At 44.2% G+C, this 141,366-nt stretch overlaps 8 protein-coding genes across 20 annotated transcripts in view; 5 read left to right on the top strand and 3 right to left on the bottom strand.

Annotated features, from left to right (window-relative positions):
- The window catches only part of CFAP57 (cilia and flagella associated protein 57), a 26,725-nt gene extending 21,143 nt beyond the window's left edge, over window positions 1-5,582 (top strand). Inside the window, exons 15-22 of the mRNA XM_044450858.1 lie at window positions 1-113; window positions 304-462; window positions 2,690-2,833; window positions 2,939-3,055; window positions 3,588-3,722; window positions 3,799-3,942; window positions 4,357-4,489; window positions 5,310-5,582. The exon at window positions 1-113 is cut by the window's left edge and continues 61 nt beyond it. Of these exons, the coding sequence (XP_044306793.1) occupies window positions 1-113; window positions 304-462; window positions 2,690-2,833; window positions 2,939-3,055; window positions 3,588-3,722; window positions 3,799-3,942; window positions 4,357-4,489; window positions 5,310-5,521 (1,157 nt within the window). The 3' untranslated portion in view covers window positions 5,522-5,582. The remainder of the gene's footprint in view (window positions 114-303; window positions 463-2,689; window positions 2,834-2,938; window positions 3,056-3,587; window positions 3,723-3,798; window positions 3,943-4,356; window positions 4,490-5,309) is intronic.
- A 10,638-nt stretch (window positions 5,583-16,220) lies between these two features.
- Window positions 16,221-16,892, top strand: TMEM125 (transmembrane protein 125). Its single transcript, XM_044447388.1, has one exon. The coding sequence runs from the start codon at window positions 16,221-16,223 to the stop codon at window positions 16,890-16,892; it is 672 nt and encodes a 223-aa protein (XP_044303323.1).
- A 3,569-nt stretch (window positions 16,893-20,461) lies between these two features.
- LOC123029738 (E3 ubiquitin-protein ligase TRIM56-like) lies at window positions 20,462-27,269 on the bottom strand. 6 transcript variants are annotated; one of them, XM_044443005.1, is made up of 3 exons: window positions 27,095-27,269; window positions 26,475-26,551; window positions 20,462-24,552 (listed from the first exon to the last, which is right to left on the bottom strand). In XM_044443005.1, the coding sequence occupies exon 3, from the start codon at window positions 24,486-24,488 to the stop codon at window positions 22,467-22,469; it is 2,022 nt and encodes a 673-aa protein (XP_044298940.1). In that variant the 5' UTR covers window positions 24,489-24,552; window positions 26,475-26,551; window positions 27,095-27,269; the 3' UTR covers window positions 20,462-22,466. The 6 variants fall into 6 exon arrangements, with proteins under 6 accessions (XP_044298940.1, XP_044298981.1, XP_044298951.1 ...); XM_044443046.1 differs by having other exon boundaries at window positions 20,462-24,492; XM_044443016.1 differs by lacking the exon at window positions 27,095-27,269 and adding an exon at window positions 25,900-26,066 and having other exon boundaries at window positions 26,475-26,529.
- A 5,461-nt stretch (window positions 27,270-32,730) lies between these two features.
- Window positions 32,731-41,726, bottom strand: CUNH1orf210 (chromosome unknown C1orf210 homolog). Of its 2 annotated transcripts, none has more exons than XM_044450837.1 (5): window positions 41,675-41,726; window positions 38,924-39,024; window positions 36,854-37,364; window positions 35,163-35,276; window positions 32,731-33,859 (listed from the first exon to the last, which is right to left on the bottom strand). In XM_044450837.1, exons 2-5 carry the CDS (start codon window positions 39,008-39,010, stop codon window positions 33,498-33,500), a joined length of 1,074 nt encoding a protein of 357 aa, XP_044306772.1. In that variant the 5' UTR covers window positions 39,011-39,024; window positions 41,675-41,726; the 3' UTR covers window positions 32,731-33,497. The 2 variants fall into 2 exon arrangements, with proteins under 2 accessions (XP_044306772.1, XP_044306781.1); XM_044450846.1 differs by lacking the exon at window positions 41,675-41,726 and adding an exon at window positions 41,459-41,565.
- Window positions 41,727-55,459: 13,733 nt separating this feature from the next.
- Window positions 55,460-91,080, top strand: TIE1 (tyrosine kinase with immunoglobulin like and EGF like domains 1). 3 transcript variants are annotated; one of them, XM_044442979.1, is made up of 23 exons: window positions 55,461-56,065; window positions 60,356-60,640; window positions 62,923-63,033; window positions 63,375-63,530; window positions 66,916-67,047; window positions 68,447-68,587; window positions 72,252-72,380; window positions 72,618-72,763; window positions 74,578-74,722; window positions 75,238-75,396; window positions 75,787-75,924; window positions 76,591-76,881; window positions 81,397-81,687; window positions 82,920-83,113; window positions 83,243-83,453; window positions 84,770-84,880; window positions 85,301-85,491; window positions 87,596-87,709; window positions 87,889-87,959; window positions 88,297-88,337; window positions 88,911-89,007; window positions 89,214-89,313; window positions 90,036-91,080. In XM_044442979.1, the coding sequence occupies exons 1-23, from the start codon at window positions 55,993-55,995 to the stop codon at window positions 90,105-90,107; spliced, it is 3,399 nt and encodes a 1,132-aa protein (XP_044298914.1). In that variant the 5' UTR covers window positions 55,461-55,992; the 3' UTR covers window positions 90,108-91,080. The 3 variants fall into 3 exon arrangements, with proteins under 3 accessions (XP_044298904.1, XP_044298914.1, XP_044298925.1); XM_044442969.1 differs by having other exon boundaries at window positions 55,460-56,065; window positions 82,920-83,453; XM_044442990.1 differs by lacking the exon at window positions 81,397-81,687 and having other exon boundaries at window positions 55,462-56,065.
- A 5,780-nt stretch (window positions 91,081-96,860) lies between these two features.
- On the top strand, window positions 96,861-118,682 carry MPL (MPL proto-oncogene, thrombopoietin receptor). Of its 3 annotated transcripts, none has more exons than XM_044442957.1 (12): window positions 96,861-97,153; window positions 104,839-104,968; window positions 105,213-105,394; window positions 109,131-109,285; window positions 109,451-109,607; window positions 111,415-111,544; window positions 112,522-112,700; window positions 113,517-113,659; window positions 114,484-114,571; window positions 114,749-114,836; window positions 115,030-115,120; window positions 116,127-118,682. In XM_044442957.1, the coding sequence occupies exons 1-12, from the start codon at window positions 97,054-97,056 to the stop codon at window positions 116,562-116,564; spliced, it is 1,881 nt and encodes a 626-aa protein (XP_044298892.1). In that variant the 5' UTR covers window positions 96,861-97,053; the 3' UTR covers window positions 116,565-118,682. The 3 variants fall into 3 exon arrangements, with proteins under 3 accessions (XP_044298892.1, XP_044298884.1, XP_044298875.1); XM_044442949.1 differs by having other exon boundaries at window positions 114,415-114,571; window positions 115,033-115,120; XM_044442940.1 differs by having other exon boundaries at window positions 114,415-114,571.
- Window positions 118,683-123,772: 5,090 nt separating this feature from the next.
- CDC20 (cell division cycle 20) lies at window positions 123,773-130,261 on the top strand. The gene is made up of 10 exons (XM_044442928.1): window positions 123,773-124,657; window positions 124,934-125,076; window positions 125,575-125,671; window positions 126,803-126,931; window positions 127,160-127,356; window positions 128,013-128,107; window positions 128,246-128,477; window positions 128,561-128,686; window positions 128,977-129,094; window positions 129,225-130,261. The coding sequence occupies exons 1-10, from the start codon at window positions 124,432-124,434 to the stop codon at window positions 129,395-129,397; spliced, it is 1,536 nt and encodes a 511-aa protein (XP_044298863.1). The 5' UTR covers window positions 123,773-124,431; the 3' UTR covers window positions 129,398-130,261.
- A 5,673-nt stretch (window positions 130,262-135,934) lies between these two features.
- The window catches only part of ELOVL1 (ELOVL fatty acid elongase 1), a 24,306-nt gene continuing 18,874 nt past the window's right edge, over window positions 135,935-141,366 (bottom strand). For all 3 annotated transcript variants that reach the window (XM_044442899.1, XM_044442908.1, XM_044442916.1), the window contains exons 6-8: window positions 139,609-139,714; window positions 138,786-138,922; window positions 135,935-138,510 (exon numbers count right to left, since the gene is read on the bottom strand). In XM_044442899.1, the coding sequence (XP_044298834.1) occupies window positions 138,265-138,510; window positions 138,786-138,922; window positions 139,609-139,714 (489 nt within the window). In that variant the 3' untranslated portion in view covers window positions 135,935-138,264. The remainder of the gene's footprint in view (window positions 138,511-138,785; window positions 138,923-139,608; window positions 139,715-141,366) is intronic.

Genomic DNA, 141,366 nt, shown 5'->3' with positions numbered 1-141,366 from the left:
AAGATGAAGATAGAGAAATACAAGACATCAAAATCAAGTATGAGAGGCGGCTTCGGGAGGAAAGAGAATCCAATTTACGGCTAAAGGGGGAGACAGGAATTATGAGAAAGAAGGTATGCTTTGGTTTTTCAAGTTTTTATGCTTTTGGTTTGTATGTGATCATTTGTTAGAGCAGTACCTCTCTAAAAGGAGCTGGAAAAGTCCAGTTTATTATAGTTTTGATTGGTTCAATTCTTACATTGCTGAATGAGATACTGGTTCACTGTCTCTAGTTAGGCAGATAATGCATGCTTTTCTTGCTAGTTCAATAGTCTCCAGAAAGAGATTGAAGAGCGCTGTAGTGATATAGAAGCAATGAAATTGGAGCAGCAAAAGTTGCAAGGAGTCATTAAGGCCTTAGAAAAAGACATTCAAGGACTGAAGAGAGAGATTCAAGAAAGAGATGAGACTATTCAAGACAAGGTAAGGTGTCTGGAAGATTTGTTCTGTTTTCTCCTTGGTTTCCCTTTTCACCCCACTTTCCCCAGATGAATTTAGGTGTTCAAATCTCTAACTGGCAGAAAAGAACTGACTCTCTAAGGCCTATTTGATTGCTTCCTTGCCTGAGAGACATAACTAGAGTTCTCCGAGATCTCTGACTAGGCTTGTAATCAGGGGGGAGCTGGCGGTTTCTGCCCCCCAGGTTATTTTTCAAACAACAAAAGGCAGGATACAATACCAGATGGATTCTCTTTTACTTTCTGGCAGACCCTCATGAACTTAGGCTGTCTGATTCCACCTTCCTTCCTCAGTGTCATTACTGCACACCATCATTTTGACTCCCATTATCCCTCTGTGATGAATTTGCACAGTCAAATCTCATGTATCAGCTGCATTCATTCCTTGAGCTGTCTGATTTGGCCATGGTGACTAAAGTATGTGGACATGGTGACACATACCTTAGTTACATCCTGCTGGGATTACTGTAAGGCACTGCACATGGGGCCGCTTTTGAAGTGTTTGTGTGGTTCAGAGAGCTGCTGCCAGACTGCTGACTGGGGCTGGATATAGGGAGCACACAACTCCTCTGTTGAAACAGCTGCACTGGCTCCCAGTCTGTTTCCAGGCACAAATCAGACTGCTGGTGATGACCTATAAAGCCCTATATGGCTTTATCCAGGCTCTCTGAAAGTCTGTATTCTTAGGAGCTTGCATTGGCTCTGAGATCTTCTGGGGAGGCCCTTCTCTTAGTCCCACCACCCTCACAAGCAGGAACATGGAAGAGGCCTTCTCAGTGGCTGCACCAAGGTTCTGGAATACTCTTCCAAAGGAGACTAGGTTGGCACCTTCCCTGTTAGAGTTCTGTAAGGAGGCTAAAACGTTTTTATTCCAGCAGGCATTTGGAAATAGCCTGTGAGTTTGCACTGGATTAGTTTTACTATTTATATTTTTGTAGTGTTTTTAATCTAGGGTTAATCTTGGTAGTAGTTTAACTTGAATATTCATTTGATTTGATTATATTTTTAATTTTTGTATGCTACTTAATGTTTAAATTGTGTGAGTGTGAATGTTAAGAGCTGCTGAGAGCCCAGTCCTTGATAATTGGTGAGAAATAAATAAATGAAGGTCTAAAAGTGAAAGTGTAGAGGCCCACTATGTCTCTTTAGATACATTTTTCTCATCCACTTGTGTCAGGTCTGGGACATGGGCAACAGGTAGCTATGGCTGGAGCACTAGAAACAGGAATTATGGTGGTAGATGGAGGCCTTAGCAGAATGCAGCAGGACCAAAGGCAATGTCAAGGGTCAAATATCGACAGGGCATGGTCAGTCCAAGGGCAAAGGCAGAATCACAGGCAAATTCAAAGTCAGGTGCCTGCAAGGATCAGATATTGGCAAAGTGTGACAGGTCTGGAGGTAAAGGCAAGATCAGGAGCTGCCAAAGATCTAATACCAACAAGGCCTGGCAGAACCAGAACATAAGAAAAGCCATGCTGGATCAGACCAAAGCTCCATCTAGTCAAGCACTCTGTACACACAGTAACAAACCAGCTGTCCACAGGATTCCTCAAGCAGGATGGCTGCAAAATCTCCTCCTACTGGAGCTCCTCAGAAACTGGTGTATGTAGACATGCAACCTCTAGTAAAGGGGAGGTAGCACATAACCAGCAAGGTCTAGTAGCAACTGATAGCCTCCTCTCTCATGAAGCTGTCCAATCCAATGGCCATCACAACTTCCCAGGGTAGCAAATTCCATAGTTTCCACTCAATGTGTGTGGTACTTCCCTTTATTTGTCTTAAACCTCCCACCAGTCAGCTTCATGGAATGACCCCAGGTGCTAGTGTTACTTTTGCTCTATACCCCATGCATTATTTTAAACACCACTATTATGTTTCCCTTACTCGCCCTTTTCCTATGCAGTCCCAGTTGTTGTAGCTGTTCCTCACAGGGGAGGTGCTCCAGTCCCTTGCTCATTTTCTCTGTACCAGAGATGAAGGCAAGGTCCAGGGGCAAACTGAGATCAGATATTAGCAAGGTGAAGTAAGGCCAGGAGCAAGGCAAAGACAGAAGTACCCGAGTGAATACCTGCAGATGTGCTCCTGGTCCTTTAGGCACTTGAAGGGTGAAGTATACTGTTCATCACCTTGGGCAGGGGGGCACCGTGTCACAGCTTCAAATTCTGACAATATGCCTGCTTTATTTTCCCCAGGAAAAGCGGATTTATGACCTGAAGAAAAAAAACCAGGAGCTGGAAAAATTCAAATTTGTACTTGATTATAAAATAAAGGAATTGAAGAAGCAAATAGAACCACGTGAGAATGAAATTAAAGCCATGAAGGAACAGATCCAGGATGTAAGGACAAGATCAGCCAGTGCACTTCTTGCACTGTGACTGGATCTGATTTAAATCCATATCAGGCTTTCTTCACAATCAGTCTCTTTTATTGCATTTGTGCAGATGGAAGGAGAGCTGGAACATTTTCACAAGCAGAACACACAACTGGAACTAAACATAGCAGAACTGCGGCTAAAGCTGAGAGCCACAGACCATGAGATGCACAAAGAGATGCAAAAGGTGAGAATCTGAGGAGTGAAGAAAATGGTACAGGTCGTGATCATGTCACTAAGTTACACAATAGATGCTGCAATATTGCCTGCAGGATTCTGGTGATGGGAAGGAATTGCCTAGTTTGCCAAGAGATACTGATCTGAAGACTATAATTTCACGTACCTTCTCTCCAGATTTGTAGATAATGCTGTTTAAACACACCTCTGCTATTGGCATTACAGTATTCCAATCATACACATGCAGAAATGACTAAGTTATCACTCTCATAAAATACATTTATGTATATTAATATGCTATTGCACTAAATAATGAGCAGTGCAAGTAACTAAATAGCACTAGGTTTTAAAAATTAGTGACCCAGTTATCCCTGGAAAAAGTTATTGACCCTGTTTTGCACTACTGGTCTAAAGCTCAGGTCTACCACTGTCTTTGTGGGTTGAATGCTCTCTGGCTAGCATATGTTCCACAGATAATATATGAAACTGTTTGGCCTAAGCAACTAGCAATGCATTCTGTTTTAATGTTCCTTTGGTTGTAGGAGCGGGACATGGAAGCACTTATCAAGCGCTTTAAAACAGACCTTCATAATTGTGTGGGCCTTATCCAGGAGCCTAAGAAACTGAAGGAAAGCATCAGGGAAATCTATGAAAAGTATGTGCAGAAGGCAGATATGGTAAGTTAGAATTCTTTCTTTTCAGCAGTAGATCCCCGCATTGCCTTGTGTGAGCTTGTCTTCTTTGTTTCTTCAGGTGGAGATTGTTGGGGTCAACACAGACTTGCACCTAGAGTATACACGGCAACGAGAACACCTTGAGCGCAACCTAGCAACACTGAAGAAGAAGCTGATAAAAGAAGGCGAGATCCATCGTGCAGACTATGTGCGCATCATGCAGGTATTACTACAGGGAGTGAGGCAAATCCACTCTTCCATCCCATTGTCTAAGGGGAATCCTACTTGGTCCATGCATAGAACTTTTATAAATTCCCAGGCCCAGAAGATTCCAGGTATAACTTTGAAAAGTACTGAATCTCTTGTAGGGATGGCCAAGATGAGAAGAGCTTAGAAGACAATATACTGGTATTTTGCTGCAAAATTTAATATAGCTGAGGCAGATGTGAAGTCCACATTGGCATGGATTAGTGCTCTACTCCTTCACACCTCATATCATCTGCTTCATTTAGCCCTTTCTCTTCTTATCCAGCCTGTCAATATACTTCTGTTCACCATGCTAAACATTTCTTTCGATCTTTATTGGGATACTGTAGAAAAACATCAATTAAGGCCATGTTATGTCTTGATCCAACAGGAAAATGTGAGCCTAATTAAGGAAATAAATGAGTTGCGGAGAGAACTGAAGGTCACTCGTACGCAAGTCCATGAGCTCCAGTCAACTTTGGGAATCCTTAGGAAACAAAAGAAGCAACCAGCACACTCCACAGGTGATTAGTGTTGCTTTTTAGCTCCTGTTTTACTCTGCCCTTTCACAGAAAATCATTTCTGCTCTTTTCCTTTGCTATATTTTCTCTGTAGAGACTCTGGGCTATGAAGTAGATGTCACATCTTAAGTTGAACTGAGCATGTGCTGAAATCTGGCTTTTACTAATGCAGAAATGTATTTTAAAAACCTACATAAGATGGGGCTAACTGTCAACACACGCGCACACACACACACAGTGTTTGTCCGTAATAACTTCTTTCCGATAGCTATCAAAAACAGACTGGTGTGTTTAAGTCTCTTTTGCATTCTAGATTCAGTTTTGAATTTTTTGCTTGTTTCACTCTGCTGCTGTGATGGACACAGGTGAACAAAACTGCACCATGTGCATGAGCCTAAGTACTTTGACTCCCGTTCATTAAAGATTTTGTTGGGGGTGTTTGGCAAGGTGACACTCCCCACCACAGTTGCCACTAGTACATCACTTGAATTTCACTCTAATTCCCAGAGGGGATAGAAAACAAAGCATGAAGAAGTGTTCCTTTCACTTATACTTCCACCTGCCTCCTCACCATGTAAGGAATGGTGAAGATGCAGGTGGAGTGGTGGGAAGCGGCAGGGTGAGGTGGCAATGAGACCCCTACTCAGCCTCAGCAGTTGCCCAACAATGCCGGCTCCTGATGCTAGCCTTGCTCGTATTCCTATAACGAAGTATGATTGTGTTTTGTTCTTTGTCTTATATTTCTGGGTATCCTCCATCTTGATTTATCCCTTGGGGGATTTTCTACAATTCTATCAAGGATTTTCCTTTCTATTTCTTCTAGCTCCTTCCCCTGATCATCAGCATAGTCCAGGCGTCCTCCGGTTAAATCCAGAGGAGGAAACTGAAAGGATCATTGAAATGCAGCGACTGGAAATCAAGCATCTTCGTGACCAAATACAAGGACAAGAAGAAGCCCTCGCACTCCGGCCTGTGTCAGCTGGGAAACTTCCCATGCTGGACTTGGACAGAAGCACTCGTGTACCATCACACTGATCTGTGCAGAAAGATCCCCACAGTACCACTCTGCTAATTTTCTCTGCATCTCTGATCAGAACAAGGACTCCTTCCTGTCCCAACTCCTGCTTTTTGTTTTAATATTTCTAATTCTGGACAGTGACAGAAGAGGAAAGGAAACAATAAACAAGTCGGCTTGGATTTGTCTGTCTTGTGCATATCTCCCAACAGGAGAAGTACGTGGGAAAGCATGCAGAGTTCCAAAGAAGGAAGCTTACTCATAGGTAGCATTCCACATAGTATTCCTTGGTTCCAACTCAAAGCAAAATTGCATAACATTGATGCAAACAGGTCAGAAAAGTCTGAATTCCCTCCACATTTTCAGTCACTGGTTTCTCTTAAGACTTTCAACAAAAAGAATGATTGCCTGCAAGGGTTAGAAGTTTTCCACTGGCAAAAGTGTCTTGGTTGGTCAGAGACCCTGTCGGGACCCTCTGTATTGCCTTTCTATTGATCTGTGCTGAGCTGCTTTCAGATACTTGCAGAATAGTAAATCAGTGTGCAGGCTAAAACTATAGGTCTGCGCCACACATAGTTTGATCATTTCCTAGAGTCCTTCACAATGCTCCACCTGTTCCCTCTCACTATATTTCCCATTCATACAGCTATCCCATCTCTCTCGCCCCCCCTATACAGAGCTTAACTCAAAACCGTAGTGTCTTATTCTTGGTGACCTTGCCTCCCACCCCAGTGATGCATTGCATCATGCTTCAGATTTAAAGGGAAACACATAATTGTGCCTTAAACTTCCCTAAATATGTAGCAAGCAATGCATCAAAGTTTAAACCGCACCCTCTGTGCTTCATTTGACTTGACAGCATAGTTTGCATGCAATTGAGCTGCAGTTTCCCAGAGCTGAATTATGTTTTTGCATATGGGTGGAATACAAACATTGAGGTGTCCAAACTGTAATGAGAGAGATGAAGGGAAAAGAGAAAAACATTCCCAACATATGTCTGCAAATCTAATTTGAAGAATGCTTCTGGAGGAGGCATTAACTGCAAATTCCATGAAATTTTATGGAAAGTCTGAGTGTCACCTTCCATTGGACAGCCACATGTTGGGGATTATGTTATGGGGCTAGCTGGAACTGGGGGTCAAACGAGATGGCTGTGGAGGCCCCTTCTGACTTGCTTAGCTTTTATGTTTCAGTTGGTAATGCTCCTGTGCTTTCTCAAACAGGAAAACAAATCTGTTAAGGAAAATATCTATGCCATACCATTTAGGAATACTTCTAGATGAAGGGGAACTACTGCCAACAATCCAGTAATAACTGTGCAGCTACTTTTCCTAACAGTTTCCATGGTAAGAAAAAGAATGGAAGATGCTATAGGAAAAAATGAGAGAGCTATGAATGAAAGATAATGTGGCCCACTCAACATTTTAGTGAATGAAGCAATGTGATGGCATGATGAAAGCCTTGTCCCAAAGCCCCCTGAGTGTTAGCACTAGGAACCTTCTGTCTGGAAGCACCCAAAGACATAAGGCCAACACTAATTAAAGCAGCTAACAAAAGTATAAAACTGAGTGTAGAGCTATAAAAAGACAAAAGACACCCTATGCATGTGAGAGCCTATGCTGGTGCAGTGGTTACCTGGTTGGACTTGGACTCAGGAGATCAAGGTTTTAGCTCACTGAGTGACTTATGCTGAAAATCAGCAGCTGACTCTGACTAACTTCACATGACTGTTATGAGGAGAAAATGGTGAGGAAAGGGTCTGGGAGGCAGGAAATAAGTGCAATGAGAAGAATGAACAGGAAAAGAATTACCTCAGAGTTATCAGTGGCAGAAAAAGCAAGAGCTTATGGCTGATAAACTGAACTCAAATCAGACCACAATACTACAGTGGGGGAAGATTACTGTGGCAGAGGCACTGGAAACCAAAGTTTGCACTAAGCATGGCATGGAATGCTTTGTCCAACCTGGAGCACCTTGTTCCAAGAATATCAGCAAAGTGGTGGATTCAGAGAAGATAAATATGACCACAGCAGTCCCATTCAATTTTAAACGCTGTGGGTTTGGTCCTGATTCATATAAACTGATCTGGAATGGCATGCTAATTAGCTGGTTGCTTGAGGGTAATAAGTAAAAAGAGATTTAGGGCACAATCCTCTGCAAGTTTAGGCAGGAAAAAGCCTATGGTTCCCAGCATTCCCCAATTCTTTCTAAGAATTGGGCTTTTAGGGAATGAAGCTTCAGCTCCATCTGCTCTAGGAAATACTGATAATGATGCTGAGGTGTACAGGAAAGCAAGGGGTGTGTCCCAAATAATATATTATTTTTTAAAAATCTGTAGGGCTGATTCTGTACTGCTATGCACAGTCAGTTACTTGCAAAAGATGACTAAGCATGCCTTCAGGTCCTAGATCACTCATACCCAATATTCCTCTCTCTATCCATCATCAATTCTTTCTGTAATGAAAAGGGAAGTGATTCATTCCATGTGTTGATAATTACTAGGTGTCTAGGCATGTCTTCCTCTGACAGGTGTTTTAAAATACTCACTAATTGTTAAGCTTTGGCTCCATCATGATGTAATAACGCCCTTAGGCCAGAGGTTTTTCCCATGGCACGTGTGTGCATTCAGAAGATAGAGCTGGAGAACCTGCCCAAAAGGGATTGGCTTCATTCTAACAAGGGAAGAGAACAAAGCAGTTCATGACTGAAGGGATGGTTGCAGTCCAGTATTTTCAAGCAGTTAAATCCTAAACTGAAGGATGTTACTAGAAGAGGTGCAGAATGGAAATGTGCATTTCTTTATTTTAGCCACATGTACAAGTCTGCCTTGAATTCTTAGGCAACAGAGCAAATTTTTGTGCTTGTGTAGTAATGATATCACAAGGTAGGTTTTTTCTACAGGACAATATGTTAATGTAAAGCTTTGTGTCCATTTTATTATGAAATATGTTTCCCACCCTGAAGCACACTCGGTCTACATCTGAATATGCGTTTTCCCATTATTGTCTCCATAATGCCTGTACTCACTGGCTGACCATATGAAAATGGAAATGATAGTGCTCTGGGGAAGGATGAGCTAAGTTACTCACATATGTTGTTGGGATTTAGAGACACAAATGCAATTTCAGTCTGGCTTCCAACAAAATAGGGTACAAGTGGTGAGGGGGCATTGGTAAATGTCTTGCCTATATCCAAAAGAACACAAATTATGTGTTGGAAAAACTATATTGGATGTTTCAAAGCAAATGTTCTTGTCTGTCCACGCAGAACTACTTAAATGGATTTGTCTATGCTAACAGGATTCTGGAACTTGGAAGTGAGTGTGCAAAAGAGTGAAATGTTTGATGGCACAAACCTTAGGCAAAATTCCTAATTTCTCCATCTTGTTATCCCATAAAGCAAGCATCTATATCATCAGAACATTGAGCTCCTGAAATGTAAGGGTGTTGTTGCATGCCAGTCAAAGTCTGACCCAGTCACATCTTAGCCAGCATTCCTGCAAGTTCCTTCATTTTATTACAGTATTATATACTATTACATACTATTCTGGATACATAAGAACTGAGAAAGAGACTCTGCTTAATAAGATCTTTTTCTCCTGAAGTCCAAAAAAATACTCAATTTTAGGCCCAAAGGAGAGCTCTCATTTCCAAGATGTATACCAAAGATAACAGCTTCCAAATAACCTTCCAAACAGGCACAAGAAGGTAGAGAGTGGCTAAGATTCTGCCTGGTGCCACCTGACACCCAAAAAAAAAAAAAAAAAAAATCCCTCATGTCTTTCTGCTGCCCCTTATCAAAAGGCAGATTGTAACTATGATGTTTCTTAGCGGAGAAAAGTCATCTTGCAATGGACCTGCCTTGTGAGGGTTACATTAGATCACTGTCACCTTGTGTTGGCTTGCCTCTTTCTGTAATGCATATCTTCCTTTCCCTCGCTCCACCGGCTCTTATTTCTGTTTTCCTCAAGCACACAGTCACTAAGCTGGAATGTTTCCAAGGACAACAGCAGGTTGTCTCTCCAACTCCACCCTGCTTCAGAATGTACCTGCCTGTGCAAAGGTCAGCACATGCTACAAGCCTATCAGATGGAGCATCTGGTAAGAGGTAGATGCAGGAAGAAGGTGGGACTTGCACCTGTTGCTTAACAGGCAGACACGATCAGGGAGGGAAGAAGGAAGAGTTTAAAGTTACCCTCCAGCCACATCCTGAAAATTGCCCCCCTCAGTCAACTCCAGTGGAAGAAGATTACAAGCCTTCCAGCCAGCCTGTCCAAGAGTGTGGGCAAAAAAGAAAAGTCTTGTGACAGCATCTTCCACAGGGGCTCAACTTTAGGTGAGTAAAGTCCCTTTCCTTCTCAGCAAATATCTGCTTGTTTCCACTACACACTATTCTCTTTCCTTTTGGTCATGGTTTGGAGGGGTTGCTATATGAAAACTTTTCCAAAGGGCAGAAAACAAACTCTTCCCCACCTTCTTTCCCACCTGCACTCTACCACATCTCTATACACTGCGCATGCCTTGTTATTTATTGCTCCTCACTCTATAGTGCTGTCCCAACTAGACTGGGGCATTGTTATTACCCACAGTGCAAATACTTTCAGGATAGGAGAATAGTGAATATGTCTGAGAACATGCATGGAAGGGAGAGAAGGGAACCTCAAAGCCACTTTTCCTGCCTAGTTATCCTCATGCTGTAGTCCTTCAGGCTAAGCATAGGAGGGGGTAGGAAGGAATGTGAGAGGTTCTTTCCCATGTGGGTTAATGCTGAAGAACTGACAGACCAAGCAGGCTGTAATCCTCTGCAGGCACTCTAACAAAACACAACAAGCAGTGTTCTGAGCTGTGCATGAGCCAACAGCGGCTCAGCTCCCAGGCAAGTACTGCCTAGAGCACACAGCTGTTCTTTTGCCTGCTCAGTGTATAAGTGACGTGGATGGAGACATGGGCTTGGATCTCATGCCAGAGCCTGTGATAGAGGAGACTCAGGGTACAGCCTCTTGTTCTGCCAGGAGTTCTAACTTCACACACAGCTGCGATGGTAAGGCTACATTTAGCGCCTTTCCCTCCTCCTACCAATGTCTTTGCTTGGATTTCTTTGCCCACTTGCCCTCAGCTGGCAGTTTGCCCTGAACAAGTCTGTTCTTGCTTTCATGGTGATCTCATGCTCTGTCCCTGCTGGAGAAGGGGACATGGCCTGACACTGTCAGCCTCTGTCTGTATCAGACACTCAACTCTCCAACCACCTGGTTCTGCCAAGGCAAATCTCCAGCAATAATTGGTCCAGATGTTAATCCATTGGCCAGAATGATCTGCTATTGGAGGAGGGGGATATTTATTCAGCTATTCCCCATGCCTTAGTTCCTTGTAACATACTCCCTGTACTAAATAGTTTCCTTAACTGCTACTGCCAAAACAATTTAAACAGGCCTTTGGGATTTAGTGCCACTTTACTCAATGAAGTGAGACCTAGCTGAATTCAATGGGACTCGTTCCCCATCAGTTAGAGGACTGCATTCTTAACTTCAAAGCTGAGATGGTAGGATGTAAAGTACCTGTCCTGCTTGTTTACATAAGATACTAGTACTGTATAGCATATTTATGTTTATTTATTTATTATTTAAAGCTTTTATAGACCATCCATCTACTGGCATCTTGGGACGGTTTACAAGATTTATTTATTTACAATAAATAAGAGTTTTGTGTGCAAGTACCAAGATCTCAGATTTTTTGATTATTGTTAAGGTCAATACTTGAAATACAAAACTTCAGCCTACCCTTGTGGTGCTTAGGTATCACTGGAATGCAACACAGATAGGAGACATTTCATACATTACCTTTTCTGAGAAGGGAAGTTGTTTTCAAGTTAAAAGGTAACTTGAGAAGCTTTAAAACTGATGCAAGTACAAATGAAAAGGCTTGTTTAGAACAGCTGTAAATTATACTGTAGGCTTCATTTCTGGATTCTTTCGAGTGTGTGTGTGGCATTTGTACAGCATTTCCATCTGCCCCCTGCCCATGGATTTTCTGCAGTATGGAAAAAGATGGAAACAGCAGTGGGAAAGCATGGGAAGGCTACCAGTAGCAGATGATGTCATTTGAACCCACCTGTAATAGTGCCTGAATGAAGCCTTGTCTGGAAATCCTTGTTAGGTCTGGAATGTAGGCAGCAGATCTCTATGGCTAGAACACCAGGTCTAGGGGTGATAGAGTTCTTGACATGGATGCAGTAGGGCCAGAGACAAAAATGAAGTCAGGAACAAGTGAGGGCTAGATAGCCAGCAAGTCATGGCAGGTCCAAAGGCAAAGGCAGATTCAGAAATAAGCAAGGTGAGAAATCAACAGGCCAGTTCAGAAGCACAGGCATAATCAGGAACAGACAAGGGTCAGATACTAACAGAACCAGAGGGAAAAGCAAGGTCAGAAGCAGGCATGGATAAGGTATCTAGCAGGGTGTAGAAGGACTAGTGAAAAAGCAAGGATCAGGTATATGACAAGGCAGGATCAGGCCACAGACAAGAGCAGAGTCAGAAGCCAGCAGGAGTCAAATCAAAGCAAGACTCAGGCACAGCCACCATAAAGGCCATGTGTTCACTGTGGCCAAACTGGGCAGAGCAGGGAAGCTTTGTAGAGTGCCTCCCAGGGCTCCCAGCTATGCCACATGATTGCATGGGCTCCGATCCTTGCAAGTACCTACAGGTGTGCACCAGGTCCTGCCGGCACTTGCAGGGTGAGTGACCATTTATCCAGAAAAATAGTTTCAATTCTAGGTCTCTTAAGCTGCTTCCAGCTGAGTCTTTTATTGTGCTCCATTCACAGAGTTTTAGCAGAACTCTTTGTTCTGCTAAATGGTCTGTCTTCCATTTGTTACCCCCATAAATCTTCCCAACTCTTCTTCAGCCTTTTTTCTTTTTACAACAAGTCTGTTAAACAGGAAAAGATAAATGCTTTCTAATTCCTTTTGATTGTGCTAGCAGTCATCTCCCTGAAAGCACCCTTGCTGTCACTTCAGTGTTCCTCTGAGGCCTATAATTGTAGAAATATTCCAAAATTATCCAAGAAGAGATTTGATTGCATAACCAAGTGTTACCAGCATTAGCATTTCTATTTAGTCTTCCTATTTGGTATCCTTATCACTCATACTTCCTACTTTTAAAAGGGGACACTATATCTATGAGGAGACGTTAGAGGTGCAAAGGGTGGCGGGGTGAGCAGAATAGGAAGAAATGTGCAGTTACAGGTTGCCAAGGTTTGCAACCTAATCCAAGCTGGACTAGATAACTCTGAGTGTATCCTGAACAGTAACAAAGAAGAAACCCAGCAGGAATTGTGCAGGAAGACCAAGCACCCAATCCAGGTCTCGATTCCTCCCTTACAAAGACTGTATCTCAAGAGTTAAGGCAGCCTTGATGTAAGCCTCTATTGTCCAACAAGCTGGAGAGCCAGTTGGTGACAAGAGGCAGATGCTGATGAGGAACCATGTGAGGCTGGTCCGGTGAATGGGGCTTTATTCCTGGGTGGAATCTCTGCCTCTGTCACTGCCCTTACTGCCAGCAAGAGAAGCAAGCACTGCGGAGCTGCGGGATGCTCGGCTGATTTGTTCCAGGCTTCCTAGGGCTACTCCTGGGTGCACAAGGCAGGCACTTTTGCACCAAAACCCAGGGTGGCCAGCTTGCTGAGAGGATATCCAGGACTGCAGCACCAGTGAGTGGAGGCTCTTTGAATTCCTGGAGGGGGGGGTGGCATCTAAGGGCCCACTGGCCCAGCCTATTAAAAGTCAGATGTCATGAGAAGGACCATAAGTGGCAGTGATTTCAAAGCAGGGCCTTTGCTCGAGAAGAGGCTATATTGCAAGGCTTTCGTGTAGCTTTACTGCTCTTAACCCATGCAGTCCTTTAGTCAGTATTTGAGAAAGCGTGTAGTGGCAAAGGGCATTCATGCTTCTCTGATCACTACTAGCTTCTGGTATTCTATTATTTAGTTAAGAGACTGAAGGAAATGGCCCCGGATATTGCTATTTTCCATGCATTTAGCAAGTGATTTGTAAGAAAATAGATCTTGTGCTTTAATTTTATCTGCTCTAATGATCATCAGCTCTAAAATTGCTTTTAAAAAGCCCCATGCATTTCTTTTATGTTTTCAAAGCCACTCTTGATATTTGTAGATGGATACTCAAGTCTACCTCCCTGCATCTTTATCTCCTTTGTTTGCTGAAGTCCTAGCTTTTTAGGCTGTTCTCATATGGAAGACACTTTGTATTTCTGCTTACCTAGACTACTTTTTTCCTCTGAACAATCTCCATGTCTGTTATATCATTCTAAGATTGATTAAGTGGATAGAATTACAAAACAAAGACTTATTTGTATATGCACATTTTTATTTCTACTGTATTTGTACTGGAACTATTCTATTTGACTTTCCTAAGGCAAATACATAGAACAAAGCACATAAGCAGCACTGCCTTTGTCTACAATCCACCTGTCTGTTCTTCTGCTGCAATGTTTCATAATTGTGTTTGGTACATGGCAACCGCTCATTTTCTTGGTGTCGTTTTGGTTTTATTTCATCTGGCAGTTTTTTATTCTGTTATGTTCTTTCTCCCCACTGTTTTGATCAACAAGCATAGCTCTGATTTGTTTCAGTGGATATGGAGAACTGTTTTAAGAACAATGATGAGTAAAAAGCTGTATAAAATTTTGGAAATGAATTAATTTCAAGCAATTTTGTACCATCTGTAAATGTTGCCACATTGTTCTACATTCTTGTCAGACAATGACCTGATGACATGCAGGCAAAGTTGTAGATATATGAAATCCATTTCTTCTTTTCATCCCTGTCCACTTCTTTTCTGCTTCTCCACCCTAAAAATCTGCCCAGCCTTCAGAGCTAACTCTTCTGGCCTTGAGATTTTTAGCCTGCCTGCCTGCCTTCCCCCCAGTGACCATGGCTGTGACTTCTTACTTTGATTACCTTAAGGCACCCCATGCTCTCAAGCATGTTCCTGTGCTGTGAAATGCGACAGAATAATGGCTTGCCTGGAGGAAAAAATATAGGAAGGTGAAAAAACCATCTTTCATGATGAGTGGTACAGTTGCTAAAACTAGACATTTGGAAATAATTCAAGTGTCAAATAATTCAAGTATCAAACTGAAATAAAAGGACTTCCCAGCAGGGCTGGAATCAAAGGTAGGTAGGGTCTGGTACTTGCCAAGGGTTCGTGCTCAAGGGTGGGAGCACAGACAAGAACCCCCTGGATTTGTTCCTGCTCCTTATCACTACAACCATGTCCATAGACTTTAAGCTTTACTAGAAGGAATTTCAAGAGAAGAGGGGCTACTTAACCTTTTACCATCTTGCTTGCTTTATGCCAAGTTTCACTGCCCAAAATGATGTGGTTGATTCCCTAGATAAAAATGTGGGAATCAGCCACATTATTTGGCTATTGTGTTTAGCAAGACTGTTGAACCTCTTTCAGCCCAAAGGCTGAGTTCTGTTTTGGGTGCTGCAGTCCAGTGATGGTGTCACTGAAAATAAAAGGAATGGAACCAAAATTATCTGCATGTTTTAGCTTAAAGCTTGTACTGCCAGTAACCAGTACAAGCTTTAAACCTTTCAGAGTGGGAGAAAAACTGTACAAATGCTGGGAAGACACCGAAGGATAGGTGGCTGGGGGCAGGGCTGGCCATCTGGGTTAGAGGTGAGCCCTGGGCCTGAAGTTCTTCCCTCCTGCCTCATGATCTCTCTCTCCATCTCTGACTCTGGCCCCATAAGCAACACTACGTTTAATACAGCCCTCCCCATCTCATTGGCTGGAGATAATGGGAGCTGTAGTTCACACACAGCTGGAGGGAACTAGGTAGGGAGAGGTTCTCTCCTGATAGGGGCTTGCCATATGTCAAGTAAGAATTTAATACAGAGAGCAGGATTCCACATCCTGAATCCAGCTTCTGTTTTTCTTTTTTAAATAACTCTAAGCACAGCAAAGACAGTGTTGCCCTGAAAATGTGTTGACAATGCTTGGTGAAGCTGAAAACCAGCTAGGGGGTGGGGCAGAAGGTAGAGATGAGCATTTGCTGCATAATTTGCTGGCATCTCCATTACTAGCGAAAGTAGAATTGTTCAAACACAGGAAATACGTGCAAATCTTTCTGAAAAACAATTCATGCTTTTAATTATAGTTTTCTGATGAAAGTGGAGTCCTGCTTTTCTTGGCACAGAAGTAAGTTTGCCACAGCACAGAATGTTGATTTATCTTTCCCAGCCCTGCCCATAAAAAGCAGGTTTTACTTGAATGGACATTAGCTGACCACGCTGGGAGTAGTGTTCTCCCTTACAGGGACCTGACCTCAAGAGAAAAGCTTTGATGGGTAAAAGGATTGTCTTCTATTCTCAGAAGTAATCTGCATCCCATAACCTGTTGTTGTTTTCTTTACAGATCAAGGTCAGGGATCTGGTGAGCTTGGAATTCAGAGAGCTAGAAGATACTGGCACAAGGTCCACATTCTAACTCTCATGTGCTCAAAGAGCTTCCAACAGAGTGGACTAACCAATGAGCAGACTAATCTTACTGACTCTGGAATTGGCTACTCTCATGGGAGCTGATGGGTGATGATCCCGTCCTTGAAGGAAATGTCCCACCCATTAGGTTTACTGTGACCCTAACTGTCAGCTGAAGCATCTTCATTCTCCTCTTTGCACATAAGCCACTCCGGTGTCCACCATGCCTGAATTAGAACAGCTGAGTGTCCCAAGACCCCCTGCAAATGCCAACCAGATCCAGAGGAATATCCTGGAGGAACATGTGGAGCTGTGGTGGTTCCAGGAACCCAGAAAGTCCTTGGTTTGCTACGGGGTGGCTGTGGCCCTGATCCTGGCCTGTGGGGTTGGGGGCATCGCTCTACTCTACAGCACCAGCAGCCGCTCCGGGGAGTGGAGGCTGGCTGTGGGCACCACACTCTGCCTGCTGGCACTGCTGGTACTGCTGAAGCAGCTGCTGAGCTCCGCCATCCAGGACATGAATTGCATTCGCAGCCGGGAGCACGTGGAGCTGCTGAAGAGCGGCGGGGCCTCGGACTGTGCCGTGCTGCTGCTGACAGCCCTGGTGCTGCTGGTGTGCGGCACGGTCCTCACGGCACTCTCCACCACCAGCATTAGCACTAGCCCGACGACTCCACGCCCACTGGCCAGCATGTTCCTCAGCGGCATTGTGCTCACGGCCTCTGGGGCCATCCTCTTGCTCAGCCTGCTTGGGTATTTGATGTGGACTTCCTGCTGTCCAGCTGCGCCTCAGACTCATGATGCTGGCCCCAACACCAGCCTTTTCACCATATCGGGACGCCTCCCAGCCAGCCAGCAGCTCCCTCCTACCTCCAGCATGGCGAATCTCATTTAACCCTCAAGCTCATGGCTGGTGGCTGCAGCCTTTCACCACGTGGTTGTCCCCTGGACACTGAATGAGCATTTGCACTTTACCTCATGTGGACTGGCCTCTGAGCTAAACTCAGCAATGCGATCGGACCTCAGCTGCCCGGCTGTGGTGCTGTCGCAACGACAGCCTGGGATTGTTGGTCGAAGAGACCACAGTGGCACTACTGAGCACTGGGAGAGTAAAGTGTGGTTGGAAAGAAAAAGAGGCATTATTTGAAAGAAAGGGTTTCTGGGCAACAATGGCACCTTAAAAGACTGGAGTTGTCTTTCCCTGCCTGGTACCCTCCAGTTGTTTTGCATATCAGCTTCTGTCAGCCTCAGCCAACATGGCCAATGATCAAGGAATTCTGCAAACTGTACCTTAAAATATCTGGAGGGCAGCAGCTTGGGAAGGAATGTTGAATTTGGATGGGTGCTGAGTAGTTTCACTGAAAATCCAGCTCAGTCCCACATTTGACAGCTGAGATATCACTGTGTTGCCCCTACTTGTTACCATCACTCTTTCCAGTCAAAAGGGATAGAAGCTTGCTTCTGCAAAAAATGAAGCTGGTGTCTGAGTTTCTCTGTTTGTGTGATGTGATCGTCAGAATCACAGAATGTGCGTCATTTGTTTTGATTGGTCCATGTACATAGGGAAAGCCAAGCTACCTGGAATGTGTTTTCGAAGTATTTTATCTTCCAGGCTAGAAGGTCCAAGCTCACACTATTGTCACCCACCAATGGCATTTGATAAGAGGATGGGTGGGCAGTAATATTTTCTGATCTGGCAGCTCATAGCTTCTTGTAATTAGAATCCAGATTATCCAACTTTTACAGCAGAAGCATGGGTGCCTGCAACCAGGAGAAGCATCAAAACACACGTATGTATTAATGACAAACAGAGTTGGTACAAGGGGACCTACTTCGCAGGCAGAAGGGGAGAAACATCTAGTTTGCTTAACTGTACTACTGAGGAGGCCTCTATGTTACAGGCATTGTTACTGTGGGTATTATGGCAGGGTTTCTCAAGACCTGAACACAGTGTGAGTTTGTGTATTTGTTGCTTCCATGGAGCCTAGTGGCTTTGCCATGTCTACCTATTGCCTGCTATGCCTGGGTGCCCACCACTCCCTGCCCCTTCTTTTAAAAATATTGTTATTGCAAAAATGTGCATTTTTAAACAACAGGAGACTGGCGTGTTGTTTTGTGGCCAGTCAGCTGCTTGTGCAAGTCCCCATGGTCCAACCTCAAAATGTGCCCACTGCCCCCCAAATGTTGAGGCTCCTTCTGCAACCAAAATTAATGGGTGCTACTTAACCTATGTCAATGCATTGTGTCTAACTTCCGTCCCATTCATTTCAATGAGTCTAGTCTACACAGGGCAAATATTGGACACAACCCAACCACTGCAGTGACTCCTGATTTGCCCCGCCCAGCATAACTACCTCTGTGATTTAGCTTGGCCTAATTTGTATCTTAAGGTGAAGTTTAGGCTCTTCTTCATGGAGTCCAGAATCAACTGCTTCTGTCTCGGGCTTAACACTATACAAGACTACACTACACTACAACAGGAGACTGTGTTTGCTGCTGCTGAAATAGTTAAAAGAGGAGGCCTGTAGCTAGTGAAAGGTTTACAATAGGAAGAGAGGCATGAAAGGGCCTCTCATTATCATACAATGGTAAGGCTCAGGCTACATCTTCACCTTTTGTCCTTACAGCAAACATAATCTGCATTTGTGCATTCCTGAGTGTGCAGATCTCAATTTCCATAAAGTCCAAACCTATACATGTTTTGACAAAGAACCACAACTCCCAGCGTGCCCCAGCAGGCCATGATAGCTGGGGATAGGGTTTTTTTTTTCTAAACATGCATAGAATTGCTCCTTAAATAACCTCTGAATTGCCCACTGATTAAATAATGCAAATTATGCACAAATCCATACATTTCTCATTTCCATTCCAAATGTAAGATCTGTGAATGTTTTTCACAGTAGACACAGGGAAGGCAGACCTGTGAAAACCCAGTAGGAGTTGCTTATGGAAGACGTCATCCCCAGAGCCCCCTTCCTGATTGTAGTACAGGGGCAGCAGGAAACCTTCCTCTGATCAGTGACACTGATTGGACCAGCATACTACCCTTTTAAATCTTATTTTGATTCACTGTCTGCACTGAAAAACAATGTGAAATAAAATAGAAGAATTGTAATGGCTTGTTGCTTCACCTGCTAGGAGTTTGGGGTGTAGCAAGCTACTCACCAAACTGGTTCAAGACCTAGACCAATAACCTTAAGGCTGCAGTTCTATTGCCTATTCCCTTGATGCATGGACACTTCTGAACTTGGAGGCTTACATGCATCCAAAGGGCAAGGTACTGCAGCCATCTTGGCAGCCATCAGCATCTCACATCCTACATTTAATCAAGAGAGCTGTTTAGGGACATCTAAATGAAATGGCCTGAACGGGGAGGGAAGGAAGCTGAAATGCTGTTTGGAGGTGGTGTAAGTAGTTAGGCCCAGCATCCACCCTTTCCCAGCACCCTTTGTTTCCTAGGCCACTTCAGAAGCCACTGAAGTGGTTTTTTTCTGCACCAGCTGCAAGCAATGGGTAGGATAGGAACACAGTTTGCTCAGAGGTTGCAGGACTTCACAGCTGGGTCTCCAAATAATTGTGTTGCCCCTCAGATGAAGCCGGAAGGCCATCAGATTGAGCCAGAAGTGTAGCTATTCTTCAACTCCAGGGCCTACCACAGCCACATTCACCTGAGTTAGCAGAGGACATGTCGACAGGTTTGCCACTGCTCCCCACAACACAAACTGTCTGTTTCCATGACTCCCATTTGTCACCTCACTGCAAGTACCGTCCAATTAATGTTCCCAAGCCTGGAGAAGGACTATTCAGCCTTGAGGCAAATGCTCCTCTCTCTGAAAGGCTAAGGCTTCAGAGCCATATTGGAAGCCAAAGTTACATTTCTTTTTCATGCCAGAATTGCATGCAACAAGAAGCAAGCATCCAGAGAATGCTGGCTTCATCTTCACCCAGTTAGTCCTGGATCCTACCCACCACTGGAATGTGGACCCTGAAAGCTCTGAAATGGAACTAAGTCCTAAGGCTAAAAGTGGTTCTGCATGCTCAGTATCTGAGAAGAACATTGTAGATTTGGCTGCAGGCAACTCCAAAGCTCTTTCCCTGTAAATCTGGATACCACTGCCAGTTATGTGGCACGTAATAGAGCAACTTCTCTAAAGCTAAGTTTGTCTGGAGCTTGTGGGTGCCTGGATGGCAGCCCATTAGAGGACCCTGTATGGAGGAAAGGCAGGATATACATAAGTAAGATGCAGAAAAGGGATTGTAACAAGTAGCATAAAATCTTTCATTTTTCTATCTCCTGCCTTCTAGATATGCAGCCCCCAAAGAAACAACACTCTGCGTTCATGATACAGAAAAGCATCTTCTTCTCAAACTGCACTGTGAGGCCCTCACCAACACCCATAGTTCAAGGGGTATCAACAGGCATAGGCTGCCAAGGCAATACTATTTACTTATCCCCATCTGGTTAAAAAAAACCTCTGTATTGAAAATATTGCTGCTGACATAGTTTGAGATGAGTAGAAATACCATAAAGTAGCCATTAATTTCACTTTATTAGTATCAAAAGCATATACTGGAAACATGTTGACTTTTTCTTAAGACTGTAAGAGCAAGTAGTGCAATAAAACAATGCAAGAGTGGGCACCCTTGACTGTGAGTACTCATGAGGTATGAAGGCGTTCAGCAAAATGCTACCTCACTCCTTTTTGTTATCTGCAGCAGTATGGATCTGATAGAAGGAAAAGGGGAAAAACACAAGAGGAGAAAAGGAGAGGCAGAAATCAAAGCATAACATGGACTCCCACAACCTGGTAGCTTCCAGATATATTGAACTACAGTTCCCATGAAGTTTGCTAGGTTGGAGAAGGGTGGTCCCAAGGAATCAAAATACAAAGGCAAGAGTCTAAACTTGCTGGCAGCAGCCATTTTGAGTACTGTAAAATGTGACCCATCCCTGCCCTAGGAATTCTCAGTGTCCCAGCTTAGGTGCAGGACTTGTCATAGGTAGGAAAAATCCTCATCGTGGAACAGGGGGATAACTAGCAGGAATGGGACTTGCACAAGCCATATGATGACTAATTCTTTAGGTTTCTGCCCTCTTTTCCAGACAATGCAAAGCCAGTCAACTTTATGAGGCACAGAAGTCTTGGAAAAACATATATCCTAATCTGATGAAAAGCACAGAGAAAAGCTAGCAGGCAGCATCCGGCCCTTGAGTGCAGGACATAGCACGGAGGGCCTCTTCTGATACCTGCAGCAGCAGCAGCAGAAAGCAATCTTGAGACTCACATTTTCAAGTGTGTCCTTAAGAAAAGTTACAAGTCCATCCTTCAGCACAGAAGTAGAAGCCAGAGGATAATGAATGGTTACTTTTCACTGAAATACACTGCAGAAAGACTGGACAGCAGCTAATCATGGCTATTCACCGTCATATTTCTCTGCACTGATTGGGTATGCATATTAAAACATGTGTCTTAAGCTATGAGCCTAATAGAAAAAAATGTATGTTATATAAGGATCCCAGAACTGATCCTTTTATCTTTTACTGTCAACCCTGGAATATACTGCACCTGACATCAGTTCAACAACTTGCTGCACAGTCATCTATAAAGGTGACACACTTGATAGAGAGAGGATAAGTACTTTTTTAAATTACAATGGCATGGGTACCCAGAAACTACGCAAAAGCATCTGCTCTGTGGTGAAATGTATGCATGTGAAAATGCCCATCCTAATTTCCAAAAACCACACACAATGCATTTTGTACACATGCCCTCACCACCAGGCCTAATTCAAATTAAGCAAGATGCTCCATCACATCCCCCAAACTAATCAAGCAACAGCAAGACACAACTGTCTTTGCTACATAGCAGCAGCAGCAAGAAATGGAATGTAATAAGCCTACTTAGTCTCTATAAATAGAAAGGCTGGACCAAGATTCTCAGCACCAGCCCTGATGGTTGGAATCTACACATTCAGCTGGAAAAGGAACAAGTAGTCTATAGCTCACTGAACAAACAGCAAACCCAGTTCTGCTCCCACAACATCTGCCACTGCTACCCATTTCAGAGAAGACAAGAATGCTGGTTCCAAAAGCAAGGCAGGTCCTTTGTCTGGCAAACAGATCTGAGCAGCAGATTCTGGTAGTCTGGGCAAAGTCAAGATCAAACTGCTGTGTGTGAATACAAAGTATAGTTTAAAGGCCACTGACAATCTTTCTCTATCGTCATTATTTCCAAGACAGGCACTGCAAGTCAAGTGCAGCAGGAAGCCTTCAGCGATGCAAATTGCATTTGACTGCAGCAGTATTTCTGATCCAAAGTCTGATCCTGTCCAGCAGCCTTGGTTCGGACATCCATCCCAGTGTCTAGCGAATGTAACAGTGTGGGGCCCTTCTGACATCTTGCCAGCCAGAGGGCTCAGCACTGGTATAATTAGGCACTTGATTCATACCCCATCAAGAAACAGCAAACTATAGGCAATAGAGATCAGTACTTCCATCTTCTCTCACTAAAATGAGATTGCCATTATCAATGGCCAAGACTCTGGGTCTTCTCACCTGACCCTGGTCATTCAGCACCACCCTCCCAGTCTCATCATCTGATGAGAACTGAATCACTTTGAACTGATCTACCACAAAGATGTTCCTGTCTTCATCAACGCAGACGCTGAATGGCCTTGTCAGCAGTGAAGATGTCGGTTTCAGCACCTTCAGAACTGCCCCAGATTTCTCCATGATCACAATCTGCTTTTTGATGAAATCTGAGACGACAAACTCTTCCAAGTTATTAACAGCAATGAACAGGAATTTGCCCCCATGATAGCTCTCTGGCTGGACTCTGCCAACACACAATCCAGATGGATTGTACAAAGAGATAGAACACAGAGTTCCCTCGCTCACAGCCACATAAGAGTCCCGATAGGAGGCGAGGGCATAGGAGGTCTCGGAGCCTCTCATCTGCAATTTACGCAAGAATGCACCATCCAGGGTCAAAAAATAAAGATGAGTCTCTGAGGAACAGGCCAGGATCTCACCACAAACAGAAATACCACAGAAGAGAGAATCAGAATCAGGATCGGGCAGAAGAAGAATTCCCTGGAACTCACCACCAGGGCTATACTGCTTGATCTCATCATTTGCCTGATCCAAAAGGAGGACTTGGCCGGTGTGGGGTACCACAGCAATCCCAGTGATATTGGGTTTTTTCCTGGAGCAGGATGGATCCAATCCAAAGCTAAAAGCATACTCAGCTTGTATTCTCCAGCCAGTGGATGCGGACGAGTCAGACACAGTTGCACAGGAGTCTGCATCTGAAAGTGTGTCAGTAGCCTCGCCACTCTCCTCTCCAACAGAAGAGAGCACTTGGCTCTCTGGCTCCAAGCACTGCGCATCTCTTTCTGGCTGCTGCCCAGGAAACACAAAACGGAAAAGTGGTGCTTCAGAGAGTTGCTGAGAATTATCCCAGGCAATGACCAGCTCTGGGATGGGGCTGGGAAACTGCTGCAGTTTGTACGCCTGAAGCTCCTCCACCCTATTCCTAATCATTCCTTCTAGATAAAGAATCTCATAGTCCTTCCCTACACCAAGGATGTGCTGAGAAAACTGCTGAGTGCTCATCGCTTTATCCTTCTGAATCTGCAGCTCCTTTCGTGCTATGCGAAATCCTTCCAACTGTTCAGTTAGGGAGACATGCAGTTTAGCCAAAGCAGATTCCTTCTGGGCAAAAATGTAAGTTGTAATCTCTTCCACGTATCTGCAGATCTTCTCCTTGACATGCTCTCCGTCTGCTTTCAGTTTGTCCATCGCCTCTTCCATAGCTTTCTCTTGTTCAGAGATGCCAGTAATTATTCTCTGCAGGCTCTTGATCAGCTGCTCCACAGAGGGCCTTTCCCGCTGCACCGCACTGGCCATGGAGACCACTTTGTGCTGAAAATGGTCCAGCATGCGGCAGTCTCTGCAGATGGGCACACTGCAGGTGTCACAGAAAAAGCGGAGCGCCTCTTGCGGATGACTCTGGCAACACAACTCCTGTAAGAACCTCACCTCAGCATCATAATGCCCAGCCAGGAACTCTTCCAGGTTCACTACCTTATGATGCAGAGTGAGGCGGGAGCAGCAGTGGCCCTGAGTACACATCTGGCACAAGAAATCCTTGCAATCCAGGCAACGCGAGGTGGCAGCTACAACTTTCTGCACATTAGAACAGACTGTACACTCAAGGTCCTTCTTGTGCTTCATCTGGAACAGCTCCAAGAGACCATTGATGAAGAAGTTGGTCTTCAGGCCAGCAGCACCTTCTGGGACTTCTATCTGCAGGCGGCACTCAGGACACTGCAAGGCTCCATTCTCCACCAGGGGCTCCAGGCATCCAAGGCAATAGGTATGCAGACATGGTAGGATTTTGGGCACCGCATACAAGTCATAGCAGATTTTGCAGGTCAGAAAATCTTCCCGGATCAAATCTTGCAGTGATGTGGAGCTCTGAGTTGCCATGTTCCTATCCAGCAGGGGTACAAACAGAAGAGAGTCAGCAGGGTTCCACACCAAGAAATCCACCCTGAGAAGAGAAGCAAGAATTTTGCCATTAGATCTCACTAGGTCCAAACCTACTAGCTTCCAGAACCTGGAAAGGAGGTAAAGCTCTTGTCCATACAGGTGTAACTCAGTAATGAAAATAAGGAACTGTGATTAGGGAACCAGGAGCTGCCCCACAAAGGAGCTGGGAATAAATTACCAACATTAGTATTGTAGCACATGGGAACAGAGGAAGAGATGGGAGATAACAACATTTGGCCAAATGTAAGTAGGCAAAGGATGGTTTTCTCTTATATTAGTCACTGCCTACACCAAAGCAGTTTTTTCTACATTTAAGCGCAGAAAAAAACATGAAAACCACATGAGGATTACAATAGCAGCAGGAAAAAAATATTGCAGGGAGTGGCAAAATGGGCAAATACTGTATATTGCAGGGGAACTTTTTTAAAAGGGCAGTTTTTTAAAAAGAGAAATAGATTATTTCACTGTACTACTCCCAAGTCTATGAGTATATTCTCTGAAGTCCTTCCTATTGATCTTGATGGAGTTGCCTCTCAAGCAAACTGCCTTAGGTATTTTAATTTCCAATCCATCATTCAGCTATAATTTCCAGGTCCTAGCAGATGTGTTTACTTAGCAGTAAATAATAATGGAAGATCACTGGATAATAATGAAAGGTGTGTCTCATGTGCCTTAAGTATCCATGCTTGTCACCTCTTCTCCCCCCATTGCTTTTAGGCACTGGATTGCCTTTAGGAGCAATGTGGCCAGCAAATATTCATTTGATGCAGTTTTGCTGGCATGGAGATGAAGAGTTAGAAACATTTAACATGCTGAAGTTCTGCTTATCAGTTATCTGCCAAAAGCCACAAGGGCTCTATGCCTGAAAACTGGCACACCTGCACATTTGCTTGCCCAACCAACTAGGAAAAGACATATCAATGGCTTGGAAGACAGTCAATCTGCTATTTTCAGCTTCAAAATTCTCCTCCCCTCCTTTGTTCTGCCTCCATTAGACAGCAGTGAGACTTGATTTTTATATACACTGAGTTAGGATGACAGAAAACTTTGTTTCAAGTATTCACAAATGTTCAGCAATGGAGAAGTAGTACAGATGGGGCGAGAGGGCCAAGTTACTTGCCCTAAAGTCACCCTAGCCCCTCCCAGCACTGTGATTTTCAATCGGAGATATCTGTAATTCTTGCATAGAGGAAACTCCAAGAGCAGAATGAAACAACACAAGTTCCCAATGGGAACTTTGGGAAGAACAAGCAGACGTGGGGAGGGGACGAGTCGGATTGGGGGCAAAGTGGAACAAAGCGTCCCCATCGCGGTATTGATCCGAATCGGCCTCCCTCCTCGCACCGACCTTTAACTAAAGAAAAATCAATAATGTGCCATGAGAAAGCGTCACGTCTAATCTGGCCCCGGTTCAAGAAATGAGAAGCGATCCTCAGCCCTTAAAGAAACACGGAAATCCTGAGGCACGTCAGCGGCAGGGGAGAAGAGCTGGCCGAAGCTTTCCGGGCTCGACAGCTAGAAAGAAAAAGCGCCAGAGTTTCAAGGGGTTGCCACGTAGGCCACGGTCCTTCTCCTCCTCCTCCTCCGCCCTCTAGATCAGCCTTTCCCAAACGGGGGTGCTCCAAATGTCTTGTTCTGAAGCACCCCAGAAGCATGGCCAGGCAAACAGAACAAACGTCCGCAACCAGGCGCCCTCCAGACGTGCTGAACTGCAATTCCCACCATCCCCAGCCAACACAGCTCATGCCGCCTGGGAATGACAGGAGTTGTAATGGCACACATCTGGAGGGCGCCATGTCAGAGAACGACGCTCCCTTCTGGCCTTGTCGGTCCTGTTAGGAACGTTTGCCGGCCACCGCAGCTCGGGCACACACTCGCACCCCCCCCGACACCCTCTCCGGCTGTTCGCACACTTGCGGATACCTCTTCGAAGCAGGCCCCCAGCCCCGCAAGCAGTCTCGCCGCTTCAGATAGTGACGTCATTTCCAGAAGCTCTTTTCCTGCATTTTGGGGATCGCAGAGCTAGAAAAATGAACGTTCTTTGCATTGCTTGGAATGTCTGTTCAACTCTCAAAAGGTGATGTCAAAGGGACCCGGAAGTCATGTGTGAAGACAAAGGCAGCGTCAGTCAGTCTATATTCTTTAAGGGTTATGGATCTAGGGTTTCAATTGCAGGAAACTTGGGGCTATTTAAGGAAGAAGGCAGTCTTTGCTTCACCTTCACATTGGAATATTCCATGCGCGGGGGATTTGGAAGCAATCAATATTTATTTAATTAAAATATTTGTATGCTGCCCAATTGTGCCACGGCACTTCTGGGAGACTCACATGAGCTAAAACGCAATAAAACAATATAACTAAAGGGGTAGGACTATATCGGTGATAGTGGGGCAGAAGATGATAACAGTGAAATTAAATGCTGATACTCAGTCTGCAGTTGAATTGTTTGCATTTGTATTGTTATTTTGCAGTAATGCAAAATTATTTTTCTATTTTAATACGTATTAGAGGCGCTAAGAATTTTGGAAATTCAGTGTTCTTACCTGAATTTGCGTGGGCCTGTCGGGACCGTAGGTTCATAGCATAATTTGTCTGCGAGTTCATCCCAGGTTAATCTGAGTTCTGAAAAACCCCATGCTGTGTAGAGACTACAATGCAAAGATAGTGAATAGATAGAGCAATGACTCGAGGTGGGGCAGCTTCCTGCCTTTTCCCCTTGCAGTTTGAAGTAATACTTTCCAGCTGTTAGACTTCAGTCCGCCTTCTGGGAAGTTGGAAGCGTAAACGAAAACGAAAGTGATTATCTTTATAAAGTAGACTCTCAGATCTTTAAAGAATGGATGTTTCTTATCTGTAACGTGCCAGGCTGAAGCAGAGATTTCATATGATAGAACAATAGCCTGGCAATAACTTACCTGAATATTAAGTATTTAGGATGGCTTCCTGTGCCATTAAAAGGTTGAATAACCATGGCCATACCGTATCTGCTGGCATTAAGTGGTGTCTGTTGATTTTTTTGTCTCAAATAGCCCTTAAAGGTAAAATAGCTCTTCTCTTGCTCTCTGTTCCTGTCCTGCACAAGTGCATGTGTGCGCGTGTCTGAAACTTAGTTTTGAACTACTTGAGGCAAAGGAAATTATACCTTCAAAAATGTGGAACAAAGGGACACATCCATTTTCATAGAATAGTAAAGCTGGAAAGGGCCATGAAAGCCATCAGGTCCAATTCCCTGCTGTTGCAGGACACCAAGTTACACCAATCCAGTCAGATGACTGTTCAATTTCATTCTTAATGTCTCTAGTATGGAAGAGCCCACAACATCTCTAGGCAACTGGTTCCACTGTCATATCACTCTGATAGTTAGGAGGCTTTTCCTGATATCTGGGTTGAATCTGGTTTGCTACAACTTGAAGCGTCCATTACATCATGTCCTACACTCTTGAATGAACCACAAGAGATCTTGTCCCTCCTTTTAGTGGCAGCCTTTCAGATTCTTGTACAGTGCTATCATATCCCCCCTCAGTTTTCCCTTCTCAAGGCTGAACAGTTTTCTTAGTCTCTCCTCATAGGGCTTTGCTTCCAAACCCTGGATCACCTTTGCTCTCCTCTGAACCCTTTCCAATTTTATTGCATCTTTCTTAAATCTTGGTGCCCAGAATTGGACACGGTATTCCAGATGAAGTATGACTAGTGAGGAGGATAGGGGAACTAGCTGTTTTCGTGATTTGGAAGTGATACTTCTATTAATACATCCCGAAATAGCATTTGCCCTTTTTGTGGCTACATTGCATTGTTGTCCACAATAACACCAAGGTCTTTTTCTTTTGCAGCACTGTTGAGCCAAGTATGCACTTGGTTTCTTTTTCCTAAGTGGAGGACTTGTGTCTCCACTGAATCTCATTCTTTTGCTTTCAGTCCAGTGTTCAAGCTTATCTATAATGTTTAAATATATGAGGGTTCTTCAAAAACTTGTCCACATTTTTTAAACCCTATTAAGAATTTCAAAAATGAATTACATCACTTTTCTACATAGTCACCTTCCTTTGTGATGCATTTTCCCCAGAGTTGTACCAACTTTTTAATGCCACCAGCAAAAATATGTGTAAAATATCTTTATCAAATATAAAAGTGCAGGAGCTTTTTCAAGACCCCTTGTTATATGTGTGTGTGCCAAAGAATGGGTGAAAACATGAGGAGACAGAGCTGCTAATTTCTGGGAAGGATGATTTCACAGCCTTATTTCTGGTTACTTCTGTTCCCATGCTTTTGCGAAGTTGTAGCATGCAAGAGGGCTACATTATCTAGCAGGTATACTGAAAGATTTGAATGGGATGGTTTTTGGGATTAACACTGCCACCTTGAATTGGTGTTACTGAATATAAGACAGGCTGTATACATCCATACCTCTCAGTATTCTTAATGAGATATGCAGCTGCATTCTGGATTAATTGAAGCATCTTCAAAGAATGCCCCACATAAACCTTGTTACGTTAGTTAAGCTAGAAGATTACGAACTGTGGATCAGTATTACAGGATCTTCTCTATCCAGGGCAGAATGGAATCAACAAATGCTGACTGGCCACCAGAACTACCTGCTTATTAAAAAGCAGGGCTGGGAAAAACATCACTCACCAATTCTGTACTTATTCTGATGGAATAATCATAATCTTCTGATTCACAGGCAATGCTTCCTCCTCCAAGCATGACTTCTCATTTGTCCAGATTCAGCTTCATCCTGATTATCTATCTGAGCAATGCCCTCAAACACTTGTTAAGACTGAGAGCAACTCCCAGAAATTTAAAGCAGGGTGTTCTCAACATAGTAGTAATGCCTCACCCAAAACAAGAAATGATATTTCCTGGCAATTCGTTTTTGTAATGTGCCATCAAGTGATCTCCAACTTAGAATGGCCCCATGAATGAACTCCCTCCAAAATGCCCTATCTTTGCCAGCCCTGCTCAGCTCTCCTAAATTCAAGGTTGTGGCTTCCTTTATTGACCCTTTTCATATTTGGTCCTCCTCTTCTTCTGCCTTTGATTTTCCCTAGCATTATTGCCTTCTCCAGTGAGATGTGCATTCTCACAATGTCTCTAAAGCACAACAGACTCAGTTTCATTTTGTTTGCTTCCAAGGAAAGTTCTGGGTTGATTTGCTCCAAGGAACCATTTGTTCTTTTTTTTTTTCTCTCCTTCCAGCCCAGGGTATTCACAAAGCTCTACGCCAGCGCCATGTTTTGAATGCATCAATTTTCTTCCTATTGGCTTTTTTCACCATCCAGCTTTCCCACCTGCACATAGTGATTAGGAATACAATAGTGAGGATGACTGTGGCAGTTTATGTACATATTAAATGAGATTATACAATAAGATTATTGTAAGCCATCCAGAGATGACAGTAATGGATGGCCTATAAATTTCCTAAATAAATAAGTAAGTCACTAACTCCAGGCATTGTAGAACTCAGCAATTCAGTTGGGATCTTTTCTACCAGTTGGTTCGGTTGATTTTAGTATAATGATCCACTTACAAAACACTTCACAGTTTTTCATATGTATCATCTTGCAGAAAAAGGACATCTCCAGACCCATCTTTGCTGCATTTGCATTCCAAAACTAATGCTGGTGTATTTCCACCGCTCTTTCCCTGCATATTGAAGACTGTACCAGTTACAGCCAGGAACTGGCGGTCTCACAGGAAAACCATGCAGACTGTCACTTCGGATGTCCTCTATACATTTCCAGGGAACGGAAATGACTGCAGTGCATGTCTGCCTTTCATAAGTCTTGTATGTTTTGCTACAGAGGCCCTCCATGGGGCCTTGTTTGTTCCCGCATTTGAGCTGAAGCCTGGCTAATCCGTCTCCTCCCTTTCCCTTTCTCTGGCGTGTAGCTGCAAAATAGAGGCATAGCTCTATATTAAGAGAAAGAGGCCCTGACAAATGGCTTGAAGCAAGGGATCCCACCCTTATTGGCAATTGATCTAGCAACGGTGCATGGATCCTGAAACCTCCAAGCAAGGAGGAGGGCAAGGATCACGGGACTCTTTGGAACACTTGCACGATCTCAGTGGGAAATATTGTCCATTGTCCCTATTTTATCATATGCCAGTTACTGGTACATATTAAATATGAACTTGATGCTGGACTGTAACTTTCAGATGCACCTAACTGTGCTCATACTATCTCTGCCTTTTTGCTTTGGCACACAAGAAAACAGTTTTGCTAGGTTATACTTCTAGAATTTGGCTGTGTAGTTTAGTGGCTACATATGCCATTGAAACATTCAGGTATGGCTAGTTCATGATTAATGCAGATTGGAAAATGTAACCAGGGTGCATTTAATGCAAACCAAAATGCTGCTGATGCAGTGCATGCATAGCTGAGGTTACCAGGTTACATTAGGGTTTTAGACCCTGCTTCTTCACTGCTGTTCTACCTTTCTCTGAGCTCTGTGCCTTGTTTACCCTAGTTCCCACTCCATTATTTTCATAGACCTGAGAGAATTAGGATAGGAAAAGGCTTCATTTGCTGCCATTTTGTGCTTGTGCAGTTGTGGAGAAGCTTGTGAATCACAGATAAGGAAGTGGCAGCAAAATAGAATGGTTCAGGCAGAGACAAGTGAGGCCAGTTTTATCCTTTTGAGAGTTTGTAGCATGGATGAGAAAGGTGCTGTTAAAGCAATTGTATTTTAACTACTGTATATCAATTTATAGTGGACAGTTTGCCAGGCTTTGAAAAAAAATATACTATACAAAACATCTAATTCAATAGTGTGTATAACAGCAATGTTCTCTATAACTACTCTGTAACTTGGTTAACAACATTTTTAAATTATAAGTATATTCTTTCTATCCTTTGCTGTAATATTTCATTAACAAACATATAAAGGCTTGTGCTTAAAAATTTCATTGCCTCTTTCCACCAAGCTAGAACCAATTCCCATATTTTACATAGAATTATAACTTCACATAGAATTATAACTTTGAATAGTGCTAATTCAAATAATGCAGTCACTTCATGGGATTCATTATCCACACCAATCAAGCCTTACCCGTATACAGTATCTAAATGTAAACATATGTTCTCTGCTAGTTACAGATGTCACCAGGGCTACATGCTTAAACTCAGAACTGCTGCAATAGAGGAGTTACATTTATTTAGAATTCCTGCCTCACACATCAAGTTACTGGGAAAAGATTTTTGTGAATAGTAGCATACAGATACTTAAAATAAAATACAGAGTGAAAACATAAAGAAAAATGAAATAATAGTTTGAGGGCCACTTGAAAAATAAGGGTGTGGATTTATAGCAGGGTCCCCTCTCCTAGTGTGTTCCTCACTCCAGATAAAGTTGTGTTGAAGTTCATGATGTTTCTGGAATAAGAGCACTCTTTTGAACCTGAGCTGTTCCATTTCCGGGTTCTTCTCCCACTCTGGGTAGGCTTCTAAATGGCATGGAATGTGATGCAAAGGAACAAAGTGCAGACACAAGGAAAGTGCCTGCGTGTGGTTTAGTGGTGTGCACTAAGTGCATAAATTCCCACCACAAGCTGGTGGAAAAATGCCCACGTGGATGCCCATGCTGTAGGAATGTCAAGCGCCCTGCCCTTTAGCCTCAATTCCTTTGGAAGGGTATCAGGCAGTTGCAAGTAGGGGAGTTACCCTGTGGTGCTGCACATTGCCCTCCTGAGCACCAAGGGAGGGTATCGATCAACCTTGGTTATGCACAGAAGAAATGGATGCACTAAGAGGCCCTCCCTAGGATGCCCCTATGTCATTCAAACCACCTCTTTTTTAGAACATAATTTCTTCCCATGTGTGGACATCAACTTATGCTCTGAATGACCTGCAACATCCTTTCTGACCAATCATCCTCTAACAGCTCCCATCTATCTCTAGACACATTGGAACCACAGCAAAACCCAGACACAAGGTAGAGGCAGAATGGGGATAAAACAAGACAGAGGGGATAATGCAGACTGAAGTGTATGGAGAGTTCCAGCTGGGTATTTCTGTAGTGAAGTGGTTAGGAGTGAGATTCTAGTCTCTACTGGATGACTCTGGGCCAGTTATGAACTCTCAGCCTGGCCTACCTCACAAGGCTGTTTTTGTGAGAATATAATAGAGGAGGAGGAGACTCTTGTAAGCTGGCTTGGGTTCCTTACATGAGAGAGAAAAGTGGAATATACATGTAATAATACAAATAGCATTGGGCAGTTATTCTGCCCTTTCTTCCTTAGCAAATCTTCCACACTAAGAAAAAGGATAGAAGTGGCGGTAACATACAGCAGATTACAAGTGGGTCCAGAAGGCCACATAATTCTGTGAAAGTGGCCGGACACTAGCAGTCCTGCTTGGAAGATTGTTTACAGGTGGGAGCAAGCTTTTCTGCTTTGCTTGTCAAATAATAATTTACAGCCTCTGAACTAAGGCAGGCTTTCCAATATTTTTTTCTTCCAGCAGCCTTGCATGTTTAACCGACAAAACATTTGTTGGTGCTTTATATTCATTTCAAACTATTATGCCTAAAACTGCACTTTCACAGTGGCTTGGGCTCATAGCTAAAACTAGGTCTGCCTGTCAATTTGCTAGCAATCTTATGCATGCTTACATGGAAGTTAAGAGGCAGCCTTGAACTGAAAGTTAGTGAGAGGATATTTCAGCTCAGAGAACAGAGAAGCCTGGGAAAGATCAGAATTGGCAGGATGGTCTTTTGGAATCACATGACAGGAAGAAAAAGCTGTATAGCAGGAGTGGGGAACCCCCAGATGTGACTGTACTACAGAGCCTAGCATAATGCCTGGGGCTGAAGGGAGTCAGAGGGAGCAATGAGTCCCCCTTCTTGGCAGCAGGGAGATCACTGGAAGTTCCTAGAAAATAGAGTGGAAAGGCTCAGCAGTACGTAGCCGAGAGCATGCAAAACATTGGTCTTTGGTTTCTAACAGGCCTCAGACTCTGAAATGGGGCTCAAGTTCCCCCTCTACCTCTTCTTCCTCTTCTTTCAAGTCTCGATTGGGCTCAATGTAGTTATCTTCAATGAAGCCATCATCATCCTCAGCTGGGCTCCCAGCTGCTCCATCGATGGGCTGGTTCCTCTCATAAGCCGAGTCAGTTTCCTCCGTGCGGCTACTTCCGACTGAGTGGGAATCAGGCAGCCGCTGATGGTGGTAGCTGGCATGGTTCCGCTGGAGCAGTTTGCATTTGGCAACCAGTACAATCAGGATGGAGATGCCAATGGCCGAAAGCACAAAACCAGCAAAGTATGGCCAGCTCCTTCCAGCCTTTTCAAGGGCGGGCATGGTAGTAAATGCTGCAAGGGAAAGAATGACTGGACAATTCAAGGTTTGTCATTGTTCCAGGAAGTCCTATTCACGACATGTACATGAAAGTAAGTCTCACTGAATAGCGTGGGACTTACTTCCAAGCAAACATGCAGGCGATGCCTCTATGTTTTTTCTTTAATGCATTCAAACAGGAGATTTAAAAAATAGCCCCACTATAGAATTGGTTCCCTCTTCCAGGAAAATAGCAAAGCATCAGTAGTCATCCTTGTAGCAATGGACAACTCTCCCCGACAAATGCAGGGTGGTTGGCCCAATACAGGCATTTTGGCCAATCACTCCTTTAAATCTTCAGCCTCATGTGGGCAAGCCAGGACTCTGAGGTGCACCAAGAGCTCCAGCATGGAAACAGGAGAGAAGACAAAAGTTGTTTAAGACTGGAACTGGAACTTATTTAGAGTTATGGACGTCAGTTGAGCCTTCCTTACCGGATCTCTCCTATTTCAGAAAGTTATGTAGCCAGTAACATGAGAGTGATTGGAAGAAAATTTGCTGGAGGTAATCTCCAAATCCAGCCCAACTAAAGTAATTGAAAGCAGCATCTACCACCTGTGATAGACTAGACCTCCCACCACCTCCAACCAGCAAGCAGATGCTCAAGATGGTCATTTAGCACAGCTAGTGGGTGCCAGGATGGAGAATTTGGGTCTAGAGTTTGGCTCTCTCTGTGTGCATCTGTCTGTCTTTAGAGGACCTGCCCTTCCATGTACATACAGGGGAGAGGAAAGCATTTGATTCCAGAAAAATCCTCAAACAGGAGATTTGGGTGGGTGAGCAGCAGGAAGTGAAGTACCTGTGAGCAAAAAACAGTTAATCCAAGTTTATTTATTTTAAGGTGTTTCTATACTGTTTTGAGTAGCCTACGAGCGGCTCTCAGAACAGTTTACAGAAGGTTAGGTTCCAGGCCAAAGAGTGGACCAGGACCCCTGTACTTTTATTTCAAGTGTCCACAGGCAGCAGGCTAGTGGTGCAGACGGCCTCCCATAGATTTGGGGATCCATATGAAAGATTAAGCGCTCCAGTCCTTACAGCCAGCCCCTAATTTTTTGTGGGGGGGGGGAGGGAAAATAGCAACCCAAACTTATCTGGTTTATTATGATGCTTTGGATGGTAATTCTTCCTCACAGAAAACTCTACAGGAGAAGAAGCACCAGGTTGCAACTGATTTGTGCTCGGCAGGAAGAGGAAAAACAAGCAAAGAGGAGAACTGTAGCACTGGAGCCTTATCGTTCACCTGTAGGACTCAAAGGCCCAAGATCTTGCTTCACTTACTGTCATTCTCTAGTTGTGTTGGATTGGTTGAGTCTTCAGCACGAGGAAACCGAAGTTTTTTTCTGAGACTCAGGTCCCGATAGTGCAGATTTGTAACCTCATGAGTCTGGAGCTCTAGGCACAAATCATAGAAGAACTGTTCATCAAGAACACAAAAACTCTCCTTCTCTTCAGTTGCACTTTAGTTCCAACCTAGTTCCACCCTGTTTGCATACTAACAGCTTGCTATGCTCACACAAGAGTGCCCCTGCTGCAATAGGGATGTTATTTTGCTTTATTATTTGTACTGATCTTTTAACTGTTTTATTTACGTATGACTGTTATGGTTTTATTGCATAAACCATCCAGAGAGCCATGTGGCTATTGCGATGGTATATAAAAGCGTTAAATAAATAAATGGGTACAAAAGTTTTCATCCAGCTCCTGATTTGAGTCTTCCTAATACTGTGGACTTTGGCATGGTGCCAGCGGGTACCACTGTGACCAAATGCATCTTCTTGATGTATGTATTTATGTATTATAAAATATACGGGGCATTTATTATTTGAAATAATAACAATAATAGTTATCTTTTTACAGGGGTATATTATTGATCATCATCATCATTGTCAAAGGCTATGTCCTTGGTTCTCCACTGTACTCTTCACACGAGTTGTACCAGTGACATTTACTCTAAAACATTGGAGACCTTCATAAGGCTATTTGCTCCCCCTGAGGGTAATGCTCCCACAATGTAATGGACTTTTCCCTATTTTTCCTCCATTTTTGCATCTATCAGGTAAATGTATGCCATCTCTGGTGCTGTTGCACAGATCCAAAGGTTGTTTTTTAAAAGGGAGAATGTGTGTGTGTGTGTGTGTGTGTGTGTGTGTGTGTGTGTGTGTGTGAAGATTACAGCCATTCAGACACCTGATTATATCTACTGTGGCTTTCATGAAAATTGAAGTTAGCAGGTTTTCTTCTACACCTGGAAAACCCCTGCTATTATGAAACTTTTTGTTCTTTTCTCAAATATCTCATTTAATGCTTTGAAACTGAGAATTTTCACCAAGCTAGGCATGAAACTGCTACCATGAGAATGTGCATGCAGGCTGACAGATCACTTACATGTCAATGGTTTGAATTGTCGGTAGTAACCAGACTTTACTGAATGAAAAATTAGACTCTGGGTGCTTCCAGAGGAGACTTTCCTTCTGTAATCAACCTCCCTCATCACAGAATTTTACAGAGTCCCAGATAACACAATCTTCCTTCTTGTGTTCTCCCACTGCTTCATCCCTTTTGTTTCCAGAGGAAAAAACCATTACGGAAGAAAAAATAGAATTAAATGCACAACGTTGTTTGATTGGTAATGCTAGGAGCTATCTGTCTGGAAGCACCCACAGTAAATCATTCATTCTGTGTTGCGGTAGGCAACTTGTAGCCTTCTAGACATTTTGTTCTCCAACTCTCATCTCTTACCCTTGGTTATGGTTGCTAGGACTGATGGAAGTTGTAGGCCAAAACCCCTGGAGTTGGCCACCGCATTCTACATGCTCCTGCAAGAAAGTCACCTATTTAGCAATTATATTCATTCAACGAATTGATGTTGGTTCCAGAAACATGTCCTATTGTGCTCTACACTAATTATGATGGTTTCATGTTTTTGTATGCCCTTCACTTCACATCTCATTTCCTGTTCATTGCCTCACCTTCTCCTGGTTGTAGCATCTGCCTGAAAGGAGTTACAGTGCTGTGGGTTTGCACCCCTGGGTTCCCCTGAAGTTGGACATGCTGTATTCTTGGCACAGTTGACTGAACAAGTTCAACTGTATGCGGAAGCCTGTTGTTTCTCAGGTCCAGATGGACAAGGCTCCCAGGGGTTAGGAACATGGACAGATCAAGAGACTGAAGTTTATTGTTCTTCAGGAGTAATATATGAAGGTTTTTCAATCCCAGGAAGCTCTTTGGGTGGATGTGGGAAATGCTACAGTTGTTCAAATCCAACAGGTGGAGAGCACCAAGGTTATGAAAGAGTGAAGGATAAAGGCTAGGAATGCTGTTGCTGGAGAGGTTCAGGGAGTGCAGAGACTGGAAGCTTCTCAGAAAGGGTCCATGTTTGGGCATCATCAGGGAATTAAAGGACAGATCCAAGCTGGTGATGCGTCTGGGAAGAGAATTTGGAGGATGAAATAGGCTCTTTCCACTGCAGGCAGCCCGTCCCTGCAAAATGAATTAAAATCAATTCATGAAATGTCAAGAAACTGAAGCACCTCATTTGTTTAATTAATTTTTCCATTTGATTTGGGGACATTTCTCCCCAGCAGAATTATACAGCATGGAGTACTCCCCTCCCCCACCAAAAAAATTACCACTTCCATTTACCTAACAATAAAAATGGTTTAAAATGAAATCTGGGTTTTTCTCACTGAGTAAACAGGCTTTAGGCATCTTTTAGGCAGCTTTTGCATTTTACTGTTTGTAAGTGGTGAGCCCTCAGAGAGTGAGCAAGAAAATACTGATGAACTTGGGGTGCGTCAAGCTCTCCCACTGGCACCCCCCAGCTCTGCCAAGTCTTCCAGCCCAGAACACCCCCCTCCACCAAGACTTACCCCTCTGGGCATCTCCCTCCCGACCCCCGTCACATCTCTCTCCATCATATCATCCACTTTCCTACCCACCCGTGGTTGGCACTGCCAGTGCCTCTGAAGAGCCATGCCAGTTGTAAAGGGTAGCCCGTGCGGGTCTTTAGGGAGCAGTCAAGATCTGAATGCCTGGCTCTGAGGGGTCCTTCTCCCCAGTCTAAAGCCAGTTCAACAACGGCTTAGCAGCTCTAGAGCTGAATATTTTAATCCTTTATTTATCCAGTTTGGAAAGGTATAATCAAGTGCTCTCTCTCAGTAAAATTGAGTAAGGCTGCAATCCCATGCAAAGGACAGTACATTACACTGAATTCAGTGGTACTGTTTTCTGAGACAACATGCTTATTGCTAGGGCACAGGGCACCAAACTGGATGATGCTTTTTATAAGGTCAAAGCCCTTAAATAAGTCAATCCCTGGGACAACAGTGCATATTTTAGTTATTTTTGACTGAGGATGTTTAGACCTTTTGCAGCCTTTAAGTAAAGGAGAAGACAGATCTGTATCCTTGCTGTTGGTCAACTGGATTGGCATCTGAAATGGAGCAACATCCTCCATCACACGTGAGAGCAGCAGGATGATTTAGGGCCACTATAAAGGCTTAATCATGCCTCACTGGTTTCCATGGGTCTATTCATCAGTGTGCTTAAATCTGGATCCAAACTGGAAGGATATCTGGGAAGCGCTCAGAAGGAACATCTGGAAGTGGGGGCCATTGCTGTCTCGCTCTGCCTAATGGTAGGTCTGGCTGTGCAAGTGGTTGAAGCCCCATCAGTGAGGGTGTTCAAGGATAGGCTGGACATCCACATGGTAGGCATGTCATGAGCAGAGCTGGCTGGAGATGGGGGTCAGACTAGATGGCCCAGGAAGTCCCTTCTGACTCTCCCTGTTTCTAAGTGCTTTGGATACTTTTTAGAACTGAAGAGTGGGATATAAAACTTCTTAAATAAATAGCTGCCAAATGTGACATCCAGGTCCAATTGTACCTCACACAGAGAACTTACGATTTATGTTTGATACAGGTCAATAGATTGCCCAGAGAGCCAACATCCATCAAATACACTGGCCAGCATTTCCCGGAAAAAATCCTTCTCAAAGGTTCAGATTATCCTACATGATACACAGTGTAGTTCTTGCTCACCTGTTTGTCAATGTTACATGGATGTCCTGATATCACAGACCAAGTGCAAAACACGCTGATGGCCCAGGTGTACCAGGCATCTTTCATGGTGTTTCAGGTAGCTGCAAGAGAGAGAAAGAGAATAAGAGAGAGAGATGTATAAGATATAAATTGGCTACATGAGGATCTTGGAGACCAGCCCCCTGGTAACTCAAGGGGATGATGGACCTAAGAAAGGTGTAATCTGGTGATTCTCAGACCCCTGTCATTAAGAAGGGGTAGTGCCTTGCACTGTGATTGCAGTTGTCTTTGTCATGCAAATACTGTGTGTGCATGCATGGATGGATGGTCTTTGCAGCATCCATGTTCAGTTAGAATCCAGTCAGAGCAGACCAGAACTCAAGTTCAAGTCAAGGCATCAGTTTGGAGAGTCAGCTGGAAGGAAGCTACAAGATGGAAAAAATTGCCCAACCAAAGAATTTAATGATAAATGGAAAGCTTACTATACATATTTGACTTAACAAATCAGAGAAAAAATATAATTTATGTAAGGATGACCAGTTGATACATTTACTAATCAGTTAATTGGTGAAAGAATTTTATGTTAAATGGAAGGCCCATTATATTTCCTTTATTTAGCAATTGGGAGTATTATTATTAAATAGTATGTATATGATGATCAAATTAATATAACTGCTTTACAAATTTAACTTTTAAATTATGATATTGTTTTATCTAGGGAAAAAAGGAAAATCAATTATTAATTGCAGTGAGTTTGTGAATATGTTACAAGGTGAATTATCATTTATAATTGGATACCCATGTCAAAGTGCTTTTTTTTTGCAATAACCAAGTATAATGAAGTCAACATTGCAGTGATAAAATTGATAGAAGTAATAATAATTATTGACTTTTTGTGTAATTTCCCACACTTAGCACTTTATGTAATTTTTGTGTGAGGTCCCTTAGTATCTTTTTCTTTCTTTTTCATTTTGCTTTTTCTTTGTTTAGTTTCTTTTATCTCTTAAAAATTAACAAAATGGAAAACTGTTCAACAGAAAATCAGGTCTCAGAATCCAGAGCAAAGAATATTAAATATTAACTACTGCTGCAGTTACTGTGGTTCCCTGACAGTTAGGAAAAAATGCAGATTTTTTTGATTGAGAAATAATAGACCTAATGGCTGACAAGTAGAAGGAGGAGAAATGTACACAATTTTAATGGCTTGCAAGTAAACAGAAAGGAAATCTGCACACCTGCAGCACAGCTCCATTAATACAAGATGTCAATTCACTGCTCTGCCTTTAAATTGGCAGAAGTTTCCCTTTCACTTACTTCCTGGCTATTAAATTTGTGTCTATTTCCCTGTCCAAAAATGCAAAAATATTCCTGAAAGTTTAAAAGAAAAACAAGAAGATATAGTAAATAGAGTGCTAGCACCAGTGCTGTTTACAACTAGTCCCCCACCACCGCCCTTAACCACAGCAGTAAATGCTCCAAAAACGTGGGAAATAACTCCCCTTTCTGAAGACTCAGGGAAAGGACAGTGAGAAATTTCAGATCAGCACTTACAAGCCAGAGGATGGCATAGCTAAGGGGGCACATGTATTGCCATCCCTTTTTTGTGCACTCATTTTCACCACTTTCCACCTTTACTATTTAGTAACCTATATGCAGTCTCACCTTCTCAGTCTGTTACCTACTGCACTGCACATGCCACAGCAAGGCAAGACTACACGTATCTAACAGCCCGAAGTGCATATTAGCACACTTACAAAAGACCAACAAAAGAAATACTAAAATTTTAAAAATGAAAAACGCAGTTGCACAATAAATGCCAACCTGGTGATAGCGCTTCCACAGTGCCACTTGGGCATCGGTGGAAGGACTGTTATTGGTGGTAGCAAAGACAAGATTGCAAAGTGCAACCCGGCGGTTTGCTGCTCTTCCCAGCTGGCTTGCCAACTGACTCCGCAGCCCACAAATGACTTTGCTGTGCAGGTGTTTGCTGACACTAACTCATTATGGGTTGAACGACCCCCTAGAACAAGTTGTGGCTTGTTGCCTGTGTAAGAAACAGTCTGCATTTGGATCATATAACAACCCTCTGCAGCTAGTTGCTCGCATGAACCAAATCGATGCGTGGTGCTGGGAAAACTAATCCCCCATCCCTGTGAGGACTGCAGGCAAGTTTAGAGGGAACAGGGAAGCCGGTGGCAAGTGGCAGATACCGCAGTGCTAGTCAAAAAGTCCTTGCTAATCCAAAAAAGTTTTGGCCCCGAGAGCCTCCACTACACCAACAAGGAGGTCTCACCAAAGCAGGTAGGAAACAGTGCTGCATTTGGCGGGGGATCGGCTGTAACAAGCTGGCTTTAGAGCAGGCGCTCTGATAAGGAGGAAAGCCAGGCTTTTGGGACTGACCTGTGCACCGATTCCCATGTCTGCTGCTTATACAGATCATGGCGCAAAGCCAGAAGGCAGTGTTCGGACATGAAAAGCCTCATTTGCTCGCACTGCTCTACGCAGGACAAAATGCAGAAGTGCCTAATTGCTTACCTTCGTCTAAAACCCCGAGGAGTGCTTCCTGGCTCTGGACCGCACCCAAGGCCGCTACGCGCACACAGCCAGCTTCTCACAGCAAACTTGGCTTCCCCGGCTCAGGAGAGACGTGCTCACGGCTGCATGAAGGTCCTACCGAGAGGCAATGCTGTTGCAGTCTGAACCGATCACGACCTGTTCCCGCTTTCCCCTGTGGCTGGGAGAAGCATTTACCTGAGGAATACCGCCAGGCTGTGTGTTCTCCCTCTCTCTTCCTGGGTCTGTGTACTGTGGGGATGGCAAGTGCCCAAGAAAATGGAGGATGAATGCAAAAAAAGTGAAAGCCAGTTACACATTAACTGGACCCAGCTTCTCTTTCCTATTGGGCACCATGGCTTAATGGCAGAGCAAAGGGGGGCAAAGGCTGCCCTATAGGCACTGGACACCCACAGTTGTAGCAGTTTCAGTAAAACTGTGGGAGAAGCGGTTGTGAATGGTCAGAAGCCACCCTGTGTTTCTGTTTACCTGGGTGCATGCATTCTGCAGGAATGACAGCCTAAGTAAAAGGCATTTGGGCGTGGAGGATGTTGGTGTACCTGGAAAGGCAGTAGCTCCATGGCAGCATTTATGCTCTGCAGCCAGAAAGACCCAGGTTTAATCCCCTGGATCTCCAGGGAGGGTGGGGAAAAACGCTTGCTTGAATCCGTCCCGGAGAGCCACTGCTGAGTTGGGTAGATCAGCACCTCCCAACTTGATGTTCTGCAGATGTTTTAGACTTCACAGCCCATCAGCCCCAGGAAGCCTGGCCACTGATCAGATATGCTGGGAACTGTAGTCCGAAACTTCTGGAAAGCACTAAGCTGGGGATGGCTGGTGTAGAAAACACAAAGCTAGATGGATTCATAGTATCACTATGTGAAAGGGAGCTTCTTATTTTCATTTTTGTTGTGTGGAGCTGATCTTGTGAGGATGTAGCTGGTTTCATGGATATGGATGCTAATAGGAGTCCTACCCATTGGAGGCAGTGGATAAGTCTAGCGCCTAACACTAGCTGGTCATTGATCTTCCACTGAAAGTCACAATTTGTGTTCCATTCTGTTGAGAGTACTGTGCATTTTCCATGTGAACATCCAACTCTGTTTGGACCACACTCATTGGTGCCATAACCATGTGAACAGGGAAGGAGAATTCATCCAAGTGCTTTTTCAAATGTCCCAGCACAATCATTTTTTAAATTTTAATCAGTTCTTTAATCAGTGCTAACGGGCTTATTTATTTAAGCTTGATTGCCGGATTATGTTGAAGACTTGCAAGCAAGCAAGCAAAAACACAAGTTAGAAAGTGGGCTGGGTAAATCAGGACAAACACTTTGCTAAAATTGCAGTTGGATATATTTTGAAATCATTCTTAATTAATACTAAAAATTCTTTATTTAAGCACTACTTCATGAATGTTCATTAAAATGTATACCTGAAAAAAGGGGTTTAGTACTATTGGTAAAAATGGAGGGTGTTCCCAGATATTCAGTCAACCTGTCCCAAACAGAGAATTTTAAGGGGTGGCCAGCCTTCCATCTGTAACCCTCCTGTGTTTCCCTGTTGCTCCCTCCATCATATTTCCACATCACAGAAAATCCACTGAAGTGGGAAAGACTGCATAGATGCACAGTGCCTTTTGATTTTTGTGGCATTAGGAACCAGCCATCTGGAACCACCCTGAGTAAGAAATACATAAATTAATAAATAATAAAATGTTGATAAAATGGTCTGACTGGAAAGGTAACCAAGAAGGTATGCTGCATGGCCGTAAGTTCACCTACCTAATGTATCACTGTGCACACCAAAATTATACCTTCTGGGAAAGATGGACGATTAGCACTATTAAAGATCCAGTCCTGAGAGAAACTGAACTCCTGTTCTGATCTTTCAGCACACATACAAATTCAGATTTTCTGCCGTCTGAGAGAAAACAGGGAATTGAGGAAAAGATGCAAAAGACAGCAATTTGATGGTAACATCATATAAAGGGGCCATTAAAAAAATAGGCACATGAAACATGGCTGCTCCACACTGAGCAGCTGGACTGATCAGTCAAGATTGATCCCCTCTTGAGTGCTGTGGCCTTCCCTGTATGTGCGAACAGCAGCACATGCCAGATGTCTTCCAGATATTTAACTATTTATTATTTTAATACACTGGAAAAACTGAAAGCAGGAAAATTAAGATCGGCTGGGGAAGAAACAAGTGCAATTTAACTGAGGTTGTTTTTAACTGATTGGATATTAGTCCAATCTTGGCCCAGAATTGTTCTGCCACCTGAGGAAAATATGCAGGCCCAGCCATATAGATGGGCTTCTGCTGGAACATTTCCTCCAGTTCACTCAGCTTGTTCATATTGTGCCTTGCAGCTTGGCTCTTAAACGGGAAGAGCACGATGTAATTCAGCCTCAAAATGCTGCACTCTTTGAATTTTAATGCCTAGCTTTCTCACATAATTGTTCTAAATGTTTTTCCAGTGGCTGCGTCCATCCCTGTGTTCATGGTACTAGTCTAAACATCAAGCTAAGGCCTCACTCCAGCTCTAGCAACACCAGCATGGACGGAGAAGTCCAACTGCTATATTAAAATGTTTCGCTCCCTGATTTTCTTGCTGAACCTTCCCATCCTGCCACATCCTCCTAGTCCCACTTTCTGGTTCAATACTACATTATCATAGTACGCTGCTGTCTGGGCAGAGATCAGGAAATGGTATGCTAAGGAGAGCCAGCTTCTCTGAAGGATGGAAGACAAATAACTTCCTGTCCTTTCTCATCTGCTGCATGGATTTGAGAACAAAACAGCCAGGCACAAGAGGTGTCCCCTTCAGTTTTGTCTGTGCCCTCTGAGTCTCCAAGGATGGAGTGTCTCTGAATGCATTCACAGGATAGTAGTAAAATAGCTGACACCATGGCATCGGTGGGACTGGGCGGAGAATGCTCTTACTGCCTGGAGGTTGAATTCCTTGGCACAGGGATGTAGCTTCTCCAGATGAGGGGAAACATGGGGCTCTCTTAACAATAGAGCCATTTCCTGTCTTCTTTTGGCAGGCCTGTGACTGCTGTGATACTGCAGTTAAGACCAGCCAGATGGGCCCAAGCACTGCATTCTGGATTTTTATCTTTATCTTATGTACTTTGCCAGGCTTTGGTAGACCCTGCATATTATTTATACCTAAAGAAGAAGCCTACTATCCAATGTGTTGTAAAGTAGAGGTTTTGTCAGGCAGAATGATCCTATGGCCCTTGACACAGCATCTAGAGTGCCTTAGGATGTTTTGGATTCCCAGCTGGCACATGCCAACTGTGGGGTGTTCCCTCCCGCTTTGGCCATTAGGCCCGCCCACTGTTGGCATGTGGCTCCTGATGTGTTCGTCCAGAGTCAACCTGGCTTGCTTGCTGAAAAAGGCTGTCCACCCCTTCTCCTGCAGTCGCCTCACAACACCACTAGAACAAGTGGTGGTGGCATCAGGGTGGGTGGGCCATCAGGGTGCTGTTGCATGGATATGGTGCTTCTAGCTTCCAGGGTGTGTAAGACAGCTATATTTAAACATTCACATCCATTGCCTCATGCTAGCAAAGCTTTTCAGATGCAGCCTGTCCAGATTATAGTTGCTAATTTTCTTGTTAGCATGATCCCATTTAACAGTCTGGGTCTTTTAACAGTTGCATAGAAAGGAGAAATTCTACATATGTGTTTTGAAAAGCCTTTTGCTGCCTTTTATCTTACCAAAGAAAATCTATTCACACACAAACACAGAGGAATTGCTGCACACTGTTTTCTGGTTGTTAGTATTACGTAGTGAAGGAGACACAAGATGATTTCTGCATGGGCCTAGGCAGCCATAACCTTCAGGTGTTTAGGACATTTACAAAGTGATAAGGGAGGCTGAGCATAGTTTTAAATGATAAAGGTAGGAGCTTCAGCAAATTTAGTTGTGAACAGGCATACTTAGAAGACCTGTACAGTGGCAAATAGCCAACCAAAGTAGAGCTTCTGACATCCTTTGTGTGGGAAGGTATATAAATGACATGAAAAGTTTCATCGGGGCTCTCTGCGTGAGGCGCAGGGGACCTTTATTTTGCTCTGTGTGTGTGTGTGTGTGTGTTTACTTCCTTGTAATGTGCGATTGGGTTGGCACGCCAGGGCGGAACCCTGTACTGACTAGCATTAGGAGCCCTCCATCTGGAAGCACTTGAAGTCTGGGAATTGTAGTTTGAACAAGAGGATTGCTCTAATCTTGCTTTCTTCCTTAATCTCAGATCCTTCCCAGGGGTCCTTAGGCAGAGAGGGGGACCCAGTTTGGACAGTCATGGGGAAAAGAAGCCACAGGGCCTGCTGCTCCTGAAAGTGCTGAGCACGTACCATGTGATTTGCTTAACTGCCCTTGCAACACAAGTCTTGCTGTGCGTCATCTGAATCTGGTGAGATGCGCAGCTGGGTTTGGGGTGATTTTGAAGCCACCCCTGCCACCCACCTTGCCAGCTTCCATTGACACAGCAAACCACACATCATAAGCGTCATTGCATAACTTTGTACACATGGGGACACCGTGGCTTTGTTTCCCAGTGATTCCTTGAACACAGCTAACGACTGCTAAATCTGCACCTTTGTATTTGAAATGCGAAACTTTCTTGTGCCCAGCAATTCTGATTCACACCGCTAGAGGGTACCAGAATCTCACTGAATTATGGTACGCATCCAGTAACTATTCTACCGAAGAGTGCAGCAATCATAGCTCTGGTCTAGAGGTCATCTTCTAGCCCAAGGTTTCTTAGCACCTCCAGTCCAAAGGTGCCTCCTTAATAAACACAGTTTTGATACGAAAAAGACAAAGGAAATGATGGGATGTGGTACCTAACGGAGTGGAGTGGGTACATATTTTGTATGTGGTGGGAATGTGAATATATAATAACGTTTTGGAAAGTGGTTTTTAAAGACAGTAGAAAAATATTAAGTCTAAATATTTATTTATTATTTAAAGCTTTTCTATCCTGTCCTATTACAAAAAGTCTCAGGACGGTTCAATGAAAATTAAAAAGCACAGCATCACATCCTCAATAAAACTCCAATTAAAATAGCAATTAAACCTTAAGATACTGAGGAAATAAAAAGGTTTTAGTCTGGTTCTGGAAAGAATAAAGTGGCTGCACCATGCACACTTCTCTGGGGAGTCTATTCCATAACTGAGGTGCCACCACGGAGAAGGCCCTTCTTCGGGTAGCCACCCTCCTAATCTCCTTTGAAGAGGGCTCTAAAGAGGTACCTCTGACCTAGATCTTAAGGGGTGGGCAGGCACATAGAGAAGGAAACATTCCCCGAGACTGCACTATTTTCAGTATTTAATAAAAAATAGTGGAGTTGGAACAATAAAAAGCTAATAACAAATTTAATAACTGCTGCAGGATTAATCATAGCTAAAAGTAAACTATGATTATGAATTGTGTGATTGGTACAGGGAAGTGTCAAATATAGCTGTTAATAACAAATTAACCTGTCATATTAAAATGAGAAAGGGGCATATAAAGAAAAATAAGTTTAATGAGATTTGGGGTGCATTTATTATGTGTTTTTAAAAGGGAAAGGATTTGAACTGTCAAAAGAATCATTGCAGTTTTGGAAAGGGGAAATGTCCTGAAATAATATTTGAATGAGTGTTTTATCGGTGGTAACATGTATCTTATGGTCCTGGTGGTAGAGGGAACAGCATCCTTAAGATTTAGGTTAAGGTTGCTTTGGGAGCCTTCCATCTAGAAGAAAGAAAGAAGCAAGACTGCCTGTCTTGGCAAGCCTGTCTTTCCCTCGCCTCATCTGTAGTTCATGCCCTTTGTTAGTTTTACTGCTTACTATTAGTTGTGTAATTACACCCAGCTTACAACCAGTCAAGCAAGATCTTTTTATTTCTGCCCTGTTTTAACAATTACCTTTCTGATGCTTTGAAGGAATTCCCGAGATTCCTGAGAATCCAACATTCCTCAACCTAGTGCCCATCAGCTGTGTTGGTTGGCAGCTTCCATAGTTGGCCAGGCTGGTTGAGGATGATGGGAGTTGTCAGGGCCTCTTTACCAATGGTGAGAATAAATTACCTGACGTCGCAGGGAAGATTGAATCGCCTTGAACCCCAGTTGTTTTATTGGTGAGATCACTCAGGCCCCCTGCAGTTACTTATGACAGCATGCTACTGGATAGTGGTCTGCACCACCAACTACATGTTTTTAGAACATATACAGAGTATTTTATAGTTTCTGAGTCACATGGGTCCAGCAGTTGGGCAGTTGATGACGAAATAAGGTGAACACAGAAGAAGGTGAGGGGTCTGCAGAGGGGGCTCGATACAGTGGCATTTGATTGCAGGATATTAACATAATGGTCAGAGGATTATTGTGAGTCTTGGTATTAAATGAGGGTGACTGCAATGCTGTTAACCTGGCAGCCTGACCAGTCCTTACTGATCAGCAAAACAATAGCCCTGGCAGCTCCTTGGGGAAGCCATCAAGTCCCACTTCTTAAAGTAACAGCAAATGCCAAACAGTAACCTGGCTTGGAATTTTTGGGTGCTTCCTAAGAAAGGGTGCAAGCATTTTATAACACAAAGGCACATAAGCAACCCTTTTCTGCCAGGATTTATCTGATTTTCCCAACAGAGTCAGGTTACATCTGGAGGGCACCAGGTTGGGGAAGGCTGGGGTTGGAACATTTTAGAGCCAGACTGGGTTCCTCTTGTGTCTTAAAGGAGAACGAGGTCAAGGAGAGGCCAGTTCCTGCCTTCCCCACTCTTATTGTCAGGCTAGAATTGGGTTTTGCAAGGCTGTTTTCAAGGCAGCTGGCCCAATGTTTACACAGACTTGTACGCTAGAGGAAAAGAAAGGAGTGGCGCTTGTGGGAATAAATCAGCAGATGCCAGGATTGCTGACTCTTTGGAGCATTTTCACAAATGGCGGGAAAAACCCTAACCAGAGCCTCTTGCTCATTGTCTGTTATGAATATCAATGTTTATGTCATCAAATGATATTAAAATGATGCAAAATGATTTACAAGATGAAAGGGGAATCAATTGTACAGACAAACCCAGAAAATGTGAGCATAGTGAAAAACATACAGGCCAGTATAAACCTAATGTGTGAAAATGCCCACCGTTCTCATATTCTGTCTAAAAGCAGGACTTTTGATGTCCATCTCTATTCCAGAACAACTTAGGACCAAACTACACATTTCATTAATCACATGTTGACTATTAGCATACATTGTAAAAAAAATTAAAAATATCAGCCACAGTGACTCCAAAGGGAGGGATTGTTTTCATTCCCCATCCTGGTACTGTCCAGATGTTGTGGACCCCAGCTCCCATCAGCCCCAGCCAACATGGCCAATGGTCAGGAATGCTGAAATGTTTTACCCATCCCAGTCCTCACAAAAATACCTCCCTTCTCTGCCGCCCATAGTCTTAGAAGGAAGCTCTCACTATTAGATTTATGCAAATATTTTAGGTAAAATCTTAGCAAGAAAATAAGGTACATTTCAAATTAATGTTCAGTGTAACCCCATTCAGGTTTCACAAGCCTCTCTCCCCAAGGCTAGGAACAAATGATGCAAAATTGCATTATCATTATAAAAGTTAAATGGGTAGTTAATTTACAAAGCAACCTATTAAAGCACAGCAGCTCAATATCAAAGAAACTTTCAGTATTGAGGGAGGTGGCAGTGGGGCAATAGGGTTTCTGCCTGCAAGGATGTGCAGAAGGATATTCAAATGCCTGCATTTTTCTTTCATTTCTGACTGTCTTTCCTCAGCAAACAGTTCTGTACTTCTTGTTGGAAGAAATATACTTTCACATTTGAATTATTTAAGAACTTGGGTGCATGTCATTTGGACCTGGAGACCACAGAACACAGGAAGGCACCTTCTATAGAGCCAGACCTTTGGTCTACCACTGTCAACACTGACCAGCACTGGTTCTCCAGTGCAGGCAGGGGTTCAGGCAGGATTTTTTCTGCCCTACCTGCCAGTGCCAGGGATGGAGCCCGGGGCCTTCTTCATGCCAAGCAGATGCGCTGCCACCAGGCTACAGCCCCATCCTGTTGACTTGTAATGAACGTGTCAGTTAGCTGCACGGTGTCATCTCTTGTCACCTCTATTAGCTTCACTGGTTGAACTAGCATCTGTCCATCTTCTGCAGCAAACAACAGGACTCTGATGAACTTCGGGCTTCTGCAGGTGCTCTTGGACAGTGTGCTTTTGGACAATTGGAGGATAGACCCATCTCCTTCTTAATGTTGTTTTCACTGCCTCTTTGCTTACCCTTTCCCATTGGTCCCAATCCATATAGAATCCAGAGGGAGAAAGCAAGGAAAGACTGCTGCTCCTACTCCTTGTTCTTCTCATCACATATTTTGCAGTGAAAGCATGTGAACAGGTAGCAACAGGTAGGAGGAACAGCAGAAGATCTAGGAGTCTCTAGGAGTTCACAGGATGTCCCCTCTCAGCACATGAGGGGACGTGATGCTAACCCCTACTGTCTGTCCTGCTTTTCTGCTATTTTTGTATTTTTCTTCAAAAATACTTTCTTAATTCCATAGTTTTTTATTGTCCAACGGATTCTCTGGCTGGTTTCCTTGTTTTGATGTATTTAAAGAAATGTATAGCACAACCCTTGCATATTTACTTAGAAGTGACTCCAACTATTTTCAGTGTGGCTTACTCCCAGGTAAGTATGCACAGGATTGTAGCCTTAATAGTTTCAATGTTTCCAGTAATACACTCCCCTCTCTGTCTCTCTTCCCCCACCCCATATTTTACCATTTGGGATTCCATCAAATAGTATAAATGTTATCTGAACCCTACCTGGAATACATTCCATATTTATTTCCAGGTCTGCAAATAAACTTATTCATTAAATTAAAGTGTCTGTATGCCATTCCACTGCCAAGCAGATTCTGAAGTGGTGAACAATACAAAGTTAAAACAAACAAAAGGAAAAAGGAAAGCAACACATTACAAGCAACATAACCTTAAATTTACCAATTAATATGAATCACTCATCTTTTATTCAGGATCCACGTGTGTAATGTCTTTTTAGACTGTAAGCCCAGCAGCAAGGACTGTCTTGTTTAATTGATTATATGCAATTGGCTCTGGGTGCCTTTTTGGCTGAGGAGTGGCATAAAAATAAGATGTTTGTCAATCCAGCTTCTTTGTATTTCCTGACAAAGTTTTTTTCCCTTGCATGTTGCTGACCTTTCTTGTTTTGGGGAAGGAGGATGCATTCTAATCACTCTTGCAAAGTCTATAATGCAGTTATCAGACTTCCTGTTTATACATTCCTGGTTGCGGGGGAGGGGGTTGTTTTGTTTCATTTTAAGGAAAAACAACCATACTGGGTTCTCTTCTCACTCCCCACTCCACCTTCCCAGTGGACATCTCCAGGTAAGGCGTTCAGGATTTATTTCAGACACACACTACCAGTTTTTCAAACAGTTCTTCCTGGTGATGATCCTAGACTGATTTACTTGGAAGTAAACTGCATGGTGGCCATGCCTGTTCTTGCCTCACTGGACTTCTGCTTTTCCCGTCCTCCTCACGTACATGCGATGCAATGGGCTCTGAAGCCACCTCTGCAAAGGAGGGACCACACCACAAGTGTAGTAGTGTTATTGTGGCTGGCTGGCCTCGCTGCCACTGGTAAGATGGAGCCAGGGCCCACAATCTTTCACCCACTGCCCTCTGCAAGGGCACCTGGTTTCCTGAGTTCTCTGTCGATAGGCAGAAACAATGAATGGATTTCCTCTTCCTGCCCAGGCTTGCTTTAGACGTTCAGGGGACGGTGCATGGTCTCAAGACTGTGCCAGGCCACCCAGCCCCATCTGGCTTTCTTCCAAGGGGCCTGAAAGCTTGCGTGGGAACCGATCCGAGCCATGGTTGTGTTTCCCAGGCTGGGCTCAAGGGCAGGGGCTCACTACGAAGAGACATCTTTGATGTCCCGCTGAAGCAGCATGCAGTTGATGCATGGCAGTGCAAGATTGCATCAGGCTTTTATAAAATCTCCGAGCCACGTAACTCCTGGCATGAGCAATCATTTTGTGCAGCAAAATACGTACCTGTTGGGTTCTTGCAATTGTTGCTTCACTGTAGGAACATCTGAAACATGACTTCGCTTCAGAGCTTTTGAATACTAAAATGCACCTGCGATGAGTGTGAGTTTGCAATGCTATGCCCAGGAATTTATGTATCATATAACCCAGGGTAGGGCACCTTCTGACTGTGTTGCTGATGCATGGCCATTTTGTGGCAGTGTGGAAATGGAAGGTGGGTGGAAGTTGGATAAGGAAAGATCATTTGCCAACTACAGTAGACTTCCTCCCAAACACATTTACCCAAACAACCAACTGCTATTGTTCTCTGTTTAGCCCCTCCCTGACATTATTCCAGTGTATGTCTAATAAAAACCGGGATCTCATGGGGCTGTTTTTACACACTAGGAGGATAAACAAAAGAAAGAATCCATGACCATTTAAAGTCTCTGTGTAACGGTTCATTCTGCTCAGGAAACATTTGCAAAATAAACTTCATAGAATTGTACACTGACACATGCTTGGATCCCATGGTGTTTGCACACCATTTAGCATACCATGATGTGTGCAGCTCTGAGAACAGACCAAAGTTGCCATGTCACTGCTGCACCCACCCTGAATTGCTTTATTCAACACACATACACCCAGTAATGCAGCTAATTCCAAAGGCCCTCAAAAGAGCACCTTCAGCAGCAACTGATAGAAGCCTTGACAGGTTCTCCTACCCCCACTTTTTAAAATGCTTTCTAAACCCCACTTGAAAATGGAGCTTTACGTTTAACAGATGTCCAAGGTAACTACTCCAATAAAATGAGGTGACTTGTACTTTGCATGTTCCAAAGGTGATGGAATCTCAGGAACAAGTACAAAAGTGAGGGTACATGTGAGCCCAAAAAACCTGTCCCTAAGATGTGGTTGTGAAAGGGGTGAACAACCTGCAACCCACTTTTTATGAGCTGAGATCATGCACGGTTTGGGTTACATTTGAGAGTTTGACTTTTGACAACTGTCTGATGTAACCAAAGGGAAAAGTAACTTACCTGGCCTTGTCCAACCGGAATCTCTCTACATATTACACCACCTGAGTCTTCTCATTTCTACACCTGCTCAACTGCAAACATTTGTAGTTGCACAAGTAGGGGTTTAAAAAAAATGTAAAAATAAAATCAGAAATATTTGCAAACATTGGTAGGATTGAACCAAAAAAGCACTTTGGCAACCTTGGTCAGTCCCTTGTAGGTGCTGCTGGGCACTTGGAAGGGACTGTCCGTAACTGTCAAGATAAGGGGGGGAAATAAAGGGAAAAAAGCCAAGACAAATCCAAAATGGCCTGTGATCGCAGTAGAGCAAGCAGTAAGACAGCGCCAATTGTCCATAGCTGCCACTTAGGCACTTTTGGAGCAGCCGGAAATGATGGTTGCCTGAAACCTGCATTGCAAGAGTGGCAAGGAGGCGACTTGTTTGCATGCCGACAGAGAGGGCTCTGCGTGCCCGCTGTGGCTCGTGTGCCATACGTTCGCCACCACTGGCCTAACCCTACTCTGCTGCACTCCCCTAACCCTAATACCACTGAAAGGGGCGATTTTGAAAAAGCCTTCCCTGAGTAGCTTTTTCTGCACAGCTCATCATTTCTGCCCATTCTAAACACATTCCAACCATCAAAATCTTGCCAGGACACCTCGTTTTTCTAACCCTAACCCAGTGATGATGAACCTTTTAGAGGCCAAGTGCCCAAACTCCAACCCAAAACCCACTTATTTATCGCAAAGTGCTAACACTGCAATAAAACCTGGAAACTGAGGTTTTAGTTTAGAAAAAAACACCTCACAGCCAGTCCAAGCACATCTATCTATCTATCTATCTATCTATCTATCTATCTATCTATCTATCCTTGGCAGCACACTGACCGGCCATGCGAAAGCTCGGACGAGTTGTGGCTTGTGACGCCATTGCCTGGCAGCACGACTCCTTTCCGAGCATGTGCATGGCCCCTATGTATGCTGTTATCTGATGCTCGGCTGCTGGGGCGACTTGGCTCGTGTGCCGACAGAGAGGGCTCTGCGTGCCCGCTGTGGCACGTGTGCCATAGGTTTGCCACCACTGCTCTAGAACAACCCATGGGTGGTCAGGGGGGCTTGTTGCCCTCTGACAAGCTACCTTGCCAGGCTATATTTGGGTTTATATGACAGGACAACATTTGAGTACACATAGGTAGCAACCCACAATGGGTTGTTGTGTTTTGTGAACCCAGTCATGAAGTTGCTCTGACTTCAGTAAAATGTAAAACTGCACATGGTCAGAGTACTGGCAAATAATTTTGTCTCCTCTAACAGTGCCCCCATCCTGGTGATTGTAATGTGTGACACTACAATTCCCATAACTTAATTTAATTAAATTTAATTTAATCAATACATTTGTATGCCATCCTTTGCAGCAGCCTCAGGATGGCTTACAGAAATAAAATAACAATATACTCTTATAAATAGCATTAAAACATTGTACAGTTAAACAATTAACAACAATGTATCCTCTCCTAATTAAAGAAAAGAAAGAAAGAAAAAGAAAATAAAAATGTGCCGGAAAGAGTAGGGAGTCGGTGCCAGGTGGACCTCTCTGGGGACCATGTTCCATAGTCTGGGTGCCACCGCAGTGAAGGCCCTCCTCTGCGTGGATACCCTCCATGCCTCCCTCAAAGAGGGTTCCCGGAGCAAGGCCTCCCCTGCCGATCTTAACAGGTAGGAGGGCATATAGGGGAAGAGACACTTCAACTTGCAGTGAATAGCCATGCTGTCTGGGAAATATTTATCTTAGGTTTATATAACATGTTCAGTTAGCTGGATTGGCTCTCAGAATGGTTTACAAATCATGTGTCTTGTAGTTCAACACATCAGCAGGGCTCCAGGTTGGTGGCAACCTGACCACTACATGTCAGAAAAGCAGAAATGGTTGTATTGCATGGAATTACAGTGGCAGAAAGAAAAACTTTACTTGCTTCACTGCTGAAGGTGTAGGGGGGTGTGGGTATAAGAGCATTAAATCCATGGTCTAAAATTACACGGCTGCACTATCACATGGCGTAACACTGCAAGATTACCTGCTAAACAGCAGTACAGAATGACTGGTCCGTGAGAATGGGGTGTGCGCATGTGGGTGCACATGTGGAATCTATCCCACAGCCACTTCCACAGGTGCTGATTGCTGCCTGGTGTTCATTAAGGCTACACATGCAGAAGAGTGCTTTGCCATGTGGCTGGGCAAAGGCAGCTTTTATAGGCTCTGTTTGACCACCCCGAAACAAAGGAGCAAGAGTTCCTCCCGCAGGTAAACATGTGAGTGAGGCTGACTAGTCCACAAGTGAAGCTTGTTCCTGACCGTCCTGCCTAACAGACCGGGGCCCTGACCCCAAGATAGCGCTGCCTCATCTCTTTGTCTCAGCAACACTTGCCCGATGGGAGCCCTCAGGGAAAGGAACTGGTTTCCTTTGCGACGTAAAGTAAAAAGTTCCATAGTCCTGCAGAGACTGCAGGCTATTCAGCCTCAGGACTCTATTTATATCTTCTTTCTTCCTCACCCCTCAGCCAGAAGGTGCCACAGTGGCTGAGGCTCCACATGGTAAATCACTTCTCCCAGCTGTGGACCAAGTTCGCTCTCTACCTTTCACTGGGACAGGCAAGGAGGCCCTTTTGCTCCGTGGTGCCTCTTCATTCCACTCCATTAGCTATGTCTCAGTCCAGCTACCTCCCTTTACGCTGTTCTGTCCTACAGGAGCCAGAGATAGGCAAAGAACAATGGGTGGAGAGCAGGAAATGCTGTATGGGAAACAGGATTTCATGTCATGGCTGTGCTGCCTACGAGGGCCTCTCAGTCTCCCCCCGCCCAACAGTCTCCATTCCCTCCCTGGCTGAACACCAGCCAAGAAGGCTCTTCCCACTGAATCCCAGCTCATACAGTGCCCAGTCCATTCCCACTATTAGTCAGTTCCTGGATTTCTCCAAGGGGATTCTTTGTGCCATACTGAGGCTCCATGGTCAGGCCTCCAAGTCAGAAGCAGTTACACCAGTCCCCGCTGTATCTGCATGTAGTGGTGAATGAAGAGCTGGAATAGATGGAAGGAGCTTGGCGGAAGCTGGACATCACAGGACAAAACAGCTTCATGGCTTCTTTGACTGGCTAGAGTGGAGTTACTTCTCCTGTTCTTGAGATTCACTACAGGACGTGCAGACAATACATTCTACTAAGTTGGGCCAAGCATATAGGGATCTTCTTCTCAAGAATTAGTGAACCCCAAACTTCTCTCCATCTTGGATTGAGGTGAACTTGCTTCTAGTGATTCAAGTCTTTGCAAAGACCCAAGAATGCCACATGTCACGGAGCAACACTGCAAATGAAAATGGCATAAATCCTTCCTATTATCCTTTCCTCTTCTGGATCAGTAATGCATGAGTTTTCATGACACTGGGATTATTCAGGAAAATGGTTCTGGACAAGATTTGTCTTCTAAGCCTCTTCTTGCACCTGGCAGGTAAGGCCCTTTCTTGTGTTTATGTATTTATTTAGTGACTGACTTCCTATCTATATCACCCAACAGCCAAAGCTAGTTGGGTGGTTCACAAAATAAGGTTAAAACCATGAAATATACAAATAGAATGAAATGTAGTATAAAAATCTGAAACGGCCACAGAATTAAACCAAGATAAAGGGCAAGGCAATAGCACTGTAAGGGTCTAAAGAGACATTTTTTCAAAAGTGGAAGACCACAAAGCCTGGGAGAATAACAAGGCCTTTGACCTGGTGCCAGAAAGAAACATGGCAACACAGGTGCTGGGCAGCTGCTCAGGAGAGGGTATTCCATAACCGAGGCCTTCTTTCTAATAGCCACTGAAAAAGCCCCTGTAGTAGCCAACTCCCTCATCTCAGAGGGATGGGGCAGAGGGATCCACAGAAGGGCTTCAGAAACTGACCTTAGGACTCCACAAGGAGGTGACTGAGAGAAGGGAACCTGAAGGGGTTGCAGCACTAGTGGTTACAGCTTGGCGGCATGGTAAAACTTGCCTTCCTGGATGCCTGCAAGAAGCATCCCAGTGTCCACAGAATGGACTGACTGCTCTTTCTGAGGAGTTCTAGACAAGAAGACCCAAGCTTCCTCCAGCAAGAACTATCTTTGCATGCATTATCTTTACTCTGATTCAGAGCGGCTGCTCCGATAGTGTTCTCCTGCAGTCCATGATGGAGGATCTGCTATGGAAACAACTATAGGAGGCAAGGCAAGAATCCATGTAGGGATCAGAACCTGCTCAAAGCCCTCTGCACATCCTTTTTGTTGTGTTGCCTTTGTCCAGGACCAGCTACCAGCTGGGCTGTTATTTTTTTAGACTTGTCCACCAGACTCCTCAGCGCAGTTTGACCATGCTCTGGATGAGGGGATCCCTGGAGCTCCACAGAAGGTGGTCTAGGAATATAAAAAATTCTTGGAGAGGCCATGATGTACAGCTGCATTCGCTATTTCCATCACATTCTCTTTGTAATAATAAGTCCATGCAAAGTCATGGCTATGGATGGCTAAACAATCTGCTTCCACTGATCTGTATCATTTTTTTTTAATGTATTTGTCCCTCATGGTCTGTCCTATTTCCACATTAACCCAAAATCTTAAAAAATGCCCAGAAGTTCACTTAATTATGTAATACAAATAGTTTATCTCAAAATGCATGTTTCTAAATGTTTTTTGGGTACTGGTTTTGATCTGAGGACTGCATTGGAACATTCTGAAAGTGCAGAAGTCAGTGGCTAGCAAAGTTCCGATTTGCCCATTAGTCCAGAAAGTGCACTTCATGTAGGAATTCACAAAGACAGAATACCTTAAGCATCCCTATCCATGGCCATCCAGGCATGGAGCCCCATGAATAAAACATAGGAGAAATGCCATCTAAGGAGCACTACTCAGTGATGCTCTATAAGCAATAGGCTTTCTGAGAGAATTTGAAGGGAGAAAGAACTGCCAAATGGCGGAGCACCTTTGCTAAAAGAGTCAACGATGGGATGATGGAGGCATTGTCATATTTGGTGCACAATCATACATGTCCTTTCCATTTAGAAAAGTTCTTTCTCAATCAATCAATCAATCAGTCGATTAATAACAACATCCTGCAGATTCCTTACATCCTGCACAAAACTGTCTGTCTCAAAGTACTTCAGTACACTTGGGGGTGTGATAGATTGATTGTCATGTATGTTCTATAGCCCTGCTCCAACAAGATTTGTGTATATGAGTTCAGGGGTGCTCATGCATTTCCAAACAGGTTTCCAAACACTCCAGACAGGTCTTGGAGTTTGTTTGGCAAGAAAATAGCATTACGCTACATTGTGGCCTACTCTAGCAACCCCGGCAGGCAGACTATCCTTCAGAGAGGATCGCAATCCAGTTTAGGCACAGAAAAGTAATCAGTAATTGAACCCTTCTTGTGCCTCCACTCCCACAGACACACACAGGCCTTCTTCCTGAGATTTTCTCCCGCCTTTTGGGCCCACCTTCCCACAGACATCTCTCCTCCTACTACTAGGGGTTGCATTTTAAAGTTACACAAAGCATAACAGTCTTTGAAACAACAACATGGAGAAAAGGATTAATCTTTGCCGTCCTAATCTAGCTATCCCCCTTCCCTATCTTGTTGCTGCACTTTGAATAAAACGTAAAGCAGAGGTGGAGTGGCATAGGCCCCGGAGCCAAATCTAGCCTGCTGGAGGGCTAAATCCAGTCCTCTATGGTTCCCCAAAAGAGTTCACCCCTTTCCCCAGACCACCAATTCTTTGGTGATTTCCCATCTCTTAGGGCATTTCCCCTGATTCTAAAAGGCTGACCTGCCTCTCCTAAGGCTTAGTTACTGGAGTTAAAGCTTTAAGCTAAAATATGCAGAATCTTTGCTTTATGTCCCACCCTCTATTGGAATACAGGCCTCAAGAGATTTTCTGAAATTGATTTTAGTACTCAGGCTGAAACACTTTCCCTGAGTGCGATGCAAAGAGAGAGAAAGGCATTCACATAGCTTCACGGAAATGCAGTTACCCACCAGTGTGGAGGATGTGAATTCAAACCAAACCATGGATGCAAAATACATTCTGTGAAGCGCCAGGATGTAATTATCTCATTTCTGAAAAGTTATATCAAAATGTCATAGCTAAGAAAGTGACTCAAAAGCTGTGAGCCTTGTGGGGCACAGGAGCATCACGGGGGCTTCTTTACACAGACTTCGTTATTGGGTGCTTCTGATTCCTTGTTCACCATAGTTTGTGGGGACATCATCCCTCTCCACGGCCTCTCCTGTGCTTTCTACCCAGTCCCATGGCTTAAAAAAAAAAAAAAAAGCAAGGAAAATCAGGTATTATTTGAAAATGGTGGAAGGCACAAGAATGAAAAGCCGTGCATTTTTGCAGTTCCACTGTACACACCTTGTGGATGTGTAATGGAACATATAGAAAGACAGAGAAAGAAATTCCCCCAGTAGCTGTGTGATATGTGTAAAGGAGCCAGACTGAATCCTCAGTAAAGCCACACCTTAAAAGCCTCATGTAGAGAAGCCCAGAGAAGCAACTGAGAGAGAAACAATGTGGTGTTCAAAGTCCTGCCTAGTGGTAATAATACAATCCCAACTCCTGAAAGGAAATAATGTGCCACTGACATAAAGATGATTTTCACATGTCAATTACCTGTATATTTTGCTGTATGTACATGTGCACAAAAGGTATGCTAACTATAATGGAATTTGTCACATATGTAGCATTCCAAGGGTATTAATGTACTGTCCAGTCATTAAAATGATCCCCAGGTTCTTTTCCAGACTCAAACAAATGTAAAGATAAATATTTTCACTAATAGATTATTATTTGTTTTCCAAACTACACTCTGTATCCTGAGACAGAATAATAATATTGTTTTTGTGTATTAGATAAGGACTTCCTACTGTTCTAGGGAAACACAAACAGATGGAGTACTATTCAACACCCTGCTATGTGTATTAGCAATGGTTAAAACAAGAAGCATTTTATTAGTAATATAGACTATACAAGGGAACCAAATACAAAATATTATTCTGCAAATACTGAGGACAGATACATGCAAAGAGAGTTCTAAGTTTATCTACAATTGGTCTACATTCAGTGGCTTAACAATGCAGATGAGAAATGTGAAGGCCCAAGGAAAAAAACAGGGGAAATGTTTTCATTCCCCCTCCCCCTCCAATGTTTCCTCTTTCCCTAGTACCGTCTCCCTGGACAACACGTGGTGGCTGGCAGGGTGGTGGACACAATGCACCCACTTTGCATGGCTGCTCCACACCGCAGCCGGTCACTGTGGAGTGTGGGAAGAGAGCCACTGCATGGGGAGAAGAGGCATTTCCCTCAGTCTCCCTGGGGCTGAGAATAGCCCCTCTACTAGCCATGCAATCACTCTTCCCCAGAAGGGTCAGATGACCCTGTTAGCCCCTCTCAGGTAGAGTAGTCTACTGAGTTTTAGGTCTATACTGAGAAACTGCCTCACTTGAATGCCAAAAACATTTTCCAGGACTGAGGCTGGGATCCTCCTTGATTCTAGAGCAGGGATGGATAACTTGTGGCCATCTAAAATTCCCTTCACTTACTATTGGGTATGCTGGCTAGGGCTGATGGGAATTGTAGGTCAAAATATCTGGAGGGTCACAAGTTGCCTACTCTTATTCTACTGCCAAAAATGGACCTGGCTGATGGAACAGATTGTGTGAATTGCTTTGGACTGTCCTTGTCCATCAACTAACCCCCTTATTTGATTCTTCCGATGCAGGAGCAATTCTGGATATCACTCTGATGGCCACTGTTTTGAGTCCCTCCCACACCAGTTTCTACCTCTCCTGTGTGACAGGCGAACGGAATGCCAGCCTCCAGATTGACAGAGACAATAAGATTGTCATGATCCCTCCCAAATCCAAATCCCGGATGTACAAGAACAGCAGCAACGAGGTGCAGATGCGAGGCTTTTCCCGGGCAGACCTGGTGGGCATCACATATTGCTTGGGGAAGACCCAGGCAGAACAAACCAGGGTAGTGTATGTACACAACAACATGGATGGTAAGCTTTGAGAAAGAGTCACATGACCCATTGAAAAGATGTACAGATATTTGGTTTCTAAAGAGCAAGATTTGTTCTTTCTGAGTAATAGGGAGATGTCCCTGATGAAGTTAATATTTGTTTCCCTATCTCACTGTGATAAGAGCATGGCTGATGTAATGGCATTCCTTCCCTTTCTGTTCTTACCAGGGCTGGGGGGAAGGCATCACTCTGTCAACCTGTTTACATACCACAACAAGGAAAAACAAGTATCCAACAGGGGGGTACTGTTGTTTCAAGCTAGAGTCATTGTGCTGATTTCAAGAGTTGGCATTCTTCTATCAGTCAGTCAGTTTGTCTTTATTCCTGGGATGTTCTCTTAACCTCAGGCCAGCCTGGTTATTGATAAATATTTGTAATAGGCAAAATCTGGAGCTACACCAGGCTGCGCTGGTTTCCACTTTGAGGGGATATATTTAGTAGTCCCCCACCACTTCCACTTCCTCCTCACCACTGATGCTGCTGCCCATTCACTAGTCTCTCTATCTCAGCCTCATCTGCACTCTCTTCCAAGGGGAACTGAGAAGATCAGGCAGGGTATAATATACCACCTCCTTGTTCTTCTCAGTTGGAAAGGGCAGATGAGCACAGAGCAAGGAGGAGGAGGTCAAAGGACTGAAGCAGTTTGTCACTGAACCTGAGTAGATGACTGAGAATGCCATCTCTTGACACCAGAATAACTCTGACCAGAGGTAATGGTGCTTCCCTTGCACCTATAAAGACACTTAATAGTCTCAGGATAGTCAATAGCCTCAGAACCACTTACCAAGAAAGGAGTACCACAGAATTAGACACAGAGAAGAAACCCACAACACACTCACACAAAGGGATACAAATGGAAGTGCTAAATCAAGGACAACATCTGGTTATTGTACAGGAGGTATGAAGCCGTATTCAGTCAAGATGAACAAATCCTGACTGGTTCCAAGCAGATCCTACAGTTTAAGGTCAATTGCAACAATGCAATTGACCTTAAACAGCAGTTAGGTGCTTGAAATTAGGTGCCTGAAACCAATTTAGTTACGCATACTTATGTTGGGCTACAACCTTGATTTATTCCAAACATCTCTTTGGAAAAAGCAGCAAAACATGACATGCAAAGGAATAGTGGCATCGTGGCATTTTTAGGCTCAGTAACCAGATACATAGGGCTCATAATTAGTTTCCAAGTACAACCCACTTAATAACATATACAATTATATCTTATCTGGAGGCAACCAAGAGAGTTTAATCTGCACATTTCCTGCAGGCATTACTAAGGCTCTGAAGAAGAATTTCTGAATTCTATGGCAGTATTAATTCAATTAGGCATGTGGATAATTCATCTAGTGAGGAAGATAGGTGCCAGTCAGGTAATTTAAGTGAAGAACACAGAAAGAAGGACTTGTTTCAGATAAGAAAACTTAGATAAGACCCCAAAAGGCCTTTGAAGTACATGGGAAATTGATTTTAGTGAACCAGAACAAAACCTTCACTAGAAATCAAGAAAGTAAATGCACTGTAAAAGTTATACACACTTTTATTCTCTACTGATAACTTGGAAAATAGCATTCATAGGACCCAGTCAGCCTGGCCAATGGTCAAAGATTATGGACATTGTAATCTAAGACATCTTGAGGGTACCAGATTTGTCTAAGGCATGGCTTTGGGAAATACATTCATAGGGAGAATTTTCAGGGAGGGATACTGTAGTAGTAAGAGGTAGAATAATTTTATCAAACTCTTTAAAAAAGGCGTTTGAAGGGGCTGTTTCTCACATTAGGTCGTGGACACTGATGTATTTATCTCACATACATGTTCTCTTGCCTTCCTTGTAAAAACTGGATATTCATGCATCTATCATCGAGCCAGTGTGGTGTAGTGGGACTCACTACATGCGACTGGAACTCAGGCGATCTGGGTTCTAGTCCCCACTCAGCCATGGAGCCAACTGGGTGACTCTGGGCCAGCCACAGACTCTCAGCCCAAACTCCTTCACAGGGGATAAGATGTGGGGATAAGATTGAGAGCAGGAGAAGGAAAATGATGATCTGCTTTGAGTTCTTAAAAAAAGGTGGGCTATACATCTAACAATAAATAAATACATTGAGCATGATGAGGTGTTCAGAAAAATGCTGGAAAGCCGAGACATAAATGCACCGGCAAGTGCAATCCAGAAGAGTAGGACCCACTCATGACCAAGGAAGAGAAAATGCTCCAGGCCCTGCTGTCTAACCAAGACCATTTTCTCTCTGGCTCTGCAGCCCACCTGATCCCAGAGAAGGTGACACACACCATCAGCCTCTCTCAGCCTGCCACGCTTGTTGCCAAGATCAAGCACAGGAAGAATGCAGACATCTTGTGGAAAATGAATGGCAAGTGCTTTCCTCCCCCACTTGTATGGCCCTGGTGAAATCGACTGCCTCCTCCAGAAGTCCCTCTTCCTGCAACAATGATCAAAGCCTGACTGTGCGGAGGTGCGGCCAGCCAGGCATCCTCTGTGGCAGCTGTTGGGCCATCAACATGCAGGCAGTCTTCCCATGAGCTAGAAGGGGATGCCTTGCGCTGCTTTTTCAGTTCTTCTTCTACCCCAACTACTCTCCCCAGTGCTCCCCTCCAGGCTGCATGGACAGCTGTCCAGACAGCCCATCACATTAGCAGGCTTCTTCAGAATTCAGCCCTCATGCTTTCTTGCCTGTTTCTGTCTCTCATGCAGGCACCTACTGCGGCACCATGGATCAGGGAGAGGTGAAGGAGAGCCGTTCCACTCTGACGCTGCCATCTGTTAGCATGGCGGATCACGGGATTTATAGCGCCACATTCATGGGGGACAGCCCCTTGTCAAGCGCCTTCTTCAGGTTGATTGTGCGAGGTGAGGGAGTGCAAAGCTGAGGCAATAGCTTCCTGTCCACCGGCACACTTAAGTTGTTGGTCATGGACACTTCTTGGAACGTTAGATGCGAAGGAGGCCAGGGCTCCTAACTTGTACCTTTGGGGAGTGTGGGATAGGGGGAATTGCAGCAGCTGCCACTTTACCTGCATTTACATGGCATCTGTTCCCTGTGGGAAGGAAAGGAGCAAGGGGGATAGGGGCAGGCCAAGGGAGCATCAGGCTAGCTGGCATCATCTAGGAGCATCAGAGGTTGGCTTCTGCTCAAACAGAGCTGGATGTGTCATTCAGGCACATGACTCTTGTTGCATTTCTTGCATCTTACAAATATTGCATGCCACTTAGAGGACTGCACTCAAAGAGTGGGATATAAATCTACTGAATAAACAAACGAACCAGAGTATAGATCTGCTGAGATTCCCTTTTCTATGCAACAACCAAAGTACAGGAGCCCTAGTTGTGACTTCCTCCTCCTACCAAGCTCTTGGGGCTTTTTTCATTGTTATTAGGTTATCCTATTACTGCTGGTCCACATCTACAACATGTATTTCCCCAGTAAATTCTGGTAAAGGAAATGAAGGGTGTGACCTCATTGCAGTCCGTCTTTTCCCCCAGCCTCCTCCTCAGGCTGCCAGTAAACAGAAGCGGGGAAGTGGTGGCTGAGATGGCGTCGTGCTCGTCTCCTTCTCTTATTAGACTCATCAGGCAGATGCGTTGGGATGGCAGCCACAGACATTCCCACTAATATCTAGTCAAGTCCTTGGCTGAGGTACAAATATGCTGCCTACATTACCAACCGTTTCCATTGGTATGTGAGCTGTGTGAGCTGCACAAACAACAAAGAGTCGTGTGGACTTTAAGACTAAAGCTGCAATCCCTATACACACTTACCTAGAAGTAATTCCCATTGAATACAATGTGACGTTCTTCTAAGTGAGCATTGGATTACACTGTAAGCTTGATCCCAGGCAGCAGACTGTCAAGCTATGAATGAAGGAGACATTAGTTCAGTTGGTGGTGGTGGTTATTATTAGCTTTAGGTAGATTTCCCTAAATTTGCACATTTGAACCAACAAGCAAGCTGAAATTCAGTTATCCTTCAAAATTCACACTTATCTTAATTTTTCCAATAGAGTTCTCCCATTTAAAAAAAATCCCAAATGCGATATACAAAAATTTATTTCTTATAAGAAAATGCACTCAAAATGCACATATTCTTGAAAAAGAAGTTAAATTGCATCAAGTTAGGAAAACTGCTTTAAAAAAACATCTGTATGTTGGACAATGTGGCGTACAAAAAAAGTTTTATATGCACAAAGTTTTTCATGAACATTTTAAAAATTCTCAAAGATGAGGATGACCTGGCCAAACTTAAAACTGGAAAAATGTGCAAGGATCCAAACAAGGTCAATTTAAAATGGTGGGGGGAGACCCAGAGAAACTGAAACTGATGGATTTATGCAGCACAAGACCTAGTGCTGGCAACTAAAAGGCCTTGTGAGGTTCTTCCATCTTTTATTCTGTAGCTGATTTTCTGCATCAATGCAAAAGATGGAAGGGGCAGTATTAAAAAAAATGGAATGAGTGGCGAATGCTATCCCTGTGAATTTGAGCATGACAGCGCCATAAAAGCCTTAACTGTTAGTCTTAGAGAGAGCAATCCCATGCCTCCTAGACTACAGGAATGGCCACAGGAATGCTCAGAGCCCCCCTCTGAGGTAGGAGACCCCATTCCTCCTCCTTGCAGCCAGTGCAGAAAGAACATTGTATAGGCAACTGAGGTTGACCTGAATAAAATACTATTGGAGAAGGGGGAAAGGGGTGTTTTGGAGGGCAGAGAGAGGAGGATGCTGGGGAGGCCAAGATGCAAGCTACCCTGAGCCTCTGCCAGGCTCCTTTCTTTCCCCTCTAGAATGTCTTCACCCCAAAAGGCAAAAAAGCCAGAAAGTGGAAAATGCAGGGTGGGAAGAGAGGAAAAAGAAGATCTCCACTGCCCCTCTTCTCACCGAACATAGGATGATCCGAAGTCTCCTAGTTCAGGGGCATATGATCAATGAGGGCTCAGTCAATAGGACTGAGTGTGCATCATTCATTGTTTCAACATCTGATGATTCTCCATTAGACATGTAAGCAGTTTCCGCTGAGAACTATGGTTGGAGGTGATAGGAAAGCTTTTGCTAGGGTGCCTGGTGGAACATATTTATTTATTTATTTATTTATTTATTTTTGAATTTGTGTGCTTCCCACTAATCCAGATGGATTCTCTGGGGTGCCTTACAGTAAAATACTAAAAACAAAAATAAAAATAAATACAATCATCATAAAAAGTTAAAAAATAAATACCACAATTACAGCAAGTAAGTAGAATAACAGCTGTCAATGTAAATAACAGATTTCAAGAGTGTCCTTGGAAGTATTCAGAAAAAAAGTCTTTGCCTGGTGCCAAAATGAAAACAAGGTTGATGCCAGGTGAATTTCTTTGGGGAGCTTATTCCATAGTTTAGGGGCAGCCACCAAGAAGGTCCTTTCTCTATTAACTACCCCCTTTACCTCCTTAAGAAATGGCTCTTTCAGAAGGACCTCCTGCCCAGATCTTAATGGGCAGGTAGGTATATATGGGAGCAGATGGTCCTTTAGGTAGCCATGTCCTAAGCCATTTAGGGCTTTATATGTCAAAACAAGCACTTTAAATTGGGCCCGGGCTACAACTGCCAACCAGTGCAACTTAGACAAAGCCAGCGTTATATGGCCCGCATGCTAACGCTTGCTACCAACGCTGTGCCCTGAAATTGGACCAATTGAATTTGCCTGATAGTCTTCAAAGAATGCCCCACTTAAAGCACATTACAGAAATCTAATCCAGGTGTTAGCACTGCATGTGTGACTCTGGCCAGGCTCTGTCTATTCAGGTATTGGCAATGTTGGTATATTTGCTGCAGCTGAGGAAAGGTGTCCCTGGCCACTGAGACCACCTGGGCCTCAAGTGATCGGCCTGGGTCCAGGAGCACCCCCAAGCTGTGGACCCTGTCCTCTAGGGAGAGTGGACATCTAGGGCAGGGTAATGACCTACCAACCTGTCAGAACAGCTGCCCACCAACAGCACTTCCATCTTGCCTGGACTGAGTTTCAGTTTATTGACCCTCATCCTGTCCATTATTGAGCTCAGGCACCGGCGTAGGGCAGGTTCAGCAGAAGAGGTGGCTGCCAGGGAGTGGTGCATTGCCAAAGAGGGTGCCGGGAAGGGTGTGTGAACTGACCCTGAACTGGGAGCTGCTGCAGACTCTCCTGTGATCGCTGCTCCCTGATGCTATCCAAGGACTTCTCCATTTCCCTCCCCTTTCCTTTCCACCTCCTGCTCTTTTCACAGGTTGTGCAGACAAGAAATGGGGCTCTTTTTGTGACAAGGACTGTCCTGATTGCCTGAATGGAGGCATCTGCCACCACATTGTGGGCGAATGCATCTGTCCACCAGGTTTCATGGGCACCCGCTGTGAAAAAGGTTAGCAGCACCTCGGGACTGGGGTTGTCTCTGCTCCCCGGACTGGAGTTGTAAATGTGCGCAAAGCATTGCTGGGATCGTCACTTGCTGCAGCCTGAACAGGGCTTAACTGAGGCTCTGCTTATCTGTGTGTGTTATGTAACTCCCTTTGATATTGCCCTGCCTATTTTTAAAAATCCCATCCAGGGCCAGGGCCTGATGTGTGTGGCTTGCTTTCCTCCTTCCTAGATGTCCCAGTGGCAACTCTTCCCTAGGGCATGCTTTCACAACCACTTTTCAGGCGATGTCTTTGGCACATTTGCGTATAGGCACATGGGTGGAAGGGCTGGCTGTGCCTCCTTGGTTGTGTGGGCTGTGCAGGAAGAGAAGTAGTGAGGGCGCACAAAATAAGCAACAGTCTGTCTGTGCATCACAGCATTCAAGACGCCCATGCAGATGAGTATCTAGGGGTGGGAGAAATGCTGCTTTCTGTCATTCGTGGCACCAGGCACGTGATTCTCTTTAAAAATGTCCTAGCTGATGAGGCAAGGACATCCTTCCTCCACACTTATACTCGGCAGGGCTGGGCCACCTTTCTGTCCTTGAGAACTGCACGTGGCTGTGAGAAGTGGCCCAAGGGCGGCATGCTGGTGGGTGGGGTCAGAGCTGGGGAGGGGCGGGGCCTTGATGGGCGGGGCCTTAGCAGGCATCCCCCTTGCCCCTCATGCGCACAGCCTGCGCCTCACCATCGCCAGGCACACAGGGGTCAAATGCACACGTTTATAGGGAAGGAAGTTGAACCAATCATGCATGCTATTCTCTGAAGTAAATCCTGCTTCCCGCCACTGCCGATACTGTAGGAAGCACAAACTTAACAGGGAAGTGGTGTGTGGGAAGGGCCCTCCCGCCATGCCATCATCGCCATCATGCTCCCGTAAGCCCACTGCTCATCTTGAATTACAAAGGGATGATGGCACAGGGGAAGGATTCCCCACTTGTGCTGCTCTGGCCCTGAGAATCGTGCACCACCAGCTGCAGCACGCCAAACAGGTGAGTGGCCGGTCTGGTGGAGCTCTTGTTTGCCGGATGATTTGACCGGGGTGGTGCCAGGGGACAGTGTGGCAGGCAGACGCTTGGGCAGTTGGGCGTGCCACACTGATGGCTTCCATGAGCTACATGAGGTGTGAGCAGAAGGTCAGAGCACCCCATGGTTTGCAGCTCTGCAGAAGAATCAACTGTGCTCTCAGAGGGAGATACTTGGATTTGGCCTTCAACCAAGAGGGCACAGTGACCAACAACGGGGAGCAACTCTCTTCAGGAGTGGTTCTAGCACAACCTGAAGGGATAGAAGGAGCGATGAGTAAATCGCTGATGGTCGTGGTGTAGACAGATTCCTAATGTGATCCTTCTTGCTTTGCAGCTTGTCGGGAAGGCAGGTTTGGGCGAAACTGCCAGGAGAAGTGCCCGAATGAGCAGGGCTGCAGAGGGTTGGCCTTCTGCCTGCCTGACCCATATGGCTGTTCTTGTGCCTCTGGTTGGAGTGATCTGCAGTGTAGTTCAGGTATGTCCACCTGCTGGTTCTTTGTCCCAGGATTTTTGCATGCTCCTGGATGAGATCAGGGGGTGGAAGTAGAGAGGACAGAGACTGGCCTACTTAGAAAGCATCAATAAGAAAGACTGTGTCCTCTGGACCACCCGTCCAAAGCAGATTCCTCCTTTCTTTCCCCCACCTCTCTCCACCATTGTGGCAGCACAAAAATGAGGGATGTTGCAAAGTCCACAAAGGATTCCAGTCCGTCTGGATGTCTATGAATTTGCAGCAAACCATCTTTTTCTGAGTCATGCAGACTTGTGGACTGGTTTGTTATTTTCCAAACTTGTGCCCATATCTAGCCATACAAAAACACAAAGAAAATGAACCAAAAATGCATACGCCCCCTCAAAGACTTAAACATGAACATGAAGATTTGGGGAAAATTTGCACATTTTTGGAAGTGCAGATTTGCACAAGTGCATGCTTTCCAATGTGAACACAATTTTTGCAAATTGAGAGAAATCTAGTTCTATCAAGGAGCGGATAATGGAGCAAAAGTCACCTAAAAATCTGCAAAGCACACATGGAACAGATTTAGCAAAATCTTTACAACAACAACAACAATAATAATCTTTCTGAATACTTGAAGAGTTCAGCTATATCCTCAAATTTCTGCATCATATTTTAAGCAGTAAGTATTACTTTGCTTTATAAAGTCTCTAGTCAACATATTTGATGGTGAAAGTTTATGGAATATGCAGTCCAACAGCAGCTGGAGAATCACGTGTAGCGGGGGGAGGGGGTGATGAATCTGCTTTGCGGGTGGATATCTGTTGGATTCTCTTGGCATGACTCCCCGGACTCTGCCTTGTCATGGCTCTGAGTCTGACTTCCTGGTGCGTGTTTGTGCAGCACTCATCAGGAATGGAGCCCCCCATGAATTGCACAAGTACCATCCCTCTTCTGTGCCTTTCTTTGTGCTGCTGCTCACGATACGAAAGGGTGCCAGTTGCACAACTTTCATTCAGTGAGCATGTGCGGACTTCCTCTCAGCTTGGCTCGCTTTCAAAGATCAGGCTGTGCACAAGAGGAAGTCCATGAATGCCAGAGGGATGGATTCTGCTGAGTTTCATCCCAATGCTAGTCACTTGTTCTCCATCCCTGCCTAATGGAAACTGTCAGTCTCCTTACCAATGGTGGGATTGAACACTCAGACCCATAGGGAAGATTTAAATTGCCTTGAACCCCAGCGTTTTTATTGGTGAGATTAGCCAGGCCTCCTGCACTTTACTTAGGACGGCATGCCAACCGGTAGTGGTCCTCACAGTCTACTACAAGCTTTTAGAAAACGCACAGAGTGTTTTATAGGTTCTGAGGCACATGTGCAAGCAGAACAGGTGATGACAAAATAAGGGGAATGCAGTGAAAAAGAATGTGAGAGATCTGCAGAGGAGACTTAATACAATAGCATTGATTACAATAGCATCCCAAGACGCTTGTACTGGACGGCCTATAAAAACTTTTAATTAATTAATTAGTAGAATTACAAGAGAATAACATAACGATCACTGAGGCACAGGTTTTATTGTGGGTCTTGGCATGCAAATGAGGGTAATTTTATAACACAAAGGGACATATAAGCAACCTTTCTCTACCAGGATTTATCTGAGTTTTCCCAACGAAACCAACACTGTAAAATGAATGCATTGTGACCAGAAAGGTAACATTTTCCATATCAACTTCCAAAGACAAGTGAGCAGTGGCGATTGCATGGAAAGCAGGGGCTTAAGCAGGGGCTATCAGGAACCAAGGCTACTGGAACAGCATTAAGGAAGGCGAGTTTCACTAAGACACGTCATTAGCGTTTTCATGTACGCTTGTAGTTGCACTGTTACCACTACCATAGTAGTCATGGTAGTCATATGAAAAAAGGAGCTCAAGGACACCTCTTCCATCAATACATGATGGTGCTTTGTACTTCTGTCCAGCTTAGATTGCTTTCACTGTTGGGGCTCAGTCTGGCTGATATCCAGGGGAGAGGAGTTTCCTCCCTTTGTTTCTTTAGAATTGTTTCCCTCCTGCTTGGCCTTAGCAGCCAACACTAAAAGGATCTTTGCGAGCAGGAAATTCTATAGTAGACAGAATCTCAAGAGCAATCCTTTCTCCCCTGTGCTTCCTTTGTTCTTCTCCTGTCTCCAGGTAACTGTTCCTCTGTGTTGTGGGAAGGAGGGAAGGATACTGTAAAGGGAAGCAAACTACCCAAAGCCCTGAACGCATGATATTTTGGATGCCATACTCAGTGGTTGACAGAACACACTATCCTTGACCTGTAAAACCTGATTCATGCATACATCTTAAAGAGTTTTCTTTATCCTTTGATAAATGTCCCCTTTGTTCTTGTACAATTATGCCTTTCCTGTATCACACCCCTCCACTTTGTGCAGAAGAAAACACTCCTGAATTTGTCTTTCCTGAATGTTGGCCTGTACCACTCTGTGATTAGACTCAGGGCTTCTCTACATGAGGCCTTTATTGTGCATTCACACCAAATACACACACACACTCAAAAAATTTGCAGGGCCTCAAAAAATTTCTTATCCTCTAGGGCATTTCCCATGTGTTCCCATCATTTTGATGCAGTTTTCAGAGCAAGGAACGTAAACCATTCAAATTCAAACTGGATTTAAAAAAAAAAAACACACACACACAACTGAAATGCTGTAAATCTTCTATTTGGCTGCTGTACTACAGCACCAAAAATACAGCTTGCTGTCAAAACTCATGAGTCCCTTTTTAAAAGGGGGTTTGTCAGAGCAAGGCATGGTTTTTGATCAGGACAATGGCTGTGAAAAAGCAAAATGTGCATCACCCAGCAGATTCATTCACCAGGGGTTAAACAAAGAGATAAGGCTCTCTGTGAGAGAAATGTATTCAGCAGGTTGACAGCAGGTCCTCCTTGGACATTGCCCCAATGGGGTTCCCACTGGGAGTGGTCCTTGGCACTTGCACAAGTCTGAATAGAAGATAAAGTGTCTTTGAAGATCACAAAGATAAAAAAGTGTGCATGTTTGGAAAATGCTGATAGAAAGGGGAGTGGCCAACCAGGGAAAACCCCTTCAGTGTGCCACTTGGCTACTTTGGAAATGCTGTCGCTGGCAGTTGACAGGGAGCTGCCAGTGACCCGGAGGGAAGGGGTGGATGAGCCTGATCATCTGGGGTGTACACAATGGGATTTTCATGGAACAACCAACACACTGTGGCTTGTTGCTGGGGTGGGTTAGCATGATGTGCGAATTCACCCAATGAGACAAAAACGAGGAAAAAATCCTAAATGTATGCCATGCTATAGAAATCCTAAATTCCATACCAAAACTATGGAAAGTTGCTGAGCAGGAGCCTAAAAACATGCTTCAGATAAACTCTGTTTACCCAAAATATACACAAAAGCTGAAATGCAGGCATAAATCTACTTTCTTGTCTTGACAGTAGTCAACTTAAAAACCCGATACAAGCACATTTAAAGCCGCTTCTCATTCTTTTATGCCTGCACACCAACCTTGGGAGAAAGATTCAGTAGTGTTTCAAGTGCAGCATATGACCTCTGCTAATGCATCCTTCTTCTATAAGCACAGCCTCTGCAACCAGGCCAGAAGAGGCTGACTTGCCTTCACTGTCTCTGCTTTTCCCACAGCTTGTTCCCCTGGGTGGTATGGTCCTGACTGTGCCCTGGAGTGCCGCTGCCAGAATGGAGGCACCTGTAACCGATTCAGTGGCTGTATTTGCCCATCTGGCTGGCATGGGCAGCACTGTGAAAAGTCAGGTAAAAGCGCCATGGAATGTACATTATATGGGAAATGTCAAGCACTTGACACGGTTCTGGAGAACTTCCAGAGGAAGTCCACAAAGGGGTGTGGTCTTGCTCACCTGCTTACGATGACCAACCCATAGAGTTGGAGGGAGGCAGGGGATAAAGACCACAGCATTTGCTGCACTGTTAAAAATCCTTTCTTATTAGTATTGCAATGACTTTTCCTCTATTATGATGTCTTTTGCCAAGACCGGATACCCCAGATCATCAACTTGACCTCGTACTTGGAGTACAACCTTGGCTCCCAGCCTGTAGTGGCCTGCACTGCAACAGGGAACCCACCCCCTGTGCATGACAGCATTGAACTGCGCAAGGCCGATGGAACAGTGATCATGGTAAAGTACCCCCAGACTCCATCCAGTCCCAGTGCCCTAAGTGTGGCCCTCTCCCTGCTTCTTGAGCCCCCTCCTGCCGATGCCCAACGACAGCTCGATGTTTCTGACAGCTGTTAAGCCAGACATCCTTAGTCACCCTCCTCCTTCTGTACGCTTCCCCAGATGCTCTTGCTGGTGCTCCTTCTTCTCATCATTGCCACCACTTGCTTGGCAGTGGCATCACAGAATCATATAGTTGGAAGGGGCCCAACAGGCCACTGGGTCCAGCCTCCTGATCAAGGCAGGATTCATGTATCCCATCCAAATTCCAACCAGGCCGGACCCTGCTTAGCTTCTAAGATTAGGCAGGATCAGGCACCTCAACCTACATGGAACCTAACTCCTGTTCTTCCTTCTCGCTACCTCTGTTGGTTGGCCAGAGGGAGAAGCAGGTGAACAAGTTGGTTGCCAGACCTCCTCATGTACTGCATCCTCTTCTCTCCATCCATCTTTCTCACTCTATCAGGACTTGTTTTCTGTTCATTACATCAAAAGGTGTTCAGTCAAGTGTACTGCGAGCTAGCAACTGCCTCTGTTCATAGAAAGAATAAATACATTTCAAACAACATAGTACATCAGATGTTCCCAACCTTTCTGGATCTCAAGGGTCAATGCAACACAATCAGGGCCCCCCACACACACGAGTGCTTGTGCACACACCCAGTACCTACCTGTGATACTGGCCATTTGTCCTTTGCTGTTGGTGGCACAGAAAGAAGGAGCATCTCTGGGTGGGATGTGTGGAGAGTGCAGGGAGGAAGATTTGGCAGCAGTTGCAGAAAAGGCCTCGGAGGGCTGCCTGCGTCCCCTGGGCCACTGGTAGTGTATCCTTGCTTTACATTAATTACACTCATGCTGAAGCAGCCATGCTAATGTATCACATCTGAGTGTCCTGGCCCTGCTATAAACCAGGGGTGGGCAGACTCCTGGCTTCTGCAATTCACTTTGTTCTGTACCAGAATCTCAAGTCCCACTGCATGCCTGGGCTAAGCAGTGGCCTGGGAGTAGAATGAAGGCACAGGGAACCCCTGAGCATATATTCAGTCCAGGCCATTGTTCTGAGCATCAGGAATGAACTCACTAGCAGTCCTTTCATACAAAGACCTCTTCCTGATTCCCACTTCCCAAATCCTTTGATGTTCAGCAGCCAAATATAAGGCATCCCCAAAATATTTGTACTGTTGCTTGGTTAAATGACTGCCAGTCAGATGCTCCTGGCTACAGTAGATTTTTCATAAGATAGCAACCCAACTATTCCCAAACAAATACATTAAATAAAAGCAAGAATTAATAATCGAGAGGGCATTACACTGGAAACATCCTCTGTTCCTCCACTCATCGCACTTTGCCATGGGTGCTTTTTGTCCCCTAAATCAGAAAAAGGAGACCAACTAAAGTTAGACCCACATGGAAATGACCAGGGCCCAGAAGACAGACTCCTGGCAACTGCCCCGAAGCAAGTCCTGTTCATTAGAACAGTTAAAGTGGCTTTTACATCCATGGCCCTGGCCAGCAACATCATGGGATGCATACAAGTTACCACTACCACAGTCTCCCATATCTTTGCTAATGACCTTATGAGATATCAGGGTGAAATCTAGGGAAGGCAACCAATGCCTGGGAGCTTCTACGGCACTCTCTCCCTATCCGGTGCTTTCCAGATACTTTGGTGTTGACAAGGATGGGGCTAGGACCAGCCGGCCGTGCTTCCCAGTGGAACTGTAGTTCATAAGCAGGAAACATAGGATATGACTGTGCTCTTCTCTCACATCCAGCATAGGAAAGCCATCATGGAAAAGGACACAACTACCTTTGAATTTCAAATGCCCGCACTGGTCCTCTCTGACACCAGCTTCTGGGAATGTCGTGTCTCGACCACAGGGGGGCAAGATAGTGGCAAGTTCAAGGTCAATGTGAAAGGTGAGAAGGCTGTGCTGGTGAGAATTTGGGGCTCAAGCCATTCATATTTTGCTTCCAGGAAGTGGGAAATCAGTAGAGGGAGGGAGGCAAGACACTAAATGTTGCTGCATGGAGTTTACTCAATTTTGCTTAACTGGGTTTTTGTTCTGTTTTGTTTTTGATTTGATTTGTTTCTGATCCAACTTTGCTCATACTTGGCTAAGACATTCTACAATGCTTTTCCAGGCAATGGGAGGCTATCATGGGAAGGATAGTATCCTTGTCATGTGGTTACTAATTTTGAAGGGAAGATACCTAGAAATAGAGCATTAACCTGGGACAGGATGTGAGCTGAGTATGTGTCAAATTCTATTCAAGGAAATAGCTCATGAGAATTACCTGCTGATGATCTGTTCTGAATGTTCAGATCAGCTTTCTCCCAAGCACAAAGGTGAAATTCACACATCTGCTGTCTGCTTGTTTGGCTGGTTCATGATGGAATGATTCTTCAGCACTGACATTATTCTTTTTGCCAGTGCCTCCTGTGCCACTAAGCCCGCCCAGACTTCTGGCTAAGCAGAGTCGACAACTTGTCATAGCCCCTGTGGGAGATTTCTCAGGTGATGGGCCCATCATCTCCATCAAAGTTCTGTACAAACCCCAAACAGGCACTTCTCCCTGGTCATCCATTGTAGGTAAGGGGCTTGCTATTTGTGTCCTCTATGCTATCTGCAGGGTTCTCTCCATTCTGAGTCGGCTGTAGCTTCAGTTCTTTTCAACCATAGAGAGGAGCGCCCAGTAAATTCCACCTCAATGGGAAGCAACACAAGGCTTCTTTAGGCAGATCCTTCAGCAGCAAGGCAAGGGGCTTGGGAGATCTGGGTGATGTATCCTAGACCCACTTGAGAGAGACTGATACGTTCCTGAGACACACTAGATAAGAGAAGAAGAAGAAAGGCTGGGCAGATCACAGACTTGTGGATCCCAATGAGGTCCCACACAGGGACTTTCTGCAGAAGGGAATGTGTAGAGCAAGTCCTGTAACAAGAGATCCTTCTACTAACAGATGCTAATCTGATCAACAGTTGACAATGCCCAGAACATCACCCTGATGAACTTGCGACCTGCCACGGCTTATCTTGTTAAGGTGCAGCTTACACGCCCTGGAGAGGGAGGGGAAGGGGTCCCTGGCCCCCAGGCTATCATGCTAACAGAGTGCCAAGGTCAGTATCTAATTCTCAGTCAGCCAAATCTGTTAAGGAATGGGTGGGTGGGGGGAGGTGATGTGGGTCCTATGTTGGAGTATGCTACAGTTTTTTCTTTGGAACAGCTGCATCCAGGATATGGAAAAGGAAATGGGCCTGTTTATCATGGCTTGGACTCAAGCAGCAGGATACGTGTGTTGTCCCTCCATCCTTCCAGTCTGAGAAAATATACCCAGCACTTTGAATTTCCTTTCCCCACTCCGCAGCACCTCTCACCTCTCTCTCTCTCTCTCTCTCTCTCTCTCTCTCTCTCTCTCTCTCTCATCAATTTTTAAGACAACACGCAACTGAAATCACTACATACAACTGTTGCAAATTAACAGTTGGGGTGTTTCCAGATGGATGCTTGGTCCTAGTGCTACCTCTCAGAGGGTCTTGTGCAAAAGACCTGCATTAGAATGTTTATGTTTTCACTCTCACACACAGAGAGATGCACACAGACATGAAACACATACACCACAGAGAGAGAGAGAGAGAGAGAGAGAGAGAGAGAGAGAGAGAGAGAGAAGCCTGTGTTAAGGGTCTAGTCCATGCTGAGTAAGGATAGGCTCAAAATGGTTTGCTCCCAGGTGCAATTGGCACCAGAGTCTGGCTGAGGGGTTCCTATTTCTGCATTTCACACAGAGCCAACAGCCAAGCCTGTGATTGAAGGCTCCTTTGTTGAGGAGACCAACAATCTCCGTGTGACCTGGAAGCTGCCCAGTGGTGATACTCTGGGTTCTGGATTCCTTGTCCGGCTCTATGACACAGCCAAAGAGCTTGTGTATCAGGAGAACATCACCTCCATGACTGTGCAGTCTGCGTACATCCCAAACTCCAAGTTCCAAAAGGACTACAGCTTGAGTGTGCTGGTCTACCACTGTACCAGCCTGGGACCACCATCTGACCTCCACAAGATCAAGATCAACAGCAAAGGTAGGCCATAGGTCTGAAAAAATCTAGTTTGCTTCCCATTGCTTAGTAACATAGGAATTTAAGATGCAGTCTTACACCACTAGCAACTCTTGGCAGTGTCACTACCTGGGGTGGGCATTACTGATGTAACTGGGAGGGCAAGGAGTGATGGAACAGAGCCAATTCCAAAAAGTCCAATCTCTGTTTTGCCAGTCTCTTGCAAGGGCCAGCCAAGGTTACCCTTCCTGCCCTCAAGCTTTGAAGATGCCAGCCATGACATGGCCAAGATCCAGTCTGGAGGCCATGGGGAGCCCACTGGGGTGGGGGGGGGTGAGAGATTAAAGTGGTAAAAAGGGCAGTAGAGGCAGGGAGCCAGGAAGGGGGCTGATGGATTGAAGACACAGAGAAGGTTTCCCTTTTTTCTCTCTCAGAATATGAGAATGTCGCTGTGGCTTCCTGAGTATGGCAGGCTGGTGCAGAACTGGGCCTGTTTTCCCCAGATCTGGCAGTTTAATGGCTGGAGGATGTTTGTGTTGTGGTCAAAGTGGACCAAGAAGCAAGGGAGGAAATTAAGGATCCAGTCTAGGATGGAAGATTTCTGGAGGCCTGCTCCATCACTATGGTAATAGGCTGGGTTTATTTACCGAACCGAGCAGCTGGAAGGTCAGGGTGACGTTGCTTGAAAGCTTGGAGGTGAAGCCTGCCTATGGGGAGGAGAGCCTGGTCTTTCACTGGGTTTCCAGCATACCCAGAGGACCAGTCTACCAGACTATGTGAGTGCAACCGAGAGCCCTTCTCTGAAGGGCACCTCTAGACCACAGCCAAATCTTTTGCTGAATGCTGACTTTGCACGTAGCTCAAGTGAGGGAGCTCCTCTGCTGCTTATGAAACCTTGACCCAGAACTGGATCATCTATGAATGATTTAGCACTGAGTTCCCCATGAGCATGCTGTGCTGAACAGGTAAGAGGTGGCCCCTTCTGGCCACACTCCGCTCCTGAGATGGATGGCCCTCCATGCCAGTTTGGGTGGCCTAACTATCCGAGGCCAATTGAGCTTCTTCCATGTTGAGTACTGTTGAATTTATTACTTAGAGGTGTTCAGTCATAATCCTACTGATGGTAACTTGATAGGCAGATGATAGGCAAGCACATAATGTCTGAACCTGAGAACCCTTTGTATTGAGCAGGATTACTATCCATCACAACAACTCATCATCCATAGGATAAAACTAACTTGTCTTGCAATGTGCTTAACCCAGCTTACATTCCCTAGTGGGTGAGCAACCCAACACATGAAGGGATCTGCTTCTCAAGGATAGGAACAGCTGCCATCAAAGGATCAAAAAGCAACATTGCTATGAATGTGTGGCCACCACAAGCCAGCTCTCCCCGTGGTAACTTTTGTGACCCTTCCTGCTTAAAATACAAAAGGATTTTAAGGATTGTGAGGCCCCAGTTTCATGGTCTGTGTTCATAATGAAAATCAAGCTTTTGCCCTTCTGTTCTAAAGGAGGTGTCCCTCCTTGAGCTTGCCATAGGACACCTGCATTACATTTGGACAGGTGTACCACACCAGTCAAACTGTCTGCCTGATGGCATCTCTGCAGTAGGTTGCTGGGTACTTGGAGCTGGAAACAAGAGAGCCTTGAGGCTCGCCTCCCACCAGTCTCACCAGGCAAACAGGAGGATGTTTACTACACATCTCATGCTGCTTCACGGCACCAAACTACAGTCAACTCAAACTAAGCTTGTCTTTCCTTGCTGATTCTGCTGAACCCATTTATTGGGGCCTGGTTCCCTAGACAGTACCTAGGGACAATGGGAATCATGTCCATCCATTCCTGCCTGTCACTAATCAGATTAAAAGATGAGGCATTAGGCTGTGAAGTTACACTGATTTAACACCAGCTTCTATCTGAGTTGCTGGAGAGCTAACACTACCTTAATGACCCATCCATCTTTGATTAAGCTCAAGTCAAAGCCTTGTGAAATCATGGCCCTCCACAACTGTGATGCTACAGTCCTGATGCTACCTGAGCTTGACCGAACTCTTTCACCTTGACCTTCAGAGCACTGGGCAGAAATCACACCCATCACAGGCCTTCATGATCTATATTTTAATTGCACAGTCAGATTCCCCAGGTCTGCCCTAGTTCTATGCCAGCTGCTAGGTGCCAGCCAAAGTGAAATGCCCATCTGACCCAATTGTGTGAGGGAGGAGCACTGGGCAAAACCCATCACGGCTGAGATGACCCACAAGAAAGCCCTGACTCACTCCATAGCTGCTGCCATACCATCCTCTGGGTGGGAGAGAGCAGGCAGCACTTCAAGCCCTGCACCAAGCTCAGCCTATCCCACCCATGCATAGTGAAGGTCTTCTGTACACCACCTTCTTCTATGCTCTAGCATAGGAGAAGGAGAAAGGGCAGGGCTTTTCTTGTTAGTTTCTTTCTAATGTGCTTGAATTCAGTGGTCATGATGTCTGATCTAAAGTTGCAGTTGATTCAAATCCCCTGACCTTGTCCAGGTGCGTGCAAACATCACCACCCGGGGGAAAGGAGAGCACTTGAGCACCCCACTGCTGGCAGCCTGAAAGGGAGGAGGGCAGCCGTGATAGTTCTTGGATAGATGGAAGCACACCCAGGGAAGAGAGAGGCCTCAAGGAGGCAGGATGGTATCTCAGTGGGCAGGTGTACAGAGAATGCTTCCCTCCCCGCTGCGGCTCTGACTGCTGTGTGTCGAGTCCTGCAGCCAGCCTGGAACAACACTCAGGAACTGAGCTTGGGAAAGCACGGTGGCCAATGGGCTCACCACGCAATACAGGATGAGCTCCTTGGAACAGGCCTTGCTCTGGGGAACCAGATATGGTCTTAAGGGTATGGAGGCCCCATAGCCTCTTTGGCCCCCAATGAGGCAAATGAAAGTAAAAGCGACATCTGTGAGGGACCTGTCAACTGTGCACCAGGCTGCCTTCATTGTATGCCTGGGTGGTACCTATGGGCAATTGACCTTCAAGCAACACTCAGGCTGCTGTAGGCCTGGGAGAAACACAGGGCCGCAAGCATGTTCCAAGTATCTACGATCGATATGACTTGTAGTTCACATTATTTGTCACAGCTACCTGCATTCTCCACTAGCACATGAGTTGAGCGTACTAACAGGCTATGGGCCTTCTTGCTCTAGGCAGTGTAGGGTAGACACATGCTGAGCCAGCCAGTGTAGAGCACGTTCATCTAAGAACATCTAAGGCCACTGCAGACCTGTTATAGAACAAGATACAGAATCTCACCTCCTGTGTTACTCATGGCAGCCACACTCCTTTGACTGATGCAGAGTCATGTTTTGTTGCAAAGGTGATGAGAAGGACCCAAGCCTAGCTTCTGTCTGGAGAACCTGGTGTTGTTCCTGATCCTGAATTTGCCCTGGGTGGCTGCATAATGCACAAGGGAGTTCTGTTCACTGATTGCACTATCCCTTTCCTCTTTGCATAAAATGAAATCCCGATGATGCCTTTCCTTCAACTCCTTTACGTTTCGCATTTGCAACCTTACTTCCTGAATGCTTGCTGTAAGAAAGCCTCCCATTTGATGACATCTAGACCATCTGTTTATCTGCTTAATAAAAATAGCCTGCCCTTGTTGAACACACACATCCAGATATGTTCAAAGGACTGGCAAATCATGGAATACACTTTAAGGAATTATATTAGTCACCATCCTCCCAGTGACCCTGCCATGAGCAGTTACTGCATTCTACCTAATCAGAACATGGGTCTGTCTAGCCTAGTATTATGGACACTGTCTCTAGGGCTTAAGGAAGAAAGATTTCCTAGTCCTGTCTGGAGAAGCTAGGGAATGAATCTGGACGTTGTGCATACATTACTGAAGAGTACAAAATCTCAGGTTCAGGCACCAAATCTGGCCCTCCTGGGGTCCCATTCCAGGTTTCAGTGGTTCCCCAAATGTCTGACCCAACTGTTTTCTGGTTTCCCAGATTTCTGCTTTTTTCCCCCATTCTAAATGACTCTCCTAAAGTTAACAGCTGTAAAACTTTCAAGCTAAATTATGCTAATATTTTGCCTCATCCTTTTTTGGTTTTGGACCCCCCCATACACACACACGTTTCCTTTCTGCCCTGTCCATAGGAAAGTGGCCCTCAAGAACTTCTTCAAAAGTTCTTTCTTGGCTTTCGGTCTGAAAAAGGTTCAGTCTTATATTACTGAGTCTAAGTGCCCCCTTCTTTGCAGCAATTTCTACTTCCTTTTCAGTTGGACTTCTATAAACTCCTGAGCAAGCACTGGCATTATGTGCTGCCACAGGAAGCTAAGGGGTACCTTGGGGAAACAGATGCATAACTACCTGCAGTTTCCCAGCAGGGTGGCAACATTATGCTCTAACCCACTTCCTACAAAATAGAATGCTCCATGCCTCAGAGGTCCCCAGGTATTCTGTCCACCTTGGTACGGCATGAATCCTGACTGACAGGGCCCGTGGACAGGAGCTGCAGAGCTAACAGCTGTACCCCTTGCCCCACAGGCCCCTCTTCCCCACGGTCTCTCTCAGTGGAGCCCCTCGCTGACAACACCATCAGGCTCACCTGGCTGGCCCCTGAATACCCCAATGGTGGCATCAGCAAGTACACTGTGGCGGTACAGCCGCTGGGGGGTGCCAGTGGGCCACAGTGGGTAGACACGGACAATGGTTGGGATACCACCAAGATCATCACGGGGCTCAACGCCAGCACATCCTACCAGTTCCGGGTGCGAGCCAACTCTTATGTACCAGGCGAGTGGAGCATGCCTGTGAGAGCTGAGATCCTGGGCAATGGTGAGTGGTGGACAAGGACCACATTTGCTTGGCTGATAATCCAGTGGGTGGAGTCTAATTGGGATAGAAGTCAAGGGCGGGGGAAGGCTGGCATGAAGAAGCCATTGCGACTCCTACTGCCCATGGCCAGGCTGCAGGAAAAAACTGCCTCTAGGCAACCTGGAGACCCAGTGGACCCAGGAAGCAGGACGGTCAAAGCGCCCACCGGAGGCAGGGGATCCATGCCTGTGAAGGGAGGGGCGATCTGGCAGTGTAGACAGGGACAAACAATGACAAAAGCAAGCGGCCATCACCCTTATGTCCACCTCAGCCTGAGCCAGGGGTTCTCTCAGACCTGACAGGACACTCCTAGGCCTTTAGACATAAGGGTTTGAATCGGTACCTTTTATTTCGAGCTCTAGCCCTGAAACTTTAAGCAGCAGTAAACAGAAACATAGAAACAGAGTCAGAAGCCCCCTCCCCCTGGGCCATCTAGTGTGACCCCCAGCTCCAGCCAGCTCTGCTCATGACATGCCTACCATGTGCATGTCTAGCCTATCCTTGAACACCCTCAACCTCCTCCCGTGGAAGCCCATTCCAAGCAGAATGTTCTGACTGAGTGCTAAGTCTTAGCTGAAAGGATGCACACTCAACACTTGAAATACGATTATTTACAGAGGGGAAGTGGGTGAGGGGAAGGCATTTGAGACATTGAGACTGTTTGGAAACAATACTTCAGGCAAAAAAATAATAATTACCTAGAACTGCCTTTTAATAATTATCTCGAACATTACCTAAGCATGAGTCCTCAAATAAGACAAGGCCTAAACTATGACCCTGGGAGTCGCAAGCCAAGAACAAGGCAAAAGACAAAACACATAAAATCATACCAAAGTCCAGCATGATCCCCCCTTACTTTATACCCAAAGCCTGTGATAAATGCAAGGTGAGCCTCCTTCGACAATCCCAGCTGAGCTTGGGGAGTGGGGTGTGGTGTAAAGTTCTGCTTCAGTCTAATTTGGCAAGAACCCTGCTCTGGCCTTGAAGGATCTGGAAACTAGCAAAGCACATGACTGCTCACACAGGCCCATCTTCACTAAATGGAATTTGTGCAGGCAGTCAGATCCCCAAGAGATCGCTTGACAGGATTTCCTGACAATGTCTACATTGCTCTGTGCAGTGGGCTAGCTGGTTCCACCATCATCTCAAGGATAGGCACTATGACAAAAGACCCTGTTCTCTCTCTCCTGCAGGAGCCCCAAGCCAAGTGCCCACACTGAAAAGCAGGAACTTGGCTCCATCCAGCATGGACCAACAGTTGCTGTTGGCCATTGTGGGTTCTGTCTCTGTTACCTGCCTGACCATCTTGTTTGCCCTCCTGGCCCTCTTCCTCATCAAGAAGAATTTCTTCCACCGGCGCCGCACATTCACCTACCAGTCAGGCTCCGTGAGTGATGTTGTCCCCACCGATCTTGGATCCCCACCCTCCAAATGCCCACCCTTCAGCATGCTAATGCTATCAGGCGGTGCATTTGTTGGGACTGCTGCCAACCACTCTCCACAAATGCTTTTCCAGGGGGAAGAGACCATCTTGCAGTTCAACTCGGGCACACTGACCCTGACGCGCCGGCCCAAACCACAGCCTGAGCCACTCAGCTATCCTATCCTGGAATGGGAAGACATCAAGTTTGAAGACATGATAGGGGAAGGAAACTTTGGGCAAGTCATCCGGGCCATGATCAAGAAAGATGGTCTGAGAATGAATGCAGCCATCAAGATGCTGAAAGGTGAGATGTCCCACATAGGTAAGGGATCAAAGAGGTTCCCATGCTGGGCAGAAGCAGACCATCACTGCCTCCTCTGTCGTCCAGCTTGGGGAATAAATCAGGAGAAGTGAAACTTGGGGCCCAATTTCAGTGGTAGCAGGGGCCAAAGGCAGAAGGGGAACAGTCAGAGTAGGAAAACATTTCAACTTTTAGAAAGGGAAAAAACTGCACTAAAGCTGGAATACCACTCAAAGATGGAAGAGGTTGGGGCCAGAGGAAGGGGACCTGGCTAAGAGGGTGCATCTATATCATAAGCTTAAACTGGTTAGACCAGTGTCGTAGCAGTTCATTCTTCCCAGGTTAACTCCATACTTTAACAAAACTGTTGGTAATGAAACTTCAGGATTTTTCCCAGGATTCTTTTGAGGGAAGCCTTGACATAACGGATATAAACCTACTATGTTTGTAGTGTAGACACACCCTTTGAGTGAGACTCCTTTGCTCTCATACACTGATACATTCAAAAAGCCCTTTCAGAGCAATTGATTCTCACACAGTTCTACATCTTACAATGTAGATGTTGTGCATAGATTCTTGTGTGGGACTGGTAAATCTTGAATGCACTACCTGACTGCAGCCAGCGCCCCCAAAGCCTTTCTGTGTGTGTAGTAGCCCAGGGAGTCATCTGTTCCAGTTGCCAGGGTTGAAGCAGGATATGCTGTGCCCAAGATCATAGAGGAAGTCAGACATTAGGGAGTCTTGGGTTAGGTTGGATCAGTATCGTCTACTCCAGAGCTAAACAGTGTGTGACCCTCCAGTTGTTTGGGCCTACAACTTCCATCAGCTGTAGCCAGCATAGCCAGTGGTCATGAATTATGGGGATTGTAGGCCAAATCATCCAGAGGGCCACAAATGGCCCACCCTTGGTATACTCTGACAATGTCTTTCCGAAAGAGTTTTTTTCCCAGTCCTAAATCTTTTACATGTGAAGTCTATGTTCTATCTCTGAGCTGCTCTCTTTCTCAAAACAATTCAAGGCTACTTCACACATTATGCCTGTTTTATACACATACAATATATACAGGCAATGCATTTTGTGTGTACCTGTAAAACTACAGCATGTTCATGCAGCAAAATACACAGGTGGCATACATGAAGCTACCCACTAAAAAGCTAGGATTGGTTGCATCTCCTCATCACATGCACAATAGTGCTCAGCATGGGGACTCCACCCCCAAATATGCAGAAGCAGTACATTTCCCATGTCTCCATTCAGGGAAGGTTTCCTCCTGGGCTCCTCATCCTGGCCCCCCTCTCTAACTTGTCATGTGTTTTAGAATTTGCCTCTGAAAATGACCACCGAGACTTTGCTGGAGAGCTGGAAGTTCTTTGCAAGCTGGGCCATCATCCCAATATCATCAATTTGCTGGGAGCCTGCGAGAACAAGGGTGAGCCATTTTACTAATGGTGTGTGATCATTCACTCATCAGTCAGGGTTCTGTATCTGTCTTCCCAAGTTTCCTGTGTATGACTGTGCAAAGCTTGCTAACTCCTTACTAACTTCCTGCTCCTCCATGTTCCTTTCCCGCATCTAGCTTGCTAAGCGCTGCAGAGCTGTCTCAGTGCTGGCACCACCTAGTGGCTGAGTGAGGTAAAGCAGGCCATGTTTCCTGTAATCCTCTTGCATGTTTCAACTGTCATTCTCTGCCTCAGGATACATACTTGGGTATCCCATGAGTTATCTCCATTTTCTATCCAATCATTCTCAAGATCCTCTTTCCTTTCTCAACCCAGAATTTTCTAATATAGTCAAGTTGCTGATATGTGTGGCTGGGCACAGCCTAACCATCTCTGCCCTAATTTTCCAGGATACCTGTACATCGCGATTGAATATGCCCCTTATGGAAACTTGTTAGATTTTCTGCGCAAGAGCCGAGTCCTGGAGACAGATCCTGCCTTTGCCAGAGAGCATGGAACAGCTTCAACCCTCACATCCCAGCAGCTCTTGCAGTTTGCTTCTGACGTGGCCAAAGGCATGCAGTATTTGAGCGAGAAACAGGTCTGTCCATCCATCCATCCAGCCATGCTTTGCTACTGGCTAGGCTCATCTGTACCAGCTCTTCAGAGGGAATCAGCATGGAAAGACAGGGAAGGGAAGTGTGTCTACTGCTTCCATTTACAATTTATTTCACCTACAGAAAATGGCAGATCCACCATTATTAGGGGGAATGGAGCACCTGTAGCCCTCCAGATATTACCATCTTTCCCAGTCTTATCTGGGCCTCATGGGAGATGGAGCCTAACAAACAATTTCAAATGTGAAATTGTTAAACTTCTAACAAAAATGTTTGTAACTTCCCTTAAGATCTGCCTCCGTACTAGAGGACTGGAGAATGACCAATGTAACACCAAATTTTAAAAAGGAATCCAGGGGAATCTGCAAAATTACAGACTACGTTGATATCTGTCCTGATACATTGATGGAAAGCCTGATTAAACTATTAAGGGCAAGCCCTGTTGAAAAATAATCAACATGGCTTCTACAAAGGTAATATGGACAGGGGTTATTTGGGAGATGCTGCTACTTAGTTCCAAAGGGATTTTGACAAAAACCCCTCACCAAAAGTTCCTAGTCACAGAATAAGAAAAGATGTCCTTTTACAGATCAGTAACTGGTTAAAGAACAGAAAGCAGACAGTAGGAATAAAATGGTAAATTCTTCCAGTGTAGGGATGGAAACAGGGAGCTCCCACAGGGATCCATACTGGGACCAATGCTTTTTAACTAGTTCATAAATTACCTGGAATTAGTACTGAGTAGTGAGGTGTCTAGGTTTGCTGATGACACCAAATTAGTTAGGGTGTTTAAAACAAAGAGGGTTGCAAAAAACTCCAAAAGCATCTCTTCAAACTGTGTGACTAGGCATCAAAATGGCAAATGTGTTCCAGTATAAACAAGTATAAAATACAGACTTCAGAGCAAACCACTCCAACTTAATATATATGCTTAATGGGATCTTGGGGTTGTGGTGGACGGCTCAATGAACATGTCAACTCAGGGTGCAGCAACTATGAAAAAAATCCTTGCTAGGCATAATTAGGAAAACTATAGAAAATAAAACTGTCAAGATCCCACTTGCTTTATATAAATCATACACCCTGTATGCAACTGCACATGAACACTGCATACATTTCTGGTTATCACACCTAAAATGGATATCACAGAGCTGGAAAAAAGGCAGAATGATAGGTTTTCCTCACATTCTGAATGATATTATTTGGGTGGACTTTGTATTATGGTCCCTGTGCTACTTCTTGCTTTAGTATTACAGCCACTCCATTTCTTCTGAGTTTGTCATTTTGAAAGTAAAACACTTTGAAAATTTCCCAATCCAGTCCATTTTTGTTCACACCACACGCTGCAATGTTTTACCATTCCATTTCTTGCTTTATAGTTTCTAGTTTACCTTGATTCACACTTCTCATGTTCCACGTTCTAACGGTATCTGTTTTGCCAAATCAGGCTCAGCAGGAGCATGGCGACCACTAGACCTCCCTTTGGCTTTGACCTAGTTGTATCATTAAAAACAGCACTATTTGTACTCGTCCTTCGCGCAACACCAGTAGCTGGTTAAGTGACTTCCTACCCAGGATTCTCACCTTTTGGCACTATCTCGTTTCCTTTTGGATTGTTTCATGATAGAGTTTACAAAATAAATATTGAAGTGCTTATCTTTGCCTTCTTCTGTGCAGTACTAACCAGAGTTGCCTGGAGTTTCACCACCGTTTTCTGTGAAAGATCCTCCACCTTCACCTACCGCAGCTGCCCAGTAGCTGCCCTTCAGGAATTTCTCCACCCAAATCACCATTAGAGATAACCATTCTCTTCTGTTGATGTGACCACTATTCCTGAAGAAGGTGGATGCATCTTATCTGGTGTCTCAGCTTTGAGCATTCTGCCTTGGGTGACCCTGCTAGGAAGCGAGACCAGGGAGAGAGTCTGGCCTCCTAGTGAAATTGCTCTCGGCTTCTCTGACACTCTCAAACCACCCCGCCACACACCCATTTGTGCACAACAGCAAAAGCTGCTCTCTTGGCTACTGTGTTGGTTGAGTCCCTGAGTTCTCTGCCACTAGTGAGCTCACTGCTGTCTTTCCACTCTAGTTCATTCACAGAGACCTGGCTGCGAGGAATATCTTGGTGGGGGAAAACTTAACTTCCAAGATTGCTGACTTTGGCTTGTCCCGTGGAGAGGAAGTCTATGTAAAGAAGACAATGGTGAGTCTGGGTAGAGGCTCACAGCAAAGTGGGATTAGGATGGTCATAAAATCCCTTGTTACTCGTGTGCTTTCTCTGTTCTGAGAAGAACAATAACCCCATCACTTTCATTTCACTTGCCCCACAGTAGCCTGCCCTTCCCCCAACAATGCCTTTTTTTTTTTTTTTTTTTTTGGCAGGGACGCTTGCCAGTTCGTTGGATGGCCATTGAGTCCTTGAATTACAGTGTCTACACAACCAAGAGTGATGTGTGAGTGATTAAGTCTGGAGGGTGATTGGCAGGGTCTATCACAGAACAAGAAAGCATTTTTGCAAGGCTTCCTGTGATATAAATTACCTAATTAATCAATCTGTTACACTGAAATATATTTGAATATTGCACCACCCTATTGGTATTCTTGAGTTATTGTGTGATGACTCACAATCAGCAAACAGAAGCTATTGCCTTTAATATTGCATTTTTCATTCCGAAAGCAAGCCTGCACCAAAATAAGAAACAAGCCAGTACCAAAATAAGCTCAACAAATCAACATGTACCCTGTGCTGAAGAACCGTAGACCACATCCTAACTTATCTTTCTCTTGCAGGTGGTCTTTTGGGGTCCTTTTGTGGGAAATTGTCAGCCTGGGTAAGTTCCTGCCTAGTGGGAATAGTCTGGACTCTGTTGCCTTCACAGACTTTCATGACCCTGAAATCCCATTTAGGCCCCCACACTCCTCTATCCAACGTGTTCTCCTTTTTCCACCTTCACTGTCTTCTGTCTTTGACACTGGATGGTTTTACATTTAGTTTAGTCAGGAAGATGGAAGCAATATTGAGTGTGTCCATCCCATCACAGGACAGCAAGGATTTAAAAAAACCCCCACTTTTATCTTGTGATGAGAGAGCCCTAGTTGTGGAGCAGATCATTACCCCAGTGGAACAGCTGATCGTGAAAACATCATGTAGGTGGAAAGCTTTTGCAACGCATACCCCACTTCGCCCCAGTCTTGCTGCCAGTCCCCTTCCAATCTAGCTTCACTTTCACCACACCTGGGGATGGGAAGTAGATATTGCACGGATGGAGATGGGCAGGTGTGGAAGAGAACTGCTACCCTATTCTGGCTGTGTTCCAGCAACATCCAGAAGCTTACATTAAGTGTGCCTTGTACCAGATGCTAATGAAAATGATGTCTTGTCTCATGCCATTTCCGTCTTCTAGGAGGGACACCGTACTGTGGCATGACATGTGCCGAACTCTATGAAAAACTGCCCCAAGGATACCGCATGGAGAAGCCCCTCAACTGTGATGATGAAGTGTAAGTGGAAGCCCCGTTGTCCTCCACAACACACACATGCAATAACCGTCCAGTCATCTCCCATTGCCGGTAAAGGGTAGCCGTCCTCCACATCCCGACTCCTCGCCCTGCCGGAAGCGTGAAAGAGATGCGCATTTCACGGATCTCTTGCAGTTCCCCTGCTTTCGTGCCTCCACTTTACTCTGACTCCTGATATCCTCCTGCAGGTATGAGTTAATGCGGCAGTGCTGGCGGGACCGGCCATATGAACGTCCACCCTTTGCTCAGATCTCAGTGCAGCTTATCCGCATGCTGGAAGCAAGGAAGGTATTGCTAATGTGGGATGCTCCTACTGTACTCTGAACGCACAAGCATAACTGTGTCACTTAGAACGCACGTGATTTAGAAGTACTAGAGCGGGATGTTTAACCTTAGGCCAATGGGCCAAAAATGGTCTACCCACTGGCCCAATCTGGTTCTCTCGGATATCGGGATGGCACGGTTCTTTCCCCAGGTGCCAATCCCTTTCCTGGCTGCTCACTGTTTGGTGGTTTTATTGCTTTTGCATGTTTCTTCCTTTTTCTAAAAGATTGCTGAAATGCCTTGCTGGAATTTTTGGCTCTGCCCTGTTTTGCCTGTAGTTCCATCCACCACTGGGATGCACGCCTAAGACTGGATTCAATTCCCAGGGTGAAAGAGCACACCCCGATTTTACAGCCAGATGTCACAGCCTGTGTTTTCACTAGGGAACCCCAGACATATTCATCGTGCCCTTCAGTTGTGAAGGGCACATTGCTTCTTGTAGGGGCTCAGCTTCTAGGCAGGGTGCAAGAATCCCTTAAAGATTATGAGGAGCTGAGCCCAGAATCAGGCAACTGTAGCAAGACTTTGGAAGGAAGTGTGTTCTATGCAGGATTTATGTATAAAGTTAAAATACCTTATCTTTTCTCATCAGAACTAGAGGAAAAGGTACTCACAAAAGAGGGAAGACAGGAAAAGAGCTGACTATTGATCAGGCTTCCAACTTGTCTCTTGTTCTCCATTGACAGGCCTATGTGAACATGGCTTTGTTTGAGAATTTCACCTATGCTGGAATTGATGCCACAGCTGAGGAGGCATGAAGGACCTGAGCAAGGACCGGCTCTACCTCTGGGCACACACAGGACACATGGAATAGGAGCCTCCTGCACACACGCCCCATGGCCACGTCACCACTTGCATGCAGACTGTGATGGGTGCTGGTCTAAAGGAAACTGCATGGACCCAGATTTCATGCCCGCCACTTCTTCCCTGACCACACAGGCTCAAAAGTGCATTCCATGACTCTGCCATTACTAAAAGCAGACAGCAGTTTGCAGAGATGTGCTCGGCTATAAACAACGCCAGAGGCTTAGCTTGTATTCCTGCTCAGTAGAACTATATAGCCCAAATGGCCATTTCCACACACTGAGCACACAGTGCGCGGGGAGTGCTCAAGCTGCCTTCCAGCCTGCTTCCAAGAGCAGGTGGCAGGCGCATGGATGGAAGGAATGGTCTTGGCATGAGGAGAGAAGCAGTGCATGGTGAAATCAAGGGGGCAGGAACAGGAGACCTTCTTTCTGTGCATGGATGTGCACACCCTGCAGCCTCGATCCTCTGCCCCATGAGAAGGATCAGGGCAGATCTTGGCCAGAGGTGACCTAAGGGGGAAAAGGCTACTAGCTCTTCCTTTTGCACACACACCCTTTCTGTGGGAGGGAGCAGGAATGTGGGCTGGGTAGCAATTCACAGAGCCCAGCTGCTGGGCAGGAGGAGCGTATGAGTTCACACTGATGCTTTTCATGGGACTTGCTGCTGGAAAACTGGGGAGGGGCTTGAGTGGAAATAGGAAGGCCAAGGAAGGGAGTGATGCTGTTTTCACCCTTGCAAGTTCTTGCTCTGCTGCAGCAGGATTTTGCTCGGAAGTGAATCTGCCCCATAGGACACACTCTGTGGAACACTCAGGCAGGTATAGAGAGGTGCAAAAGGTGCAGCGCATGCCTGTGGATGCCTCTGGCAATTTTATACTCCCTCTGTGTTGGATTTATACAAAATAAAGGATGTGTAAAAATTGAAGTTGTGAAATGGGAAGAGACGGCAACGCTTATCCAAAGTTATAGCCATGCATGAACAGGGCAGAGTGCCTCTCTGCCCCCAACTCCAAGGGGTGAGATGGGTCACCCACCTCAGGCAGTGGACCTGGAAGGGTAGCCCATCACATATCCCCACTGCCATGGAGCCCACTGCCTCTACGGCTGCCACAGCCACCATCAAATGCCGCGGCAGGAAACAGGTGAGCACCATCTCCGGAACAACAAGCTAGTGTCTTGTTCAAAAGCACAGCTCTTTGGAGGAGCCAGTCAACCTCCACCTGGATGCCTCATCCTGATGACCCAGCTCCCGTGCAGACAAGCCCTGTGCCCTGCTCTCTGTCCATAGAGTGCACATGCCTGATGCCGTAGAGCCGTTGTGTGCACAGGTGCTCGTGATGTGTATCCCGATGCCACGGCTTCAGGGCTAGCTTACACATGATGCGAGGAGCATGGCTCCTGAGCAGAACCCCCCTCATGCACTGCTCCCTCTGAGAGCTGGAACTTCTGAGCAGGGCAAATCTTTGTGCTGAAATAGTTTCAAAAATAAGCTCTAGTGTCTGTCCTCCTCAGAAGGAAACCCCAAGAGTTTCTTTCTGGATGTAGCACCGTTAGGCCCAGAGCCTCTAACCACCGCAGTTACAACAGACAGTTGAACATAAGGGGCTGCTTCTTCCTACACTGCTTGAGCAGGCACATGGGCTTTCCTCCAAATACTGTCAATCTTGAACAGAATTGCTTACATATTTCTCCCCACTCCTTGGACAGACAGACAGGCTTTGTAAGACCAAGAATTCTGTGCATCCTTTGCCCTGTAGGGAGTACTGGCTCCAAACTAGCCTTTTGTCTTATGGGGAATTCTGGTCACAGTGGGAACATTTTTATTTATTATTATTTAATATGTATTTATCACAAACATTTTGCCAGGGCTCTGTATCTGCTGCATTAACAAGTTGCCAGAGTAGCCACATAGGCATAGCCAAAAAGGAGAAAATGCATCTTCTACAAAAAGGACACCAATATATATATAATTTGCACATGCTGATCTATATATGGACAGACATTTAGAAATAACTACTGTAATTTAAATGGAATTGCAATAATCTCATCGTACTGGTGAAGACTGTAACCATAGAAACTGCCCATTTTAGTCTGCTGTCCAAGTGCTAAGTATTCACAGGCAATTTCAAAATTAACAGGGCTATTCCAATTTCAAGTATAAGCTGATGGAATCTGACTTAGTAGTAACTGATGAAGGAAGAGATCTTGGGGTCGTGATGGTCAGCTTGATGGAAATGTCATCCTGGGGTATGAGAGCTGTGAAAAGGGCAAAAGCCATAATAAGTATAATTAGGAAAGGAATTGGAAATAAAGCTGCTAAGATCATATTTCCTTTATTCCGATTTATGGTGCAACCACAAATATGGTGTATTGTTCTGGTCAATGCAGCTAAAAAAGGATAAGTGCAGAAAGGGGAAAATGGAAAGAAGTCATTGGAACAAATCTGCAGGTAAAGGTTACAACATCTGGGATTGTTTAACTTAGAAGAAAAAAACAGAATAAGGGGACACATGATAAAAGCATATAGAATTATGCGTGGTGTGGAGAAAATTGGGAAGGAGACCTTTTCTTTCCTCATAATTCTAGAACCCAAGGACATCCCAGGAAGCTGATTGGTGGGAGGTTCAAGACAGGTAACATGAAGCACTTCACAATGTGATAGTTAAACTTTGGAATTCATGTTCACAAGATGTAGTATAGCCACCCATCTAGAAGACTAAAAGGGGATTTGACAAATTCATTGTTACATTCAGCTATCAATGGCTTCTAGTACTGATGGCCATAATGTTCCTCCAGTATCAGCAGGAGTACGCCTATGTACCCCAGTTCCTGGGGAATATAAGTGGAAGAGTGCTGTTGCATGCGTGTCCTGCTTTGGAGGTGCTGTGGGCCACTAATCAGAAAGTTAACCTTAGATGGAACCCAGTCTGATCCAGCATGGCCTTTCTTATGTTCTTATATTGCAGGGATTTAGGATTCACTTTAGCAACCAATAACTAACATGTCAACAGCAAATGGTGCTGCAACCAGGATTTGGAACAAATAACAGGAGGTTTCCCCAGTCATATCCTGGGTAGCAACTGCTAAAGGACTGTCCTGAAGGTTACCCCAAGGGGACATCCTAGTGTTTATCCATACTTTCAACCCTGGAGTGGGGAGAAGCCATAAGGAAAGAGGAGCTGAAGCAGAAAAATGACAGCTACTTCCTGCTCTTCACTTTAAAATACCCCTTCCCAAAGCTTGTTTTCTTTAAAAATAAATTTTCTGTCTGGAGCAACAAAAGAGGAAAAAAACAGCTTTCTTGCAGAAAATCCAAGAAATCAAAGGAAATTCAAATCTAGATGAGGAATGCTGAGAGACCAATGGGGAAACATACTGTCTGAACAGGATAAAATAAAGAGAAGGGGAAAACAATATATAGAAGAACTATACAGAAGAAATAAAAGGATGGCATACTCCTTTGAAGAGAAATCCTATGGGGAAGAACCTGCACAAGTAGGAAGTGAAAGGAAAGTTTCACTGAAAGAACTTGGAATGAATAAGTCACCCAGAATAGATAGTGTATCAATAGAACTGTTCCAAATCCTAACAAGAATATGCCAACAAATACAGAAAGCATACACCGGCCCAATGATTGGAAACATTCAAAGTACATTTCAGTCTCCAAAAAGGAGATGTCAAGGGGTACAGCAATTTCAGGACCATTGCATTAACTTCCTACTCAAGCAAAGTGATGCTCAAGGTGTTGTAACAAAGAATTCTACCCTATATGGAGGAAAAAAATGGCTGCTGTTCAAGAGGAATTCTGAAAATGTGGAGGCACTTGAGATCATATTGCAAATATACATTGGCTACTGAAGTGCACCATATAATTTCAGAAGAACGGTCTATGCTTTAAAGAATACAGCAAAGCCTTTGACTGTGTGGACCAGGAAAAGCCATGGATGGTCCTGAAAGAAATGGGTGTACCTCAGCACTTGATTGTCCTGATGTGTAAGCTGTATCGTGGACAAAAAGCTACTGTTAGGACAGAATATGGAGTAACAGAATGGTTTCCTGTAGGCAAAGACATCAGACAAGAGTGTATTCTATTTCCCTGTCTGTTCAATGTCTGTAGAATGTGTCATTAGGAAAACTGGATTAGGATCAAAGAAAGAAGTGAAAACTGATGGAAGATACATCAATACTTTAAAAATGCAGATGATAGCATTTACTGCCAGAGAGCAGCAATGAACTGAAACAACTCCTGATGAAAGTAAAAGAAGAATGTGCAAAAGCAGGACTTCTTTACATTTAAACATTTAAAAAAATCACAAGAACAGTATACAACTAGATGGTCAGCAGTGAAGAAATTATGAAAGATTTTGCATATCTTGACTCAATCATCAATTCAAATGAAGAATTCAGTCAAGAAATTCAAACAGACTGAGACTTGGAAAAAGAGCAGCAAAGAAGCTAAAAAAGTTCATCAAGTGTAAGGATCTATTGCTGGAGACCAAGGCCAAGTTTATCCACACTATTGTATTCCAGATCACTGGAACGGTGTGAAAGAAAGCTAACAGAAAGAAAATTGATGCATTCAAAGCATGGTGCTAGAGGATACTTTTACAAATACCTTGGCCTGAAAGACAAACAGTTGACTACAAGAGCAAGCCAAAACTTTTCCTGGAGCCAAAGTGGTAAATTGAGGCTGCTGTACTTCGGGCCCATCATGAGAAGGCAAGACTCATAGGTGAAACCAATAATGCTAGGAAAAGAAAGAAAAAGAAAGGGAAGACTAAATATGAGATGCATCGATTCCATAAAGGAAACTGCCCTTTTGTGTTTACAACAGCTGAGCAAGGTGGTCAAGGGCAGGACATTTTGGAGGCAATCTTCAAAGGGCAGCCAGAAGTCAGAGATGAATTGACAGCACAGAACAACATGTGCACACAACAAACAGAAGAATCCCTTTTGCTGTATTGAATATTTCTCCCATGCGCACGTGCACACACACACCACTTTTGAAAACACACTTTCTTTTTCTCCATTTCAAATGAACAAACATTTACCATCTGTTAGGGTCTCTGGGGCCCAGAAAGCAGCCCATTGCAAACAAGATGTGGTCCAGCATTTGGGGTGTCAAGTGGGCCATCTCTGCAATAAGGATCCCTTCCTGATACAGCAGCAGGGATAACAGAAACATCACTGAGTGTCTCAGCCTCTGTGGTGCTAAAAAGCAAAGCAAAGCAAAGCCTTTGGGTGATTTCATCGTAAGATCTGTACAAAACAACAAACAAACAAGCAAACAAACAAAACCCTGCCTCACAGTTCCTTGTACCTGGGGAACTTAGAGTAAAAGGTGCCCCTGTATTTCTTTCTCTCCATTACCATACTATTTGCTTCCCAAGTTTGACTTATACTGTGTTATCTGTGCCTCATACCTGGCAGTAGCAAGTGCCCTTCCCCCCCTCTATTGCTGTATTATTTGCAGTTGGCCTTCCAAGTCTAGTGTGTTATCTTTGACTCCAAAGTAGTAAAAAATCTATCCCTTCTTTAGTCTTCACCCTAGCGATAGTTGTCCTAGCAGTCCTCCCTATAGCAACCAGTGGACTTTACTCTGAGGTTTGAGACTCTAATCAAGTGTGTGCCCTACATATTTTACTTTAGTCAGGAAGAGTAAACACTTCTCTTAGCCTGGCCCTCTGCCCAGATAAAGCAGCCTTACCAACCTGGTCCTCATGTTATCAGCTGCAGCAGGATGAATAAGGGTGGATTTACTCAGCCCTTGCCTACCTCCTGCAGTTTTTCAGGGGGTCTTGTTCTTTGCAGAGGGCCTAGTTCCAGTTCCAGATTTTGGAGGGCAGTTGGTCCCCTCCCTCAGAAAATCTACTTTCTCATTGCCCTTGTTACCAACTGCTATTGCGCCTGCTTCTTTTTTCCATCATTGCTTTCTCTTGCTTGTTTGACTAGCAGAATTTGTGGGGAAACAGGGTTAGGGATAGGGTTCTCTTGCTTCGCTTTCTCACCCCTCTCGTCTGGGCCAGAGAGGTGGGGCAGCAGTGGGGAGAGAAGCAAGCTGCAGTGGAGAGCAGGAGAAACTCCTGGGAGTTCTTCTCAGTGGGCCTCTGAATGGATGTAGGCCCTTAGCAAGTGCCCCATGCCAGTTCTTGACACGAGCTGTGCTCCTTGTTTTGTGGATGTGAGCATCAGCTAACTCTTTTTTCCTGGAATTTCCAGAAAGAGCTGTCTAGTCCCATTCAAGGGTTCCCGCTTTTTAATGTGGCGAATGCGAGCACAGAACTTTCTCTCTGCTTGAATTCTCAGACATGAGACCCCCTGCCTGCCTATTCTGGAGTTGAGAAAGCACATCCTCTCTCCCCGCACCTAGTGAGGTTGCCAGTCATTCATAATGCTGATGGCCTGCTTCTATTCTGGGAATAACTCATGTCCGTCCTTGTGCTACCACAGGCGAGGGCAGGGGATGTCTGCTTCCCACTCAGGGCCTTGTCCTCCAAAGCACCACCACAAGGGCAGGACATTCTGCCTATCTGATAGAAGCAGCCTCCAGGCAGGGCCGCCACTCTCAGAGGCCATGGTGTGGTGGTTTGGGCTAGGGAAGTGGTGGGGCGGGGGCTCCAAGGGGCTTTTACTCAGGCTTCCTGAGCATCTGGACTGACACTCCCCAGATAAGTTTTCCCTTGCAGAGGTCCTGCGACAAAGGCTCATAGTTCTGGGGTTGACTGCCTCTTTTGCCAGTGGTGCCTAGAGCAGAGCACTCAGGCTTGGCCGCTGCAGCAAGTGCAGAGCCTGGGTGCATCCAGTGCCCCATATTTTGTCAGGCAATGCTGTCAGCACCAGCTCTTCAGATGCAGAAGTCTCTGACCCAAATCTGATCCTGGATGTACTCCTCAGGAGGATGGCAGTCCATCTGTGCCCAGCAAGGCCGTGTGCCTTCCTTGACATGCTCCTGCTCACCCTCTTACCTATGCTCAGCTCTGTCCTCATCACAGAAGAAGGTAAGATTACAAACTTCTCTGCTGCGCTTCTCTGCTGCTGGGGAAGAGCAAAGATGCTGCCCTTTTGCAGCTCTGCAAATCTGTACATGCGCATGTGGCTCAGCCAGGCAGATGAATGCCCTTGTGAACCAAGACAGTCTGGGCAGAAGGAGGAGGGAAGGGGCCACAACATTCCCAGAAGCACCATGACCATTTTACCTGGAGTTGCCAACTCCACATCTTAAATATACCCTGAAAACTTAATTACTTTGCAGTGGCATGTTCAACAGGTGTGGCTTCTTCTTGTGCTATAGTTGCAGAAGAAGCTGCACTTATCAAACCTTGCCCTGCCCCGGCCATTATTAAAAATATGTAAGCATTCATCAAGGCCTGGCAATTAGAACATGAATTTTGGCGGGGGGTGGATGTGGTCAGGAAATCAGGATGTAAACAAAGATATGGATCAAGCTCCACCTTGGCTGCTGTGGACGGAAAGTCAGAAGAAAATTCTTCCACGTCTTGTGCCAGGATGGGCCCCAGATAATTTAGTTCCTCTGAAGCTGCTCAGCAGACATCACTTCTTATGGTGTTTCAGTGGTGGAAGAATTTGTAGTTTCTAAGTGGTAGAAGGACCACAAGATGTAATTGTGTCCATTAATTTTGCATGCATGGCTTTAAAAGGAGATTTGACAAATAGATGGATGAGATACCTATGGATAACTACTAGTACTGATGGCTAAATGCTGCTTCCAGTATCAAAGGCACTATGCTTATGTAACTCAGTTTCTGAGCAAAATAGGTGGGAGGGTGCTGATGTACCCATGTCTTTCTTGTGGATCTTCCACAAATAGCTAGTTGGCCACTGTGTGAAAAGAACTGGATTCGATGGATTTGATCTGGTCCAGCTTTTATGGCTCAGAGCACCATGCCTCACCTGTACATGTCTCATTGCTCTGCGTGTAATTCAGGTGCAAACTGACAGGATAGCAAGGAGCACTGAGGTTGACAAGCGCAGCAGCGCATAGGTTAGAACGGCCATTGTGAGGCATTCCAGATGGGTTAGGCTACAGTGTTCAACAGCTATGATGGGGAGTTGTAGTCCAACACATCTTGATGGCACTAGGTAGGAGAAGCCTTGTTTATGAACATTTTAAGTATAGTCACTGCGACCCAAATTACCTCCTGTCCAAAACAAGAAAAAATGACCCTGCCGGCTATAAGAAAAATTCAAATAGCGATATTTTTTTTTTGGCTAACCTCAAACTTACTAAAGCATATGGATGGTTCTGCATTCTATAGAACTCTTTATCAGGCTTGATAGTAATTGTCCAGGTTTCCACTGCTTTTGTTTCCCATGTACAAAGAAACTCTGGGTTTTGTGTATGGATTTAGGTGACGATGGGATTTCCTGTTTAAATAAGGGGCGGGGGGGGGGGGTCAGCTATTGTTTATTTCTCCATCCCAACAGCCCTAGGAACAGCTCTAGGTGCACTTGGAAGCCATCACACTTTTATCTCCCAAAATTCCACCTTAAGATTGTTGACATCATGGCCTCAACATCAGACCACTATTTTCTTCCTCACTCTCTTTTGCTTTGTTGTTTACCTGATATCCTAATGACAGTTCTGAAAAACCTGAACGCTCACACACTATTTTGTGACCTTGTGCTCTTGGCTTAATAAAACATTGCTCTAATGGGACTGGTGAGCTTCCATATTATAAGATTTTTCCCTGCTTAGTGATCAAGGGGTACTTTCTATAATTGGGCTTGGATTTTATTAATTTGCTTGTCTTTGCTGTCCTTTCCATAAAATGGTAATGTATTCCCCCCCCCCCCCACCGCTCCCAGACCCTCTCTCACAGCCTGCCCTTCTTCCAGTCACACCATGTAAAAGTCTCACGGATAAGGGATCCATGAAGCCTAGTCCAGAAACATCACAGCTAAGGACTGCCACTGTCCCATACTCCCAAAATGTTCACCCTCAACCCCCCCACACACTTTCAGCTACTTGGGACAAACTGTGAATAAAGCTGCCAGGTTTCATCAATCCTACATGAATATCAGTAGCTACAAGTAGCAGCCAGACTTCCCTTCAAACTACCACCTGATAGTTAACACGTGTTCTTTCACCTATCCTGTCAGAGTGAGGGCATTGCATCTGGGAAGCATTGCTGCCTCTTTGAATTGTTTACATTTGCTTTCAGAAATGTCACAATGTCAAAACTGATGATGTATTTATTGTCATGGGATCTCTGAATGGTCAGGATCACCTACAGAAAGAAGCCCTGCTAGAAATGGTGCCAATAAGCAGTGGCTCAAGGGTAGCAAGCTGCAGGTGAGCAGATGCAAAACTATGTGCTCTGAGTGAGCATTTAGGAAACATTTCCAGCTCCTGACAACTGTTTCCTTTGTTCGGAAGCAAACATTTGGCACAGCTCCAATTCAAAAGTAAATGTGAGTGCCAATATGCAGTAGTAGTAATTTACCCAAAGAAGTATGGAAATGACTTTGATCACAACAGACCATCGCATCCTCTGCTTGCCTACTAATCAAGCACTTCTACTCTGCAGAGATAGGGCTCAGAGGGACAACTGCCTGCACTTTCTTCCTTTTTTTTTTTTTTTTTTTAAGAAAGGACACAGGACTCCCTTGCCACCTATCAGACTTCCCTTCTCCCAGTGAACTTAGCAATAATCCTCAGAGTAGCTGACAAGCAATCTTCCCAGCAATATTGTTGCCTAATAAGTGGGTGGAGATAGCTTGGCCTTGGATGGGCAATTAGGGCCCTTCTGCTTTACAAAGCTGGGTTCCCAGGGGAGAGGAGCATGGCTAGAACTGGCTTGTGGAATGGGTCAGTGCAATTGCCTGCCTTCTTGGATCCTCTTTGGTAGCATGGCTGTCATGGTGAGTGCCTGCCCTTCCGATATACCACGACCCCACTGCTTCCTCTATGCCTGGCTTAACCCTGCAACTGAGGCGCATCGTTCGAGCAACTGGTGGATATGTGGCAGCTTTGGATAGGTGGCATGGAATATGAGAGAGCTTCAGTAGCTCCATCTTAGCGATACCAGGAGTGTGTGTGTGTGTTTTAATTTTGCTTCACCCCAAAGCAAAATCAGAGCTGCTGTTGCTGCAAGACCGTGAGATTAGGCCGTAAAAGGAGCAGCTCATGACTGGCTGGTTATTCCACTTGGCAAGAGTCCATCTGTGCAACATTTTAAAACTGCCTCTGTTATGAAACACACTCTGTGTATGTGTCAGCAAACATGCTTTTTTGTATCTCAGGATCATATCATTTAGGGGATGCCCTTTCCATCAAAAGAGATACCACTTAGGATATAGTTCTCTCTCTCTCTCTCATTCTCTCTCTCTCTGTCACACACAACACACAATAATTTAATTAAGGATTTTAGTTTGACTTACCTCCTAAACCAATACATTACAAAAAAGTTGCCTGAAAGTCCTTTCCATGACCAGTACTATAACAAAGAGAAGAGGGTAAAATGGATGTATGTAAGCCATTTTGGGTTCCTCACATGAGGGAAAAAAAGCTATAAATACAGTGTAATAATAAGAAGAAACCCTCACCACTTGGTATGCTGACAAGAGCTGATAGGAGTTAGAATCTAGCAACATCGGGAAACATGTTGCCCTTCCTGATATAGCCCAATCAATCAAAATACATGAAGCATTTGTGCTGAAGTACCCCTTAGTTTCTGTATCTGGGTGGGGGGAATGAGATCTTTGCTTAATACTCCCTGCACAGAATGCTCAGCCTGAAATCGGGCTACACACAGAATTAGTTTAAAAAGAAAAGAAACACCGTCTCGAGTGACTACAGTTCTGAGCAGTGGTGTGGTGACGGCAGGGTCCTTAACTCTTCTTACCAGTTGTTTCTCTGTGCAGGTGCAGTGAATTCCCACATGCATAATTTACCTTTAATTTAGAACACATCTGGAACTTTCGAAAGAGAAGAAGTCAGGGATTATGTTGATCAAGGAGACAGTATAGTGGGGAAAGAATCAAGCAACTCCCTCTCCTGAAGCTGCTTATTAGTAATTTAAAAAATAAGTAATGGTTTCATTGGATGTATTTGCATGTCATGTGTGGTTTCTCTCTATTCCTCTTATCTTATTTCCTCCCACTCTAAGTGCTATCTCCCTGGGACAGGAAACCCCCCCACCCCAGGCTTGCCACAAAACCACATGGGTATTTTGGGATGTTTGTGAAAAACATGCCCTCCCACTTATTAGAGGGAGAAACAATGGAGGAGGGACTACAATGTGGCTTTCCTCTACATAATGGTCTTCCAACGCATCCACACAATTACTTATTCAATATGCTGTCCAAAGCAAAGGAAAACAATGAGCAAACAAGAGCAATGACACTTGAGGGGCAAGACTGATTACATAAGGTGTTGGTTATGACCTATAAAGCCCTCAACGGCTTGGGGCCTGGTTATCTAAAGGAACGCTTGCGTCCATACAGATGCCCTTCTCTGGGAACCCTCCGTAAATGAGATTAGGAGGGTGAGTACCCGGAGGAGGGCTTTCTCTGCGGTGGCGCCCCACCTATGGAATGCGCTCCCCAGAGAGGTCCGCCTGGCGCCGTCATTATTTGTTTTTTGGCACCAGGCTAAGACCTTTTTATTTAAATCTTATTTTAATTGTTAATTTATTATGTATTTATAGGATTTTAAATTTTTAGCCAAGATGTTACCTTTTAATCTTTATTGTATTTAGTGTTATTTATATGTTTTTAATTATGTTGTGAGCCGCCCCAAGGCTTTGTTGCGATGGGGGGGATAGAAATGTTTTAAATAAATAAATAAGTGGTTATGGACATCAGTATAAATCAGAATTGGACAACCTTACAGGGTCAGTTGTTCAGTTTCCACACCATCACCCCATTGCTGACATTACGGAGGTCAAAAGGCAGTCAAATTTAAGCATCAGTTCCATCGTGGGAAAAGAGCTGCATTTTTGGTTATAGAGAAGGATTGGCTTGTTTTAAAGCAAAATTGTGTTCTTGCAGCCCTAGTGTAAAGGGATTTTCTTCATGCCACTGCCTCATTGTGCAGGAACTGCTGGGAAAAAGCCGTTCTTTACAAATATAACGTGCAAGAAAAACAAGCAAGCATAGACTGCTTCAGCAGTGTCACAGACCAAGGCAAATAGCAGAACAAAACGGGTGTGCACACTGTAAACTGTGCACCACACCAGCACTGATGGCTCTGTCATAACACTTCCAATTCTCCATAAAACAATCCTCTCTAGAAAGCAGTTGCATGATCATCATTGAACGTAGGCCTGGAAGATGGAGGCAGCACCCACATGTTCGCAAGGTGAGCCCTAGATAGCATTATCTGTAGTCACCCTACCTGAAATATCCAGTTTGGCTGCAAAGATTGCAACTAGGAAGAATTCTCCTGGGGGCACACTCAGACTAACCCTATTTGTTTTATTCATGGACAGAATTTATATCCTACCCTTTACCCAGAAGGGCCCCTAGAATGGTAAGTAGCACAACAGTCTCTGCCCTAGGGGTTAGTCTCTAAAAGTAAGACACAATTCACATGTAATATAGGTAAGGGAGAGAGGAGACATATAAATGATATTAAAATGATGACACCATAATTTGGGGATTAAGAAATCAGTTTTGTAACCTCACCATGTCTTTTCTTATACTTTAATTATTTCATTTCTCTTCATGAAGTGATTTGTTATCTGGAGTCATCCACGGTTTCTTCCAGAAAAACTAGTTTGTCAATTTTTAATTCACCTTCCTCATACAGAAATCCTAATATGTATTTGCTAATGACAACTGAAATTATGCTCCTTCTGTTTGGTACACTATGATCTTAGTATTCTGTGTTCCTGCAGACACACTAATTCAAACCAGGTTTGGTCCCATTGAAATAATGGGATGCCATCATTAAAATGACCTTTAACTCATTCACACAATTACAGTTATGATATGACTCTATAATCATGCAAAGCTTCTGTCAGTTCTTGGCTACCACCCACTATCTTATAACCTTTTAACGCATACTAAATCAGTAGACCACCAAAGGAGAATGGTTTGCAGTAGTGACACTGCTGACACGTGGATCATGGATCAACCGGTCATCTTTTAGAACCTAAGTATCAGCTCACACAGTCTTTTGAAAAGGTTGTTCTCAATGGATGGCTATTATCAGTGCTGATTCCAGGTTTCTGAGGGCCCTTGAACAAGACACCTTCAATGGGCCGAGTTCCTCAGTGATTACACCTTTTTACCTCCATTTTCCCCACTGCATTTCATCTTCTTTCTCATAATTACTATCATTTTCTTGGGGAACAGTGAGCAAGATGGCAGAAGTATCTTGTGCTTCTCTTTCTCACTACAGCTGTTGTCTGGGCCAGAGGGAGATGCGGATGAGCAAGCAGTCTATAATGGTAAAGAGGCAGAGATGAGCTTGTCCTTGATGTGGGCCCTGGTGATGATATTCATACAAGCTAATCCTCTCATGCCCCTTGCAGTTGCCAGAAGATAAGCATTATCATATGGATCAGCCCTACATTTCCAGACCATTTGGGACAGCAGCAGTGGCCTGCAGCAGGTTAAACCACTCTCCCTGCTGCATGCGGAGACAGCACAGCACCTTACCAGCTATTTAAAAAATAAATCTCAGCAATGCAAAAAGATCAGAGGATGCAGGAGTGAACATTGGTGGAAGATGCATCAAGAATTTATACTGGGAAAGTTGAAGGAAGAAGAGGAGGAAGACCAAATGTGAGATGGATCAGTTTCATAAAGGAAGCCACAGTCTTGAGTTTACAAGAGCTGAGCAGGGCTGACAAAGGAAGGACAGTCTGGAAGGCATTTATCCATAGGAATGCTGTAAGTCAGAGATGACTTGTCAGCATGTAACAACAACAAATGCAAAATCAAGCTATATGAGAAAAGGGACGACTAATTTGGTACCCAATTTCCCTGAAAAATTCTCCCTGCCCTCCCCTATACTGATTATTTTATTTTGTTCAATATTTCTTCAGTTAAGCTACAGCATTATGTGTAAGCCATTTGGCTTCCTTGCATATCAGTTTGGAGGTGAATGGGGTTACCCAGAAACTTAGCTGTGTCTTTTACATACTCTGAGACACCCTAGCTACATAGAAGTATATAAGCTTTTGGATTAAATAATTGTTTGAAGGTACTCAGCAAGAACTTCACAAAGAACTTCTAGGATCTGTAGAAAGCTGGACTGTCAATTCAAGAAAAAGTGGCAAATAGAGGGAAGGAGAAGGTGAAGGAGAAGATGAAGAAGAAGGAGAAGAGGGAATTAGTCAACTTGGGCCTGGAAGGCTAGTTGAAAGTATTGTAGAAGGGGTATAGATGTTAGGAGATATGTTTATTAATTCATTTATCTAAAAAATTTCCCTGCCTATACTAAATAGGCATGTTTCAAGAAGAAAGAAAAGAAAGAGGATACATCCTTTTCCTTTCCGTCTCTGTCTAGAAATTCTCCATACCATCACTATAAAAATGTGCTGGTTCCATGAGCAGTACCCCTAAACATGAATTGTCTAGAACTATCCTTGCATTATTTACTCTGGGTGCTTCCAAGCCTGTCGTGTTTTGGGTATTTGTCATTACAGCAAGCAGCTGTCCTCCTCAACCAGAATACTATAGGCAGCTTCTTTTTCTTTCCCTCCTCACACAGAGGCTGCTCTTCTGGCCAAGGCAGCTCAAGATATTATCTGCTTTTCCCGAACCTTTGAGGATCTCACCTGCTTCTGGGATGAGCCAGCACACGTGGAAAGGCAACAGCGCTTCTTTTATACATACAAAGGGTAGGATGTCATATTTTCTATGGATTGGCTGGGATCCATAATTCAGGCTAGTTGGGAAAAGGACAAAGTGTCTATCAACCTGGATGCAGATGATTTGGGAATCTGGAGCTGTTTGTAGAAGGTTGATGTGTGTGTGTTTGGTTGAAAGTCATGCTCTGCCTTGGGCCAGAAGTAGGGACAGTTGCAGTGGAGAAATACTTCTGCCTTCAGTGATATTCCACTGCCTAATGTATTGTTCCCACAGAGACAGAAGCCGAGAATGCTCTCCGATCCTAGTGAAACACAGTGCAAGTGGCCAGCGTCATGTCTGCATCTTTCCCAGTGACCATCATGGCATCCAACTCTTCAGAGAACTCTGTGTTGAGGTGTTGGACACTGCTAGCAATCGCACCACACATTCCCAGAAACTCTCAGTAGATGCTGTTGGTAAGCTTGCTTTCAAATGTTGGAAGGAGGGAAATGAGGAGTGGACCAAGGCCTATCTCAGATACACTGAGAGGCTGTGCAATGTCTAGAAATAAACTGATACCACAGACATTACAGTCTGGCACCTCACAAAGACCACAGGTTTTGTCCCAACATAGGATGTTCTGTATAGTAATTCCAGTATTTCTCAACCTGAAATGCATAAAAATTTATCTATCTATCTATCGTATTTAAAGCTTTTATAGACCGCCCATCTACTGGTGTCTCAGGAATGCAGGGGGGAAAGGCCTGTCAAGCAAAATATGCAGGATGGGATGACAAGGAAGTGAAGATCACCTCCACTTTTCCTCTCATCTTGTACAGACTGTAAGCCTCCAAGTTCAGAATCTTATGAACATCACCATAGCGTTGCACCCCAGAAGTTCCACTATGTAGCCCATTTATTGCTCTGAATCTGCAGTGACCCATATAATGAATATTATGGTTCTGATCAGCATATATTGAAAACTGTTCTATTTCTCTAAGACAGTCTTGATACATTTTAATTTTACAATTTTAACCACAGTTCAGGACTCTATTAGTCATGCGTTTCCCCCAAATGTCTGTTACATAATACTGTTTGATCTTCATTTGTTCATTATAATTGGAAGTGGTAATAGGTAAGAGTCCTAGTCTCAGTTTATTTTTGTATAATTAGCAGGTAGTATACAAATGACCAACACAGGAGTTTGCTCTTATCACTTCTGCATCTCTTTTAGTGTGCAATCTAAAATCCTCTGTGCTTGATGCACATAAGCCTCCAAATATGTTGAGGAATGTCTTCCTGAGATTGAACATATTTTTGCTATAGGAGCCTTCTCTCTCTTTTCTAAATTAATTCCTAACTGTTCTTATTTATCTAAACTGATTTCATACCGGTTCAAAGTTTTTAAGCAGACACATCAGGCTTGGAATTTGAAAGCTCCTCCAAACACTTTTGCAGGATCCTGTAATATCAGTACCATGTCATCTTCATGTAAATTAATTCTACACTCTTCTTTTCCAAATTTTACTTGCTTCCATTTTGTCTTTCCATAATTTCAACTAGAGATTATACTGGTAATTATAAAAGGAAGGAAGATACTGGACAACACTGATGTGTTCCTATTTGTAGATTTAAAAAATCTCAATTACATTCCTTGACATACACACAGGCAGTTGGATTCATATATATTATATTAATTTCAGCCATTTATGCGTGGTCCAATGTGGCTGCTTGTAACCCATAGAATTCAGAGGATTGTAGGCTCCCTATAAAAGATGAAAGGGGTGAGGAGGTGAGGATTGCCTCTGTGCTTCTCCCACCCCACAAACATTTAGGAGTCCTGGTTCAACTTAACAGGTTTGTCCTTGCTTGTGAGAAGAGGCCAAGCCCCCAGTGGAGCCTCACTCTTTCTCTGCCCAGCCCTGAAACTCTCTCCCAATGTCAGTTCCAAGGTTGGTCTTCCATCCTCACATCTATAGCTGGCATAGAAACAACAGAGGCAGCTCTGAGAGTAGAAGGAGGGCATTCCAAGGTTGGAGTTTTAGTTCCAACCCTGGAATGTGTTTCCAAGGACAAAGCTGAAACTCTGACATTTCCTAGGACCATCTAGACAGAATTTTACCTTAGACCAAATTCATAGCAAGTTTGATGTAAATCATTCCATTCTATATGATCAAACATGTTGCAGTGGCAAAATTCCATGTCTTTATGCAATTAATCCTATAGAATCAATTGAGCTGTCTCTGAATATTAATAATCTCCTTTCCTTAATAAAAGCAAGCAAACAAAACAGTGGGCATGTGTGCCGCAGTGGGCACGCAGAGCCCTCTCTGTCAGCATGCGAGCCAAGTCACCCCAGCATCACCTCAGCAGCTGAGCATCAGATAACAGCGCTCATAGGGGCGATGCGCATGCTCGGGAAGGAGAAGCAGCGCCAGATGATGCTGTCACAAGCTGTGGCTCATTAGCCACAACTCATCCAAGCTTTCACATGGCTGGTCAGTGCGCTGCCACAGATAGATAGATAGATAGATAGATAGATAGATAGATAGATAGATAGATATATTGGCTTGGACTGGTTGTGAGTTTTAATACATTCATTTTTATTAACACAAGATTTTAGCTTTGAGTTTTCTTATGAAAAATTGAAATTTAAGATTTAGCAGAGATATGTCCTAATCACGAGACTGAGATTCTTTTAATGTTGTGCTGTCCCCCAGCATATTTGAATCTGCAGTGTTGGCACTTTGCGATAAATAAGTGGGTTTTAGTTGCCGTTTTAGATCCTGACAGGTCCCAAGCTTTAACATTCAGATGAAGGAGATTACATTTGGACAAAGAGAATCTTTTCAGCAGGGTTTGGTGTAACATGAGAGCCTGCAGGAAGCTTGTTCCACTCTTTCCCTGCACAATAGCAGAGGAATGTAGCGATTTACTTAACCAGCTAGCACTGGGCACTGCCTTCCTGAGTGGAGCTTCAGTTGGTCGCAGTTCAGCGGCTGTGCCGGCGCGTGTTTTGAGCGACGGAGCCGCAGCAGAGGGATTCAAGAGCCATGTGTGGCTCTGGAGCAGCGGGTTGCCAACCCCTGGGCTGAGCCTTAAAGAAACCTGAGGGAGCAAAGATAAAGGAAAGACAGGGAAAGGTATACTGGAGGTGTTGCCCTCTGTGTTAAGGAGGGAATAGACTCCAGCAAAATTGATAATCTGAAGTGTGAAGACTCCTCTGCAGAAGCACTATGGGTGAAAATTCCTGGCTCCAAAACTAACTTAGTCATAAAAGTATGCTAGCATCCCACAGACCAGAATGCTCAAGGTGATCTTGAGATGGGAAATGAAATCAGGGAGGACTTCAACAAAGGGAGTGCTGTAATAATGGGGGATTTCAACTACCCACACATTGACCAGATAATTGTATGTTCCAGTTCTGACAGAGAGGGTAAATGTCTAAGTGTCATAAATGACTGTGTCCTAGAGCAGTTGCCCATGAAACCAACCAGAGGGGAGGCAGTCTTGGATTTAGTGTAAAGAAGAAGTTGAAGCCGAGGAATCGAGAAGTTTAAATTGCTTCAAAGTGCTTCGAGATTACTCAATAACACTTTAATACAGGCACAGATAATATGCATATCACAAGTGAGAAAACACAATATCCAGGAAATCACCAGTGTGAATCAAGAAAGCTATTAGGAAGAAAAAACCTTTCTTCAAAAAATGGAAGTCTTGTCCAAATGAAAAGAACAAATGAGACCACAAGCTTGCACATGGGAGATGCAAATGGGCCATCAGAGAAACAAATAAATAGTTTGTGGAGCACGTCACTAGCAATATAAAGGCTAACAATAAAGAATTCTTTATATCAAAAGAGAGAAGAAGGCTAGGGAAGCAGTTGGGTCATTGCATTATAATGGAATTAGAGGAGCACTAAGTGAGGATAAGGAAATTGCAGAGAAGCCAAATAAATTCTTTTTGTCAGTCTTCACAGCAGAGGGTGCAGACTTCTCACTTTTCAACCCATCCTGATCACTTCTGATAACAGTGCCCTGCCTTTTGTTAAAATAGAAGCATCTCTGCATCAGGACAGATCTTTCATTTCTTTTTCAGCAAATTGGATGCTAATCATGTACATAAGAGTTCTTGCTACCCAGTTCAGAAGGGCACTTCCCTCTCTATATGTTTGTAAACAAAAATGAAGAACCTTTTTTTTTTTCTTTTCAGGTCTCATTGCTCCACCAACGAATGTAACAGCTGTGTGGTCTGGGCTGGCACGAGAGCTGCAGGTGACATGGGTTCCCCCACCCATCAGCTACATAGAGTTCTTGGCCTATGAGGTTCTTTATAGAGCTGAAGGCACCGGGGAGCGACCATCCAGGGTATGGCTTATACAGGGAAGGGCGTCTTGTGTGCAACTCTGAAGGGTATTTCTGCCTAGAAACCCAGGCAGAAGATTGTTTGTCCCAAGTGCATCTGAACTAACGACAGACACTACCTCCATTTATCCTTACTTTTCCCTGACTCTCCCCCTCTCTCTCTTACAGATGGAGGTGAAGTGCAGTCCTGCATGCCAGCTCAGGGACCTGCTTCCTGGGCAGCGGTACCATATCCAAGTCCGCACTAAGCCTGATGGCCTCTCTTTTGATGGGCTCTGGGGACCCTGGTCTCAAGTGGTGTTAGCAGAGACACCCCACCTCCCTGGTTAGTGCCCTGCTGGTTGGAAAGCAGTTGGAATATAGAAACACAGTGTGTTGCTTTATAATGAGTCTGGGCATTGGACCATCTGGCTCAATATTTTCAACACTGACTGACTGCAACTCCCTGAGATTTCAGGCAAGGGGTTTCCAGCCCTATGTGGAGATTCTCAGGGCTGAACCTGGAACTTCCTACATACACAGCATTTATGTTACCACTAAGATGGCAGTGGAAGTTGCCTGCTCCAAGGTCTGCAGGGCTTGTGTCCCTCTGGATTTTACTCCAAACTTTAAAGGAGCTATTCGTGGTGGCAAACTATTTTGGAGATACACTTCAGTTCTTTAAAGGTTAGTTCCATTAAAGTTCAGAGTAAAATCTGGAGTGGATATCTGGTCAATGAAGCCTCCAGCCTGTGTATTAGTGCCATACACCAGCTTACCTATTAGATTTATATCCCACTTTTTTCTTACAAACTTAAAACAGCTTACATTCCTCTTTCCTGCTGCTCTCAATCTTATCCCCACAACAACAACCCTGTGAGGTAGAGTCTGTAAGTGGCCCAAAGTCACCCTGGTGGCTCCATGGCTGAGCAGAGATTAGAACCCAGATCGCTATGGATGTTGCAGCAGCATCACAAGTAGCTTCTGCAATGTGTGCCTTTGTGCTGGCTCAGTGAACCATGCATAAATCTGGCTTTATATTCTCAAGAACACAGGAAGAGCCATGCTGGATCAGACTGAAGTCTGGAGACTGAAATCCTGCCTAGTTCTGCATTCCACTCACACAGACCCCATGGGAAGCCCACAAGTAGGCATGAATGTAAAAGCACCCTCCTGCTTCATGTGTACTGTCTCTGATATTAGAGTTAATGTACTGAATAGCCATATGACTTATAGCCATTGATAGCCTTATTCTCCATAGAGTAATATTCTGAAATTAAACTCCCCCTACACAGAAAGCATTTTCATGTATGAAACTTCATGAAAACCATGCACAAAAAAACTGCATGTTATGCTTGTGGATCTGTATTTTTGCTACTTGGCAGTGCTTTCAGCAGTCTATCTTTCTAGCTTATATAATCAAACAGATGGTTAGAAATGGGCTGTTGGGGAAAGGTGAGATAGGAGGCATGCAGGTATGTAAAACCACATCCCTTGAAAGGGAAGCCCCTGTTGCCATATGACTCCTATGAACCTGCCCTGGCTGCAATATCATCCTATTTTTGGAATCTACTCACATCTGTAAAGTTCACCATTAATATCTGCTGTGTATGTTAACATGAATTAACATATGCAAATAAGCAACAGCTGAGATTTCTGCCTGGGAAAGGGAGCTGAGAACCTGGGGCCTGGTAGGGAAAGAGGCCTGAGAAAGTAGAAGCAGTCTAGGGCTAAGAAAGTGGAAAAGGCCAAGCCCCATCTTGGATAAGGATCTGGGGATGATCTAGAGCAGGGGTGGCCAGATTGGCTCAACAAAAGAGCCATTTAGGGTAAATTTCAGATGTTTAAGAGGTGCAAGTGGGTGCCCATGGGTGGTGGCAGCAGATGGCTGTGGACCACAAAATACACTCAAAGAGCCACATGTGGCTCACGACCCTGTTTAGCCACTCTTGATACAGACTGACCTGCAGAGGTATAGAGAGGGATGGTCTTTAGTACAAGGATCTAGAATGCATACATTTTGGTTTGCTTATGTCTGGGAAGATAGGCTGTGTAAATAGGCCCCGCAAATACAGATTTGGCCAGCAGTGAAAAATGTAGTAATCAGGAAGCTTCTGTCTGATTCTCTGCAATCTACTCTCTCTTCTGACCAGGAGAGATTGGCCTACACTGCTTCACTCCAGACTTGCACCAGTTGCACTGCCAGTGGGACTGGAGTCCCACAGAGCCCGATGCTTCTCAGAGCCACCTATACTGGGCAGAAGACAACAGCAACAAGAAAAGGTGACAGAAGGGCCTGATGGAGGGTTAACAATACACATGATCCTGGTTTGTCCTGCTGCCTTAATATACTTCTTGACTTCAGCATCAAACCCACTGAATAAACTGCCCCATCCTTACCTGGCTATAATAGACAAGGTTTTGAATCACCATTGAGGAAGTCTCTGTAGAGATGAAACTTCCTATGTACAAAAAATATGTCCACGATTATTTATTTATTTATAGCCGTTTCCTCCATTTAGTGCATTTCTAGGGAGCTCAATGTAGCAAATATATGTTCACTAATCCCACACCCATTTTGGTCCTCTCTTGCACAACCCTGTGAAGTAGACTAGCTTGAAAGATAAAGACATGTCAAAGAATACCAGGTGAACTCCATGGCTGAGTAGTGATTTGAACCTGGACCTCTCAGGACTTGGTTTGGCATTCTAGCCTTTGTTTCCCTAAACTGGTACCCTCCAGATGTGTTGGACCGCAGTTCCCATAAGTCTCAACCACCAAGGCATCAGGTTGGAAAAAAAGACTGCTCTGATCAGGCTACCACACAGTTTCTTCTTCAGCCTAGGTCATAGAGAACCTCTTTCCTTGCTATTCCTTGGTAAGCTTCAGAAAAGCTATCTACTAAAGCAAGCATACCTCTTCCCAGCTCATTTGCGCCTTCTTTTCCTGCTTCTAGACAGTAAAGTATATCTGGTTAGGGTGGCCAAGAGCTCTACTTTACAGAGACAGACCTGTGTTTGAAAGGCTTTCCAGTCTTAGCTGCATGAAATTAGGCTGAGGGTTTCAGGTTGTCCACCGCTGTTCTAACTGCTTAGGCTGGCTTCTGACTCTGAGGCTTCAAACTGCTATGGCTTATGAGGCTGTATTACATGAATTCCAACCAAGACTGCTGTGTCTTGTCAATGGCAGTAGGCCATCTTCATAGTGCCCATACGCAGGTGCTAAGATTTACCTCTTTACCTTATGTGTTTAATTCCCAGAACACAAGTGTGGCAGAAGTGCGAGGAGGAAGAGAAAGTCAAGCTCCTCGCTTATCCCTATTCCCATGTCTGTACCTTCCAGCCTAGCAACTCTAGTTACATCTCTGTCCTGGTAACGGTCACCCAAGATCAACAAGAAGTCAACTACTTGGAAGAGCCATTTGAACTGCATCATGTGGGTAAGAATCTCCCAGTGTGTCTAGGCTACATTACCTGGGCTATTGTCCATCTGCATTTCTGGAGTAAGAAAATGTCCTGGGGGGTCCCTGGCACCAGACTGATAGATGCATTTTTTTTTAAAAAATAAGTTTTATTATTATTTTCTACAAACTAAAAAGCTAAAAACATCAATCATCAAAGACATCAGACATATTGGGTCAGCCCCTCATTTTTTTAATAACAATCTATAGCCATATTCAAATCTACGCATAGCCCCATTTCTCTAGCCAATAGTAAAAAGAGTTCCAAGTCTGATAGAAATATGTACCCTCTTTCTCCTTCAGAGACAAAGTCAGCCTGTCCATTTCAGCGCAATCCAAGATCTTTTTTTAAATCATTTCATCAGTAGGTGGTTCTTCACTCCTCCAATGTTGGGCAAATACAATCCTTGCCACAGTAATTACGTGTAGAATCAAATACGTTGCTTGTTTGTCGACATCATCAGACACAATGCCTAATAAAAAAACTTCAGGTTTAAATATTAAAGATTTTTGTAACATTTCCTCAAGCCATTTATGTATTTTAGCCCAGTATTTTTTGCCTTATCACAAGTCCACCACATATGATAAAAAGTACCAGGTTTATGTTTACATTTCCAACATCCATTTGACATATTTGGAAACATTTTTGCTAATCTATTTGGCAATAAATACAAGCTACAGACTGATAGATGCATTGTGGGTAGTGTTTTGTGTTGTTTTTACACTGCATTGGGTCCCTGGTATCTGAAGTTGAACTGACCAGCCAATTCTCTGTCTCTCTCTTCCCAATTACAGTGCTCACTGCACCCCCAAGGATCCTGCAATCCACTGTAAACAGGGGTACAATAAAGCTAGAGTGGGCCTCACCTCTGGAAAAGTTGGCTGAACACTTGGTGTATCAGATACAGTATGCACCACAAGACACTTTGAAATTGAAGGTAATATATAGGTACAGGAAGGAGGCTTGAGAAAGCATGAGGCCACTTTATTTATTTATTTGATTTTTAGCTTGCCCCATTAGCCCTAAGGCTCCCTTGTGCAGCTACTACCTTTTTCTCTACTTCAGCACTGTGGAACACAAACAGAAGCATCAGAGCACTGTCTCTGGAAAATATGTCTCTCTTTTCCCAGAGGATATCCCCATGTTATGCGGCTACAGAAATTGTGAATATGACTCTACCAATAAGAGAACTGGAAAAGCAGTGATGAGAGTGAATGCTTAATATTTGCTACACTCATTGTTTCTCTGCTCTAAATATACCCCTGTGAGGTAGGCATAGCAGAGGTGTACAAATGCATGATGTGAAGAAACTAGCAAGGGAACTTTTTCTCCCTCTTTTATAATACTGGAAACTGGGATCATGTCCTGAATCTGACAGGAGCCTCAGGACAGAGAGAAGGAAGTATTTCTTCATGTAGCACACAGCTAACATATGGAATCTGCTATCTCAATTGCAGTGATTGCAGATGCAATCACTGCAATTGCAGATGCAGTGATTATTCAGATGCAGTGATTATTCTTCTTCTGTTCCTAAGTTTGTGCAAGGGCCAAGGGAAACGAAGTTTGGTCTCTGCCGCATACAGGAAAAAAGCTGCTTCAGACCTAGGTAGCACAATGATGCCCTAGTTTCTGGATGTGAATCACAGGAATCTATACAGCAGGCTTTACCTGACAGGAAAATTATCTGGGCAGACTCTGCAGGTGCAGTACTCAAACAACACTGAAATCCACCTAGCCAATGTGGGTTGCTACTGCTTTCAGCTTCGTACTCAGCCAGATGGACAGATGTTCCGAGGCAGGTGGAGTGCCTGGTCAGAAGCTGTGTGCATTGAAATCCCACCTGGGGCAGGTAAGAGAGACTGCTCATACTAGAATTAGACTGCAGTAGGGCAAACGTGGTATGGGCAACTGTGGGGTGGAAGGAGCTGACAATTGGTATGAGAAGTGCTGAACTGCAGATGGGTATTCATTCAGAAAAGAGCTGCCACAGATTTGATCATAACCTGGCCTTCTGTTTCTATCCTAGATTCAATCATCTTGAATGTGGCAGTTCCACTGCTGCTCTGTGTAGGACTTGTGCTGGGGCTGGGGTGCACCTGCCTTTCCATTTACAGGTAACATAATCCCAATGCAACTAATGTAAAGTCTAACTTCAGTATTCAAGAAAAGCTCACACTTAGTGTGCTGCTCTGTGACAAAGGCTGATTTGTTCCTGTTATGGATCAAAGCCCATACCACAGAGAGCCACAACTATGCTTTGAGATCCACTGCATTTGCTGGTGTCACAGTGCATATTTCATTGTTAAGCAGCGTGAAACAAAAGCTCTGGCCACCCATTCCAGACCTTCACCGTGTCCTGGATGGATTCCTTGAGGATAATGGCAAGCAACAGCAGCAGGTGAGGTTTTCCTCTTCCATGCAGATAATGTTGGTGCAGTTTATGGATAAGAGAACAGTATAATAATTTTTGGTAGAATGCAACTTTTTCTAAATCCCTGTTGAAAAATGAAGCTTTAACTTTGACAGCTGTCAAAGGTGTCACTCTACTAAAAAAATGGGTGGCTCACAGTTTTGTATGTTCCTGAGGTAGCAGAATCTTGGGAACACATGCAACAGCATAGACACCTCTAGGATACATGAGCCCTAAACACTCCTGAGCATCTTGTCATGAATGGGTGAATGGGGTGCCATCACCTTTTCACAAGCAAAGATCATTCTCACCTTTGGGTACATTTGACAGATTGCCTTTTGACAGCTGTCAGATGTAAGCAAAGGGGAAAATAAAACTGCAGCCTCTGTGAAGCAATGCCCAGAGTGAATATCTGCTGGATTTGCTAACTGGCACCCCATTGTGCATTGCCCACCTGAGGCTCACCATTTCCACATTGGTCAACTACAGACATCTGCAAGTATTCACAAGTGCAAGTTATTTATTTATTGCAAGTATTTGTAAAAATTAGGGGAGATTAAAATGCTTTGGATTGTGCTTCCAAGGCACTGTGGGGGCACTTTCAAAGGACCACCCATAGCTATCAAAATGGGGATTGTGAGTCCGAGAAAAAAGATTGAAGAAGAAAAAAAGGCAAACCTGAAATAGCTCATAGTTGTGGTGGGGAGGAGGGAGACAACATGGTCTTCCTGTGCTGTCCCCTAAGAAACCTGCAGGAGGATCAAGGGTGGAGGAGGGCAGTAGGAAGGACCATGGTAATTCTGATCATCTGTTGGTCACACCATCGGTTGTTTTGGCTACAAGCAACCCACTGTGGCTTATTGCCAGTGTGGGTTAGCATGATGAGTGAACATGTTCGGACATTATGTGCACACATACACACGATGGAAGTTGGAGTGGGTTGGAGTTCAGAAGCCTTTCAGTATTCCTGATGCTGTTTCCCACCATTTTCTAGATGAATGCTTTCTTCTGCAATAAGACTTTAGAAGATGTACCTCTGACTTGCCTACTGGAAGTGCTATCTGGAGTGCCCCTGGAAACACCAAACTATGGCCCTCTCCAAGACACCATTTCAATGCAGCAGGCAGAATGGAATAGCCAGCCTTCTTCCCACCAGCATTACATGGTGCTGAATCCTTGCAGACCTCAAGGGGGGCATAATGAAATTGAGTATTTTGATGGTACAGATGATGGATATGACAGCCTCCCATTGTCATTGGAACATGATCCATCCATCCTTTCAGATCCTAAGACTGAACTAAGTTCCTTCGCTTTGTTTGGCACACCACTTTCAGCTCATGAGACAAAAGAGGAAAGAAAATGGGAAGCTTCAGGGGATCAGTCCACATCTGCCACACACATATCAAACCAGTCTTACCTACTGATGGGCTGATTTGCATGGGAGAAGATTAGGTCCTGTGGATGTTTGCAGTATATTAACAGCAATTTAAAGTTGTGGGGCAACTGCTTTGTTAACAAATCCTGCAACTGATATATTCTATTTACTTACTGTCCTAACAACATTAGACTGAGGGATGGGATATAAAGTGAATGCAGATATGCCCACATGGCACTTTGTAACCAAGTGGTAGCATAGATTTCCAAATCTAGTACAAGCTGTGCCCATTAATTTATGATTGATTTAGGATTGTTTATCCACAGGCATTGCATCTAGACAGCCAAAAGCACATAACAAACCCATTAATGCTTTCCTTAGCAAGGAGTAGGCCAAAGTGGTTAGTTGACTGGGATGTTTTAGGAGAGGCATAATAAACAAGTCAATTGCTGAAATTAATTCATTTATCATTGGGAAGTATTTAGAGACAGAGCTATATAATAAGCATATGAGGGTGAACACAAGAATATCAATAGCAGCTTGGTAATGTGACCAGCAAGTCACACTAAAGATCATATCTGTTTGCTCCACCTTTAACCTCATTTTAAATCACACTAGCCACAACTACTTCCTGTAGCTGAGGAATCATGTTATTTACATCAACAGCACTGCTAGTGCATAAAACTATCATAGAGGGACCTCCTCCTATTCCCAGATAGTTTTGCAAGCTATTTTGCATTGAAAACAACAAGACAATTGTTTGAATGAATAATGCAGCAATCTTGTGTGTGCATGTGTAAGAGTGAGAAACGTGAGAAGAGAGAGAGAAGCAGTTTAAGGGCCTATTGCTGCTAGAAGCATCACTAGTGTGATTACTGTATCTGTGAAGATTTCTACCAGCCTAATCTCCTTTGGAAAGCTGTCCCATGTCCATGTGAAGCTCTGCCTGGAACAAGAAGGGAGAGCAAGGCTGAAAGTGGAATCAGCGCTACAATTGCTGGTTTCTTTTACATAGAAGGAAGAATTCAGGTGTATCCCATGGGAGGAAAAAATACATGGTAACTGCTGTTTTAATGTAATACATTCATGCAGTCCTAATTTCACTAGTTTCTGATTTGGGTACCAGCTAGGTCACTGGAGATGTTGTCTGCCTTCAGTTGAAAACACCTAGAAGATAGGGAAGTCATATTTCAGACAGTATAGTAGACAAACGGCTTTCAAGATGTTTGCCAGTATGATCTTTATTTTAAAAGTAAATGCAATCCTGTGAAGCTAGATTTTAGGAGAATGCAAGGCATAATTGGTTTAGTCAAACTAAAAAAATGTGGGGTATGTATTGCAAATCACTGCCATTGACACATCTGTTACAATTTAGGTTTGGCCCTGCTGTGTTGTTATTAGAAGTATTGATTGAGGCTGAACAACTATACCTACCTACAAGTCATGTGTAAAATATTTATTATCAGTGAATAAATACACACATACTCTAAAACAATAAAGGAACAATGAATTGAAGTATCCTGTTTTGCCAATTGAATTGATTGCTTCATTAGTGTCTAATTCAGAAGAGGTAATGGATTTTAGTTACATTTAATTCAGCAAAAACTGTTATTTTTTGTATATTAGATGGCCCAACACCTTTTTGATAAGGGTTTAATCAAATTGACCAATTGTTGGAGGTTTAATACAGGTTATGCTTCTCTTACTCCTATGTTTTGGCTCAATGGCAGTTGTTTTGTGGGAAGAGGTAATGATGCAAATAAACTTTGTGATGGAAAATTAATATTTATGGGTATGCATATTCTGACTATCTTCCTGTCTCTTGGAACTTAATACAAGATCAACATAAATGGCCTTTCCACATCCCTTTGACAGCTGAAAGACTAGTATTAGAACATTGGAAGGACAAATAACCACCTGCAATAACATAATACTGTAACTTGATGAAGCTCTCAATTTCTGTATTCATGGTTTTTAAATGTCATCTGGCTTTGTTGAAGGATATGCATGATTGTCCGTAGTAACTGTAGAATATACATAAAATATACGTATTGTACATAGAATGTAGTCATTGTAATCGATTCATATTTCATGTAAGAAAATGGTAATAGTTAATCTTATTTTTTTTACTTTTACTTTTGAAACTTATAATAAAAATTAAAAGAGCATTGCAAATTGCCCTAATGAACTTCTTATTCCAGAAATATTATAAACCTTTTATAGATTTATATGGAGTACTAATATACTAAGGGATGGTGTGGAGATACCACAGGGATACCAAGGAGGAGCATATTTCAAGAATATTCGGGCTGGGATAAAGGAAAGCAATAATATATATAGGGCTTTTCTTGTAAAATGAGATGGGCCTTAGAATTCTGCCTTCAAAACTCATGCTCTATGGGGTATACTATCTGTTCATACAGCTTCCATGTGTATACCTTGTATAAGCTATATTGGTGGTGCTGCTCTTGATCACGACAAAGATCCTTTGGCTGGAACAGGCTGATTTTATGGGACCACAAAATTATTACATATACGTGTGTGGGCCAAAAAACTACAGCCTCTCCTAGCCATTCCCTCAGTCCTAGGGAAATTGATAAAATTGGTCCATTAGAAAACAACTTGTACACCTGCAGTTACATACACGTATTTGTATGTAACTGCAGTATTTAATATGAGTCCCAAAGAACTCAGTGGAGCTCACTTCTGACTAGACGTATTTTATTGGGTTTCAGTGAACAGTGCCTTAAAACAGAGGCAAGCATCATAATTCTGTCCAGATGTTTTTGGCTGTAAATCCCCTACTCTTTTACCTTTGCCTGCGTTGGTTCGAGCTGATGGTAGTTAAGAGTCTAAATCATCTAGTTAAGAAACAATATTGGCCTGTCTGCCTCAAACCAGCAGTTGTCATTGATTTAGCATGCTACCAATATAACCCTACTCTCTAATTCACTGTCAAGACTATTTTTTATTAACAAAACACAACAAAAACATAGCCACACAATAACAAGCAGAGATACACCAAACTTTTCTTGAGAGTATAGAATAGTTAAATACATGCAAATATTTAAAGTTCCTGTCCCATATCCTTAATATAAGTCATTTAGCACAATAGAGAAGAATTTGCATCTATTCCCAGCAACAACTGTAATTAACTCTATTCCCAGCTAATGCTCAAACTGACTTTATTGCTTTTCTGGGCTTCGTGCTGTTAAATCAACTGACCTGAGAGCTTGTTTTCAGTTAGGGATCACAACAGATATTAGCAGAATTCCTCATTCAGATGAAGTCGGCAGCCTGGCATCCTCCCTTGGGTTCTCAAGGAAAATAACACATACAGGTGGGGCATAAGACTGCTTGGTGCAAAACTTCTATTCCAAGGCTGGCTACGGCTGAAAGCCAGGAATGAAATCATGACTCCGTATTTTAACAGCCTCGAGACCAACCACATCGTGCTTGAGGTTAAGTCCTACATGTAGGCCTCACTTCAAAGGGCAGGTGAAGAATGGGCAGATTCGGAAGTATCCAAGCCACCAGAACGTGGTTAGGTATGGTTAATGGTCTTGCTTGCAGTACCTTGCCTTGCAGTTAGGGAAAGGTTAGAGCAAGGAGCAAGCAATTCGTGACCCCTCATATATGCAGGTCTACAACTCCCATGACCCTTCAGTACTAGCTTTGCTGCAGGACTGATGGGAGTAGGGGGCATTCCGAGGTTAGCTCTAACTGAAACAGGATTCAAGAAAGCCCAGCTCAACTGTGCAAACATGTCGGTTGATGGTAGAGCCTATCCATGAGTTCTGTTGGGCTCCGTCCGGGAGAGGGAAAAACAGTATAAAAGCGCGAGAGTATAAAAGACGGTAATTTCCCAACGTCCCAGTATGTGTGAGAAACAGGTAGGCTCCATCCAAAACCTATCCCGCTACAGCAACCTTCCCCCACGCAGGTAGAAGATACTGGGAACTGTAGTCCACTACTTCTGAAAGCCACCAGTTTGGGGCATTATAGAGTCTTTTTCGTCTGCCCAGAAACCCAGCACCCTACATGAACAGGGGCTTGGGAAAGTAGTGTTTCTGAAAATCACCGTGCAGCCGCTCTAGGGGCAGGCGGAGCGGAAGGTGAATCACACACATCGCCCAGTCTGGCTCCACTGCAGTCCTCTAGACGCGGACAGAGATCCCCACTTGCCACACGCCCCTCGGCATGCTCTAACCGCAGCGCCAAGCGCCATGGGAACGACTCCGCCTCCAGAACTACGAAAAGCATCGCTCCCCCATAGCAACACCCTCGCAGGCAACTTTCCTCGCTCTCTCCAGACATGGCTCCGCCCAGCGAGCTTCCCGAGAATGAAGCCGTGCCCATGCATCGTAGAAGCGCCAATGAGAGAAAAGGGGCGGGCGGTTCGCCGGGCACCTAGAGGCTGTTGGGTTCGAAATGACCAATCGCTGATCAAAGTGGCGAGTTTAAATCCTGACTGGCGGAAGGGCCCAGCGGTGTTGCAGGCATAGCGAGAGAAGCGGTGAGTTGGAAGTTTCCTGAATTGGTCTTTTGCTATTCCTGAAGCTCCTCCGTTATTTGCGGGGTGTTACCCCTTCGAGTCTTTCTCTCCGTCCCTGCAGCGTCTCCTGGGGTCTGGCTGTCCGCGTACATCGTCCGCCGTTAGATACCAGCTGAGTAGTACACGAGGCAGTCCTCCTGGCCAGGTCAGAAATTATGACAACGTATAGCTGCTAAAAAGCAAAATAAGCCCAGTTGTAATAGTACAAGGATGAGCGGTTGTAGGCCAGGTGCTTCGGCCTACATCAGCTCCAGCCAGCATAGGCTATAGGGAGGAACGGTGCGAGCTCTAGGCCATAATGTCTGGAAGGTTACAAGTCACCTCCACCCCCTCCAGTAACTAGGCATTAAATAAAGTTAGTGCATGATCTCTCAAAACGTAGATGGGAATCTGTTAATTCCCATCCTAATTCTTGCACGGAAGTATTAAATGTGAATATCTGTAACATAAGCTTTTGCGGAAAATAGCCTGCTTCAGCAGAAACACAGAATATTGTGTAAAGTTTCAGGTTTTTATATAGTACACATGGTGGGGTAGGGTAAGAATTGTAAATAAGTTTGGAAGAAAATTAAATGCAGCCAACCATATTATAAATAGTGGCCATCTATGGTGCAGATGGTGGTAATACAAACTGTTTTTTTATTTTAGTAAAACACTTCACGCTTGTCTAACTAAAAATGTCCCAGTCCAGTCCACTTCAGCTCACTCACACCAAGTACTGCAATTTTTAGCTATTCCATTTCTTGCGTTATGGTTTCCAGTTTGCCTTAGGTCATGCATCTGATATTCTATGTTCCAGTTGAATGTTCTGTGCAGCATCATACTTTCCTTTCACTTCTGTGCATGTCAGCCTCTAGTCTTCCTTTTGGCTTTGATCTAGTTGTATCATAAGCAACAGCACTATTAGTACCTTGCTGTTTCCCAGTAGCTTGATCAGTGCCTTCCAATCTGTGGGTCTCATCTTCTGGCACTATAGCCTTCATTTTGGACTGTTTTCTTACAAGGTTTTCAAGGTAAGAAGATGCAGAAGGGGTTTACCATTGTATTTTTCTGTGCAGTTAGCTTGAGTTTGACTGAAACAAAGAACCTCTGCTAGTACTGTCTTCAGCTACTGTCCAATAGTGCCCTTCAGAAGTTTCTCCATCCGAATCAGCATCAGAGATAACCATTCTCTCCTGCTGATGTGACTAGTACTCTTGAAGAGGATGGATGCATCATAGTCTGGTGTCTCAGCTTTGAGCACTGTGGCTTGGGTGACCCTGCTAGGAGATCAGCCTAGTGAGACAGTCTGACCTCCTGGTGGCATTGTTTTCAGTTTCCCTGACACTCTCAAACCTCCTCATGTTATGGTGTCCATCCAAAGGGGAGGGGGTGCGGAATCAATACATGCAGAGTGATAAAACTCTGTTATCCTTCTTAAGGCCTCTAGCAATAGAAATAAACTGTTGCTGAACTATTGCTCTATGCATCATGAAAGCTTATGCCAGGAAAAAACCCTAAGGTGCCACAAGATTATAATTTTGTTGCAATGGACTAACAGTTACGTTTTGGAAATTATAATGTTTTGCAGGTAGCATTCGCCTCTCTTGGATCTTTTGTAGGTAGCAAATATCTCCTCTCTTAGGAATGCTATGAGGAAGAGCCTGCAGTACTAGAAAGCAAAGTAAAAACTGCTCTGACAGCACTTGGAAAGCACAAAGCACCCAGAGTAGATAGGGTAACTATTTCAAGCTGCAGAGCCTGAACCAGTCCAAATTATAACAAGAATATGCCAACAAATATGGAAAACAAAAAAATGGCCCACAGACTGGAAATGTTCAATATACAATCCAATCACATCACCAAGAATGTAGATGCAAAGACTGCAGCAGCCATAGGCCCATTGCACTAGTTTCTCATGCAAGCAAAGTGATGATCAAGGTGTTACAGCAAGGAATTTTACTCTATATGGAATGAGAAATAGCTGACATTAAAGATGGATTCTGAAAAAGAAGAGGTACTAGAAATCATATTGCAAATTTTTATTAGTTACAGGAGAACACCAAAGAATTTCAGAACATTGTTTTATAGAGTACAGAGTCTGTGTGTGGCTCTGAGAAGCCACATGAGAAGCTATGTATGGTTCTGAAAGAAATGGGGTGTCTCAGTGCTTGATTGTCCTGATGTGTAACCTGCAGAGGCAGTCCTTGGGTTATGAACAAGTTCTGTTCCTGAAAATGTCTTTAAGTAGAATTGGTATGTAAGTCAGATCACATTTATAAAACATAAAACACTTGTTTACTTCCATATAGTCAGCCATCCAGATTCTCCAGGGTTAGGGGCTTAGGACCCCTGCAAAAGTGGAAAAGCCTCAAATATATCTAGTCCTGCTCCCGCCCCCCACTCACCAGTGCTGCCTCCTTGCACCAAGAAAATACTGGAGAGATTTCCTTCTCCTAATGGGTGGGCCTGGAAGATCTGCTTTGGAGGCCTTCTCTCCCCTTTCACTTCCTCACTCTCTATGGTGATGATGATTTTCTGCAGTAGTATGAAGAACTCCAAAAGGTGTGAACTCAAATTTTTAATTAATAGGTTTTATGGCAGTTTGTAAGTATGGGTTGTTCATAACTTGGCTGTTCATAACTCGGGGATTGCCTCTATTGTGGACAAGATACTAATGTTAGGATAGAATATGGAGAAACAAAATGGTTTCCTATAGGTAAAGGTGTCAGACAAGGGTGTATTTTATCTCCCTATTTGTTCAATCTGTATGCAGAACATATAAGAAAAGCTGTAGAAAAGCTGTACTACTGGCAGAAAGCGGAAATAAATTGAAACGACTTCTGATGAAAGTTATAGAAGAAAGTGCAAAAGCAGGATTGAAATTGAATATTAAGAAAATAAAAATCATGCCCACAGAAAAAATAGATAATTTTATTGTTACCAGTGAAGAAATTGAAATTGTAAAGATTTTACATTTGAAACATGGTGCCGGGGAAGAATGTTGTTGAGAAGAATGTTTACCTTTGCTGACAAAAAGACAAACAAGTGGGTCTTGGATCTAATCAAACTAGAGCTTTCCCTAGAAGCGAAAATAAGAAAACTGAGGCTGTCATACTTTGGGGGTATTATGAGAAGGGCATTATGGCACTCCCTGGAGAAGATAATCATGCTAGGGAAAGTAGAAGGCAGAAAAAGAAAAGGAAGACCAAATATGAGATGGATTGACTCTAAGGAAAGCCACTACTTTAAATTTTGAATGGCTGAGCAGAGCTGTCATAGAGTATTTTGGAGAGCTTTCATACATATGGTTACCATAAGTTGGAGATGCCTTGATAGCACATAACAACAAGGTAGCATTCACTGCAATGCCAAACCTGTGTTTCATCCATGCAGCACCCCATCCCTATGGCACAGTTCCTGTTTGAGAGTGACTTGCATGGGCTGTTGAAGTTGGATGCCCCTATACCAAATGCACCTCCTGCACGATGGCAGCGCAAAGCCAGGGAGGCTGCTATTGGCAGCACTGGATCTGCCTCGGACACCACAGCTCCTTCACCTATGAAGCCAGCTAACAGACCCCATAGCACCAGCAAAACACCTTCTAAAACACCAGGTAGGTTCCATATTGTATCCAGAGGACAAGTACAAATTAGGTGTGTGACTGAGGTTGTGGACTAAACCTGGAATCTAACAAGTGCCATTTCCTTGTGCTGTTGATTTTATCCAATTAGATTTGAGAAATGGTAGGGCCACCCCCTCACTCAGTGGGACAGTGAAATAGCTGCCGAAGTACTCCTTGCTCTGAGTCTAACATACATCCCCTAAACTGTATCTTGGGGAATATCATTTAAGCAGGTCTGGTTGGTTTTTCTCTGTCTCTGCCCTGCAGGCAAGTCAGGTTCCAAAGGACAAAACACTCCAAATAAAACTGGAGGGGATAGATACATTCCCAGTCGTAGTGCTATGCAAATGGATGTGGCCAACTTCCTCCTGACCAAAGATGATGACTCTGATGAGACACCCACCAAGAAGGTGAGGAGAACGCTTGTGTTGGGTGGTCCTCAATCTCTCTTGTTCAAGAGCTTATACCTGCCAAACAGTTTTGGAGCAAGAGATGGTTCTGAGACCTAAGAACTGACAAAGCAAGACTCTTGGCAACAGGGATTGTAGCTTTTAAGTGGAGAGTTTGAAGAGGTATGTAGTCCTCCTGTGATGTGCTTCTGAAGATTGGTGACTGATATGTAAGCCTTTTGCCCATGTTGAGAAATCAAAGCACTAAGTACATATCCCTAGCTTGTTGCACATGAAGGGGTTCACAATTATAAACATATCCTACAGTATATGATTTGTGCCATCTGTGCTACAAACACTATGCCTGGTCTGTACTTATGGTAAACTGGCTTCTGTAGGTGAAGTGAGATGCTGGATTATATAGCTATGTAGATATGGATCTCGGAGGCTTGCAGCTCTGAGGACTCTGTTGCATAGAGCAAACTGTCACTGATTTCTTATGGTGCTTTTTTCTCCAAGGAGCATCAAAAGGCCTGGGCAATGAACCTTAATGGCTTTGATGTAGAAGAGGCAAAAATCCTGAGGCTGAGTGGGAAGCCCCAGAATGCCCCTGAAGGTAAGTCTCTAGAAGGGTAGTTGGAAGCTGAGACATATGCTGGATAGGTGCTATGTTCAAAAGTGCATCTTCTAGATGGAACTTGCACAAAGTTATGTACCCAAATAAGTGAAGACACGGGGCATCTAACTGGTACTATTACATTACTGGTTCATGATCTAGCTCACATAGTTGACATCCCTTGACCTACTGTTGTGTGACTTCAAGTGGAAATTAGGAAATTATGCCTTGGGTGGTAGTCAAATGAAGCTTTGACACTTTCAGTTTATAAGATTCTTGTAACTATCCTGTGTAAGTCATTCACTTGCCTGCTTGCTTGTTGTTCAAGTAGCTGTTCAGAACTGTGCTGGTGCAGGGCAATGGCCAGATCCTTTTGGGGAATGTTTTTGCCTCTCTGCTCCTTTGGTGTATGGCCTCAGGCCCAGGGTTAAACCTGGGTGACCACCCCTTTGCTCCATCCTCTGGCCTCTGTTCACTGATCTTTTGGTAGTTTTGTGGCTTTTTGCAGCTTCTTCCCATTCTGCAAGGCTGAAGTGCCTGCAGTTAAGTCACTGGAAACAAACGCTTCAAGCTAAAAACATGCTGGTATTTTGGGTATTTGGTTGTGCCCACCACTGGAATATGGCCCTCTAAGAGCTTATCTGAAATGGAATTTGTATTTTAGGCTGAGAGCTTTAATTACACCTTTTCTATACAAATGGTAATGGTGGGGGTCTCTCTAGTTTGTGCTCTTTTTTACAAACAAAAATTGGACTTCATCTCTTTGTATGCAGGGCAAACCTAAGACAAGTTTACTTGGACATAAGTCCTGTAGTGTTTTCTGGAAATGAGTATGCATAGAACTGCAGCCTTAGCCGAAATGATAGTAAAGTTCAGAGCAGGGCTTCAGTGCATGACTTGAGGGGAAAGCTTCCCTGCTGAGCAACTTCATCCCAGTCTCTTGTGCCTACAAGAACTTCTGGTGTCCAGTTGTTCTAACTGCTTGGGCAATTGTCCAGTTGCCCTAATGTGGGGCTGGCTGGGACAATTCATTGGAACCTGTATCTACTTAAAGTACAGAAGAAGCCAAGAAAAATACTGACTTGGTTGCCCTTGGCATGAGCTAGTAATCACTGTAACTATCTTCCCTAGGATACCAGAACAATCTCAAAGTGCTTTACAGCCAGAAGAGCACACCAGGCTCCACTCGGAAGAATGGTAGATACATAGCCTCCATGTCAGACCGGATTCTAGATGCACCAGACATTCGCAACGACTACTGTAAGCAGCTGAAGGCATGGAGTTCCAGCCCTGCTGGGACATTGCTGTGTACTTGCAAGATGTAACAGTTCTTATTTGTTGAAGAAGTTGTATCTCTGTTAGAGTCTATTAGAGTCAGCTATTGCAGAAAGGAAGAGAAGGTTTTAACTGACTTGGCTGGGGTTTCCCAACTGTGGAGGTTTAGATGAAAAGGATAACGCTGTGGATGTTGTATTTTTCATCATTTAGATCTGAACCTCATTGATTGGAGCACCCTCAATTTCTTGGCTGTGGCTTTGGATAAAACAGTGTATCTCTGGAACTATGATTCCCGAGAAATAATACAGCTTATGCAGATGGAGCACCCAGATGACTATATTTCCTCTGTGTCTTGGATCAAAGAGGGAAATTACCTTGCTGTTGGCACAAGTAATGCAGAGGTCCAGGTAAAGGGAATATGGTTTTGTTTAATGGCCTCTGAGATTTATTGGTGACTTAATCCTTTGACAATTAATTGCAGGGAATGGGTAGGAATATAAGCATAGACAGTTATGATCTCCAGCAGAAGTTATGTAAGGACTCTTGGGGAAGGCTTTTAGCAGTTGCTAAAAGGCAAGTGGTATAGCGGCAAGTGAAGTGTTGGTGACTTTAGGGTTTAAGAATGATAACTCAGTTGGTTCCCTAGCTGTAGCCTGATCATTCTCTTCCTTCTGATGCTTCCAAACAATTTTGAGTGGATTAGAGCTGAGCTCGGGAAGTTTTAGGTTTTAGGTCTGCCAGCTGAAGCCTGGTGAAAAATGAGTGCTGAGCTCCCAGTTCTCCAACACAAATACCCAGTTTCTCCCACCACAGCTCTTTCCATTTCAATAATATGAGGGGAAGATTGTCATTTTATTGATACTTTTGAGTGTTGGAGAGTCTTGCTGACCTACTGCAAATCAACCAGAGATATATTGGTAGGTCCATATATGGTTTCTTCACATGCCTGAGTTAGAGAGAACTGGGAGAGTCACCATATATGCTACACACCCTTGCAATAGTATTACAGAATACAGTCGGTATTAGCAAGGTCAGGTGTAACCTTTGCTTGTGATGGTTCTAGTTGTGGGACATCCAGCAGAAGAAACGTCTACGAAACATGGTCAGTCAGTCATCCCGTGTGAGCTCCCTAAGCTGGAACAACTACATCCTGTCCAGGTAAGGACAAGGGATGTCGTGAGCATCACTTGCTAAGGTTACAGGTAACAGGAGGATTTCTTATAAAATCTCGTAGCAGATTTTGGCCTCCAGGTACATTTGACTTAGAGGGTAATTCTAATCTTATGTCTTCTACAGTGGGTCAAGAACTGGTCACATCCATCACCATGATGTTCGTGTGGCACAGCACCATGTGGCAACACTTGCTGGCCATACACAAGAAGTGTGTGGGCTCAAGTGGGCACCTGATGGCCGTTACCTAGCCAGTGGGGGAAATGACAACCTGGTAAATATATGGTCAACTGTCCAAGGGGAAAATGGATCAGTTAATCCTGTACAGACCTTCACACAACACCAGGGAGCTGTTAAGGTGAGCAAGGTGGCAAATCTGTAGACAGCATATGTCATGTAACTGACACAAAGAAAGGGTGACATGCTCTTACATTTTTCTAGGCTGTGGCTTGGAGTCCATGGCAGTCTAATGTGCTGGCAACAGGAGGCGGAACAAGTGACCGACATATCAGGATATGGAATGTGTGTTCCGGTGCCTGCCTTAACGCAGTGGATGCACAGTCCCAGGTAGGTTCAGCTAGCACTGTCAATGGAAGGCAAGGAGCATGTCAATGTTCAATGCTCTACAGAGGTGGAACAGAAAGCAGATTTCTAGATGTGTTGGACTTCAGCTCCCACCATTTCTGGCCTTTATCTATTCTGGCAGTGGTTTCTGGGAGCTGAAATCTAAAACATCTGTGGACCTACATTTTGCTCACCCGTTCTAAGATATGGCTGCATCATCTCTACAGAGCATGTTTGGAAAGAAGCTAGGTAGGTCCTACTCTACTTAATGTCATGTTTCTCCTGTTCAACAGGTATGTGCAGTACTTTGGTCCACAAACTACAAAGAACTTGTTTCTGGTCATGGCTTTGCCCAAAATCAGCTTGTGGTATGGAAATACCCATCCATGTCCAAGGTTACAGAACTCAAAGGTGAGTTCAGGAGCTATGGGAGTATTTCAGGGGCTCAATTCATCTAACCTATAAGTTAATGGTGTTGCTGGAAGGATCTCACTATAATCAGTGCAGTCAAAATGTGTGTAATTTAATATGCTTCCCTCAGGTCATACTGCTCGAGTGCTAAGCCTGACAATGAGCCCAGATGGGACTACAGTGGCATCAGCAGCAGCAGACGAAACCTTGAGACTTTGGCGCTGCTTTGAGCTTGACCCAGCACGTAAGAAGGAGAAAGAAAGCAGTGCCAAGAGCAGCATTATCCACCAAGGCATCCGCTGAGCCTGGCCCAGTCCTCTCCCAATATATTGCTTTATGTACAGAATTTTAAACTATTAATAAATATTCTCTCTCCCCTAGATATGGTGTTAATATATGGGTTGATGTTTGGGATAGGGTGGAAAAGGTGTATTTGATTTATGCTGACCATCTGCAAGGCTTTGGACTATATACAGTGTAATAAAACAAAGTAACAACTGTTGATGGCAAACTAAATCCAGAGACTTCATCCAGAATTAAGCTGTAGTCCAGAAGATAAAGATAGGTACTTGTTCATTTCTGGTAACTATCTTGATCTTCTTGTGTGGTTCTTAAAGTTATGCTTCTTAGAAATAAGTCTAAGTAATGTAAGGAATCTTTGCTTCATGAATAGCTGTGTGTGTAATCATGAGAGGAACTCCCTTAGGAAATAAGGAGAAGAAATTTTCGATGCAAAGTCAAGAGGGCATCTGGCACTGCACAAGAGGGGCTAATATAACAAAGCAGTATGCCCCCTTTAGTCCTGAAGTGTAGTATGATTTTCTCTGCTTGGTGCTATCCAACTCTAAGCCCTGGTGTGCACTCCAGCCAGTAGGAGGAAGGATCTTTTAATCTGCAAACTGGTTAAGGGGCTGGGCTGGGAGGTACCACCAGTTCTGTAGAGGCTGTTGTCTTTCTGCCTCCAGTGTTTCAAAAGGGATGATAATATGAAGGAAATGAAAGAGTGAGAATATAGTGGCAGTTTAAACAGGAAAGAGGTGCTCTTTCCTGTTGCCATTGAAAAGGGTGGGGGGACAAGAGTTGCTCTTCTTGCCACCCCTCCATCCCTTTTCAGCCCTAGAAATGAATAATGGGATTCACCTTTTCTACCCCCGATATAAGGCAAATAAATTGCTGAAGTTGGAAGTTGACTTGGATTATTGAGTGTGGTACACTAGTGATTGAAGTACTTCAAATGGTGATTTTCAGCTTTCTCTGTCAGTTACAGCACCCTGTAAGATTAGTGCTACACACTATGAATGTGCCACCACCTGTAGAGAGTGCAAATTCTGATTATGCTTTTTTTGAGGAGTAAACATTTGTTCTACTTTGCTTTCATTTTGCCTTTGGTCTTGATTTGTTTGGGGAGTTAAATTCTTGTGTGTTGGAAGAAGTTTACTCCCACTGCTTCAGTGTCCAGGGATAAAGAAACAATGTTTGTTTGACTCCTTAATGGCAAGATCCTTTAAAAAATGTTAACTCAATTTTTGTAGGCCCAGACTGTGTTTGGAACAAGCAGTTATAAGCTTGAAATGGGGGTAGGGAGATTATCAACCAGAGTAATCTGTGAGTGAAGTCATAGCTCTACACTGTAGCAAAGGCTTAAATTTTAAGCCTATTCCCAATTGGTAGATTTTGAGAATCAACTTGACTGTATTAGCTCTTACCTTATCATGGAGCTTGGGAAAACAGTCCCGGAATTTGCTATTGACTTGACAACATGTCACTTTGATTAGGTTTCATGGTCCTTTAGATGATGGCTTTGAAAGTCCACCTTTTCTGAGACAAGAGGGCAAAGCAAGAACTCACAAGACTCAGTAGTTCTTCACTTATATAAATGTACAATGACCCCAGTAAAAATACTTTTGAGACTTAGAAGCAATCCTTGTGCTCCTTTGACTAGTATTCCGGGAGTTTCTTGCTAGAGACTTAGGCTTACCTCCTTGAAAGCAATGCCTTACTGAAATATACAGTATATCACAGAAGTGAGTACACCTTACATTTTGTAAATATTTTTATATCTTTTCATGTGACAACCTTGAAGAAATGACACTTTGCTACAATGTAAAGTAGTGAGTATACAGCTTGTATAACAATGTAAATTTGCTGTCCCCTCAAAATAACACACAGCCATTAATGTCTAAACCACTGGCAGCAAAAGTGAGTACACCCCTAAGTGAAACTGTCCAAATTGGGTATCATTAGCCATTTTCCCTCCCCGGTGTCATGTGACTCGTGTTACAAGGTCTCAGGTGTGAATGGGGAGCAGGTGTGTTAAATTTGGTGTTATTGCTCTCACTCTCATACTGGTCACTGGAAGTTCAACATGGCACCTCATGGCAAAGAACTCTGAGGATCTGAAAAAAAGAATTGTTGCTCTACATAGAGATGGCCTAGGCTATAAGAAGATTGCCAAGACCCTGAAACTGAGCTGCAGCACGGTGGCCAAGACCATACAGCAGTTTTAACAGGACAGGTTCCACTCAGAACAGGCCTCGCCATGGCCAACCAAAGAAGTTGAGTGCACGTGCTCAGCATCATATCCAGAGGTTGGCTTTGGGGAAACATGTATGAGTGCTGCCAGCATTGCTGCAAAGGTTGAAGGGGTGGTGGGTCAGTCTGTCAGTGCTCAGACCATACGCTGCACACTGCATCAAATTGGTCTGCAGGGCTGTCATCCCAGAAGGAAGCCTCTTCTAAAGATGGTGCACAAGAAAGCCCGCAAACAGTTTGCTGAAGACAAGCAGACTAAGGACATGGATTAGTAGAACCATGTCCTGTGGTCTGATGAGAGCAAAATAACCTTGTTTGGTTCAGATGGTGTCAAGCGTGTGTGGCGACAACCAGGTGAGGAATACAAAGTCAAGTGTGTCTTGCCTACAGTCAAGCATGGTGGTGGGAGTGTCATGGTCTGGGGCTGCATGAGTGCTGCTGGCACAGGGGAGCTACAGTTCATTGAGGGAACCATGAATGCCAACATGTACTGTGACATACTGAAGCAGAGCATGATCCCCTCCCTTCGGAGACTGGGCCGCAGGGCAGTATTCCAACATGATAACGACCCCAAACACACCTCCAAGATGACCACTGCCTTGCTAAAGAAGCTGAGGGTAAAGGTGATGGACTGGCCAAGCATGTCTCCAGACCTAAACCCTATTGAGTATCTGTGGGGCATCCTGAAATGGAAGGTGGAGGAGCGCAAGGTCTCTAACATCCACCAGCTCTGTGATGTCATGGAGGAGTGGAAGAGGACTCCAGTGGCAACCTGTGAAGCTCTGGTGAACGCCATGCCCAAGAGGGTTAAGGCAGTGCTGGAAAATAATGGTGGCCACACAAAATATTGACACTTTGGGCCCAATTTGGACAGTTTCACTTAGGGGTGTACTCACTTTTGTTGCCAGCGGTTTAGACATTAATGGTTGTGTGTTGAGTTATTTGAGGGGACAGCAAATTTACACTGTTATACAAGCTGTATACTCACTACATTACATTGTAGCAAAGTGTCATTTCTTCAGGGTTGTCACATGAAAAGATAAAATATTTACAAAATTTGAGGGGTGTACTCATTTCTGTGATATACTGTAAGTCAGCTTTCAAAGCAGCACTATGCAAAGCCATGAAACACTGGATAGCACTGTCTTTGTGGTTTGCTGAACCACACTCTGTTCCGAGAACCTTTGAGCATCACAGCTCCTCCTTTAATTTCCTGGAAGAAACTTCATCTCTTGGTTCCTTTATGCTGTCCTCTATCCACTTAGTACCACAGTCTCAGGAAACCTCTCTAGCTCTGCCATTGCAATGATTGTGCAGGAACCAAGATTTTGGCCACTCTCTCTGAAAGGCAGGCTTTAACAAGCATATGAAGTAAGTATAGTACAAAGTTGCACTATTAAGACTAAGAAACGAGAGAGATTCTCATTCAGCACCTTTCTCACTTTTCTTTGTTCAGACTTGCCGGTAGACTTGGGCTGCTCCAAGGACCATCAAGCCCTTTTGCCCATTCTAGAACTATTCTACATGCCGGAAGACTTAAATTCTTCTGCCCTTCCAGAAGAAGCCATTCCAAAAAATCTAATTTAATGCTGCATTCCAGCCATGCCTCTTATCCAGACACCATCACTGTGCCCCAGTCTGGGATAACCTCCTTGAACCTCTGGACCTGGAGAACTATTATCTAGAATTCTAGCAGTGCTGCAACTCAGAGTTCTAGTCTCCCCTCTATATTAACACTTGACCAGCAGAAACTTAAAAGTCATTCTGAATGCTTCACACTGGAACTGTAGGCGCTGTTGCCAACTGTCAGGGGAAAAAAGCGTCACTGTCCTTGCTATATTCTGGTTTTTATAGTACAGGAGGTCAGAATGATTCCTGCAACTTTAGAAGTCCTCAGATTTCTTACTATACTGCTTCAAGATGGAGAGCCCATGGTAGCTGTGCCTCTGGGCAAATTCCTATCTCTGCATTCCTTTCTGACTTGCTTATCACAATCATCTGCAATGTACTCAGAGCAGGTAGTACTATCATACTGCAGTCTTCCCTTTAGGCTAGCCACATTGCCAAGGTCCTTGGGGTCATCACTGAAGATGTAAGGCTAAGCAGCATACAAACTCATCCTTACCTTGATTAGGGCCCCCTCTAAGAAAGTGGAGCGACAGTAGCACTAGCCTGACCAAGCCAGAAGAGGTTGAGTGGTTGGAAAAGCTTGGGTATGGCTGTTTGTTCCTGAAATCTTTGTCAAGATCCAATCAGAAAATGCAGCTATCCTGGGGGCTTCTCACTGACCAAGATGTGTGCAGGGTTTCCAAGCTGTAGCGGACATCAGGCTCCACTGGTGTTAATTGTACACTGCACGCAGACTTCCTCAGCCAAGACCCTCTGCACTATCAAGAACTGGTCCTGCTCCATTTCTCAGGTGAAGACTAGTAAGATAAGACTAAGAAGCTTGAAATAGTTTCTAGAGTACCTTCTCCTGGCAGCCCGAGGGACTCCACCAGTAGGTATGTCAGAATACTTATTTTTTCCTATGGCACCAAGACAGGTATGGGCAAGATCTGAAGCCTAAGTTTTTCCACAGCTAGGCAGTGGCTCCGGATTCACTTTTAGCATCTTAAACAGAATTTCTAGTGATCACATACATTAAATGCATTTTAAGGACAACAAGTTTTGCCCTCTAGTGATTACAGTTTCCCATCTAGCCAATGAATTGGGTATATTTAAATGTTAACAAAGCCCTGTTTGAGCAACATGAAGACATTCAGTATTTTCTAGCCATTCAGATGGTTCCAGTGGTTGCCACATCTGCATGTAAATTGCCAGAACCAGTGACACTAACTTTATGCATTTTCCATTCTCAGAATTTTTCTTTCTCATAATCCTTTTTTTGTTCCAAAAATCAATTTTCCCTCCTTTTAACTAAACTCTTGACATTGAAAAGAAGGGACAGTATGCACTGGTCCTTAGTAAGAGAATTAGGGATTTTTTTTCTCATTACAAGCATCAGTCTGTCTTCCCTATCACTTAGGGGATAAAGGCCAAACTGTAGGACTGCCTCAAAGATATTATAGTTAAAATGTGCAAGTCAGAGGCCTACAGGATTCTAAGAAAGCCTATATGTTGGGATTCTACTTCCCTCCCACCAAAAAACAGCTACCTCTTGGGCCAAATACCTTCTGAAGAGGTGTGCATGGCAGCAACTTAGTTTTCCTTTCACTCTCTAAGCATTAGAACTAATAGGAGGAATCCTACGGGAGGCAAATGAACTACAAAGTAAAACTCCGTGTTAAACTTCCATGAAAGTGTACAGAATTTTGTAGCCTAAATCTTCCATTAGCAAAAATGTTTAGGAGTTGTGGATGATTTTCAGGGAATTTACAACTTAACTTCCTGTCCTATCTGGGTTTGGTAGGAATCAAGCTGAATCCAGATTTCGTCTTCTGCAAAAGAAATGGCATCTTCTCCCCACAGTGGTATTTTGATCCAGTGGAGGAATCCTACTAGTGAAAGGGGGGACTTTACTGAGTTCCCCCTTCAGCCTAATCTTGCATACTTCCAGAGGGTTCCCAACCCAGGTTTTCAGAAAGGGCCAAAGAACCCCACTTAAGGCAGCAGAAGGTCTCCCAAGTAGAATCAGTGCAAGGATGATGTTGTCAGCAGAGAACAAATCTGAACATAAGCCATTATAGTAAATTCAGAGAGTGAAGGCATATAAGGCATCTACCATGTCGAAGCTTGAGCTTGGAGTGGAGACACCTGGGGACTATATGTAGCTACACCAAGTCCCACAATGGGAGAAAGGTAGGATATAACTTAATAATAATACTGACCATTCCTGGATTCTTCTGCTTTGTATAGCTGACAGCTTCATTCTTATTTAAACACAGTCTTTAGGAATGACATCCGTACTCTAGCTTGCTTTTATGGTTTACAAGTTATACCTTCTCCTACCCTCAACTGTATTCCTGTAATGTGGCGGAATAGAAATAAAGTTTATAGAACAATGTGTTTATTGATGTAGAAAAGATTATAGCAGCTACATGCATGCTTCCCCTCTGACAGTTTTTTCCTACCTTTTTAACAGATGTCAAATACAAATACAATATTATGTAATAATAACCTCAATTGCTATTAATGAGAAGCTTGGCAAGCAGCTCTACCTTAATTAGAAATAAAAGCATCAACCAGTCTGATTTAGTACTGAATTGATATTAACAAGTACACTCTATCTAATCTTCCTACAACGGTTACGTTCTCTTTAGGAAAAAATGCACACAGTGTTAAATATCAGGCCAGAACATAAAAAGCTGATGCAGATGGAGAGGTTTTTACTTGTAACACAGTGTAATGTCCAACAATAAATACTGAGAGTAATATAACATAGGAAAAAGACTAATGTTCACTTTGTTCTGATCATGAGTTTTTCACTTTTCAGAGAAAAAATAGATGTTTGGGATTCCTTTTATAGACAAGAATAGCCAAGTGAGGAATTACATTAGTAAAACATGTGCCCCAAAAGTTGATTCATTTGCAAACCTCAGGATGAGAAAGTTGCTATTTTTAAAATGCTTAACTTTTAGGAAATAAAAATGTTTCCAAAGGAAGTTACTGGAACAATCAATATGTTTCACATGCATACTTCCCATCCTTCAGTAAATAAAAGCTTCAGTGAAGCTATAGTAATAAGCTTATGCAATTTAGGCTACAAATATAGCAGGCTGCCAACAGTAAAAATAATCAGTATAGCTTTTCTAAAACTGGGGAAATTGTTCTTCAGGCCATCAGTAAGGCAACTAGTATTAATGGCTATGGGTGGGTAATCCATCCCCCAAACTCTTCAAGCTAGTAGTTTTAAGCTCATTTTCAAGTTCAGTCTATTATACATATCATGTGGTAACCATCTGAAGTAACTGTAATTGAGTGCAACTTGTACTCCTTGTGCAACAGGTTTCTCCTGTAGCTTTCTTCATCTGTCAAACATATAGCTCAGCCCTACAACATCTTTATAGGGTTTCAATGTATAGTCTATCAGCTAGTCCAAACAGAAACCTTTTCCAGAAGATGCCAAGCCATTCACAAAGCTGCAGGCTAGCAGATTTCAAGTAGACAGTAGCGACTCTAGTCTATACACAACAGGATATAGAACCAAAGCTGTTTACACTGATAAAATGTGTCAGATTTAAACTACTGTAAACATTTGTAGTAAGCTAGAGGTTTTATCTTGAATATAAATGCAGACTGTTCAATTAGGAACACAGGAAAACAAATGGTCTTGATCACAGACCACTTACTCTAGGTTTGCCAGTGAGAGGCCATTTTAGAGCAGAAAAGGCAAAACAATTCTAGCAGCAAGCCATACCAGAAAATCTCATTTGGAAAACAATGTCATGTTCGTTTTTCATCAGTCCAGCATGACTGGTGATCAGATGTTAGTTATGCACTACAAATAATGTTGAAAACAGACATGCACAGGAGAACAAAAAAGTCTATTTTACTATTTCCAAATGACACCGCTAAGTATCTCTTGCAAAATAAAAATTCGTTATCAAAACTAAGCATTAGTTTAGGATATCTCAGAAGGGGTTGGAGAGAGTGAAAAAGAACTAGTGTACAGCAGAATAACAGCAGCAGAAGGATATTAAATAGTGTTACAGATGTTTCTATTTCAACCTAACAATGAACTTTGCTTAAAGGCTTTAAAACAGGATTATCATATTTGAAAAATAGCTAATGTATGTGTCAAAACATAGTGTGGGTGGTACAATCTCTCCAAAGCCTTGAAATCAAGAACAAGAACTACTATTCTCTTTCCATCCATTTATTTCTGTGAATACAAGCGGGAAACTCGGGAAAAAGGCACCTCTCCATGAGGTGTCCTCTCCAAGGTTTAGAAAGAGGGAGATTCTGCTCCTTGGAGCAGATCCACTAATAATAATAAAATCAAAGAAGGCACACAGAGCAACAGCATGCAGGCTGGACAATAGTGTCCTATTCTCCCTTGGTTTCAATGGGGCAAGACGTGCCTGTTGTCATCAACCCATGGAGAGCAAAGTCCAGAGTTATTGCTAAGGTCATGAGATCAGAGCAATGAAAAATTGAATTTATGTGGAAGGATGAACACTGAGGCCAGCCAAGGCAGCAGGAATGAAACCCTTGGCCTGTAGCACCCATTTGCATACAGCACAGGAAAAGGTATCTCTGGGGCAAGCCGAGTCCGGAGCAACAGGGGACCACTTACATTCAAGTATGAATGGCAGGACACCAATGGGTAGAGAGGATAGACTGAACAAAAGACAACCCAGATTTGGGATGGAGGGGCAGAGGAACAAAATTTCCCACCTGGATCACATGGAGTACATAGAACTAAATGGAAAGATGGGCCCCATCTGGCAGGGTTCTGCTTTGGTCCAGCTCTGGAGTGAGCCCAGCCCAGGGCAGACACAGGCACTTTGGAGACCTTGGGCTAGATCCAGCACCGACAGCCCCAGGCAGCCTCTCTCCCCTGGGACAACTGAAGGCCAGGCAACGAGAAATACAGGGCAATTGGGAAGGTGGCATGGAATTGCAAGACAACAGTCTGTAGGCACTTGGTCTGGCTAACAGGCCCAGATGGTCCGAGTCATCTTGATCCCACCCCTCTAGTTGGCCTTGGCTTTGCCATTTGCAATGGCACCATTCTCATGGAAACCGTTCTGCTGGGATTCTCTCAAGACCTTGGGCAGACGCTTGCCTTTGGTGTACGAGTGGTACCAGAAGTTGGAGAAGAGGATGAAGAAGATAACACCGTAAATCCAGATGAGGTGGATGAAGATTGGGAACTGGTAATTACAGGTGGGCATGAAGTAGTACTGTGAGATGTGGATGGAGACGAGCACGAACTGCAGCTGGAAGCAGAAGCAAGGGAGAGGTTATTGAAATAAAGTTTAGAACCATATCCCCTTCTCCACCCACAGAGGAGATGCTTAGAGAAAGTCAATTCAAGGTTGAAGGGACTAGGGAAACACATAGGAGTCTAGTACAGGCAACAAACATCAAATGAAGCACTGTAGTTCTTGACCATTTACTAGTCAAGAGAAAGAGAACAGGACAGTGTGACAGACCAATGGCCCAGCTGGAGGTGCTGGCATGAATGGCTTGGTCCTTTCCCTTTACTACTTACCAGCTGAATGGCAGTAATGTGCTTTTTCCACCACAAGTACTTTTGGAAGGCAGGCCCTGCAGCTGAGAGTGCATAGTAAAAGTACATGACTACATGTACCATCGAGTTCACCATAGCATGGAAGGAGCCCATTCCTCCTGCAGGATAAGACAGAGAAAAGAAGATTAAACACACTCCAGGTCTCTGAACTTGACACATTATTTCTAGCATGCACTAGACATTCCCTGCTTCTCCAGAGTTATCCAAGATACGAGGGCAGCACAGATGGCCCAGTTCATGCCAATAGGGCATATGCTACACAGTTTTGGTCACTTATTTTATTTGGCACTACTGTTCTGCAAGTACTAATTGTGTGCCTGTCTATTGTTTGTGGCACACTCAAATGTAAATCATACACTAGCTCAAAGGAAGTTGACTTGTCAATGAAGAACATAGAATTTGGCTTTTGATGGTTCTTCCAAAATGGGATTCTAGGAATATGGGATCCTTTCATAGCTTAGTATACACCAGAATGTGACAGTAAACAGAAACAACTGATGCATACCCATCAGAAAAGGAGTCTGCAGCCACAGTGTATACAGATATTCAGAGTGTATATACTTTCAGTGGAGGCACATGCTTTTCATAGAATCATAGAACAGTAGAGTAGGAAAGGGCCAAGAAGGCCATTGTGCCCAACCCCCTGCTCAGTGCAGGACTCTCAAGCTGAACCATCCCGTTTCATGTTCACAACTGCATAAGGGAGTCACACACCTGAACATCGTGTTACAGATAATGTTTTTTCAGAACTCAGAGGAAGGCTCATCCCTTCCCTAAGTCTCACCTGGGCCAAACTTGACACCCCACCACCAGCTCCAGGGTAGCACTGAATGGTGGAACACATGCAGGAAGGTCACCTGTTCATTCTTCTTTCTTAGGATAAAGATCACCTAGAAGCAACAGTGGATTGTGAGAGATGGGTTTTGGCTTGGCTGAGATATGACTGCAATGCCACTTTCCTTCATCTGACAAACTACTCCAAGACGCTGAGTAGAAGAGAAGAAACACAATGGCTGATGCCCCAAAAGGCAACATTCAGATTATCCCTAGGCAAATCTCAACTGTTTATTGGAAGGGCATCGCAAAGGAGCTTCAGACATGCTGGTTCTCTGCTTACTTGTATTATGAGCTGTGGATTTACTGAACTTTACTCTGACACCTTAGCTCAGCAATCCATTTTGTTCTGTCACAGCATGAATAAAAGCCAGGAACAAGACTAAGCCTCTAGGCACCAGTCCGTGCACACAAACTTCATTCAGACTTAATCTGAGTATCCGTGCAAGTATCCCTTAGAGCAAACAGTGAAATTGCCATGCCACCACCCAGCTAAGTAACCCATGAGGACAGTTACACACCCTGGCAAAAAATGTATCCAAGGCTGAAGCATCCTTACCTATCTGCCAGTTCAGCAAAGTCAAAGCACAAGAACAATACTAAGTAATCCCAATCATTCTTTTGTTATTAATATACAGTAACTTAATTAGCTACTAGCCAGATGTGAAACTAATAAAGAGCCAAGGAATTTCCCTGCACCTTTAATTCAATTGTGTGAACAAACTGGTTTTCTTTGTTTCACCTATCATAGAGCAATCAAACCCTTTGTACTCTTTGTGTCTAACCAGATGAAAATATTGATGTCTCAGCAGTAATCATTCATTCTTTTTTCTGGTCATGCACCTCATACTAGGTGTACACCTCACAGTTCTTAGAGTAAAAATGGGGCCTGACTGCTTTACATCATTATTCCTTGTAACTCTTTGCTAGCATGATTCTGTTCTAGTCTGGTGCCACGCCCATGATTTTCCTGGTCCAGAATTCTCCTTGTATTATCCTATTAAACCAACTTATGTTGCTGTGTTCGCCTGGAAAGACCTTGTATACCTGGAGTGAATCCTTTACATCAAATGGCTGAGATGCAAAGCTGGGTTCCATACAGTCAGGAACACAGTTTGGCTTGTGTTGTGACCATCTTGACATATGACTTGCCAATTCTGGATCCATGGGAAGTGGTCAAGGAAAATGGTTACTAAAAAGTTTGAGGGCATGTGCAATCTTTTGAATTCTACTGAAACACTAAGAGGAGCCCTGTTAGCCAGGTTTTCTCATCTAAAGCTATTTTTAATCGAAGTGTGGTGGCTGTGGGATCGTATGAACAGCTTTGCTTCTGTTCACTCTCGCTAGCTTCATCCACCAGATGCTCTTCTTCCAAATATCTGTGGACATGGTGATATCTGTGGACATGGTGCAGCCCATTGTCAACAAGAGCACCAGCACCTTGAGGCTACTGCCCCATTGTTGCACCTGCTGGGGAACTTGAGGGCGATCTGTACGCACATCATTTTTGAGATTTCTTACAACCAACCCAGAAGTGAAGTCTGTTCCTCTGAATCAAGCCAGTAAAAGCCATCCCTCAATATAGTTCTCCCAGTTCTCTTTATTTCTGCATGGACAATCCAACTTCACCAGCACCTGAGCTCCTCTCACTGCAGAGCTTCTCAACCCCTGTCTCCCTAGCACCACCTTCACTTCCTTATTTGGTAGT

This window comes from Varanus komodoensis, unplaced genomic scaffold (genome assembly GCF_004798865.1).
Source record: "Varanus komodoensis strain SLA01 unplaced genomic scaffold, ASM479886v1 scaffold1, whole genome shotgun sequence".
NCBI lineage: Eukaryota > Metazoa > Chordata > Lepidosauria > Squamata > Varanidae > Varanus > Varanus komodoensis.
The sequence above is the reverse complement of the archived record's forward strand: the minus strand, read 5'-3'. Positions and strand labels throughout refer to the sequence as shown.

What these genes read in the sequence shown, in the direction of transcription:
- CDC20 (XM_044442928.1), top strand. Translation starts at nt 124,432, where the DNA reads ATGCAGCACCCCATCCCTATGGCACAGTTCCTGTTTGAGAGTGACTTG. An exon ending in AGACATTCGCAACGACTACT is followed by an intron (nt 126,932 to 127,159) that starts GTAAGCAGCTGA and finishes TTCATCATTTAG; the next exon opens with ATCTGAACCTCATTGATTGG. An exon ending in CAAGTAATGCAGAGGTCCAG is followed by an intron (nt 127,357 to 128,012) that starts GTAAAGGGAATA and finishes TGATGGTTCTAG; the next exon opens with TTGTGGGACATCCAGCAGAA.
- TMEM125 (XM_044447388.1), top strand. Translation starts at nt 16,221, where the DNA reads ATGCCTGAATTAGAACAGCTGAGTGTCCCAAGACCCCCTGCAAATGCC.
- TIE1 (XM_044442969.1), top strand. Translation starts at nt 55,993, where the DNA reads ATGACACTGGGATTATTCAGGAAAATGGTTCTGGACAAGATTTGTCTT. An exon ending in CATGCTAACAGAGTGCCAAG is followed by an intron (nt 75,925 to 76,590) that starts GTCAGTATCTAA and finishes CATTTCACACAG; the next exon opens with AGCCAACAGCCAAGCCTGTG. An exon ending in TCTATGTAAAGAAGACAATG is followed by an intron (nt 87,710 to 87,888) that starts GTGAGTCTGGGT and finishes TTTTTTTGGCAG; the next exon opens with GGACGCTTGCCAGTTCGTTG.
- LOC123029738 (XM_044443005.1), bottom strand. Translation starts at nt 24,488, where the DNA reads ATGGCAACTCAGAGCTCCACATCACTGCAAGATTTGATCCGGGAAGAT.
- CUNH1orf210 (XM_044450837.1), bottom strand. Translation starts at nt 39,010, where the DNA reads ATGAAAGATGCCTGGTACACCTGGGCCATCAGCGTGTTTTGCACTTGG. An exon ending in CATGTAACATTGACAAACAG is followed by an intron (nt 37,365 to 38,923) that starts GTGAGCAAGAAC and finishes TTCATTTTGCAG; the next exon opens with GGACGGGCTGCCTGCAGTGG. An exon ending in GATGCTACAACCAGGAGAAG is followed by an intron (nt 35,277 to 36,853) that starts GTGAGGCAATGA and finishes ATTTGTGCCTAG; the next exon opens with AGCTCCAGACTCATGAGGTT.
- MPL (XM_044442940.1), top strand. Translation starts at nt 97,054, where the DNA reads ATGGCAGTCCATCTGTGCCCAGCAAGGCCGTGTGCCTTCCTTGACATG. An exon ending in AGAGACACCCCACCTCCCTG is followed by an intron (nt 109,608 to 111,414) that starts GTTAGTGCCCTG and finishes TCTTCTGACCAG; the next exon opens with GAGAGATTGGCCTACACTGC. An exon ending in GACAACAGCAACAAGAAAAG is followed by an intron (nt 111,545 to 112,521) that starts GTGACAGAAGGG and finishes TTTAATTCCCAG; the next exon opens with AACACAAGTGTGGCAGAAGT.